The 125,307-nt window shown below is 37.1% G+C and overlaps 6 protein-coding genes, 7 long non-coding RNA genes and 1 pseudogene across 42 annotated transcripts; 6 read left to right on the top strand and 8 right to left on the bottom strand.

Moving 5' to 3' along the window:
* The first annotated feature begins 7,905 nt into the window (after positions 1 to 7,905).
* On the top strand, positions 7,906 to 8,353 carry LOC125477217. Its single transcript, XR_007258400.1, has 2 exons — positions 7,906 to 8,118; positions 8,202 to 8,353. It is a non-coding gene; the product is annotated as an uncharacterized LOC125477217 (long non-coding RNA).
* Positions 8,354 to 8,432: 79 nt separating this feature from the next.
* LOC108865780 (probable LRR receptor-like serine/threonine-protein kinase At3g47570) lies at positions 8,433 to 38,592 on the bottom strand. Of its 2 annotated transcripts, none has more exons than XM_048584173.1 (2): positions 35,675 to 38,592; positions 8,433 to 9,322 (listed from the first exon to the last, which is right to left on the bottom strand). In XM_048584173.1, exons 1-2 carry the CDS (start codon positions 38,469 to 38,471, stop codon positions 8,946 to 8,948), a joined length of 3,174 nt encoding a protein of 1,057 aa, XP_048440130.1. In that variant the 5' UTR covers positions 38,472 to 38,592; the 3' UTR covers positions 8,433 to 8,945. The 2 variants fall into 2 exon arrangements, with proteins under 2 accessions (XP_048440130.1, XP_048440129.1); XM_048584172.1 differs by lacking the exon at positions 8,433 to 9,322 and adding an exon at positions 34,876 to 35,532 and having other exon boundaries at positions 35,675 to 38,590.
* Positions 18,064 to 22,069, bottom strand: LOC108865789. Of its 5 annotated transcripts, XR_007258395.1 has the most exons (5): positions 21,739 to 22,052; positions 21,338 to 21,664; positions 20,660 to 21,148; positions 19,729 to 20,371; positions 18,064 to 18,731 (listed from the first exon to the last, which is right to left on the bottom strand). It is a non-coding gene; the product is annotated as an uncharacterized LOC108865789 (long non-coding RNA). The 5 variants fall into 5 exon arrangements; XR_007258397.1 differs by lacking the exon at positions 18,064 to 18,731 and having other exon boundaries at positions 19,652 to 20,371; positions 20,651 to 21,148; positions 21,739 to 22,069; XR_007258398.1 differs by lacking the exon at positions 18,064 to 18,731 and having other exon boundaries at positions 19,652 to 20,371; positions 20,664 to 21,148; positions 21,739 to 22,067.
* Positions 28,698 to 33,530, top strand: LOC103930203 (protein TRIGALACTOSYLDIACYLGLYCEROL 4, chloroplastic-like). The gene is made up of 3 exons (XM_048584174.1): positions 28,698 to 29,643; positions 30,714 to 31,095; positions 31,637 to 33,530. The coding sequence occupies exons 1-3, from the start codon at positions 29,641 to 29,643 to the stop codon at positions 31,879 to 31,881; spliced, it is 630 nt and encodes a 209-aa protein (XP_048440131.1). The 5' UTR covers positions 28,698 to 29,640; the 3' UTR covers positions 31,882 to 33,530.
* On the top strand, positions 33,555 to 34,704 carry LOC125477216. The gene is made up of 2 exons (XR_007258399.1): positions 33,555 to 34,052; positions 34,205 to 34,704. It is a non-coding gene; the product is annotated as an uncharacterized LOC125477216 (long non-coding RNA).
* A 7,122-nt stretch (positions 38,593 to 45,714) lies between the features above and the next one.
* LOC108865785 lies at positions 45,715 to 47,793 on the bottom strand. Of its 14 annotated transcripts, none has more exons than XR_007258357.1 (4): positions 47,398 to 47,793; positions 46,375 to 47,210; positions 46,236 to 46,306; positions 45,715 to 46,005 (listed from the first exon to the last, which is right to left on the bottom strand). XR_007258357.1 is itself a non-coding variant. In XM_048584152.1 (2 exons), the coding sequence occupies exons 1-2, from the start codon at positions 47,700 to 47,702 to the stop codon at positions 47,013 to 47,015; spliced, it is 579 nt and encodes a 192-aa protein (XP_048440109.1). In that variant the 5' UTR covers positions 47,703 to 47,793; the 3' UTR covers positions 46,841 to 47,012. The 14 variants fall into 14 exon arrangements, 1 of the variants encoding a protein (XP_048440109.1); XR_007258359.1 differs by having other exon boundaries at positions 45,715 to 46,306; positions 46,375 to 46,434; positions 46,713 to 47,210; XR_007258361.1 differs by lacking the exon at positions 46,236 to 46,306 and having other exon boundaries at positions 46,375 to 46,434; positions 46,713 to 47,210.
* A 25,091-nt stretch (positions 47,794 to 72,884) lies between these two features.
* LOC125477226 lies at positions 72,885 to 73,816 on the top strand. The gene is made up of 3 exons (XR_007258412.1): positions 72,885 to 73,084; positions 73,232 to 73,350; positions 73,530 to 73,816. It is a non-coding gene; the product is annotated as an uncharacterized LOC125477226 (long non-coding RNA).
* Positions 73,817 to 74,264: 448 nt separating this feature from the next.
* Positions 74,265 to 77,631, bottom strand: LOC103935519 (probable LRR receptor-like serine/threonine-protein kinase At3g47570). Its single transcript, XM_048584170.1, has 2 exons — positions 74,784 to 77,631; positions 74,265 to 74,641 (listed from the first exon to the last, which is right to left on the bottom strand). The coding sequence occupies exons 1-2, from the start codon at positions 77,578 to 77,580 to the stop codon at positions 74,265 to 74,267; spliced, it is 3,174 nt and encodes a 1,057-aa protein (XP_048440127.1). The 5' UTR covers positions 77,581 to 77,631.
* A 5,223-nt stretch (positions 77,632 to 82,854) lies between these two features.
* LOC125477227 lies at positions 82,855 to 86,799 on the bottom strand. 2 transcript variants are annotated; one of them, XR_007258414.1, is made up of 3 exons: positions 86,388 to 86,799; positions 84,820 to 86,200; positions 82,855 to 83,873 (listed from the first exon to the last, which is right to left on the bottom strand). It is a non-coding gene; the product is annotated as an uncharacterized LOC125477227 (long non-coding RNA). The 2 variants fall into 2 exon arrangements; XR_007258413.1 differs by lacking the exon at positions 82,855 to 83,873 and having other exon boundaries at positions 84,743 to 86,200.
* Positions 86,800 to 87,532: 733 nt separating this feature from the next.
* On the top strand, positions 87,533 to 90,311 carry LOC125477213 (annotated as a pseudogene).
* Positions 90,312 to 97,299: 6,988 nt separating this feature from the next.
* On the top strand, positions 97,300 to 98,230 carry LOC125477225. Its single transcript, XR_007258411.1, has 3 exons — positions 97,300 to 97,498; positions 97,646 to 97,764; positions 97,944 to 98,230. It is a non-coding gene; the product is annotated as an uncharacterized LOC125477225 (long non-coding RNA).
* Positions 98,231 to 99,271: 1,041 nt separating this feature from the next.
* Positions 99,272 to 101,973, bottom strand: LOC103930217 (probable LRR receptor-like serine/threonine-protein kinase At3g47570). Its single transcript, XM_048584169.1, has 3 exons — positions 101,043 to 101,973; positions 99,948 to 100,898; positions 99,272 to 99,805 (listed from the first exon to the last, which is right to left on the bottom strand). Exons 1-3 carry the CDS (start codon positions 101,971 to 101,973, stop codon positions 99,429 to 99,431), a joined length of 2,259 nt encoding a protein of 752 aa, XP_048440126.1. The 3' UTR covers positions 99,272 to 99,428.
* A 6,953-nt stretch (positions 101,974 to 108,926) lies between these two features.
* Positions 108,927 to 112,341, bottom strand: LOC103935525 (probable LRR receptor-like serine/threonine-protein kinase At3g47570). The gene is made up of 2 exons (XM_048584159.1): positions 109,568 to 112,341; positions 108,927 to 109,427 (listed from the first exon to the last, which is right to left on the bottom strand). Exons 1-2 carry the CDS (start codon positions 112,248 to 112,250, stop codon positions 109,051 to 109,053), a joined length of 3,060 nt encoding a protein of 1,019 aa, XP_048440116.1. The 5' UTR covers positions 112,251 to 112,341; the 3' UTR covers positions 108,927 to 109,050.
* An 843-nt stretch (positions 112,342 to 113,184) lies between these two features.
* LOC103935515 lies at positions 113,185 to 118,879 on the bottom strand. 11 transcript variants are annotated; one of them, XR_007258383.1, is made up of 9 exons: positions 118,637 to 118,879; positions 118,423 to 118,529; positions 118,186 to 118,258; positions 118,059 to 118,083; positions 116,595 to 116,659; positions 115,609 to 115,704; positions 114,085 to 114,919; positions 113,964 to 114,001; positions 113,185 to 113,776 (listed from the first exon to the last, which is right to left on the bottom strand). It is a non-coding gene; the product is annotated as an uncharacterized LOC103935515 (long non-coding RNA). The 11 variants fall into 11 exon arrangements; XR_007258384.1 differs by having other exon boundaries at positions 118,423 to 118,427; positions 118,637 to 118,875; XR_007258387.1 differs by lacking the exon at positions 118,637 to 118,879 and having other exon boundaries at positions 114,085 to 114,305; positions 114,793 to 114,919; positions 118,423 to 118,617.
* Positions 118,880 to 125,307: the final 6,428 nt, after the last annotated feature.

Genomic DNA, 125,307 nt, shown 5'->3' with positions numbered 1-125,307 from the left:
GTCCTAAAGCTAAGGCCATCAGTTAAATGTAAAGCAGAGTGAGTGCGCATTGTGTGTGCTGTACAAAGATTATTCCTCTGCAATACTTTTGTATGAGAGAAAAGAAAGAAAACTGTTCGGTTCAGCTTCTTCTGTCTTTTGTTTTTTCCTCTGTTCAGCCTTCTGGAAATTAAACCCAGCTAAATCAAGTTACGCTAACATGGCCTCAGAGCCTTGTTTCGATTAGATCTGGGCGTGTTTCTGTGAGCTCAAACATCACCGTTTTTGGACTCGGTGAAGTTTGCCGGAGCTTATCTGTGATCTAAGAACTACGTGTTTCTGGATTCACACAAGCTCACGATGGCTAGATCTGGGAGTGCTGAAGTGAGGACCCCGATTTTCTCCGGTGAGAACTACGAGTTCTGGAGAATCAAAATGGTTACCATTTTCAAGTCATATGGACTGTGGAATCTGGTGGAAAAAAGGATTCGAGTTTCTGATTCGAAGAAGAAGAAAGCTAAGACTGATGAAGATACAGATGTTGATGCTGACGATGATGAGAAAATGGCTGCAACCTTCATGAAAGATGCAAAAGCTCTCGGAATCATTCAAAACGCAGTATCCGATCAGATTTTCCCTCGAATCGTAAACGCAGACTCAGCGAAAATGGCATGGGATCTGTTATATGGCGAATATCACGGTGGGGATCAGGTAAGATCTGTGAAACTCCAGAATCTTAGAAGAGAATTTGAATACACTAGAATGCGTGATGATGAATCCTTGACTGGGTATCTTACTCGGTTAAATGATCTGATAAATCAAATGAAAACGTTTGGTGAAACTATGTCAAATGAGAGATTAGTACAGAAGGTATTAATCAGTCTTACTAAGATATATGATCCTATATGCTTAGTGATAGAAAATACCAAATGTTTAGAATCTATTGAACTGCAAGAGGTACTAGCTATATTGAAGAGTCAAGAGCAGAGGTTTGATTTGCATTCCTCAGATGCAACTGAGAGAGCATTTTCTTCTCTTACTGTTAGTTCAAAATGGCAGAATCGAAGTTATGCTCGGTCTAGTACTTTTAAACCACAGAGAAATTGGAATCAAAAGGGTAAGAAATGGGATTCAAAACCAAAGTTTCAGCAAAAATCATACACAAATGTTGCACAGAATAGTACTTCCTCACAGGTTATGGGTCAAGAGAGTGTAAAACCTCAATGTAAGGTGTGTTCAAAGTTTCATTATGGTGAATGTAGATATAAGGGGAAATCCAAGTGCCATAACTGTGATAGATTTGGTCATTGGGCCAGAGAGTGTACTGTTGGAAAGTCTGTTCAAAAGGCAAACTGTGCAAGTCAAATGGAAGTAACAGGAAACTTATTTTATGCAAATTCTGCAGTTGCTGAGACTAAGGTTAATGGAGATTGGTACATAGATAGTGGCTGCAGTAATCATATGACAGGAAATGTTGATCTTCTTGTTGATGTGAATACAAATGTTGCAGGGAAAGTTCAAATGCCAACAGGAGGGTTAGTTAATGTGGTAGGAATGGGATCACTGGAAATTGAGACTAACAGAGGAAGAAAATACATTCGAGAAGTCATGTACCTACCTGGTTTGAAAGAGAATCTATTAAGTGTAGGACAAATGGATGAGCACGGATATTATCTTGTGTTTGGTGGACATATGTGTACTATTTTTGATGGTCCTTCTCTGAAATGTCAAATTATCAGTGTAAAAATGAAAGAAAACAGGTGCTATCCTCTATCTCTAAGGCCTGAGAAACAACTTGTGTTGAAGACCAGTTTTGCTCATTGTTCTCTGACTTGGCACAGAAGATTAGGCCACCTACACTTTGGTGGAATCAAGAAATTGAAGGATAATGACATGGTTCATGGATTACCATATCTAGATGAGTATGACAAAGTGTGTGAAGGCTGTCAATATGGTAAGCAACACAGAGAAAGGTTTCCTAGTGGTCAAGCACAAAGAGCTGGTGCTCCACTTGAATTGGTTCATGTAGATCTGTGTGGACCAATGAGAATCGAGTCTACTGGAGGAAACAAGTACTTCATGTTGCTTGTAGATGATGCAACCAGGATGATATGGGTGTATTTTCTTAGATTCAAATCTGAAGCTTTTACTTGTTTTCAGAAATTCAAGGCCATGACTGAGTTGCAAAGTGGAATGAAGGTAAAATGTGTAAGGAGTGATAGAGGATGGGAGTTCTTATCAAATGAATTCAAGCAATACTGTGACACAGAGGGAATCCAAATGCAACTGTCTCTCTCTTACACTCCACAGCAAAATGGAGTGGTTGAAAGAAAAAACAGAACTGTGATTGAAATGGCCAAGTCTATGCTTCATGACAAAGGAATGCCTTACTATATGTGGGCAGAAGCTGTGCATACTTCTGTCTATCTGTTAAACAGATGTCCTACCAAATCACTGGATAGTATAACACCTTTTGAAGCTTACAGCAAAAGGAAACCAGGTATTGCTCACTTTAAGGTTTTTGGATCAGTTTGTTATGTTCATACTCCATCCGAGTTAAGACACAAGCTAGAACCCAAGAGTATAAAAGGAGTCTTTGTTGGATATGCAAAGTGTGAGAAAGGGTATAGAGTATTTGATCCAATCTCTAAGAGACTGATTCTGTCAAGAGATGTTGTGTTCAATGAAAACTCAGCTTGGGAATGGGAAAGAAGCACAGAAAGATATATGTCACTGCCTACTTATGAGTTTGACTCTGTTGATACACAAAGAAGTGAAAATGCAGAAAATGATCCTCAAGCTTCAAGTGATTTATCATCTGGCATATTGGAAGAAGCTGCAAGTGGTATTGATGATACACAAATCAACTCTCAGTCAAGTGCAGGTGTGAATGACACTCAATTTTTTTATCATACTCCATTAAAATGGAGAAAGCTGGATGATGTTCTTGCTCAGTGTAATCTGTGTATTATAGAACCAGAGAAATATGAAGATGCAGCTAAGGATGAATCTTGGTTGAATGCTATGAAGGATGAGCTCTCCATGATTGAAAAGAATGAAACCTGGATGTTAGTAGACAGGCCAAGTAACAAGCCTATAATTGGAGTAAAATGGGTGTTTAAAACCAAGCTCAACCTGGATGGAACTGTGCAAAAGAACAAGGCAAGGCTTGTTGCAAAGGGATATGCACATAAACCAGGAATAGACTACAATGAGACCTTTGCTCCTGTTGCTCGATTAGATACAATCAGAACCCTTATAGCATTGGCTGCACAAAAGAGTTGGAAACTCTATCAACTTGATGTCAAATCGGCTTTTCTAAATGGTGTTCTAGAGGAGGAGGTTTATGTGGAGCAGCCTGATGGTTTTGTAGCTAAAGGGGAGGAAGACAGGGTATATAAACTTCACAAAGCCTTGTATGGTCTAAAACAGGCACCACGGGCCTGGTATGGAGAGATCAATACATATTTCTTACAATGTGGTTTCACAAGAAGTCTAAGTGAACCAACACTATACATCAAGGTAGAAGAGAAAGACATTTTGATTGTGTCGATCTATGTGGATAACATAATCTATACTGGGAGCAACAAACAAATGCTTGAAGAATTCAAGGAAGACATGACACGAAAGTATGAGATGACTGATTTGGGTCTTCTCCATCATTTCCTTGGAATGGGAATAATTCAATCAACTTCAAGCATTTTCATCCACCAAAAGAAATATGCAAGCTCTTTGTTAGACAAATTTGGTCTAAAAGAGTGCAAACCTGTGCTTACTCCATTGGTTGCAACTGAGAAGTTAACCACAGATGATGGAAGTGGTGCAGCAAGTGAAGAGTTATATAGAAGCATGGTGGGAAGTCTCTTATATCTCACTGCAACCAGGCCCGATATTATGTATGCATCCAGTCTGTTAGCCAGATTTATGCACTGCCCTACCAGTAAGCATGTTGGAACTGCTAAAAGAGTGCTAAGATACATTAAGGGCACACTTGATTATGGTCTGGAATATGTGAAAGGTAAGAACTCAATGTTAATTGGGTTCTGTGACAGTGACTGGAGTGGATCAATTGAGGACAGTAAAAGTACTTTTGGTTATGCTTTCTCCTTTGGCAGTGGAGTATTCTCTTGGGTATCTGTGAAGCAAAATTGTGTTGCTTTTTCCACTGCAGAAGCAGAGTACATCAGTGCTTCAGAAGCAACTACTCAAGCCATTTGGTTGAGATTTGTTGTTGAAGACTTTGGTGAATTTCAAACCGAAGCCACTCCAGTGCACTGTGACAACACCTCAGCAATTGCAATCACCAAGAACTCTGTGTTCCATCAAAAGACCAAACACATTAACAGAAGATACCATTTCATCAAGGATGCACTGAAGGATGGCATCATTGATCTGGTGTACTGTCCAACAAATGAGCAACTTGCTGATATCTTCACAAAACCTCTGCCTAAAGAGCGGTTTAATTATCTCAGGAGCATGCTAGGAGTGAAATCAGCTCAAGACTTAAAGGGGAGTGTTGAATTATAAGTCTCTAGCTGATTAAGTACTAGAAATAAGATGAGTTTTAATGTGTGTATTCACTTGAGCATATCTGCCAAGTGTAAAGTTAAAGGATGTAAGGCCATGAGTGTCATGTGGTGTTTGATCCATGTAATTAGGTAGATGAATAACTAAGATTAAAAGTAGTGATTTTGTGTGGTCCTAAAGCTAAGGCCATCAGTTAAATGTAAAGCAGAGTGAGTGCGCATTGTGTGTGCTGTACAAAGATTATTCCTCTGCAATACTTTTGTATGAGAGAAAAGAAAGAAAACTGTTCGGTTCAGCTTCTTCTGTCTTTTGTTTTTGCCTCTGTTCAGCCTTCTGGAAATTAAACCCAGCTAAATCAAGTTACGCTAACAGAAAAGACATCATGATACAGAAAGAAAAGGGTTTGTTTTGGCGGCAATCTTATGATGTGCGTCTTAAAGAACCTCATGCTGCAGCATATGGAGTTTTTGGTAATTTAACACGTTACTCATATTTTCTGTGATAACTTGTATTATCTCGTTACAGTGTTTTGGAAGTTTCATACCAATACTCAGGTGTATATTATAATTTTTTAGTTTATACATTTGCATGTTTTTATACATGTATACATGTTTTGGTACCTCTTAGTTTCATTTATATTGTATGTGTGTAGTTTTCTACTTTAGTATATTAAAAGCCAGTAGACTTAAGGAGTATGTCACCTCCTTTCTTGGTGTTCCGTGGTGGTAGGTGTGACTGCAGTAAAAGAAAATAATAGTAATAAAAATAATTCTAGAGACAAATTCTAACAGAACAATTCTATATTTTTATTTTGTGTTTACGAGTCCAGATCTGTTGCCGACAGTATGCAGTATTTTTAGTTTTTACTTTAACTATTTCCTGATGTTTGCCCCAGGGAAGGCCGGGTACGAAATTCTTTAATTGTCAAAATTAATCATTGTTAGTGATATAGTTCCCTTTCGTTTGCAAAATTAATTTGTAATGCCATTCTCACTTCTTCTGGTCAATGGTGGCATTAAATTTTAGGTGGAGGCTGCACTGCCTGGTTTCAGGATGGGTACAACCCAGTGGCAGTTGATATTGGGGGAGACGAGGGCAATTCTTGGAGCAGTAAGAAAAGAAGTCCATTCAGTGCTGATTTTTTCGGCTCTCTCTGCTATACTTTCCAGCACGGAAAATTTGGAGAGCTCTACGGTGATCTGACATGGATTGATGCTCGCCTGGATATTTGTTCAGCGTCAGGTTTGGCTAAAAGGGCGATAATGGTTTGAAGAGTTCGTCAGCTAATAGTGCAAAAGATCCGATGTCCTCCCCTGGGATCAATCTAATCTTTCAGCAGCAGGTATTTCTATTTATTCCTTAACTTTTTAAATGTTTCACACCTTAAGTTGTAAGAGATATTTTAAATGCAGTTATGCACAATGTGTTACAAAACCTGCATCGTCCCCATCAAATCCTCAAAACAAATCTTCCTCAAAATATTCCATCTTCACCTCCAAAATACCCATAATGTTCAAAAACGTCAATCTGGGAAAGCTACGCGCTGTGCCTTCTTTTCTTCGCCGCGGTTAAACGACTTGGTAGAAAAATCTGAAATTTTGGGACAATCATCTTGAAAGACTCATGAACATCCTTCAATTGAAATCTCTAAAATTCATCCGCTTGATCACTTTTTACTCAAGAGGAAGTCGAATGCCTTGCATTGAAAATACATAACAAAGTATCAAAATTCTACCAAAATAACCAATAAACTCTAACTAAGAATAGGGTAAAATATATGGTATAATATGTACTCATCAAATACTCCCAAACTTAGCTTTTTGCCTGTCCTCTAGCAAAACAAAACTCAAAAACAAAAAATAAAAACTAACAAACTAAAAACTTTAACAAAAATTGACTATGACAATTTTCACTTTCAAGTTGCCATCCATAAAAAATGTTAAAATTGGAACATCTTTTAAAAAATTCCAACCAATACCACCACAGAGTCTAAGCCATTTAGAATTAATTAGAAAAACACTCATGAACTTCATTTGGTATAAAATGAATCAACATGGTTAAAAAGACTCGACTAAAACCCTTACCACTTGTCCATTTTAGTTAATACTTACTAACTTCAAACATAACTATTTTGAAGTTAACCTAAAACCCTTACCACCACAGAGTCTAGTCCATCCGAACTCCAAAGTTAAACGAGTTTGAACGAGAGTAGTACTAGGATGGGTGACCGCCTAGAAAGTCCTCGTGTTGCATCCCTCACAGCCGACCCCACATGGTGGGAAAAGGCTTAAGAAAAACAAAAAGAAGATAGTAATAAAAGTGGTTGTGCAATGTTAGTTCACTTAAACTTTCGATCCAACCCATGTAATGAGTTTTAGGTCAATGGCTCCCAAACCACAAGGACTTTGGGGCACTAGGTGTAGAATGCCCCTAAGGACTTACTAACTTGAGCTGAAAAGGCTATGAAACCAACTAACCACCTCATCCCATGCCAAGACTCTACTATTTGACGCGAGATCACTGCTGATTAGGCATGACTAACCTAGTCACTAAGCAAAGTCTCGGTGGAACAATTATTACTTTATTTATAACAATAAATAAACTTTATTTTTTTTAGAACAAAAATATAAAAAATTAACTTAGATGAAAAGCAAGTGCTTCAATCTCACCCCCACAAATCATGTTGGTGTGAATGTGCTAATTGTGAAAGGATAACTCATGAATTAGTGCCAAAACAACAATAAATAGAAAAGACTCTACTGTGGAATTAATTTCCACCATGTCCATTTCTTCAAATGTTTAAAATAATCTATGAATATTAACTTAAAAAGAATGAAAAATTTTAGCATACTTAAAAATTAAAAATCTAAAAATTTTACCTTTCCACCCCTAAACTTAAATCACACATTATCCTCAAGGTGCGGAAAAAATAAAGAAAGAAAACAAAAATATTAAAACCTTAAAAACTGAAAAATAGCTAACAAAGACAAAAGAAAATAAAAGAAAGAAACAATAAAAGAAAATATAAAATAACAAAGGAAACAGGAACAGAAATAAAAGAAAAGACAATGAAACCGACACACCTGCGATTCGAAGTGGTGACCTGCTGACAAGAAAGAAACAGAGGCGCTGGAAAATATTGGAAAAAGAAGCAAAATTTCAGTGCTCTGGCGCCGTACCCACGAGCCCAGAGCCGTGAAAGCTATCTCCTTCATTTCCTCTTTCCCTTAATTTCTCATGGAACTGAAACCCTAGCTTCCATCATCAACCCAGAACGTCAAAACATGAATCCATCTCCATCTCTGTCAAAAACGGAACCCAGCCATGGAGATCTTTGATTCTAGCCCAGATCTCTCATTCTCTGCGATTATGGTCTCCACTTGGCGATATCTGAAATAAAAATGCATCCAACCATTTCTCCCTCTCGTTTTCACAACCGAAGCTCAAATGAAAACGAAATTCTGACTCATGCATGTATGTTTTCTGTATGTGGACTTGGGGATCCGAGTAAGGCCCCGGGGAATAGGAAATGCAAGGAGCAATGGCTCACAAATGAAGGTGCTGTACACACAGCAAAGATGGCTGCAAGAACTCGGATCTACAAAATGAAAGGTAAATCAAATCCCTCCACAGCGTGGTTTAATATCTCTGAAAGTCATACGGATTTGTGAAATGTTTCTCTCATGCATTTATAGACCTAAAATTTCGTCAATGCTCATGTAATTTTCTGTGACATGGCTTTGATGAATGCCCACCTCTGTGTTGCCTGGACCACCCCCAAACTATATGTAAAACAATATTTTAATGAAATATGAGAGTGAGTGAGCGAAATATAAATGTTGATGAATGGATGATGAATGGATGATGAATGCTCACATAAATGTTGATGAATGGATGATTGATGAATGCGTATTTTTGTATCTTTATTGTTTCGTTTATAGAAGAGTAAGGTTTATATCCCCCTTCTTTTTCATGTATTTGTTTTCTTTTTTCTTGTATTACAAGGAGTTAGGTTTATGTTCTCCTGACTAGGTGTAACTTACTTTTTGTTATTAATAAAATTCCCCTCGTACCGTCTAGGTTTTCTAAAAAAATAAAATAACAAAAGCAATAAACTACTATGGAACGCTTCCCATTTTCAACCAGGGATAAGCCTCTCAACAGAGAGCAGGAAATCCAACATAGGTTTGAAATTTGATCAATACTTTCCACAACTTTGTTTTTTAATTTTTAATTTTAATTCTTTCAGAGTGTTCGTCCTGTAATGTTTGGCAAAGCTAGAATGTCATTGTTCAAGCATAATTCGATGCAAATAAGTTTGTTTGGCAAACATTGATCAACTAGCCATTTGCACTGCATTTTTTATCTAACAAATACGAGAACGCTTTCACATAACATCAATACTATTACATGCTATACCACATATTAACAATAAGCTTCTATTCGCATATACCATTTGCTCGAAGTTTGTTTCTGATCCGACACATATGTGCCACAGCATCACAGATGTTCAATCTTTCTCTAGGCAACTCCGCTGAGCAAGCAACACCAATTTCTAAAACAGAGATTAAACTTTCTATGATGAGGACGCGATTCCTTGCCCTCTCCTCATTAGGATGATTGCTCTCTTGAACAAGACCGGGATCCAAAACCTCTTCCACTTGCTCAGGCAGAGCTGCCTTCACAAAGCTATAAAGGTTTGAAGTTCCTTGAAACATGTCATCGGTCGGTCTTTTTCCTGTAAATATTTCCAACAGGAGGATGCCAAAGCTGTACACATCACCTTGTGTCCACACTTCATGTCCCATGCCATATTCTGCATTCCACAATTCGGAACATTAGATTCTAATTTTCTAATGAAATGCTAAAAGCTCATTTCATGTTTGAAAATTTTAAAATAAATACTGCACAATTTTAAAATACTAGCTAGGGAAAAATAAACCACCAAGTGTATTTACCTGGAGGAGCATAACCAATAGTTCCCTTGATCCCTAAAGAACTTGATTGATTTCCCGAAGAATTTTCAGCGGCTTTTGGTAAGAACCTCACCAACCCGAAGTCACCTACATGTGCAACCATGTCCTCATTGAGAAGAATATTGCTGGGTTTGAGGTCGCAATGAACCATTGGCATCTCACAATGATGATGGAGATAATCCAATGCCATAGCAACATCAATAACAATATTCAACCTCTGAGAAATTGTTAAGCTCCTTGGCCTCTCATTTGTCTCACCAATTGTATGAATTGGATACAGCCATTCCTCCAAGCTCCCGTTAACCATGAACTCATAAATTAAGGCCTTGAAGTCATGTCCGCGATAATCAAAACCAGAACATGCTGAGAGTACCTTGACAAGATTACGGTGTCTAATATTTTTGAAAGCCTCGCACTCAGCAATAAAACTTTTGTATGCTCCGCGACGAACGAGGTTGAGTACCTTGATGGCAACTGTAGTTTCACCTTGCTCAAGTATTCCTTTATAAACGGACCCAAAACTGCCCATACCGACCAAGTTGGTTGAGGAGAATCCATTTGTTGCCTTTAGAAGACTTTGGTAAGACACCTGGGGAAATTTGTCCGAATCACTTGCAGGTTGACCCTTTTTGTCCCTCCGTGAGCAATAAAGGTACAAAAAGGTTAGTGCAAAAATGACTCCAAGAATCCCACAAACGAGGGAGAGAACCAATTTCATGGTTAAGCTCAATCCTTTCTTTTTTGCATGCTGGAGTTTGCACTTTGGCAAATGAAACTCAGGTATGCCCCCACAAAGCTTGCTATTTCCTTCAACTGATGTCGCCGTTGCATTCTTGAACACTCCTTTGATCGGCAACATGCCCTCAAAATTGTTATAAGATAGATTCAGAGATTCCAAAAATACAAAATTTTCTAAGAATTCTGGAATGGTGCCTGACAAGTTGTTGTGAGAAAGATACAATTCTGAAAGACCTCTTAGTGAACTCAAAGTTGATGGAATTGTCCCATTGAAGAAATTTCCATGCATGTCTAGGTACTCTAATTTTATACAACTAACAAGACTAGCCGGAATTTTACCGAATAACATGTTATCAGAGATATCTAAATACTCTAGATTTATTAAAATTCCTATGTTCTCTGGCAGGGAGCCTATAAACTGATTTTGTCCTAAACTCAAATCATACAAGTTCAGCAGACCAAAGATTTCTTGCGATATGATACCGCTGAAATTGTTGGCACCAAGATGTAAGATCCTCAAATTCTGACACTCTGCTAAACTCGGCGGGATATTGCCTTGAAGTTTGTTGCCTGCTAAGACTAACACATTTAATTGACTTAAATTTCTGAAAGAGGATGGAAGATTGCCAGAGAGAGAGTTCCCATCAAAAGTTAATTGATATAACTTGTGCAGCTTTCCCAGACCAGGGGGAATGTGACCTGAAATTTGGTTCTCCTCCATCCCCAAATCCTCTAAGTTAGCCAGATTTACAATCTCATTCGGGATACTTCCTAATATTTTATTTTGAGCTATAATGAAGCTTTGAAGAGAAGAAGACAGGTTTCCTATGCACTGAGGTAACGTGCTTCAAAAATTGTTGGTAAACATTTGGAGAATTTCTAAATGGGTGGCGTTGGTCAAATCGCAGAGAAAGGTCAAGTCATCAATTCCCCAACTTCCGAGATGGTTGTCAGCAAGGACTAACCACTCAAGCTTATGCAAATTCGTCAACGGAGGGACCTTTCCATGCAGGTGGTTACCTCCCATCGCCAATCTAAATAGATTTGAGGCATTTGATAATGAAACAGGAATAGATCCACTGAATTGGTTACTGGAAATAGAAAATGTTTGGAGACTCGGAAAGACCATACCTAAGTTTGAGGGTAGACTCCCTTGGATTTCATTCTCTCCCATAGAAAGGAGTGTGAGAGAAGAGAGATTAAAGATTGAGGGAGGAAGCATACCCGAAAAGCTATTTTCAGCAAAAGAAAGAAAGCTAAGATTGGTCATTCGTCCAAAAATATCCGGGACAGTGCCACTCAAATTATTATAAGTTGCGGAGAACACTTCAAGAGATGATAAATTGCTAAAAGAAGTAGGGACTCCTCCTGTAAAGTGGTTAGAGTGGATGGAAAAAACTCTTAACTTTGACAAGAGGCCAAGCTCCTTTGGAATCTTTCCCATCAGCACATTGAAACTAACACTGAGCGTGAGGAGCTGAGAGCAACGCGACAAGTTAGTGGGAATTTCTCCACTCAGTGAATTGTTGTTTAACCGCAGTCTTCGTAATCTGCGTAGGCGGCCGAATTCTGGAGGAATTTCGTGGCCTAAGCTGTTTGCCCGGAGATCAATGACTCTCAAAAAACTGAAGTTCCCAACATGCGGTGGTATAGATCCTGCAAGTTTCAAGGACGGCAGGCTCAAGCTTGTGACCCTCTTATGACGACGACCACATGTAACGCCATGCCAAGAGCAAAAGTGGATGGTTTCATTCCATGAAGTCAGGACTTTAAAAGGGTCATGAGTTATGCTAGCCTTGATTTCAAGCAAAGCGAGTCTATCTGTCTCATTTCCCGGAAGGGCGAAACAAGGAAGGCAAGAGCGAAGAATGAAAGCATGCAAAAAAAAGGATGACAAAAACACTGCAGAAATGGAGTTGTAAAACCCCATCCCCATGGTGATGATATTTGTTTTGTGCGAAAGTAGAAATTGAGTTGTAAAAAGGTTGAGCTGTATTGATTGTTTGTCTAGCAGCTTTAGCAGCATCCAATTTATAATCATAATCAGAGTGCTCTGTGCGTAGTGGATCAGCCACCCCAATCGCTATCGTACTCGATGAGGGATGTCCTGACAAAAAAATATATCTTTTTCTCTTAATTTTATGAATAAATTCAATATAAATCTAATTTTGTGAACCTAATATTAGGAATGTTCACTTTTTTGAAATTATTATCTTCATTCTTTAACTTAAAACAAATGAAAAAAGAGAGATATTAGTTTTGTATGAAATTTCTCTTTGATTATAAACTGTATCACACAACGACTAACTTGATGAATGTGTTGTTCTTGTTGAGAAATTTTTATGGGTACTAAAAATACAAGTTAGGTGGCGTATTATTCCACGTATTATAATAAAGGTGGACGACAAGGTTGATATATCTTACTTCTTATGTATATTGATAAAAAAAAAAAACAAAAAACAAAAAAGCAAATTCATGAGTTATAAGTTGAGTGAAATAATAACACCATATGGTCGTGTTCGAATACATAAAAAATTGCTCGTTCCTGTTCATATCGATAGTATGCCAATAAAACAATAGTTAGCTTTGGTATTGTACAATGACAATTCCTAATTTTGATGCATTATTGTGTCATTTGTTTATGCCAACAAATAATGTTCGTCCTCACTCCTCTAGTTCCAGATTGGGTGCGGGCTTGCGTCTTGTGAATGGATTGAGGATATACACAAAAGAATAGGTAATGGGAATTTAGGTATGGGCAAGGCTGAGATCAAACAACCAATGCGACAGAGGCGGCCTTGGGGGACCAAAAGGTGTAATTGTACATGGTTCCAAATTTATTTGAAAGGACTTTAATATTTATATTAAAAAAAAAAACTAAAGAGAGTCGCAAGATTATAGGAAGCCGTATTACGCACGAAAGCCGTATTGTCTAAAGGGGTAAGATGAAGCTAAGGGTCCCGAGGTTAGCATTCAAAACTTTCTACGTACTTTTTTGAGATAGCATTTGGTCTTAGGATTGGTACTAATGAAGTGATCAAAGCCACTTCCTGTTCTCTAGCCGCGTCTAACCACTATGAGTCATTAGAAAAAGATCCAACTGTTTTTTTTAATAAAAGGGAACCAGCCGGTGACTTTGCCACGACAGTCCATTCTTCCGGGGGTAGGGAAGACTCACATAGGCATTTCAGCCTCCCCCTAGCCACCATCGTGCGATTCACCAGCGCTAGGAATCGAACCCAAGACATGTCGTGTGGAATACGGGTCTAAAATTCATCCCCAACCACTGGGTCGCCCCATGGTGGTTGAAAAAGATCCAACTGAACCACCTGAAATTTAATTCTTTTTGTTTCTTCCAGTAACTCGTATAGGGAAAGAATGACACGTAGACTGCTATCAGAGTCTGAAATACTAGTAAATAATAACATAACCAACTTCCGTAAATAGCCAAACAAGGCATGCCCAAGTCGCTGATGCCTTAACTAAATCTTCTTAATCTTGTCACCATTCCCACTACGTACCTGATTTACTCTGCTAGGAGCCTAGGAGCCACATCGTCAACATAATACAACCCCTTTCTCTTAGTACCATGCCTAATTACAACCCTAGTTTGGATATCCGGAAGTAAGCAAAAAAATAGAAACATTAGTACGATATAACCCAATTGATCGATAATTTGACTGACTGATAGAAGATGATTTGATAATTCCGGAAGAAGCAAGGTATTGTGTAAGGATAAAGATGAGGTGAGTGCAATTGGACCAGCCTCTGATCCGAGATAATATTTCCATTGGCAGTGACAACACCCTCTGTTGGAGGATGAAATGAGGTGAGTGCAATTGTTCCAGCCTCTGATCCGAGATAATATTTCCATTGGCAGTGACAACACTCTCTGTTGGAGGATGAATCATGGATGAAAGAAAGACTCATCATGCGGCATGTGGTCACGATCTCTAGAAGCAATTTAGACATTTCCCGAATTTCCTGAATTATCTCGATCAACAGAGAGAGATACTTGATCAAAAAAAGACAATATTGTCTTCTCTCCCATGGTTGCAGTAGGCTTAGGTTTAAGATTTTCAATGTCGATTGCCAAGAACAAGCCGCACGACAAGAATTAGGATTATTGTGCTACTTAAAAAACACGAAGAGGCACCGGGTAAATTTTGGTTCTGTGTAGGATTAATGATTGTCCAAAACACAAGACAATCAACGAAGTGTAGGGCAATGACATCCAAGGAAGCTACATGACATGAATAGTATTTTGGGTTTAGGTTTTTTTTTTTTTTTTTTTTTTTTTTTTTTTTTTTTTTCCGGGAAAAGAGACAAGCCGTGACCCTTTTTTTTTTTTAATTTTTTTTTATATAGAAAACCTTGATTGTATGAGTGAAATTTTATTGATAATAAAAAAATTTCCACCTAGTCAAGATAGATGTAAACCTAACCCTTCATAATACAAGAAGAAAAAAAAAAGAAAGATTGAAAACACATGAAAAGGAAGGGGGACATAATATTTTACCCTTCTAGAAACGAAAACAATAATGATACAAGGAAAAAAGAGGGGGGGGGGCCTGAAACCTAACCCATCCATAGCCAAACCTAAAAGTCTAAACCTGTAAAACAAATTAAGTTAGATCACAGGTTAAGAAAATAAAATAAGAAAGTGAGACAAACCTATATGTCGAGATGCACATTCATTTGAGAAGCGGAAGCCAGTAAAGCCAGCATAGTTTGAAAACAAAGCAGTACGAGCCACCAGCAAAGGGGAATCATGCCATACCAAAGTTGGAGAAGACGAACCTATATTAGCAAAGTTGTATGCAACAACATTCCCTTCGAAATATATGTGAGAGGTGTAGAAAGTCATCTTTCGAATGCGATCTAAACAAATAGACCATTGCGTACGAAGAGGCCAAGGAGGGTCAAAAGCAGTCGATTGGAAAGCAAAAATAACACTAGAACAGTCACTTTCCAGCCAAAGACAATGCCATCCCTGCTGATATGCAAACTCTACATCAATAATAATTGCTGATAATTCTGCATAGAAAGAGTTACAATGACCAATCTAATACCAAGATAAAAGTGTAAAACTTTTTTTCTTTTTTGACGGTACGAGAGAAATTTTATTGATAACAAAAAAGAAGTTACACTTTATCATTTTCCGAAGTTAAAGTTGGAGAAGACAAGCCCATGTTAGCAAAATTGTCCGCAACAAAATTTCCTTCGTAATATATGTGAGATGCGTAGTAAGTCATTTTTCAAAAATGAAACACTTCCGGTACTGTTCACTTTTAACGAAAAACCATGTTTTTACCTTTCCCTGGTACTATTCACTATACCTTTATTTGTCATTTTTCATTAAAACTAAAATATTTTTAGACTTTTCGTTAGTTTTCATTTTTGTGAATGTGGTCCAAACAAATACACCATTGCTTACGAAGAGGCCAATGAGGATCAAAATCAGACGACTAAAAAGTGTAAAACTTGATGAGAGTTTTTGGGTTTGTATTTTTGTGTTGTATTCTTCTGTCAAGTACAAGTATAAGCATATCTAGGTACACGAAATCCCCAAATTACAAAGCTATAATAAATAGGGAAGTTGACTCACGCAGAACAACATGCTGGATGGTGGATCCACACCTAAGACTATCGTAATCATTGACGCATGGTTGAATTGCCCAACACTAACAGAACTATTGAAAGTGAACGTTGGCAAAAGACTTGGAGTATGTGTCAGTTGACATGACGGTCAGCAAAGGTTTCCAAGAGTTGGAGCAATAGTGCATAATCTTTCACACAAACATAGCCCTCTATATTTGGACACGCCAACCTAATCCGTATGTATATTTTAGTGTACACAAAATATGGACCAGTGCATCACGTGTCATAATATAAATATAGGAATACTTCAAAAAAAAACCTTCTTCCTGCTTCATTATGACATGTAATGTACTAACTTGTGTTATAGGTACATGGAAAAATCTCTCTTCTAAGGACTGTCAAATGTACATGGAAAAATCTCTCTTCTAAGGATTGTCAAATTTTATTGCCAATAGATGGTGGCAAAAAGGCACTGTTATAAATCGTGATCGATTCCCCATTTAAAGTAGTGGTGAAATTAGATTGTTGATTTGAATTCATGCTTTGAACGTGTAATCAAGACTTACACAACTAATTAATTTGCAAAGTAGGCCAGTAATACTTGACCTATGAGAAGCTATATCAAATCATGATGTAAAACCCAAGAAATTAAATGAAATCATCATTTTCAGATGAACTAGTTTGGCTAAAATGCATCTGTTTTCAGCTTTCAACTTGCTTTTTGGAATGTACATAGCACTGGCCTACAAGTACTTTAGCTAGTGTTGGAAAATTTCTTCTGCATAATTTAGTCCAGTCAATTATTGATGGTCTCTCAGTGTTGGAAAATGGATGCATAGATGGGGAAAGAGATCCTCTCCGGATCTCTGTCCACCAAACTCAGTGAACCGAACCCTTAAAATTTGATCCAACGGCTAAAGTTATTATAACTTTTAAAGGGGCTCTTGTTTTTAGCTGTTTGATCAAATTTCAAAAGCCTGGATCACTGGATTTGATGGAAGAGATTCGGACCCATAGATAGCTTTCCATTGCCAATTATTACAAGCCTACCAATTGCTTACTCAGAAGTCCTACCGGACTTGGCATCAGTCAAGCACTAGTTTGTGTATCCAATATCTGTTATTTTCCAACACTAATGATGAGTTTAAATATACGAAGAAATAGCAATTAAAGTAGTCCATAATGATATTTTTTTTTTTTTAAAGTGCAAGTAACAACTTCGGAATTTCTTTCAACTCACTCAATCAATGGTTCGAGATTACTCATTTCATCACTGAAAGCCTTCGGTAAAATCTCATTATAGACTTTGTGTAGGTCAACTGTCAAGTATCGATCGTCTACCATTGTTGCAAAATACTTAAGTCGCCGGTGTGAGAACACTTATGGTTTGTAACTCGGTATTTATATGTGCCTTTATGGGTGCGCCCTTTGATCATAGAGTACAATATGGTGCTTTGTGCTCAAAGAGGTAAGCACAAATAAAAAAAATTTGTGCCTCTGTTCTGAAAAAGTTATCAGATGACTTTCCCCATCCATATTAGCCCAATTTTTGTTATTGTGCCCAATAGGTTATATTTTGAAAATGAAAATGTCAAAATTTGAAATAAATCAGAAAATTTCATAAAATCAAGATGGAACACACAACAAAATCCAATGTCTCAGCTGTAAGAAGGATCAAGTAGTAGAAATGGAAACATCACAATTCAGCAAAAAGTTGTTCGCATGTTCCACAGACACAAACAAATTGTGCGCTACTGTCTATTTATAGACACTAAAAGTTTTTGTGCCTATATTTTGTCATACAATTGTCAGACCAATAATTATATATATATATATATATATATATGCACTACTTGGCATGGCTTCGTGCCCAATAATGTGTTTGTGTCCATTTCTTTTTACACTGAGTACAATACATTGTATCCTTTATTGAATGGACACTGTTCCACCATATTAGTGTTCTCAAAGACACAAACTCTTCATTTGTGTACACCAAATCCCATATTTTTCGTAGTGTTTCAGCAACTTTTGGCAGGAACCTCACCAACCCAAAGTCACCTACATGTGCAATCATATCCTCATTGAGAAGAATATTGATAGGTTTGAGGTTGCAATGAACTATTGGTGTCTCACAATGACGATGGATATAATCCAATGCCATAGCAACATCAAAAACAATATTCAAACTCTGAGAAATTGTTAAGCTCCTTGGCCTCTCATTTGTCTCACCAATTTTATGAATTGGATATAGCCATTCCTCCAAGCTCCCGTTAGCCATGAACTCGTAAATTAAGGCCTTGAAGTCGTGACCGCGATAATCAAAACCAGAACATGCTGAGACTATCTTGACAAGATTACGGTGTCCAATATTTCGGAAAGCCTCGCACTCATAAATAAAACTTTTGTAAGCCCTGCTAAATGAACATGGTTGAGTACCTTGATCGCAATTGTAGTTTAACCTTGCTCAAGTATTCCCTTATAAACGGACCCAAAACTGCCCATACCGACCAAGTTGGTTGAGGAGAATCCATTTGTTGCTCTTAGAAGACTTTGGTATGATACATCTGGGGAAGTTTGTCTAAATCACTTTAAGTGCGATCTTTTTTATCCCTCCGTGAGCAATAAAGGTACAAAAAGGTTAGTGCAAAAATAACTCCAAAAATCCCACAAATGAGAGAGAGAACCAATTTCATGGTTAAGCTCAATCCTTCTTTTTTTTGGATGCTGGAGAGTTGCACTTTGGCAAATGAAATTCAGATATGCCCCCAGAAAGCTTGCTATTTCCTTCAACTGATGTCGCCATTGCATTCTTGAACACTCCCTTGATCGGCAACATGCCCTCAAAATTGTTATAAGATAGATTCAGAGATTCCAAAAAATTCAAACGTTCTAAGAATTCTGGAATTGCTCCTGACAAGTTGTCAGAAAGATAGAATTCTGTAAGAACTCTTAGTGAACTCAAAGTTGATGGCATCGTCCCATGGAAGAAATTTCCATGCATGTCTAGGTACTCTAATTTTATACAACTAACTACACTTGCTGGAATTTCACTGAATAACATGTTTTCAAAGATATCTATATACTCAAGATTTATTAAAATTCCTACGTCCTCTGGTAGGGAGCCGAGAAAATGATATTGAGGTAAACTAAATATATACAAGTTCAACAGACCAATGATTTCTTGCGATATGATACCACTAAAACTGTTCTCACCAAGATATAAAAGCCTCAAATTCTGACACACTATTAAACTTGGCAGGATATTGCCTGGAAGTTGTTGCCTTCTAAGCTTAAATTTCCGAAAGAGGATGTAAGATTGCCAAAGAGAGAGTTCCTACTCACATTTAATAGATATAACTTGTGAACCTTTCCTACACCCGGGGGAATGTGACCTGATAATTGGTTCTCAGCATCCCCAAAACCTCCAAGCTAGCCAAATTTACAATCTCATTCGGGAAACTTATATTTTATTTTGTGCAAAATGGAAATCATTTATTTATTTTTATTTTTTATTTCTGAACGGATGGAAGTCATTTTTAGAAATTAGATGTGGAAAAACACATAATTAACAATTTGACGAGTAACATGATGATACTAGAAATCAAGTAAACATAACAAAAGGCATGAATTATTCATGGAAATTGTGAAATCAGAAGAAATTTGTACATGTTACTTGAGTGTTTTGTAGTCATTGGAGTAGCGATAAACTACATCAAACCAACTATCCATAGCACTTACAATAAGTATATTGAAACTGTTTTGATCAGTCAAAATTTTAAAAAATTAATCAAAATTACCAATTATGATTAAGTTTACGGGACTCCATGGAATTCATGTTTAATTGCGGGACTAGATGCATCCATTTCATTCAAATCAAGAAATACAACGCAATCAAATAACAAAATACCTGAATTCGAAGATAAAGCCAGGGAATATAGAAAACTTCAAGTCTTGAAGAAATGGGAGCATAGCCTTGCTTTTTGCAACAAAACAATCCCTTTTTTCAGAAAATTACAGGAAGACAAATAAAATTCGAAACAAATTACTTCAATTGAATAGGGAATCTGCAAATTTGCTACCACTCGATAATTTTGCAGAAGCGGCAATTATGTTTCATTTCCCTGCAATAACAACAAGTACAATTCTGTAACCGTTCTCCCCACTAACCTAAAAGGCTAAACCCACTTCTTCAATTCCTTCTTATTTGTCAATCATAAACCAAGGGAACCTTATGACATTTAAACCTTAATTATCAATGTACCAAGTATATCGGAAATACATAAATAACGAAATTCCACTAACGAACTAAACAAATGGTCCTTCAATACATCCTTACAGAATCACAACTTACCTTCCAAATTGGACACAATGCAATAAGCAAGAATTGCAATGTTCTGAGACTTTTTCGGATCAAGCACACACCTAATTCAGAAAATTTCCCATAAAATTTGACAAAATGCAATAAACAATAATTAAATATCACTACTTACCTTCCAAAAGCGCAGACTTCATCAATGGTAACATTAGGCCCCCTCAACAAATTTCAAATTCTGCACACCAAATCAATCCGATCCAATGAGCAATAATATAATAAAAAGGCATACAGAGATCCAAAATGTTGAAATTACAATAAAAAAATCAAATCATGCTTTAAAGAAATGCAACATATTCATGAAAAACTTGAAATTTTGAGAACAATTCGCTTCATTCATTAGAATCCAAGTAAAGAGATTGAAGCCAAAATTTGAAACAAAAACCATAATCGAATTAACTAAATTATATCACTTGAAAAGGATAATCACTAAGAAATAAAACGGATTGAGAAGTACAATCATGACCTACGCCCAACTGCTTCGAGAAGAATAATTGCGTCGATTGCTTAGCTGACAAAAGGGTCTCATCAGGTAATGGCACTCCAGTCAAATCTAAGCCAGCTCCACCAATAGGTACTTCTTCATACTTAAAATCAATCTCTAGTTTATGTAAACATATTCAGTTATACAAATATCCAAATGTTATATAATTACTAATTTCCCAACAAAATTTCTCGAATATACAACACACAGAGCAGCTCAAATTGTTAAACATTAACCCAAAGAAAATATGGGAAAATTAAAAGACTTTTCCTTTTAATTTTCCCACCGTTTCTCAGGCACCTGAAATAAAATTGAGAAAAGGAAGAAAACGGAAGCAGAATTAAAAGAAACCATCGATGGAGGGGGCGAGGTTGAGGCCAAGCCATCGCCGGGAAGCAAAGTGATGGGGGTAGCGTTTGGAGGGTGAGGCTGCAGAGCAACTGATCTTACCCACTCTGCTTTCATCGACCGCTAAACAGAGAAAAAGGAGACAAAAATATAAAATAAATTCTCGTATAAATAAATTTGTAAAAGTGGGAAAATTGGCGGTGATTACAATTTGTAAAAGAAGCAACTAATCCTACCCACTCTGCTTCATCGATGGATAGCTCACTTGGTTTGCTAAAAATATTGTATAAATAAATTTGAAACCCCTCATACCTTAAATTGGAATTTCGAAACTGAAAGACGAAGGCAAGACGACGACACGGTACGGTTTGCCGGCATTCGTGCGAAAACAGCTCGCCGGAATTAGAAGACCTAGAACCTAGCCGCTTAGCACTTGAAATCGATTTGTTGGGTTCGAATTTTAAGTGTGGGAATTCGCTTTGCTGGTTTGAGGGTTTTAGGTTTCGAATATTTTTCTGTTAATTGCGAGAAACAGAGCTAAATGGGACGATGTTTTGCCAGATGAGGCGAAGAGGCGGAGGGGAAGATTCACTCACTCCAATCCTCCAAGAACCCATAATTTTTTCAATCCTTGGAACCCTAGAAAAATCACCAGAAGATTAATTTCTTTGGTAAAGAATTTTTAAAAATCTAAAGTAGGATAAATTGCTTACCTTCCGTATAGAGGGTTATGGAAAATGCGAGGATGGAGTGGTGGTACGTCGCGGTTCTCGCGTGTTACATCGAATTTGGGTGAACAGGTGGAAAAGCAATTTACAGAGTTGGAGGTGGTTTTGTTTGATTGAAGAATCTCGTTGAAAGATGAGGAAGGCTATCGAAAATGGAGAACTGGAGCAGGAAGGAAGAGGTGCAGGAAAACAGTTGATGTCGAATTCCATAAACCACCGAGAAAAGCATGAACGACAGCTCACAACACAGATACACATGTTAACATGGGAAATTTCGTAATTTTACTGTGCATATGGAAAACCAAAGAGCAACTTGAACAATAATATGGGCGCAATTCCGTCTTTACACCGTGCTTAGGAACATTAAACCTGTTGCTGCTGCAATATTTCTATTTTGCAAATATTTGAGAAGAAGTTGATTCGTGTTAGTGTCGTGCCACTTTTACTTAAAAGTTGAAAAGAGTTTGAGTGGCAAAGCGTAGAAATAAAATTGTCTACCAGTTGATGAGTTTTGTAAGTCTCTTAGGTTTTGTTTGTTGTACCGGGCTATCTCGGACTGAACTAGTTTTGGGGACTAAGTTTGACTGGTTTAGATTAGATTAAGTCATACTAAGTTAGTAAACTGTTTGGTTCAGTGTCGGACTAAAAAATAAAATAATTAATAAATTATAATATTATAATATTTAATATATGTCTAATAATATTAAATTATGAGTTCAAGCTTTTCCTTCTGTACACTCTTCTACAGTTCTACGTCTCTCTAGAATATTTTCATCCTCTTTGGTTTCATAGCCATTATTTCCTTTCCTCCCATCTTTTTTACTTCAAAATGCTTAAAAGTTCAATTCCATTTTTTTCTGCAAAACACTTCAAAACCATATTCCTGCAAAATCATCTCCAAAGCTACTCTCTCTCCTCCCTCTCTATCGCTCCATCTCTTTTTATCCCCAAAGCTACTCTCTCCCCTTCTCTATCCATTCTTCTCCGAAATTTTTTGGGAAAAAGAAAAATTATCTGGGAGATTTCTAGGAAGTTTTGGGAATAAGGAAGAATTTTTCTATTGAGATTGTTATTGTTATTGTGTTGCTTTTTCTTTTCAAATTTTGGTGGCTGGATTTTGAGATTTATGTTGTGGGTGGGATTGAGTTTCAGATCCGGGCATGGGTGGGCAAACAGAGTTGCCCAGAAGCATGCTTGCAGACTTGCAATGCAAACATCGTATGCAGTTCTAGAAACAGGACTAGAAATCCCATGATTTTTGAGGGGGTTCACTATGACCGGCCAATCCCATGGTTAGTCAAGACGAGTGAAGGTTAGTGTCATTAACGTTAGTCTCAGTGGGTAACCAATAGGGGACCGGACTAACACTTAGTCCAGTCCAATCCAATGAGAGTTAGCGAGGGCAAACAAACTCGCCCTCAGTGTTTATCCTGACTTAGTACACTCCATTTGTTTATTTAAATGCATATATCTAGGATATTTTCATAAGATGTCAATGCGTAATTAAAGTTAAATAAAATTAAATGTATAATCTAAGGATTTATACGACAAATTTTTCATATAGGAATTCAAGTTATACATATGTAATTCTAAGGATTTATCTATATGAGCTATTAATCACTTGAACATATACCAGATTCAGTTAGCATGTATAATCTTAAAAGTATTATTCCTAATTTCGTAATTGTTGAAAAATAAGGCCTTGTTTGGTCTCTAGGATTGGAATGGAATGGTTAAACTACTGTATTCATGGTATATTAAAGATAGAGGTGAATGCTTTTTCATATTGAGGGGATTAGAAGGGGGATAAGACATGATGGAAAATAACCCTTTCTGATCCTTACCATTTTGGCAAATTGGAATGGAAAATAATCCATCTCCTACCTTCAAGTAACCCACAAATTTTTCATTTCTTTCGTCAACATTCCTTGAATATAGTGGGTTGTCCATTTCAATCCAATCTTAGAGACCAAATGAGGTCACAATTTTTTCATTTCTTTCCTGAACATACCTTGGATATAGGTCATATCTATCAACATGCTTCAAATGTCTTAATTTACAACTTTCTTATGTTTACCACTTTTAAATATAGGTTACATGGCTTGATAACATTGTACATATGCACTGCACCGAACATAGATAAAAGGGGAAAGTTTCATGTCTGCACATGTGCTCCCTAAGCTGTTTTAGTGAAAAATTGCATGTCTGTACCTTTATTCCTTCATTTATCTTCCTGTTTAAATTATGAGCCATGTATTAAATTTTCTCAACCCTTAAGATGTTTGCAGCTTCCTTACCATGGTATTCCACTTGGGGCTGCATGGTCTGAACTGTTCGTTGACCATAAAGGAAAATACTGGGATTTGCCTGAGTCAATTTCCTTAGATATGTCATCACTTGTTTCCGAATCTGGATTGCGGTACCGCATTGGTGTACATAAAAACATCCAGGCAGTTAATTCCGTAGATTCTGCGCAAGGGCTGCCATTTCTTATGAAAAAAGCCAAGATATTTGGAGGCAAAATGAGACATGAAAAGACATCATGATACATAAAGAAAAGGGTTGATTTTGGCGGCCATCTTATGATGTACGTCTTAAAAAACCTCATTCTTCAGTATCTGGAATTTTTGGTAATTTTACACGTTATTTATATTTTTTGTGATAACTTGTATTATCTCATTACATTTTTGTTGGAAGTTTCATACTAATACTCAGGTGCAATATCGTATAACATTTAGCTTATACATTTGCCTGTTTTTATACATGTATACATGTTTTGGTACCTCTTAGTGTCACTTATATTGTATGTGTAGTTTTCTACTTTAGTATTAAACCCAGTACATGTAATGAGTATGTCACCTCCTTTCATCTGTTCCGTGGTTGTAGATGTGCCTGCAGTAAAAGAAACATCATAAATAATAGTAATAAAATATAATTCTAGACACAAAAGTTCTAACGGAACGATTCAATATTTTTGTTTTGTGTTTATGAGTCCAGGTCTGTTGCCGACAGTATGCAATCTCTTAGAGCACTTTCAGCGTTGGCTTTTGCTCGGGGAACAGGCCAGCAAACAAGGCCCGAGGGCCCGCCCTATTGACTCCAGTGTGTGGGAGCCCGAGGGACAGGGCAGGCCCGAGCACCAAGCCTGTCACGAATTGCCAGCCATGAGCCCAAAGGCTATCTGACGCAAGGCTGACGTCAGCTAGGCGTCAACCCCTTTTTTATTTTTTTTCTGTCAGGCGCGTGCACTGCACCCGCGTGTGGGGGCACGTCACCCGACATGTTTTCAGCAAATGGGGCCCGCGATGCAGTTTCAAATTGTTACCGTTGGGAAGCCACGTGGCTTCCCATGGTCCATTGGATCTCAACGGCAAGAAAATGTGGACCATCAGATTTGCAACGGTAAAAAACATAAAAAATCTTATTTAATATCAACCGTTGGATTTGAGATCAATGGTTGATATTATTCTCCTTTATAAATATAAAAAAAAGGTTTTAAAATTCAGAAATGTTACCGTTGTGTCACGTGGCACAATCTGGAGCGTTGGAATTCAATTTTTAAAAAATCCAACGGCAGAGATTAATTAGTTGAATAAAAAAAAAATTTAAATTGTAAAAAATGAATAAAAATAAAAAAAAAATTGAAATTAAATTTTTTTTTTTTTTTTTTTTTTTTTTTACTTTTCTATAAATACCTTTTTAGTATCATCTACCTTACACCACAACTTCTATCAAGGTTTCTAGAACGACTGGGCCAGCATATCTAACCCATAGCTTGGATGACTCGACGGGAATGTGAGGCTCTACCCATTCTTGCTTTGTCATCTCTCCTTTTACGCTCCTCATCCTATTCTTTCTCATTTTGGGCCACTTGGAGATTGAACATTTCTTCTGATTGGTTAAACAATTCTTCCTCTTGCTAATCGATTTCCCACATCATCCTTGAAGAATAAGACATTGTAAAAATGAATCAGAAACTATGAATAATGATAGAGATTTTGGTGAAGAGGGAAGTAGAAACTATGAATAATGATATAGATCTTGAGAAAATTGGTACGAGATTTTTGATGATGGATGGTGGATTATATGGAGGATTCAGAAAGGATTAAGTTGTAGATAATGTCACGTGGCATGTCGTCATTCGTTAAAAATCTGATGGAAATCTATCCTCAAAGATTGTAAATAGATTATGACACGTGGTGTGACGTGATTGTTTAATAATCTTATCGGAAATCCATCATCAATAATTGCATTTTCGGATAATGACACGTGGCGCAACGAGTACGATTAAAAATCTTATCGGAAATCCTTCACCAATAATTGTCTTTTTGGATTTTATGACACGTGGCGCAACGAGAACGATTAAAAATTTTATCTGAAATTACAAATAAAATTATTTTATATTATTTTATTTTATAACTTTTCAGATAATAACACGTGGCGCAACGAGAACAATTAAAAATCTTATCCGAAATTACAAATAAAATTATTTTGTATTATTTTTTAAATAAAAAAAATAATAATATTTTATTGCCCATTGCCAGAGCTATTGAAATGCAACGGTGGAGATGCAAAAGGCGATTACTGTTCATTAAGGGCAGTTACTGTTCACTAGGTGAATAACATAGTATATTACCTGGGGGGTTCCATGCTGGAAGTGCTCTTAAGTTTTTTACTTTACCATTTCCTGATGTTTGCACCAGAGAAGACCAGATACAAAATTCTATAATTGTAAAAAATAATGGGTAGTCAACCTAGTCATTGTTAGTGATATAGTTCCCTTTTATTTGGAAAATGAAATTGTAATGCCATATCCCACTTTTTCTTCTAGTCAATGGTGGCATTACATTTTTGGTGAAAGCTGCACTGCCTGGTTTCAGGATGGGTACAACCCAGTGGCGGTTGATATGAAGGGAGACGAGGACAATTCTAGGAGCAATAAGAAGAGAAATCCATTCAGTGCTGATTTTTTCGGCTCTCTCTGCTATACTTTCCAGCATGGGAAATTTATAGAACTCTACGGTGATCTAACCAGGATTGATTCTCGTCTGGATATTTGTTCAGATTCAGTTTTGGCTAAAAGGGTTATTTATGGTTTGAAGAGTTCCCCTGCTAATAGTGCAAAAGATCCGGTGTCCTCCACTAGGATCAATATAATCCTTCAGTAGCAGCTATTTCTATTTATACCTTAACTGTCTAAATGTTGTGCACCTTAAGTTGGAAGAGAATTTTTAAATGCAGTTATGCACAATATGTTACAAAATCCGCATAGTCATTTGCTAATTGGTACTTGTGGAAGCGCGTATGTAACATCCTACATCGACCAATGGAGAGAGGGTGACATGCCTTATATGTACCTGCGCACCTCCATATAGCACAAGGCCTTTTGGAAACTTACTGGCTTTAGGTTCCATCGGAACTCCGAAGTTAAGCGAGCTCGGGCGAAAGCAATCCCAGTATGGGTGACCTACTGGGAAGTTCTCGTGTGAGTTCCCAAAAACAAAACCATGAGGGCGTGATCGGAGCCCAAAACGGACAATATTGTGTTACGGCGAAGTCGACACTGGGATGTGATAGTGTATGCCCTGTCTGATTTCGATAATCTGCAATCATTTTTCTGCTGACGTATCTGTACAGTCGTTTTACTGCTCATGTGTTTTAATGTACGACTATTAGATCAGCGTAGAACTTTAAAATGAGAGGATGAAAAGCTGAGCTCCTTTATATGGCTATTAACATGCGTGGCTGGGGTGAATGTTTTGTTTAATGGGATGAAAATCCAATTGTTATTGACACATTACCTTTCATTTGTAGATTTAAGGGCCAATTGTCTTTCAAACGGATTCCAGGATTGCACTTGACTGCGTTAGTATCGTGCCACTTCCACTTAAAGGTTGAAGAAAGTTTGAGTAGCAAAGCCTGGAGATAAAATTGCCTACTAGTTGATGAGTTTTGCAAGTCTTTCCGTCCTCATTTGTCCTGACTTGGGAGGGAGCCTGAGGATTTTCCTACGTCCACGTGTACATTTATTTGTTTATTATGTAGGATATTTCATATGATGCGAATGTGAAATTTGAGAATCGATATTAACATTAAATTTATAAATTGGAACCTATTCACCTCCCTTAAACTAGCATCTTCCTTCATTGAAATATAACATATGAGCACTCCATCACCACTTTCTCCTTTCACACCATGGTGGATTTTGCGGATTTCCCAACCATCAATCTCTTTCTCGCAAAGTACTTCTATGACAATGATCCATCGCCATGGTAAAGTCTCAAGCCAATGAAACAATTATAACTCATAAGTTTTTCTCCACTTAATATCATGTCATTAGCACAAATGCGATAAAGAGGATACACCATGTTCAAACTCATTTCAAGACAGATAAGGAACCCAAAGGAAGAGACAAATAAAACCTTCACAAACCCACCACTTGAACCCCAAAACCGAAACCAAAAAGAATTCGCGCTCCCTCACTCTTTCGACAGCCAACAATGGCGAACCTGAGGACGGCGATGGACTCAGCCTTCTGGGACTTGAACGTTTCTTCACCTCAGACCCTTGAGGGCTCGGCCAAGGCCGTTCCCGGCGACCCCTTTCTTCTCGACGGTGCTCGAGCCAGCCGAGCCCTTAGGATTCAGCAACTCTTTCTTCTGGGTGTTATACCTTCCTACAACCCCAATTCTTACAGGGACTTGGGTTCTTTCACTCACCAGTCCCTCTGCTCAGACCAGCTACCTCTAACTGGTACACGGCTACAACTTCTTTGCTTCGCTATTGCCTATTGGGTTTTCTCAAATTTATTTTATTTTTCGTTTAATGGATATTCTTTTTCGTTTTACGTGTTTCTGTTGATTGGTTTGTGGTTTGTATGGTTACTGAGAAAATGATGGGAAATGGGTGTGATTCATTTGTTGTTTGTTTGGTTGATGGGAAAGTTTGGAGAGAAGAACAATTGAAATTGTTGTTATGGGGTTGAATTGGGTAAAGGAAAAAGGTTAGGAAAGATAATTTGTCTCCTGTTTCCTGAGAAATGAACCTTTTTTTTGTTCTCCAAATTCGTATTTTTGTAAACAATTTTTATGTTACTAATTGCTAAGGAGCCTCTGCTTCTAGGTTTGGTTTGTTCTTTGTTTGATATTTAGGAAGATGTTGGTATATTGTATAAACTTTGGGTTATTGGTGAATTACTTGATGTGAGAAAGAGAGATTGAGTGGAAAGCTTGACAGCCGAACAAAGCTTGTTTGCCTAGTTCTAGTGGTATAGCACATAAAGCATGAATTTTTTGTTGCCTTGTTATTTTACTGATTTGCAAGCGGGTTCTTATGTTTTTCCAGAGCATCAAAGTTTTATCAGGTTTATCAGAGCACTGGTTGGGATTATCCATTTTTTTTTTTTATGGGATTTCTTAGGTGAAAAAGTTTGTTTCGATTTTGAAATCTGAACAATATTGTCGCTAATGAATGTACTGTGTAAATGCATTGTATTTTTGAAATTACTGTTCCAAATGTGTTGAGTTTAATGTCCTAATTCCTTGAGCATGTTTTGTGTTGGAGGAGTGAATTAAGAGTTACTATGCTTATGCTTAGACCAAAGTCATCTCACATTAATCAAATCCGGTTAGCATTCTTAGTTGTCCGACATACTAATTCCCTCGTTACATGATCTGCGTGAAAATAGGTGGCTTGGATTAATTGGGCAGTTCCGCCCGAAGAAACTCTTTTCTTTTATTAAAGCTGAATTTACCAATGATGAGATGGGGGTCCCTACTTTGAAAGATGTGGTGAAGCATGTCTTGGACAAGTCACTTTATTCGTTTGGATTATGCACACAGCTTCTTTTGTCCCCGTCCTCATCCATAAAGTTGAGCACAGAAGGACATGGTGAGAAAAAAGGACGCCGCAACAAATTGATGCTCTTTCGTAAGGCACGCATTTACTTTCCTGTTTTGACCTTTAATCAAATGTTTAAACAGTCAGAATTCCTTTTGTCCCTTGTTTGCCGGGTTTTTGAAGCTAGTTTGAGGGATTTATGGGTGTCAATTTCTTCATTTTTTGTACAATTGCTATGGCTAGGTGGATAATTTGTTTACTGATTGGAGTTGTTAGGTTTAAAGTTCTTTTTTGGGTTTGTTCATGCCAGGTTGTAGTATCATCCAACTGCGATTTTTTCTTTCTTTCATATGACAAATTTCTCTTATGGGAATTGAAGTTAAAAATAAGTAATTATAGGGATGTATCACTTGAACTTTACCAGATTCCGTCAACATGTATAATCTTAAAGTATTGTTTCCTAATTTCTTAATTGTTGAAAAGTAGGGCCTTGTTTGGTCTCTAGGATTGGAACGGAATGGACAAACTGCTATATTCAGGGTATGTTAAAGATAGGGGTGAATGATTTTTCATATTGAGGTGATTAGAAGGGGGATATGGAAAATAATCCCTTCTGATCCTTACCATTTTGGTGGATTGGAATGGAAATTAATCCATCTCCTACCTTCAAGTAAGCCACAATTTTTTCATTTCTTTCGTCAACATACCTTGAATATAGTGGGTTGTCCATTTCAATCCAATCTTAGAGACTAAATGAGGCCACAATTTTTTCATTTCTTTCCTGAACATACCTTGGATATAGGTTCGTGTATATCAACATGCTTCAAAAATCTTAATTTACAAGTTTCTTCTGTTTACCACTTTTCTTTATAGGTTACATGACTTGATAACATTGCACATATGCACTGCAGGGAACATAGATAAAATTGGAAAGTTTCATGTCTATAAATTAAGAGCCATGTACTGACAAAGTTAATATCAGTACCTTTAACATTGCACATGTGCTGCCTAAGCTGTTTGAGTGAAAAAGTTCATGTCTGTACCTTTATTTCCTTTATTTATCTTCCTGTTTAAATTATGAGCCATGCATTAAATTTTCTCAACCTTTAAGGTGTTTGCAGCTTCCTTACCATGATATTACACTTGAGGCTGCATGGCCTGAACTGTTCGTTGACCATAAGGGAAAATACTGGGATGTGCCTGAGTCAATTTCCTTAGATATGTCATCACTTGTCTCCAAATCTGGATTGCGGTACCACATTGGTGTACATAAAAACAGTGGTCATCCCCAGGCAGTTAATTCCATAGATGATGAGGCACCTCCTTCTCTAATGCCTGGATTCTGCGCAAAGGCTGCCTTTTCTTATGAAAAAAGCCAAGATCTTTGGAGTCAAAATGAGACACGAAAAGACATCATGATACAGAAAGAAAAGGGTTTGTTTTGGCGGCCATCTTATGATGTGCGTCTTAAAGAACCTCATGCTGCAGTATATGGAATTTTTGGTAATTTAACACGTTACTCATATTTTCTGTGATAACTTGTATTATCTCGTTACAGTTTTTTGGAAGTTTCATACCAATACTCAGGTGTATATTATAATTTTTTAGTTTATACATTTGCATGTTTTTATACATGTATACATGTTTTGGTACCTCTTAGTTTCATTTATATTGTATGTGTGTAGTTTTCTACTTTAGTATATTAAAAGCCAGTAGAATTAAGGAGTATGTCACCTCCTTTTAGTAGGTGTGACTGCAGTAAAAGAAAATAATAGTAATAAAAATAATTCTAGAGACAAATTCTAACAGAACAATTCTATATTTTTATTTTGTGTTTACGAGTCCAGATCTGTTGCCGACAGTATGCAGTATCTTTAGTTTTTACTTTAACTATTTCCTGATGTTTGCCCCAGGGAAGGCCAGGTACGAAATTCTTTAATTGTCAAAATTAATCATTGTTAGTGATATAGTTCCCTTTCGTTTGCAAAATTAATTTGTAATGCCATTCTCACTTCTTCTGGTCAATGGTGGCATTAAATTTTAGATGGAGGCTGCACTGCCTGGTTTCAGGATGGGTACAACCCAGTGGCAGTTGATATGAGCCGAGACGAGGGCAATTCTTGGAGCAGTAAGAAGAGAAGTCCATTCAGTATTTATTTTTTCTGCTCTCTCTGCTATACTTTCCAGCACGGAAAATTTGGAGAGCTCTACGGTGATCTGACCTGGATTGATGCTCGCCTGGATATTTGTTCAGCGTCAGGTTTGGCTAAAAGGGTGATAATGGTTTGAAGAGTTCCTCAGCTAATAGTGCAAAAGATCCGATGTCCTCCCCTAGGATCAATCTAATCTTTCAGCAGCAGGTATTTCTATTTATTCCTTAACTTTTTAAATGTTTCACACCTTAAGTTGTAAGAGATATTTTAAATGCAGTTATGCACAATGTGTTAGAAAACCTGCATCGTCCCCATCAAATCCTCAAAACAAATCTTCCTCAAAATATTCCATCTTCACCTCCAAAATACCCACAATGTTCAAAAACGTCAATCTGGAAAAGCTACGCGTTGTGCCTTCTTTTCTTCGCCGCGGTTAAATGACTTGGTAGAAAAATCTGAAATTTTGGTACAATCATCTTGAAAGACTGACGACCATCCTTCAATTGAAATCTCTAAAATTCATGCGTTTGATCACTTTTTACTCAAGAGGAAGTCGAATGCCCTACATTGAAAATACATAACAAAGTATCAAAATTCTACCAAAATAACTAATAAACTATAACTAAGAATAGGGTAAAATAGATGAGATAATATGTACTCATCAAATACTCCCAAACTTAGCTTTTTGCTTGTCCTCCAACAAAACAAAACTCAAAAACAAAAAATAAAAACTAACAAACTAAAAACTTTAACAAAACTTGACTAAGACAATTTTCACTTTCAAGTTGCAATCCATAAAAAATGTTAAAATTAGAACATCTTTTAAAAAATTCCAACCAATACCACCATAGAGTCTAATCCATTTAGAATTAATTAGAAAAGAACTCATGAACTTCATTTGGTATAAAATGAATCAACATGGTTAAAAAGACTCGACTAAAACCCTTACCACTTGTCCATTTTAGTTAATACTTACTAACTTCAAACATAACTATTTTGAAGTTAAAAAGACTAACCCTTACCACCACAAAGTCTAGTCCATCTGAACTCCGAAGTTAAATGAGTTTGGACGAGAGTAGTACTAGGATGGGTGACCGCCTAGAAAGTCATCGTGTTACATCCCTCGCAACCGACCCCACATGGTGGGAAAAGGCTTAAGAAAAAGAAGAAGAAGATAGTAATAAAAGTGGTTGTGCAATGTTAGTTCACTTAAACTTTTGATCCAACCCATGTAATGAGTTTTAGGTCAATGACTCCCAAACCACAAGGGCTTTAGGACACTAGGTGTAGAATGCCCCTAAGGACTTACTAACTCGAGTTGAAAAGGCTACGAAACCAACTAACCACCTTGCCCCATGCCAAGACTCTACTATTTGACGCGAGATCACTACTGATTAGGCATGACTGTCCTGGTTACTAAGCAAAGTCTCGGTGGAACAATTATTACTTTATTTATAACAATAACTAAACTTTATTTTTTTAGAACAAAAATATAAAAAATTAACTAAAAGCAAGTGCTTCAATCTCACCCCCACAAATCATGTTGGTGTGAATGTGCTAATTGTGAAAGGATAACTCATGAATTAGTGCCAAAACAACAATAAATAGAAAAGACTCTACTGTAGAAATAATTTCCACCATGTCCATTTGTTCAAATGTTTAAAATAATCTATGAATATTAACTTAAAAAGAATGAAAAATTTTAGCATACTTAAAAATTAAAAATCTAAAAATTTTACCTTTCCACCCCTAAACTTAAATCACACATTATCCTCAAGGTGCAGAATAAATAAAGAAAGAAAACAAAAATATTAAAACCTTAAAAACAGAAAAATAGCTAACAAAGACAAAAGAAAATAAAAGAAAGAAACAATAAAAGAAAATATAAAATAACAAAGGAAACAGGAACAGAAATAAAAGAAAAGACAATGAAACCGACACACCTGGCATTCGAAGTGGTGACCTGCTGACAAGAAAGAAACAGAGGCGCTGGAAAATATTGGGAAAAGAAGCAAAATTTCAGTGCTCTGGAGAGTTGAACCCGTGACAGCAAACATGAACTAGAGGCCCATTTCCTCATCTCTCCTAACTGGCGCCGTACCCACGAGCCCAGAGCTGTGAAAGCTATCTCCTTCATTTCCTCTTTCCCTTCATTTCTCATGGAACTGAAACCCTAGCTTCCATCATCAACCCAGAACGTCAAAACATGAATCCATCTCCATCTCTGTCAAAAACGGAACCCAGCCATGGCGATCTTTGATTCTAGCCCAGATTGTCACCATCGTGCATTCCTCTGCGAAACCCGAGGTAAAGATCTCTCATTCTCTCTGCGATTATGGTCTCTACTTGGCGATATCTGAAATACAAATGCATCCAACCATTTTTCCCTTCCGTTTTCATGACGGAAGGTCAAATGAAAACGAAATTCTGACTGATGCATGTATGTTTTCTGTGTGTAGACTTGGGGATCCGAGTAAGGCCAGGGGGCATAGGAACTGCAAGGAGCAATGGCTCACAAATGAAGGTGCTGTACACACAGCAAAGATGGCTGCAAGAACTCGGATCTACAAAATGAAAGGTAAATCAAATCCCTCCACTGCGTTAAAATTAAGCATGGTTTAATATCTCTGAAAGTCATACAGATTTGTGAAATGTTTCTGTCATGCATTTATTGACCTAAAATTTCGTCAATGCTCATGTAATTTTCTGTGTGCTTGCATGCCTCCATGTGACAAATATTGAGACAAAAACTGTGCATGACACTGGATCTGTGACATGGCTTTGATGAATGTCCACCTCTGTGTTGCCTGGACCAACAATATTTTAATGAAATATGAGAGTGAGCGAGCGAAAGATAAATATTGATGAATGCTCAGATAAATGTTGATGAATGGATGACTGATGAATGCATATTTTTGTATCTTTATTGTTTCGTTTATAGAAGAGTAAGGTTTATGTCCCTCTTCTTTTTCATGTATTTTTTATTTCTTTTTCACATATTACGAGAAGTTAGGTTTATGTCCTCTAATTATATGTAACTTATTTTATGTTATTAATAAAATTCTTCTCGTACCGTCAAGGTTTTCTGAAAAAATAAAATAAAAAAAGCAATAAGCTACTATATAACGCTTCCCATTTTCAACCAGGGATAAACCTCTCAACATAGAGCAGGAAATCCAACATAGGTTTGAAATTTGATGAATACTTTCCACAACTTTGTTTTTTAATTTTTAATTTTAATTCTTTCAGAGTGTTCGTCTTGTAATGTTTGGCAAAGCTAGAACGTCATTGTTTGGCAAACATTGATCAACTAGCCATTTGCACTGCATTTTTTATCTAACAAATACGAGAACGCTTTCACATAACATCAATACTATTACATGCTATACCACATTATTAACAATAAGCTTCTAATCGCATATACCATTTGCTCGAAGTTTGTTTCTGATCCGACACATATGTGCCACAGCATCATAGATGTTCAATCTTTCTCTAGGCAACTCCGCTGAGCAAGCAACACCAATTTCTAAAACAGAGATTAAACTTTCTATGATTAGGATGCGATTCCTTGCCCTCCCCTCATTAGGATGATTGCTCTCTTGAACAAGAACGGGATCCAAAACCTCTTCCACTTGCTCAGGCAGAGCTGCCTTCACAAAGCTATAAAGGTTTGAAGTTCCCTGAAACATGTCATCGGTCGGTCTTTTTACTGTAAATATTTCCAACAAGAGGATGCCAAAGCTGTACACATCACCTTGTGTCCACACTTCATGTCCCATGCCATATTCTGCATTCCACAATTCAGAACATTAGATTCTAATTTTCTAGTGAAATGCTAAAAGCTCATTTCATGTTTGAAAATTTTAAAATAAATACTGCACAATTTTAAAATACTAGCTAGGGAAAAATAAACCACCAAGTGTATTTACCTGGAGGAGCATAACCAATAGTTCCCTTGATCCCTAAAGAGCTTGATTGATTTCCCGAAGAATTTTCAGCAGCTTTTGGTAGGAACCTCATCAACCCGAAGTCACCTACATGTGCAACCATGTCCTCATTGAGAAGAATATTGCTGGGTTTGAGGTCGCAATGAACTATTGGCGTCTCACAATGATGATGGAGATAATCCAATGCCGTAGCAACATCAATAACAATATTCAACCTCTGAGAAATTGTTAAGCTCCTTGGCCTCTCATTTGTCTCACCAATTGTATGAATTGGATACAGCCATTCCTCCAAGCTCCCGTTAACCATGAACTCATAAATTAAGGCCTTGAAGTCGTGACCGCGATAATCAAAACCAGAACATGCTGAGAGTACCTTGACAAGATTACGGTGTCTAATATTTCTGAAAGCCTCGCACTCAGCAATAAAACTTTTGTAAGCTCCGCGACGAACGAGGTTGAGTACCTTGATGGCAACTGTAGTTTCACCTTGCTCAAATACTCCTTTATAAACGGACCCAAAACTGCCCATACCGACCAAGTTGGTTGAGGAGAATCCATTTGTTGCCTTTAGAAGACTTTGGTAAGACACCTGGGGAAATTTGTCCGAATCAGTTGCAGCTTGACCCTTTTTGTCCCTCCGTGAGCAATAAAGGTACAAAAAGGTTAGTGCAAAAATGACTCCAAGAATCCCACAAACGAGGGAGAGAACCAATTTCATGGTTAAGCTCAATCCTTTCTTTTTTGCATGCTGGAGTTTGCACTTTGGCAAATGAAACTCAGGTATGCCCCCACAAAGCTTGCTATTTCCTTCAACTGATGTCGCCGTTGCATTCTTGAACACTCCTTTGATCGGCAACATGCCCTCAAAATTGTTATAAGATAGATTCAGAGATTCCAAAAATACAAAACCTTCTAAGAATTCTGGAATGGTGCCTGACAAGTTGTTGTGAGAAAGATACAATTTTGAAAGACCTCTTAGTGAACTCAAAGTTGATGGAATTGTCCCATTGAAGAAATTTCCATGCATGTCTAGGTACTCTAATTTTATACAACTAACAAGACTAGCCGGAATTTTACCGAATAACATGTTATCAGAGATATCTAAATACTCTAGATTTATTAAAATTCCTATGTTCTCTGGCAGGGAGCCTATAAACTGATTTTGTCCTAAACTCAAATCATACAAGTTCAGCAGACCAAAGATTTCTTGCGATATGATACCGCTGAAATTGTTGGCACCAAGAGATAAGATCCTCAAATTCTGACACTCTGCTAAACTCGGCGGGATATTGCCTTGAAGTTTGTTGCCGTCTAAGTATAACTCATTTAGTTGACTTAAATTTCCGAAAGAGGATGGAAGATTGCCAGAGAGAGAGTTCCCATTAAAAGCTAATTTATATAACTTGTGCAGCTTTCCCAGACCAGGGGGAATGTGACCTGAAATTTGGTTCTCGTCCATCCCCAAAAGCTCTAAGTTAGCCAGATTTACAATCTCATTCGGGATACTTCCTAATATTTTATTTTGAGCTATAATGAAGCCTTGAAGAGAAGAAGACAGGTTTCCTATGCACTGAGGTAACGTGCCCCAAAAATTGTTGGTAAACATTTCGAGAATTTCTAAATGGGTGGCGTTGGTCAAATCGCAGAGAAAGGTCAAGTCATCAATTCCCCCACTTCCGAGATGGTTGTCATTAAGGATTAACCACTCAAGCTTATGCAAATTCGTCAATGGAGGGACTTTTCCATGCAGGTGGTTATCTGCGATCTCCAATCTAAATAGATTTGAGGCATTTGATAATGAAACAGGAATAGATCCACTGAATTGGTTACTGGAAATAGAAAGGAGTGTGAGACTCGGAAAGACCATACCTAAGTTTGAGGGTAGACTCCCTTGGATTTCATTTATTGCCATAGAAAGGAGTGTGAGAGAAGAGAGATTAAAGATTGAGGGAGGAAGCATACCCGAAAAGCTATTTAGGTCGAAAGCAAGAAAGCTAAGATTGGTCATTCGGCCAAAAATATCCGGGACAGTGCCACTCAAATTATTAGAAGCTGCGGAGAACCCTTCAAGAGATGATAAATTGCTAAAAGAAGGAGGGACTCCCCCTGTAAAGTGGTTCAAGTGGATGTGAAAAAATCTCAACTTTGACAAGAGGCCAAGCTCCTTTGGAATCTTTCCCATCAGCTCATTGGAACCAACATCGAGCCTGAGGAGCTGAGAGCAAGGCGACAAGTTAGTGGGAATTTCTCCACTCAGTGAATTGTTGTTTAACCGTAGGTGTTGCAATCTGTGCAGGCGGCTGAATTCTGGAGGAATTACACGGCCTAAGCTGTTGTTCTGGAGATCAATGACTCTCAAAAAACTCAAGTTCCCAACATGCGGCGATATAGATCCTGCAAGTTTGAAGGACCGCAGGCTCAACCTTGTGACCCTCTTATGACGACGACCACATGTAACGCCATGCCAAGAGCAAAAGTGGATGGTTTCATTCCATGAAGTCAGGACTTCAAAAGGGTCATGAGTTATGCTAGCTTTGATTTCAAGCAAAGTGAGTCCATCTGTCTCATTTCCCGGAAGGGCGAAACAAGGAAGGCAAGAGTGAAGAATGAAGGCATGCATAAAAAGGGATGACAAAAACACTGCAGAAATGGAGTTGTAAAACCCCATCCCCATGACGATGATATTTGTTTTGTGCGAAAGTAGAAATGGAGTTGTAAAAAAGTTGAGCTGTATTGATTGTTTGTCTAGCAGCTTTAGCAGCATCCAATTTATAATCATAATCAGAGTGCTCTGTACGTAGTGGATCAGCCACCCCAATCGCTATCGTACTCGATGAGGGATGTCCTGACAAAAAAAATATATCTTTTTCTCTTAATTTGATGAATAAATTCAATATAAATATAATTTTGTGAACTAATATTAGGAATGTTCACTTTTTTGAAATTATTGTATTCATTCTTTAACTTAAAACAACTGAAAAAAGAGAGATATTAGTTTTGTATGAAATTTCTCTTTGATTAAAAACTGTATGACACAACGACTAACTTGATGAATGTGTTTTTCTTGTTGAGAAATTTTTATGGGTACTAAAAATACAAGTTAGGTGGCGTATTATTCTACGTGTTATAATAAAGGTGGACGACAAGGTTGATATATCTTACTTCTTATGTATATTGATAAATAAAAAAACAAAAAAACAAATTCACGAGTTATAAGTTGAGTGAAATAATAACACCATATGGTCGTGTTCGAATACATAAAAAATTGCTCGTTCCTGTTCATATCGATAGTATGCCAATAAAACAATAGTTAGCTTTGGTATTGTACAATGACAATTCCTAATTTTGGTGCATTATTGTGTCATTTGTTTATGCGAACAAATAATGTTCGTCCTCACTCCTCTAGTTCCAGATTGGGTGCGGGCTTGCGTCTTGTGAATGGATTGAGGATATACACAAAAGAATAGGTAATGGGAATTTAGGTATGGGCAAGGCTGAGATCAAACAACCACTGCGGCAGAGGCGGCTTTGGGGGACCAAAAGGTGCAATTGTACATGGTTTCAAATTTATTTGAAAGGACTTTAATATTTATATTAAAAAAAAAACTTTTTTTATTAGTACTATAAAATCTCATTGTGTACTCCTTATAATAAAATGCCGAGATTCTCTAGAAAAAAAAAAAAAAAAGGAAACAAAGAGAGTCGCAAGATTATAGCAAGCCGTATTACTCACGAAAGCCGTATTGTCTAAAGGGGTAAGATGAAGCTAAGGGTCCCGAGGTTAGCATTCAAAACTTTCTACGTACTTTTTTGAGATAGCATTTGGTCTTAGGATTGGTACTAATGAAGTGATCAGAGCCACTTCCTGTTCTCTAGCTGCATCTAACCACTATGAGTCATTAGAAAAAGATCCAACTGTTTTTTTTAATAAAAGGGGACCAGCTAGTGACTTTGCCACGACAGTCCATTCTTCCTGGGGTAGGGAAGACTCACATAGGCATTTCAGCCTCCCCCTGGCCACCATCGTGCGATTCACCAGCGCTAGGAATCGAAACCAAGACATGTCGTGTGGAATACGGGTCTAAAATTCATCCCCAACCACTGGGTCACCCCATGGTGGTTGAAAAACATCCAACTGAACCATCAGAAATTTAATTCTTTTTGTTTCTTTCAGCAACTCGTATAGGGAAAGAATGACACGTAGACTGCTATCAGAGTCTGAAATACTAGTAAATAATAAAATAACCAACTTCCATAAATAGCCAAACAAGGCATGCCCAAGTCGTTGATGCCTTAACTAAATCTTCTTAATCTTGTCACCATTCCCACTACGTACCTGATTTACTCTGCTAGGAGCCTAGGAGCCACATCGTCGACATAATACAACCCCTTTCTCTTAGTACCATGCCTAATTACAACCCTAGTTTGGATATCCGGAAGTAAGCAAAAAAATAGAAACATTAGTACGATATAACCTAATTGATCGATAATTTGACTGACTGATAAAAGATGATTTGATAATTCCGGAAGAAGCAAGGTATTGTGTAAGGATAAAGATGAGGTGAGTGCAATTGGACCAGCCTCTGATCCGAGATAATATTTCCATTGGCAGTGACAACACTCTTTGTTGGAGGATGAATCATGGATGAAAGAAAGACTCATCATGCGGCATGTGGTCACAATCTCTAGAAGCAATTTAGACATTTCCCGAATTTCTTGAATTATCTCGATCAACAGAGAGAGATACTTGATCAAAAAAAGACAATATTGTCTTCTCTCCCATGGTTGCAGTAGGCTTAGGTTTAAGATTTTCAATGTCGATTGCCAAGAACAAGCCGCACGACAAAAATTAGGATTATTGTGCTACTTAAAAATCACGAAGAGGCACTGGGTAAATTTTGGTTCTGTGTAGGATTAATGATTGTCCAAAACACAAGACAATCAACGAAGTGTAGGGCAATGACATCCAAGGAAGCTACATGACATGAATAGTTTTTTGGGTTTAGGTTTTTTCTTCTTCTTTTTTTTTTTTTTTTTTCCGGAAAAGAGACAAGCCGTGACCCTTTTTTTTCTTTTTTTTTTTTAATTTTTTTTTATATAGAAAACCTTGGTTGTACGAGTGAAATTTTATTGATAATAAAAAAAGTTCCACCTTGTCAAGATAGATGTAAACCTAACCCTTCATAATAAAAGAAGAAAAAAAAAAGATTGAAAACACATGAAAAGGAAGGAGGACATAATATTTTACCCTTCAACAATAATGATACAAGGAAAAAAAGGGAAGTTGGGGGGGGGGGGGGGGCCTAAAACCATAGCCAAACCTAAAAGTCTAAACGTGTAAAACAAATTAAGTTAGATCACAGGTTAAGAAAATAAAATAAGAAAGTGAGACAAACCTATATGTCGAGATGCACATTCATTTGAGAAGCGGAAGCCAGTAAAGCCAGCATAGTTTGAAAACAAAGCAGTACGAGCCACCAGCAGAGGGGAATCATGCCATACCAAAGTTGGAGAAGACGAACCTATATTAGCAAAGTTGTATGCAACAACATTCCCTTCGAAATATATGTGAGAGGTGTAGAAAGTCATCTTTCGAATGCAATCTAAACAAATAGACCATTGCGTACGAAGAGGCCAAGGAGGGTCAAAAGCAGTCGATTGGAAAGCAAAAATAACACTAGAACAGTCACTTTCCAACCAAAGACAATGCCATCCCTGTTGATATGCAAACTCTACACCAATAATAATTGTTGATAATTCTGCATAAAAAGAGTTACAATGACCAATCTGATACCAAGATAAAAGTGTAAAACTTTTTTTCTTTTTTGACGGTACGAGGGAAATTTTATTGATAACGAAAAAGAAGTTACACTTTATCATTTTCCAAAGTTAAAGGTGGAGAAGACAAGCCCATGTTAGCAAAATTGTCCGCAACAAAATTTCGTTCGTGATATATGTGAGATGCGTAGTAAGTCAAAAATGAAACACTCCCGGTACTGTTCACTTTTAACGAAAAATCATGTTTTTACCTTTCCCTGGTACTATTTACTATACCTTTATTTATCATTTTTCATTAAAACTAAAATATTTTTAGACTTTTCGTTAGTTTTCATTTTTGTGAATGTGTTCAAAACAAATACACCATTGCTTACGAAGAGGCCAATGAGGATCAAAATCAGACGACTAAAAAGTGTAAAACTTGATGAGAGTTTTTGGGTTTGTATTTTTGTGTTGTATTCTTCTGTCAAGTACAAGTATAAGCATATCTAGGTACACGAAATCCCCAAATTACAAAGCTATAATAAATAGGGAAGTTGACTCACGCAGAACAACATGCTGGATGGTGGATCCACACCTAAGACTATCGTAATCATTGACGCATGGTTGAATTGCCCAACACTAACAGAACTATTGAAAGTGAACGTTGGCAAAAGACTTGGAGTATGTGTCAGTTGACATGACGGTCAGCAAAGGTTTCCAAGAGTTGGAGCAATAGTGCATACTCTTTCACACAAACATAGCCCTCTATATTTGGTCACGCCAACCTAATCCGTATGTATATTTTAGTGTACACAAAATATGAACCGGTACATCACGTGTCATAATATAAATAGAGGAATACTTCAAAAAAAACATTCTTCCTGCTTCTATTATGACATGTAATGTACTGACTTGTGTTATAAGTACATGGAAAAATCTCTCTTCTAAGGATTGTCAAATTTTATTGCCAATAGATGGTGGCAAAGAGGCACTGTTATAAATCGTGTTCGATTCCCCATTTAAAGTAGTGGTGAAATTAGATTGTTGATTTGAATTCATGCTTTGAACGTGTAATCAAGACTTACACAACTAATTAATTTGCAAAGTAGGCCAGTAATACTTGACCTATGAGAAGCTATATCAAATCATGATGTAAAACCCAAGAAATTAAATGAAATCATCATTTTCAGATGAACTAGTTTGGCTAAAATGCATCTGTTTTCAGCTTTCAACTTGCTTTTTGGAATATACATAGCACTGGCCTACAAGTACTTTAGCTAGTGTTGGAAAATTTCTCCTGCATAATTTAGTCCAGTCAATTATTGATGGTCTCTCAGTGTTGGAAAATGGATGCATAGATGGGGAAAGAGATCCTCTCCGGATCTCTGTCCACCAAACTCAGTGAACCGGATCCTTAAAATTTGATCCAACGGTTAAAGTTATTATAACTTTTAAAGGGGCTCCTGTTTTTAGTTGTTTGATCAAATTTCAAGGGCCCGGATCACTGGATTTGGTGAGAGAGATCCGGACCCATAGATAGCTTTCCATTGCCAATTATTACAAGCCTACCAAATTGCTTACTCAGAAGTCCTACGGGACTTGGCATCAGTCAAGCACTAGTTTGTGTATCCAATATCTGTTATTTTCCAACACTAATGATGAGTTTAAATATACGAAGAAATAGCACTTAAAGTAGTCCGTAATGATTTTTTTTTTTTTTTAAGTGCAAGTAACAACTTTGGAATTTCTTTCAACTCACTCAATCAATGGTTCGAGATTACTCATTTCATCACTGAAAGCCTTCAGTAAAATCTCATTATAGACTTTGTGTAGGTCAACTGTCGAGTATCGATCGTCTGCCATTGTTGCAAAATACTTAAGTCACCAGTGTGAGAACACTTATGGTTTGTAACTCGGTATTTATATGTGCTTTTATGGGTGTGCCCTTTGATCATAGAGTACAATATGGTGTTTTGTGCTCAAAGTGGTAAGCAAAAATAAAAAAATTTTGTGCCTCTGTTCTGAAAAAGTTATCAGATGACTTTCCCCATCCATATTAGCCCAATTTTTGTTATTGTGCCCAATAGGTTATATTTTGAAAATGAAAATGTCAAAATTTGAAATAAATCAGAAAATTTCATAAAATCAAGATGGAACACACAACAAAATCCAATGTCTCAGCTGTAAGAAGGATCAAGTAGTAGAAATGGAAACATCACAATTCAGCAAAAAGATGTTCGCATGTTCCACAGACACAAACAAATTGTGCGCTACTGTCTATTTATAGACACTAAAAGTTTTTGTGCCTATATTTTGTCATACAATTGTCAGACCAATAATTATATATATATATATATATGCACTACTTGGCATGGCTTCGTGCCCAATAATGTGTTTGTGTCCATTTCTTTTTACACTGAGTACAATACATTGTATCCTTTATTGAATGGACGCTGTTCCACCATATTAGTGTTCTCAAAGACACAAACTCTTCATTTGTGTACACCAAATCCCATATTTTTCGTAGTGTTTCAGCAACTTTTGGTAGGAACCTCACCAACCCAAAGTCACCTACATGTGCAATCATATCCTCATTGAGAAGAATATTGCTAGGTTTGAGGTTGCAATGAACTATTGGCGTCTCACAATGACGATGGAGATAATCCAATGCCATATCAACATCAAAAACAATATTCAAACTCTGAGAAATTGTTAAGCTCCTTGGCCTCTCATTTGTCTCACCAATTGTATGAATTGGATATAGCCATTCCTCCAAGCTCTTGTTAGCCATGAACTCATAAATTAAGGCCTTGAAGTCGTGACCGCGATAATCAAAACCAGAACATGCTGAGACTATCTTGACAAGATTACGTTGTCCAATATTTTGGAAAGCCTCGCACTCATAAATAAAACTTTTGTAAGCCCTGCTAAATGAACATGGTTGAGTACCTTGATCGCAATTGTAGTTTAACTTTGCTCAAGTATTCCCTTATAAACGGACCCAAAACTGCCCATACCGACCAAGTTGGTTGAGGAGAATCCATTTGTTGCTCTTAGAAGACTTTGGTATGACACATCTGGGGAAGTTTGTCTAAATCACTTTAAATGCCTCAATTCAATTTCATGGTTAAGCTCAATCCTTCCTTTTTTTGGATGCTGGAGAGTTGCACTTTGGCAAATGAAACTCAGATGTGCCCCCAGAAAGCTTGCTATTTCCTTCAACTGATGTCGCCATTGCATTCTTGAACACTCCCTTGATCGGCAACATGCCCTCAAAATTGTTATAAGATAGATTCAGAGATTCCAAAAAATTCAAACGTTCTAAGAATTCTGGAATTGCTCCTGACAAGTTGTCAGAAAGATAGAATTCTGTAAGAACTCTTAGTGAACTCAAAGTTGATGGAATCGTCCCATGGAAGAAATTTCCATGCATGTCTAGGTACTCTAATTTTATACAACTAACTACACTTGCTGGAATTTCACTGAATAACATGTTTTCAAAGATATCTATATACTCAAGATTTATTAAAATTCCTACGTTCTCTAGTAGGGAGCCGAGAAAATGATCTTGAGGTAAACTAAATATATACAAGTTCAACAGACCAATGATTTCTTGCGATATGATACCACTAAAACTGTTCTCACCAAGATATAAAAGCCTCAAATTCTGACACACTATTAAACTTGGCAGGATATTGCCTGGAAGTTGTTGCCTTCTAAGCTTAAATTTCCGAAAGAGGATGTAAGATTGCCAAAGAGAGAGTTCCTACTCACATTTAATAGATATAACTTGTGAACCTTTCCTACACCCGGGGGAATGTGACCTGATAATTGGTTCTCAGCATCCCCAAAACCTCCAAGCTAGCCAAATTTACAATCTCATTCGGGAAACTTATATTTTATTTTGTGCAAAATGGAAATCATTTATTTATTTTTATTTTTTATTTCTGAACGGATGGAAGTCATTTTTAGAAATTAGATGTGGAAAAACACATAATTAACAATTTGACGAGTAACATGATGATACTAGAAATCAAGTAAACATAACAAAAGGCATGAATTATTCATGGAAATTGTGAAATCAGAAGAAATTTGTACATGTTACTTGAGTGTTTTGTAGTCATTGGAGTAGCGATAAACTACATCAAACCAACTATCCATAGCACTTACAATAAGTATATTGAAACTGTTTTGATCAGTCAAAATTTTAAAAAATTAATCAAAATTACCAATTATGATTAAGTTTACGGGACTCCATGGAATTCATGTTTAATTGCGGGACTAGATGCATCCATTTCATTCAAATCAAGAAATACAACGCAATCAAATAACAAAATACCTGAATTCGAAGATAAAGCCAGGGAATATAGAAAACTTCAAGTCTTGAAGAAATGGGAGCATAGCCTTGCTTTTTGCAACAAAACAATCCCTTTTTTCAGAAAATTACAGGAAGACAAATAAAATTCGAAACAAATTACTTCAATTGAATAGGGAATCTGCAAATTTGCTACCACTCGATAATTTTGCAGAAGCGGCAATTATGTTTCATTTCCCTGCAATAACAACAAGTACAATTCTGTAACCGTTCTCCCCACTAACCTAAAAGGCTAAACCCACTTCTTCAATTCCTTCTTATTTGTCAATCATAAACCAAGGGAACCTTATGACATTTAAACCTTAATTATCAATGTACCAAGTATATCGGAAATACATAAATAACGAAATTCCACTAACGAAGTAAACAAATGGTCCTTCAATACATCCTTACAGAATCACAACTTACCTTCCAAATTGGACACAATGCAATAAGCAAGAATTGCAATGTTCTGAGACTTTTTCGGATCAAGCACACACCTAATTCAGAAAATTTCCCATAAAATTTGACAAAATGCAATAAACAATAATTAAATATCACTACTTACCTTCCAAAAGCGCAGACTTCATCAATGGTAACATTAGGCCCCCTCAACAAATTTCAAATTCTGCACACCAAATCAATCCGATCCAATGAGCAATAATATAATAAAAAGGCATACAGAGATCCAAAATGTTGAAATTACAATAAAAAATCAAATCATGCTTTAAAGAAATGCAACATATTCATGAAAAACTTGAAATTTTGAGAACAATTCGCTTCATTCATTAGAATCAAAGTAAGGAGATTGAAGCCAAAATTTGAAACAAAAACCATAATCGAATTAACTAAATTATATCACTTGAAAAGGATAATCATTAAGAAATAAAACGGATTGAGAAGTACAATCATGACCTACGCCCAACTGCTTCGAGAAGAATAATTGCGTCGATTGCTTAGCTGACAAAAGGGTCTCATCAGGTAATGGCACTCCAGTCAAATCTAAGCCAGCTCCACCAATAGGTACTTCTTCATACTTAAAATCAATCTCTAGTTTATGTGAACATATTCAGTTATACAAATATCCAAATGTTATATAATTACTAATTTCCCAACAAAATTTCTCGATTATACAACACACAGGGCAGCTCAAATTGTCAAACATTAACCCAAAGAAAATATGGGAAAATTAAAAGACTTTTCCTTTTAATTTTCCCCCCGTTTCTCAGGCACCTGAAATAAAATTGAGAAAAGGAAGAAAACGGAAGCAGAATTAAAAGAAACGATCGATGGAGGGGGCGAGGTTGAGGCCAATGCCATCGCCGGGAAGCAAAGTGATGGGGTAGCGTTTGGAGGTTGAGGCTTCAGAGCAACTGATCTTACCCACTCTGCTTTCATCGACCGCTAAACAGAGAAAAAGGAGACAAAAATTAAAAAAATTCTCGTATAAATAAATTTGTAAAAGTGGGAAAATTGGCGGTGATTACAATTTGAGAAGGGAGCAACAGATCCTACCCACTCTGCTTCAACGATGGATAGCTCACTTGGTTTGCTAAAAATATTGTATAAATGAATTTGAAACCCCTCGTACCTTAAATTGAAATTTCGAAACTGGAAGACGAAGGCAAGACGACGACACGGTACGGTTTGCTGGCGTTCGTAAGAAAACAGCTCGCCGGAATTAGAAGACCTAGAACCTAGCCGCTTAACACTTGAAATCGATTTGTTGGTTTCGAAGTTTAAGTGTGGGAATTCGCTTTGCTGATTTGAGGGTTTTAGGTTTCGAATATTTTTCTGGTAATTGTGAGCAACAGAGCTAAATGGGACGATGCTTTGCCAGATGAGGCGAAGAGGCGGAGGGGAAGATTCACTCACTCCAATCCTCCAAGAACCCATAATTTTCTCAATCCTTGGAACCCTAGAAAAATCATCAGAAGATTAATTTCATTTGTCCTGACTTGGGAGGGAGTGCCAGGATTTTCCTACGTCTGCGTGTACATTTTATTTGTTTATTATGTAAGTGTTTGGGCCCAAGATATTATGATTGGGCCGAGCAGCAAGATGTGCTCAACCCAAGGTAATGACACATGCTATGGGCCAAATAATGAAACCCGAACCAGCTGGCAGGGTCGGCCAGATCCTATCTTAAGTAGTCCAGATGAATGAGGAAAGGTCGAGGAAATCCTGGTGCGACCAGGATTCTCGACCGGCAAGGGATAAAGCCTCAAAAGGAGGAGAATTCAGAATCCCAGTAGGACTAGGATTGTTCGAGTTAAAGGTGAAATGGGACAAGGACTCCCAATCCAAATCAGAATGGGATTCAAGGAGCGAGGTGCTATAAATACAAGAAATTACGCAATAGAAAGGATCTTCAACATCAGCATACAATTGCCCTGCGCAAAACCTCTCAAACACCTTGAGATTTTTCCTTTTCTTTTCCTGCCGACACACCTTCAGTTTGGATAAACAGCACTGTGGAAGCAACCGGTGAGCACCTTCAGTTTGGATAAACAGCACTGCTGCCGCAGAATCAGCCGACCGAGGAGCACCTTCAGTTTGGATAAACAGCACTGCGTCGAGGTCGACCGATTATCTATCTAAGTCTCGGCCGAGAAGGGTTTTCGAACTCTTGTTGGTAGAGGTCATCCTACTAAGCCTTTCCGGAATAGTTGGGTGTTACGAATTGCATTGCTCGGCGTATTGGACGCCGAGTGAGTTTATGATTGGATACTCGCAAGTAAGTTTCAGGGTTCGGCATTCCGACGGCCGAACTACGTTTACTATCAAGACGTATATCACATTCGAGTACTTGTGCCCGTATAGTTTGGTCTCGATTCGGCGTGCTTATACTCTCACGAATATAATCACGGTGACCGAACCAGGCTTCGGCGATTTGTGAACTCCGTAGAATTAGTAGCCTTGTCTTCAGGCTATAGAATCCAGAGACCGACAGCGTTCCTTCCTCGGTCGCAATCGCAAGATACAGAAGTCAACAGCGCGCTCAACGCGAATACATCAAATTTCTCCTCGGCCGAGCTCGGCCGACGAGTTGGCACGCCCCGCATTCGACGAAGGACGTTAGTTAGCTCATTAGTTACTCGGCCTGCGCGCCACGTAGGTTTTGTAAATTTTAGAGTCAACAGTAAGATATTTCATATGATGCGGATGTGAAAATTAATATGAGAATCGAAATTGACATTAAATTTTTAAATTGGAACCTATTCACCTCCCTTAAACTAGTACCATCCTTCATTGAAACATAACATATGAGCACTATCACGACCTTCTCCTTTCACACCATGGTGGATTTTGCGGATTTCTCAACCACCAATCTCTTTCTCGCAAAGTACTTCTATGACAGTGATACATCACCATGGTAGAGTCTCAAGCCAATGAAACATTTGTGACTCATAAGTTTTTCTCCACAAAATATTATGTCATTAGCACGAAACGCTATAAAGAGGATACACCATGTTCAAACTCATTTCAAGACAGATAAGGACCCAAAGGAAGAGACAAATAAAACCATCAGAAACCCACCACTTAAACCCCAAAAACCGAAACCAAAAAGAATTCGCGCTCCCTCACTCTTTCAACAGCCAACAATGGCGAACCTGAGGACGACAATGGACTCGGCCTTCTGGGACTTGAACATTTCTTCGCCTCAGACCTTTGAGGGCTCCGCCAAGGCCGTTCCCGGCGACCCATTTCCTCTCGACGGTGCTCGACCCAGCCGAGCCCTTGGGATTCAGCAACTCTCTCTTCTGGGAAATGGGTTCCCTTTGGGTGTTATACCTTCCTACTCCCCCACTTCTAATAGGGACTTGGATTCTTTCTCTCTCCAGTCCCTCTTGCTCAGACCACCTACCTCTAACTGGTAGACTGCTACAACTTCTTTGCTTAGCTATTGCCCATTGGGTTTTCTCAAATTTATTATTTTTCGTTTAATGGATATTCTTTTTCGTTTTACGTGTTTCCGTGGATTGGTTTGTGGTTTGTATTGTTACTGAGAAAGTGATGGGAAATGGGTGTGATTCGTTTGTTGTTTGTTTGGTTGCTGGGTGAAGGAAGATTTGTGAAAAACAAGTACATTTGAGCAACATCAACAACATGCAATTAACAATTAAAAGGCAGAATCATGTTTATATGCACTCAAAAACAAAACTTAACCCATGAACTTCAAAGCTTAGTAGATAGGTGAACCAAGACTCAACTCAAAACAAAGTGAGTTGAGAAATCAATACCTTTATAGATTCCTCTTTGCATAAGCAAAGGCTAATCACCCAAAGAGAGGGCCTTCATTCCTTGCATCTTAGATCCATGGATTTGGATGGATGAAAAAGTTTCTCCAAGTTCCCAAAATTGAGAACCTCTAATGATTCATCACCAAGGCATAATGAAGAAGAAATGAGTGACCTTGGAGGAGTTTGATTGCTAGATGATCCCTCCAAGGTGGCCGAAATTTTAGAGAGAAAGGAGAGCTTGTGTTCTCATCCTTTCCCCAAAAATAACCATTAATGAATTTTAGGCTATAAAGTCCTTTATATACTCCCTTCAAATAAGTGATCTAATGGACAAAAAGCCCTATTCTTCTAACATGGCCGGCCTATAGGGTTTATTGGGCTTTCAAGCCCTTTGTTTATTCAAGTTGTCATACAACTTGAGTTAATGGGCTTGACATTCAAATCACATTGGGCCTTGCGGCCCAAAACTAACCCGAGGTCTTTAACGAACTTATTCGTTTGATTAATTAACATATTAATTAATCCTAGCCTTAGATAAATAATTAAACCATTTAATTATTCTTACTCATCTCCGTTGTTTCTTCAAACTCTACCTTACTCGGTGAACGATCCATTAGGTTCCTTTTAGCGAGGCAGTGGGCGATTAAAAACTCTTTCTCATCGATTGTGAATTGAAACTTACTTTCAATTCTCCCGTTAGTGATTATACACGTTTAGGGCTTCCACAAACCATGGTTGACGCCTAGCAGCATGTCATGGTTACCCAAGCTAATCAGAAGAGGTGGAGAACCTATTCAGTTTTAGGATTACAAATGCAATACGGTCTTTCTCTAATACAATACTCTTGACCACATTGTTTGGTTTGATAGTTTATTCATGTCTACTATCCAATGTGAATCTTGTACTTATATGATTACCTTGAATGTGATCTGGAACGCATTCCAACATCTCATTCATACTCTGGCCAGAGATTCTAAATCATATCATAGAGTATTCTCCCTCAAACAGTTTGAAGGTTAGAGATCCCTTGTTGCGCATTCACTTGCCTCCATGGCTAAGTGGCTTAACCCCGACGATGCCGTGGACACCCTGATAGAGTGACTTTGACATAATCAAAGATCAAGTACCTAACCACAAGACAGCTGTGATGCCTCAGGTCAAAGGACTACTTTGCATTATCCCAACCATGAGTTCTCATGTGACATGAATATGAGAACTCCTCGTTGATCGTGTTCAGTGAACTTATTCTCTATTGAGCACCTACATGCTTGTCTTGGTGTCATTTACACCAATGACTCGAGACTAGTCACTCTCCCTGAGAGAAGACACAGCACGTACTGATCTTAACGGACTGTCAATGCCCAATTGGCAATCCTATGATCAGGAACGTTTAGGATGTGTCTACGAAAGAATGGTCTCATGAATCTAACTTCTTTAGATCGCATTCTCCCAATCACATATTCCTTGGACTTATCGTTTAAGCATATAACATTTATATGAGACGGCTCAAACAATAATGTTTGCCCTTAATATTAAACTAGATTAGTTTAACATGTGAAATGTCCATAAAGTATCATCATATGATTGGTTTTAGGGCACATTTCCAACAATCTCCCACTTGCACTAGAGCCAATCAGCTTAGTCATCAGTGATGATACCTCTTCTGTAGTCATTTCATAAATGGCTGAGTAGTAGGCCTAGACAATGGATATCTATATGTTAACCATAGAAGCAACCTTGAGAATAACGACGTCACCATTATACATGATTCTCAATCATGTGGTTCAGTCTCTCATTTGAGTTCGGACCTTGATGAGACCTTGATTCCCTGGCTTGAGCTATCGCCCCATTAGTGTCATACACTTTCTGGTTGGAACCGAATGGAGAGTTCATAAATGAACTTTCCCATCCAAACAACAATGTTGTAAGCTTCTATATGGCAATATATTTTGCATACATGATGGAACACATTAAAGTCATTACTTTTAACGTTTCCACCCAAATATCTCTCTAGTCATAATAAAGAGATATCTCATTATCACTTCATTCATAATGAAGAGATATTCTATGATGGATTAGATTCATAATCTAATACATTTACGCTTCCATTACGTTACTCTAATTCTTCCTCATTCTTGAGGAATCCATCCTTAGTATTTCTTAAATACCTAAGGATTCACTTGACAGTTGCCATGGTTCTGATCCTGGGCTTGCACTGATATCATCTTGTACCGTTCTAGGTACAACTTATATCAATGTTTTCATACAATATGAAATACATAAATCACCTTTCTGCGTGTGCATAAAGGATTCTATTTACGCATTATTTCTTTGGGAGTCAAAGGGTACATTCCCTTTGAGAAGAACAACTTCCTAGTCTCACTAGAATTGTCATTCTAATTGAAGTTTATCATCATATGAGAAACTTCCTAGCATCTCTTGTCTATTTTAGGGATTGATATAATCCAATTATATCTTGAAATCTATCATTATAGATTTCCATCCCATGTATATAGACTATGTCTCCCATATACATTCTATCATTATAGAATGTTTAAAGTCATAGCTTTAACGATGAAGAATTCCTTTCATTTTCAAAATTAATATATATCATGTATATATATTCAAATTTAGGAATATGATTAACTCCCACTAATCTTTTGTAAACCTAGTAAACAAAAGATTCATTTACATCTTTATGAGAAATCAAACGATTTGATCCTTTTTTTTTCTCATAAGATGCTTATAGCTCCCACTAACTTGCTGAGATTCATGATGGATGAATCTCTACAACTTATATGTCTTGTGATTCTTAGTTTTAGACATATATTATCAAGACTATCTTGATAATGGTTTCGGAAACTCATATTATGTCCAAACATTGAATCACCATTTAGTTGTTTCTAGCAATCTTCGAATTAATTGAAACTAAGACTATGTCAAAGACGGTTTCTTCAAAGTCAACCATTTTCTTTGAGTGTAGTCACCTTAAGCTACCGATTAGCTATTAAGGTTTCATTATTTTGATTCAAATGGTACTTTACCATTTCCTTGAGTATATGTCATATATATACACTCAGTGTAGTCATAAGGATTTTCATTCTTATTTCTTTCGAATTAAGAGGTGTAACTCTATGACATAGTCATAAAGTTCAAACCATTCAACTGAGACGATTTATAAATCCTTCTCGACTACCTTGGAGCTTGTGGTGTAGGAACTAGGTTGTTATTTTTGTTGATCATATCAAACAAATATTGCTTATTAGCACACAACCCCAAATCTTAACATGTTTAAGATTTGTCTTTCTTTCCAACTACATCTTATGGAGTTATGAAAATTTTGGAAGATCTTCTAATTGACAATCATATTGTTTTTAGAAGTATATATATCCTATATATGGGTAATAGATAACATCCAACGAACTAAATTTTATTCAAGTTCGTTCTTCTCCTAATGGAGAAATTCATTATCTTATGATGCTATTTTCCTTGATATCTTTCAAGGAAACTCATCTAAAGTGTTATCTTTCCTTGGATCAAATCCAAGGAGGTAAATACTTTAGACGTCTTACTCATCAACTCACATTTCTTGAATTCTTTGAAACCTTTTGCAAAGTATTCGGACTTGTGTTTATTCAAAATAAACTATAGTCCAACCGAGAGTGATCTTCGGTGAATGTCATACAACATGAGTAGTATTATGTTGTGGATAAGAGCCACTAACATCTAAGTGAATTAATCTCAACAACTTTGTGATTCTTTCTTCTTTCCAAAAAGAATAAAGATTCGAACATTTCGCCTCTATACAATTTTAACAAGAAGGCATTGGATCCGAATCTAATGATCCAAAGCATCCATCTATTACCAACTCGTAATTTATGTTTTAGAGGTGTCACAACTCAGTTGGGATTAGTCACTCCCTTGCAACCTTTTGGGTTTTAAGCATCATCGTATTCTAAACAGTTAAACTACCACATCATCTCTACTATAGGGACAACCAATTAAATTACAATAATCTAATTATTGATTAATAAAGAACAATGTTTTGTCAAACAAAACGTTTATCCATCTCTACTATAGTGACGGATTTAAGTTCCTTAAAATTGGAATGTAAAGACAATCTTTAGTATTTTCCAATTTCTTTGGTAGTTCATATGAGGAAGTAAGTACAATCTGCTTTTGCAGAGATCTATATTCGATTCACGTTTGGAATGTGAAGTACTTTCTCTTCTCTCATTAATCTTCTACTTCTTATTAGCACACTTTTACAACAATTGTAAAACATAGTTACTAATACAGAATCATGCATTCAAGTAGAAGAACCAACTGTTATGAACTTTTCAAGAACATTTTACAACACCTTCAAAAGGTGTGTTCTTGACACTTGCAAGACATTTCTTGCAAATACCCCTTCCAATGTCCATCCTTTCATAAAGAAAGTTTGTTCCCTTGGAGTTATTTTGCCTTCTTCATTTAACTTCCCTTTTGACTACAATAGTCATGGTCCCTAAACTCCCACTATCTCTCTTGAAACTTATTTCAAATGTGTTTATACACATCAAACGATTTGGAGAGCGTGCGGTTATTGTTCACTATATAGTTTACAATAAACTTAGTGAACCATTAGGATAGGGACACAAAGGTGAAGTCCTTGCCTAGTTTCCGTCTCGTTAAGTGGTTTAACACTTCAACACTCAATGATTCAAAATCATCATAAGTCCATATAAATGGACTATTTTTGTCAACCAACCATTATGTTCTAAACATAATAACAAACTTTCAAGAGTTGTTCAAGGCAACTCTCATTTCTTCATACAACAATTTGTAATTGAAGAATTATGACATTAAAAGTGTTGTCCTTCTCATGTTAGACTTATCTAACATATTCTTCCAATGATACATTATCAATAGGAAGATTGTGAGGATGAGACTACTTAGTTACATCTACAAGCCATTAAAGACAATCTATGGGATTGTAGAATTAAGTCCGGAAATTAAAGCATTCGGCTTTTCTTTGTCAAGTTTTGGATAGCGTTTGCAAATATATATTGGTAAACAAATACATAACGAATATAAATTGATTGATTTTAAGCCATTTGATTCGGGTCTTTAAATCAAATAGCACCACCCACTATTTTTGGCAAATTCCATATCCCTCATCGGAATTCGAGAGTTTTGTTGAACTCTTAGCGGGGTATGGGAGACTCACCATTACCAAGCCCACCTCACGATGATACGATATCGGTTAGCAATAATAATAATGAGAGAGTACGCTTACTCATTTGCATCTCTTGCAAATACCCATCTTATTTGGCCTCTAGAGAATGTTGCCTCACATTGATATGATATCGGCGCCATTGCACTTAGTTAAGTTATTCCCACCATGCTTAGTTCATGAAGGGGTTCAAGAATAGCCTCACAATGATATGATATTGGCCATCCTCGTTGCCTACACTCACCTCATCATATGCGTATAGACTCCTCCTGAATGTAAGCATGCACTTTGTACTCCCCCATGATAGGGTGAAGCCGGTGTACAAGTCACAAACGATTGGAGCCTACCATGGTGGAAGGCCACGAAGAGATATTCAAAGCATCTCTCGCTTATCAACTTAATATTGATTTGGTTGAGGGTTTTTAGGTCTCATCACATATAAATTTTCATTTTAATCTAATTAAAACAATTTTGGTCCTATTACAACTATTGGTCCATTTGATTGATTTAGTTGTATATAATACTCCCACTAAGCTTTTAAAACGGTTTTTAAAGCAAGAGTATATGATACTACTAACATAAGGTTTGCATTCATTGATGGACTATATAGTTGCCTTAGGGCCTTAGGATGACTATGAACCTTTGATTCGATTCAACACGAGCCTAGTGTTGAATCTCGGTCTAGGGATGGAGATTGATTTTAGTTACGCGTTTAATTACATTAAGGCGTGTTGTCTTAGGGCGTTGGACCCAACTACTCCAATTTCATGCATATCGAATAAAACAAGAAAGGAGTACTTCAAAGTAAATAAGAGCTTATGCTCTTTTACAACAATTGATCAAATCAAATTACTTTAAAGTAAAGAAGAGCTTATGCTCTTTTACAACAATTGATCATATCAAATTACAACCAAAATTTAATCTACTCATTCCCATGGTTCAAACAAATTTGAAACGGCCATTCACATAGCTCAATTATCGTAGGCTAAGGTTCATAATCACCCTTTCTTAATTAATTAACGCTTTAACTAATTAAACTTGAATGCAACATTTTCATTTGGTTTTTGTATCCATAGAATTGATTTAAATGGAGCTAAATGAAATGAAAATCCAATTCTCATTTAAAGAGACAAAACAATTTTGTTCTCTACCTAATTTGGGCCAAAATGCTATGACCTCAACTTTTGGGCCATTTTGCAAAACTTAAACTTTTGGGGTCACTTTGTAAAAACACAAAAGTCCACTACTTCATGTAATTACAACTAGAACCCAAAAATTTCCACAAAAGCTAAAACTTCATTAAAGGAGCAAAACAATTTGTCCTTTTAGTGATTTTGGACCTTTACGTAAAAACGTAAACTTTTGGGTCAAAGTACAAATACACAAAAGTATCAAAACTTTATGTAATTGCATAAAAGCCCCACAAGGACCCTAATTGAGTAGGGTGGCCGGCCATTGAAGCAAAGTATTAAAAAAAATTTCAAAGTTTTTGTAAGTGGGGTGTGTGAAATGGAATAAATCATTACACACCTACCCACTAAAATTTCTTTAATTTTTCAAAATAAATATCTAATATATTTAAACATAAGAAATATTTCAAAACAAAAACTTTATGAAATAAATCAAATCTTTGAATCAAAACACCAAACCTTTTGTTCTTGGCAAGAACATATCAAGAACAATGAAGAACATCCATGAAAACCCATAAGAGCTCCATGAACATTCTTCACCCAAAAACATACCAAAACCACTCAAACTTAAGGGAAATAACATACAACCATACTAGGGTACATAGGGGTTCCAAAAGTCACTTTAAAACACTTTTAACAAGTCAAACAAGAACCCAAAAATCCACCCTTTGGATTTGGCCGAATTTCCCCAAAAACATGGCACCAAATTTTAGCTCCAAAATTCATGCTCATATGAACTACATCTACAACATTTGACATGGCAAATTTTCTAACAAAATTTACATTCAAAGAAGCAAGAATAAAGCTTGTAACAATTACAACATTCAAATCACAAACTATGAACTACAAAACCCAAAAGGATTCACCAACTACTAGACTTAGGCTCTTGATACCACTTGAAGGAAGATTTGTGAAAAACAAGTTCATTTGAGCAACATCAACAACATGCAATTAACAATTAAAAGGCGGAATCATGTTTATATGCACTCAAAAACAAAACTTAACCCATGAACTTCAAAGCTTAGTAGATAGGTGAACCAAGACTCAACTCAAAACAAAGTGAGTTGAGAAATCAATACCTTTGTAGATTCCTCTTTGCATAAGCAAAGGCTAATCACCCAAAGAGAGGGCCTTCATTCCTTGCATCTTAGATCCATGGATTTGGATGGATGAAAAAGTTTCTCCAAGTTCCCAAAATTGAGAACCTCTAATGATTCATCACCAAGGCATAATGAAGAAGAAATGAGTGACCTTGGAGGAGTTTGATTGCTAGATGATCCCTCCAAGGTGGCCGAAATTTTAGAGAGAAAGGAGAGCTTGTGTTCTCATCCTTTCCCCAAAAATAACCATTAATGAATTTTAGGCTATAAAGTCCTTTATATAGTCCCTTCAAATAAGTGATCTAATGGACAAAAAGCCCTATTCTTCTAACATGGCCGGCCTATAGGGTTTATTGGGCTTTCAAGCCCTTTGTTTATTCAAGTTGTCATACAACTTGAGTTAATGGGCTTGACATTCAAATCCCATTGGGCCTTGCGGCCCAAAACTAACCCGAGGTCTTTAACGAACTTATTCGTTTGATTAATTAACATATTAATTAATCCTAGCCTTAGATAAATAATTAAACCATTTAATTATTCTTACTCATCTCCGTTGTTTCTTCAAACTCTACCTTACTCGGTGAACAATCCATTAGGTTCCTTTTAGCGAGGCAGTGGGCGATTAAAAACTCTTTCTCATCGATTGTGAATTGAAACTTACTTTCAATTCTCCCGTTAGTGATTATACACGTTTAGGGCTTCCACAAACCATGGTTGACGCCTAGCAGCATGTCATGGTTACCCAAGCTAATCAGAAGAGGTGGAGAACCTATTCAGTTTTAGGATTACAAATGCAATACGGTCTTTCTCTAATACAATACTCTTGACCACATTGTTTGGTTTGATAGTTTATTCATGTCTACTATCCAATGTGAATCTTGTACTTATATGATTACCTTGAATGTGATCTGGAACGCATTCCAACATCTCATTCATACTCTGGCCAGAGATTCTAAATCATATCATAGAGTATTCTCCCTCAAACAGTTTGAAGGTTAGAGATCCCTTGTTGCGCATTCACTTGCCTCCATGGCTAAGTGGCTTAACCCCGACGATGTCGTGGACACCCTGATAGAGTGACTTTGACATAATCAAAGATCAAGTACCTAACCACAAGACAGCTGTGATGCCTCAGGTCAAAAGACTACTTTGCATTATCCCAACCATGAGTTCTCATGTGACATGAATATGAGAACTCCTCGTTGATTGTGTTCAGTGAACTCATTCTCTATTGAGCACCTACATGCTTGTCTTGGTGTCATTTACACCAATGACTCGAGACTAGTCACTCTCCCTGAGAGAAGACACAGCACGTACTGATCTTAACGGACTGTCAATGCCCAATTGGCAATCCTATGATCAGGAACGTTTAGGATGTGTCTACGAAAGAATGGTCTCATGAATCTAACTTCTTTAGATCGCATTCTCCCAATCACATATTCCTTGGACTTATCGTTTAAGCATATAACATTTATATGAGACGGCTCAAACAATAATGTTTGCCCTTAATATTAAACTAGATTAGTTTAACATGTGAAATGTCCATAAAGTATCATCATATGATTGGTTTTAGGGCACATTTCCAACACCGGGAAGGTTGGGAGAGAAGAGCAATTGAAATTGTTGTTATGGGGTTGAATTGGGTAAAGGAAAAAGTTTAGGAAAGATAATTTGTCTCCTGTTTCCTGAGAAATGAACTTTTTTTTGGTCTCCAAATTCGTATTGTTGCTAAGGAGCCTCTGCTTCTAGGTTTGGTTTGTTCTTTGTTTGACATTTAGGAAGATGTTGGTATATTGTACAAAATTTGGGTTATTGGTGAATTACTTGATGTGAGAAAGAGAGCTTGAGTGGAAGGCTTGACAGCCGAACAAAGCTTGTTTGCCTAGTTCTAGTGGTATAGCACATAAAGCATGAATTTTTTGTTGCCTTGTTATTTTACTGATTTGCAAGCGGGTTCTTATGTTTTTCGAGAGCATCAAAGCTTTATCAGGTTTAGCAGAGCACAAGTTGGGATTACACTTGAGGCTGCATGGCCTGAACTGTTCGTTGGCAATAAAGGAAAATACTGGGATGTCCCTGAGTCAATTTCCTTAAGTATGTCATCACTTGTCTCCGAATCTGGATTGCGGTACCACATTGGTGTACATAAAAACAGTGGTCATCCCCAGGCATTTAATTCCATAGATGATGAGGCACCTACTTCTCTAATGCCTGGATGCTGCGCAAAGGCTGCCTTTTCTTATGAAAAAAAGCCAAGATCTTTGGAGCCAAAATGAGACACGAAAAGACATCATGATACAGAAAGAAAAGGGTTGGTTTTGGCGGCCATCTTATGATGTGCGTCTTAAAGAACCTCATGCTGCAGTATCTGGAAATTTTGGTAATTTTACACGTTACTCATATTTTCTGTGATAACTTGTATTATCTTGTTACATTTTTTTGGAAGTTTCATACCAATACTCAGGTGTATCTTATAATTTTTAGCTTATACATTTGCATGTTTTTATACATGTATACATGTTTTGGTACCACTTAGTTTCGTTTATATTGTATGTGTGAGGTTTTCTACTTTAGTATATTAAAAGCCAGTAGACTTAAGGAGCATGTCACCTCCTTTCATGGTGTTCCGTGGTGGTAGGTGTGATTGCTATAAAATAAAATAATAGTAATAAAAAATAATTCTGGAGACAAATTCTAACAGAACATTTCAATATTTTTATTTTGTGTTTATGAGTTGAGATCCGTTGCCGACAGTATGCAATATCTTTAGGTTTTTACTTTTAACTATTTCCTGATGTTTGCCCCCAGGGAAGGCCAGATACGAAATTCTATAATTGTCAATTGTTAGTGTTATAGCTCCCTTTTGTTTGCAAAATGAAATTGTAATGCCATTCTTGTTGGAAATTCAAATAAAAACAGGCTGTAAAAGGTTGCTGCTAGCTGTTAGTTTCTTTACAGGTTGTATCCACACATGCTGCAACTACAAAGACTAAAGCTTCCTCCATGTGCTAGCTGAAAGTGTGTTGAAAGACAGCAGAGATGTGAGCTGCTGTGTGCAAGCCGAAAGGTGGTTATTACAACCTGGAAAGATAGCTGCATATGTGAGCTAAGCTGTCCAAAGTTCACATGATCTGTTTGCATGTGTTGTCTTATTGTTTATTCATTTTCTGCTTGTATAAATAAGCCTCCTTGCTAGGCTTTAATATAATCCAATCCGAATCCCACTTCCAATTGTGAAGAAGCTTGTAAGCTTTCTTATTCCATCAGTTTGTAAACCTTTTGTCATATATCAAAGTCCAAGTGTTTTGCCAAAGCTTGTTGCTTCCCTCCTTTCTCTATTTCTTTCTTTGTCCAATTTTATTGAGAGTGCAAAGTGAGAGGTGTGATAGAGTTTGTAAACTTATCACCCACATATTTTGGTATTGAGTAAGCAAACTCAGGTGAATACCAACAATTGGTATCAGAGCCAGAATACCATTCTGGCAAGTGCAGTAGCTATGGCATCCAATTTAGTGCAACTCCAGGTTCCCACATTGAAGAAAGAAAATTATGAAAGATGGTGCATCCAATTCAAAGCATTGTTTGGATCACATGAGCTATGGGAAGTTGTCAGTAGTGGGTATGTTGTACCCACTGCCGAGCAAGAAGCTGCATATACTGCAGAACAAAGGAACACTCTCAAGGACTTACGAAAGAAGGACCAGAAAGCACTGTATCTTCTATACCAGGGTCTAGAAGATTCAACGTTCGAGAAGGTTGCAGAAGCAACAACAAGCAAGCAAGTATGGGACACACTCAGTACAATCTACAAAGGAGTAGATCGGGTCAAGAAAGTGAGATTACAGTCACTTCGAGCAGATTTTGAAACTGCTCACATGAATGAAGGAGAGAGCATCTCCGACTATCACTCAAGGCTCATTGTGATAGTAAATCAGATGAGGAGAAATGGCGAGAGACTCGATGAAGTACGAGTTGTGGAGACTGCCATTGAGGAATCCAAGGATTTGGAGGTGATGAGCGCAGAGGAGCTACTAGGATCCCTCCTAGTTCACGAGCAACGCATTCAGAAGAATGCAAACCCCACAACGCTAGAGCAAGCTTTGGAGTCAAAGTTGAATATTGACAAACCAAATGGAGGTCGTGGGCAGTGCAACTCACGTCGTGGGGAGTTCATCTAACCGTAGCCGAGGACGAGCTCCAGGAAGAGGTCGAGGCTATGCACAAAATCGAGGTCAGTCTCAAGAGTGGAGATCTACTCGAGGAAATGCGCATATCCAATGTCACAATTGCAAGCAATATGGACATTATGCCAATGAATGTTCACATAAACATGGTGAGCATGTCAACATGGCAGAATCAAGTGGAAATACTAATGAAGAACTTACAGTCTTGCTAGCACACCATGATTCCAGTAGCCAACAAGATGTTTGGTATTTGGACTCTGGTGCAAGCAATCACATGTGTGGAAAGAATGAGTTTTTTGCCGAACTAAAAGATGGGGCCTATGGATCTGTAAGTCTTGGTGACTCCTCAAAGTTGCCAGTTGAAGGTAAAGGGAAGATCAAGATCATCCAGAAGGATGGTAAAGAAGAATACATCTCCGATACCTACTACATACCAGGTATGAAGAGCAACATTCTAAGCATTGGTCAACTGCTCCAGAAAGGGTACATTATACATATGGAGAATATGTTTCTCACTCTCAGGAATGCAAGGAGAAAACTTATTGCACGTGTTCAAATGTCAAAGAACCGAATGTTCCCGTTGAAGTTGAACACAAAGATTGGGAGTTGCAACATCGGTGTGATGGAAGATGAGTCATGGAAATGGCATCTTCGATTTGGCCATCTTCATTTCAATGGCCTAAAGTTGTTGTCAAGTGGAGGAATGGTTCGTGGTTTACCCCAGATTGAAGCCACACGCCAAGTATGTGAAGGTTGTGTGCTTGGCAAGCAAGCATGACTATCGTTCCCTGTTGGTGATACATGGAGAGCAAAGGCACCACTGCAGTTGGTGCACACAGATATATGTGGTCCATTGGATCCCATGTCTTATGGAGGTAATAGGTATTTTATTACTTTCATTGATGATTTTAGTAGGAAGACTTGGGTTTACTTTCTCAAGGAGAAGTCGGCTGCCCTAAGAATCTTCAAGGAGTTCAAGGCACTCACAGAGGCTGAAAGCAACCACAAGCTTGTGGCTGTGTGATCAGATAGAGGTGGAGAGTACACCTCCAATGCTTTCCAAGCATACTGCAAGGAGCAAGGAATTAGGCATCAACTTACTGCCGCCTATACCCCACAGCAAAATGGGATAGCCGAAAGAAAGAATCGAACCATCCTTGACATGACAAGGTCCATGCTTAAGGAGAAGAATTTGCCAAAAGAGTTATGGGCAGAAGCTGTAGCTTGTTCGATTTATTTGTTGAATCGATGTCCAACAAAGAGTGTCAAGAGGATGACACCACAAGAGGCTTGGAGTGGATACAAGCCGAATGTTACACACCTAAGAATTTTTGGGTGTGTTGCATATGCTCAAGTTCCAGAAGCCAAGAGGAGGAAACTTGATGATAGAGGTGAGAAGTGTGTGTTTGTGGGCTATAGTGAAGAGTCCAAGGCGTACAAGCTCTACAACCCACTAACTCGCAAACTAGTGGTTAGTAGAAATGTCATCTTCAGTGAGGAAGAGGCATGGATGTGGAACAACAAAGAAGTCAGTAAAGAGAAGATCGTCTCCACTGATTTTGAAGAACCAGAAGTTGTACCACATGTTGAGCAACAACCTGCTCAAACAATCACAACAACTCCAGTGCACAGAATTGCAATGAGTGGTCCTACATCTAGTGAGGAAATCAGCTCCTCAACTCGAGTGAGGTTAAGGAGTCTCACAGAGATTTATGGACAAGAAGAAGAAGAAACCAATTTTTTCTGCTTCTATGCAGACCATGAGCCTCTCTCATTCAATGAAGTTGTGGAAGAAAATTGTTGGAAAAAAACCATGGAAGAAGAGATCCATGTCATCGAGAAGAATGACACTTGGGAGCTGACAAAGCTCCCACCAAATCAGAAGGCTATTGGTGTCAAGTGGGTTTACAAGATCAAACGCACTGCAGATGGGAGTGTGGATCGATACAAATCAAGGCTTGTAGCAAAGGGCTACAAACAGAAGTATGGAGTGGACTATGATGAAGTCTATGCTCCAGTTGCAAGACTTGACACGGTAAGATTACTAATCTCTCTTGCCGTTCAGCATAAATGGAAAATTTATCAATTAGATGTCAAGTCAGCCTTCCTTAATGGAGTTCTTGAGGAAGAAGTGTACGTGGAACAACCAGAAGGCTTCCAAGTACAGGGAAAAGAAGATAAGGTGTATCGTTTGAAGAAGGCTTTGTATGGCCTCAAGCAAGCACCACGAGCTTGGAACTCAAGGATTGACAACTACCTTCACCAAAATGGATTTCAGAAATGTCCATACGAGCATTCAGTTTACATGAAAAATGGTGCAAAAGGGGAGTTCTTAATTATTTGTCTCTATGTAGATGACTTGTTGTTTACAGGAAACAATGAAGCAATGTTCTGTGAGTTCAAGCAATCCATGTTCAATGAATTCGAGATGACTGACAATGGATTAATGTCATACTTTCTTGGCATAGAAGTGAAGCAAGGAAGTGATGGTATCTACATTTCTCAACAAAAGTACATGAGAGATATATTGGAGAAATTCAATATGGACAAGTGCAATATTGTCAACACTCCAGTTGCAACTGGATTGAAGCTGTCCAAGGAAGGAGAAGGTGAGTTTGTAAACTCAACCATGTACAAAAGCTTGGTTGGAAGCCTAAGGTACCTTACAATCACAAGACCTGATATAGTTTATGGTGTTGGACTCGTGAGTCGATACATGGAAACACCATGGGAGTCTTATTGGCTGGCCGCCAAGAGAATTTTGAGGTACATAAGAGGTACTCTAAACTATGGTCTGTTTTATAATTTTGGTGAAGATGCAAAATTATTTGGTTATTTAGATAGTGATTGGGGAAGTGACCAAGATGAAAGGAAAAGCACAACTGGCTATGTGTTTTTTCTAGGATCAACAGCTTTCTCATGGACTTCAAAGAAGCAATCAATTGTTGCTTTGTCATCATGTGAAGCCGAGTATGTTGCTGTAGCCTCAACCGTGTGTGAGACAATTTGGTTAAGAAATCTGTTGAAGTCAGTGTGTCATCCACAAGTGGAATCGACTGTGATTCATGTGGATAATGTGTCTGCAATCAAACTTGCAAAGAATCTTGTTCAACATGGAAGGAGCAAGCACATTGATACTAGGTTCCATTTTCTAAGGGACCATGTGAAGCAAAAGACAATTGAGCTTGTCTATTGTCACACAAAGGAACAAGTGGCTGACATCTTCACTAAGCCACTACCAGTTGAATCATTCCGGTTATTGCGTGAACTGCTAGGCATGAAGGCGTTTTGATTTGAGGGGGCATGTTGGAAATTCAAATAAAAACAGGCTGTAAAAGGTTGCTGCTAGCTGTTAGTTTCTTTACAGGTTGTATCCACACATGCTGCAACTACAAAGACTAAAGTTTCCTCCATGTGCTAGCTGAAAGTGTGTTGAAAGACAACAAAGATGTGAGCTGCTGTGTGCAAGCCGAAAGGTGGTTATTACAACCTGGAAAGATAGCTGCATATGTGAGCTAAGCTGTCCAAAGTTCACATGATCTGTTTGTATGTGTTATCTTATTGTTTATTCATTTTCTGCTTGTATAAATAAGCCTCCTTGCTAGGCTTTAATATAATCCAATCCGAATCCCACTTCCAATTGTGAAGAAGCTTGTAAGCTTTCTTATTCCATCAGTTTGTAAACCTTTTGTCATATATCAAAGTCCAAGTGTTTTGCCAAAGCTTGTTGCTTCCCTCCTTTCTCTATTTCTTTCTTTGTCCAATTTTATTGAGAGTGCAAAGTGAGAGGTGTGATAGAGTTTGTAAACTTATCACCCACATATTTTGGTATTGAGTAAGCAAACTCAGGTGAATACCAACAATTCTCACTTCATCTGGTCAATGGTGGCATTACATTTTAGGTGGAAGCTGCACCGCCTGGTTTCAGGATGGGTATAACCCAGTGGCAGTTGATATGAGGGGAGACGAGGGCAATTCTAGGAGCAATAAGAAGAGAAGTCCATTCCATGCTGATTTTTTTAGCTCTCTCTGTTATACTTTCCAGCATGGAAAATTTAGAGAGCTCTACGATAATCTGACCAGGATTGATGCTCGTCTGGATATTTGTTCAGCTTCAGCTTTGGCTAAAAGGGTGATTAATGGTTTGAAGAGTTCCTCAGCTAATAGTGCAAAAGATCCGATGTCCTCCCCTAGGATCAATCTAATCTTTCAGCAGCAGGTATTTCTATTTATTCATTAACTTTTTAAATGTTTCGCACCTTAAGTTGTAAGAGAGATTTTATATGCAGTTATGCACAATGTGTTACAAAACCTGCATAGTCATTTGCTAATTGGTACTTGTGGAAACGTGTCTGCCCTGTCTGATTTTGATAATCTGCAGTCATTTTTCTGCTGATGTATTTGTACGTTGTTTTACTGCTCATGTGTTTTTATGTACGACTATTAGATCAGCGTAGAACTTTAAAATGAGAGGATGAATAGCTGAGCTCCTTTATATGGCTATTAACATGCGTGGCTGGGGTGAATGTTTTGGTTACTGGGAAGAAAATCCAATTGTTATTGACACATTACCTTTCCTTTGTAGATTTATGGGCCAATTGTCTTTATAGCGGATTCCAGGGTTGCACTTGACTCTTTGAGCGGGAAACATGCCCCATGTATTGAGGATTTCATATACAGCTTGAGCTACTCCTTGAGACTTTTACGATCAGGGAAGGTCGTTGCTTGGTATTCCCCATAAAGAAAAGAAGGGATGATTGAGTTGCGCTTATTCGAGTTTGAACTCCTGATTTTCATTTACATGTTAGAAATGTATGTTTTGATGTGTATCGCATTTAGGTAATTTAGCTTGACAGTAGAAAGCGAGAAGGGTTCCGGTTCAGAATGTAGTTACAAAGATTTTGAGTAATACTGTTTTTATTGATCGAAGGGAACATATTGTTATCTGCAAGCAAATAGTAATTATGTGTTTATTGATCAAATAAAATACGAAGGAAAAGTTAGTTTTACATAAGAAACATTGCTAACTTGACATGCCAATGCTGCTCAGTATGTTTCTTTCTGATCCGACATAATTGTGTCGCGTCACTAGCTTCCAGCCTCTCTCTAGGCAACTCCGCAAAGCAAGCAACGCCGATTTCTAAAATCGAAACAATGCTTTCTTCAAATTAGATGCGAGTGCTGGTGATATTCTCGTTAATGTGATTGCTAGCATTCATCGGATGACCCTCAACATTTTCTTGAACAAGAAAGGGATTGACAATATCTACCAGATGCCTTAACAAAGTTATGCAGGTTTGAAGATCCTTGAAACATGTTATCTGTTTGTCCTTTTGCTGTAAACATTTCCAATAAGAGAATGCCGTAGCCGTACACATCGCCTCGTGTCCAAACTTCATGTCCCATAACATATTGTGCTTTAATCCATATTTTAATTGATCACAAACGATAGCTAGTTAGGTTTTCAAACAATTAACATACAAAGCTAAAGTTGGGGACGTCTTCAGCTTTCAAAAGAGACCTTTTTGACACTAAATCGGAGTTGATTTGGTCAGTCAAAAGTCTGATTTTCTCTGCCGTCCAAACGACTTGATAGAAAAATCTAGAATTTTGACACAATCATCTTGAAAAACTCACAAACATCCTCCAATTGGATTCACTCCAAAATTCGTCGATTTGTTCACTTTATGCTCAGGAGGGAGTTGCATATCCTATATTGAAAATACATAACAAGTATCAAAATTCTATCAAAATAAGCGATAAAATATAACTAAGAATATGGTAAAATATATGATATAATATTGATTCATCAACTACAATGAAACATTTGCACCAATTTAGAACTTTGATAGCTTTGGCCACACAAAAGGGATGGAGTTTGTTCTAGCTAGATGTGAAGTTTGCTTTCCTGAATGAAAAAAGAGGTGTTCCGCTGTTGCCTTAACAATCCTACATAGTTCTTCCAATTGCTTACGAATTACCCATGCATATTTCAAAGGTCAGGTTTTCCTAATATATGTCCAATTTGGAACCTCTAACATAGAACGTATATCTAACATGCAACCCGTCTGAACGTTCGAATCAAATATGAACATGAAAGACTCATTAAGTTTTATGAAAACCCTTTGAAAAATCATGCAACACTTAAGATGTGGTGTTCATCCTAAGTGAAATTACAATTATTAACGACAAGAAAGCATTCCTCAATTTCAGGATGACATCCAATAGAAATTGCATCCAGTTATCTAAACATCCTAATGGCCGCGAATCATTAAGACATAAAGACAATTTAAACACAGTAATTAATAATTCAAAACATGCATGCATAATATCATAAGCAATTAAATAAAGACTATATATTCATGCTAAGGCTCAGGGCATCGTGTGATAACCCGTCACTAATTTTACAATTTTAAAAATTTTAAAAGAGTGATTTGACAAAAATACCCTAAAGGTCAAATTGTTGACTTTTGTTGACTAGCGCATAGTGAGAGATACAAAAGATTCATTTTGCGTATCCTTGAAGTAATTGACGGTATGCACGCGTAGGCGCAAGGGAACTGAATTCGGAATTACGACGAATATTTTACAAATTTAAAAGTGTGAAGGGCGTTTTGGTAAATTCACATCACGGGAGATATTTTTATTTATTTATTTATTTAATTATATTTTGGGCTTGACCCAAGGATGCTGCACACATATCTTCGAAGTACATGACACTACGAGTGCGTAGATGAAATCTTTCTATGTTTAATTTTGATTTCAGTACAACTATTTTAAATCTACATTATTGTATATATATATTGACGTTATGTTATTATATATATATATATGTATGTATGTATGTATGTATGTATGTATTTGGCCTTATGTTTTTATGAAATTATTATATTATAATATTGTGCTCAAGGAGAAGGAAAGTATGAGTTTGGAGGCATAAAAGAGGAATCATTGCACATCGATCGCGACAGAATGACATTCTCTTTTATGCAACCACTCTAGCTTGATTTCTTCTTTATGTATTTTCTATTGATCTTTGAGTATTTTGTATAGCAACTTATTTCAAATTTCGGGGATAAATTTTTTTTAAGGTGGGTAGATTGTGACAACCCGTCCTTAATTTTATGATTTTATAACTTTAAAAAGAGTGATTTGACAAAAGTGCCCTAGAGGTGAGATAGTTGACTTTCGTTTACCAGTGCATAGTGAGACATACGAAATATTCTTTTAGCGTACCCTTGAAGTACTCGACAGTACGAACGCGTAGGTGTAAGCAGAACTGAATTCGGAATTACGAGAAAGATTTACAAATTTCGGAGCATGAAGGGCGTTTTGGTAAATTCACGTTACGAGATATATTTTTTGTTTTTCTTTTGTGGCTTTGTTTTGTGAGCTAATGGGGCCCACACCCCATTCGTCCACCTCTTTCCCGTGTCTCCTATCTCTCGGGACTATCTCTCAATTTTTTTCAAATCTCCCTCACCTCACTTCTCCACTCTCTGGCTGCCACCTCACCTCTTTCCCTCTTACCCTCCTATCTCTCATCTCTCTTTCCCTCAAACTATCCCTCTATTATCTTTGTAAAAACAATGGAGCCGAGCAGCAGCACCACTACCTCGCCGTACTCTGGCGAACCTCACGACAAAATCTCCACCATATCATCACCATCAACCTCACAGAAGACCACCACTTTTGTACCCAGTTTGCTCAAAATGCCCAAGTGGAAAATGGAACCGCATAGTGACTTTATCACTGTTCACTCATTTCTCCGACCATGGTGAGCCTCGAGACCCTCATATCATTCTTATTTTGAAGCACTTATGTTGTTTTAACCTTAAAATGAGTTTGGGGGATGATTGATGCAGAACACACACTGGGAAGATTTTTCCCCAGTTTTTGGGCCAAAGATCCGGCAGCTTCGAGCCGTTTTCGGCTAATTCCGGCCACGTCAGGACCCCATGTTGGTATATTTCTCTTCCTCTCATTTCGAGCTTCAAATTAGTATATAGATTGCTAGTTTAATTGAGTTCGAAGCTAGGTGGAGCCAGGAAAGTTTCCAAGCCAAGATTCCCAGATTTCGGCGATTGCAATGACAACTGGCTAGAGAAAAAGAAAAAAAAAAAATCCACACCCGGATCCATAAGACCGATCCGGAACCACTTATAAATATTCATTCTGAGGAAAGAATATTATGTTAAAGTTAACTGTTGTTGACTTTTTTTTTCAGAATTTTCTCAAAAACCCCTCATAGGCTAATTTCGACGCCCTGAGTCCATTTTTGGCATCCATTAGTGAAATTCTAAAGTTTTAATGTAGTTAACCACTGGAGCATCTCGGTTGACATTTTAGGGTTGATCGTTGACTTTTTAGAAATTTTGCCCGGGACCCCTCTTAGTGTATTTTGACACTTAGATTACAAATCTGCTCCGTTTTCCCAAATTCAAAAGTTTTAATCAAGTTTTACTAACGAGTCTCAATATTATGCTTAAGTGCAATTACTATCGGAGACTTCAACTTTCCTAGTTCGAACGGCTGTGTACGCGATTATCTATAAGTGGGTTTTTTCTTTTATATATATATATAGTGTGTGTGTGTGTGTGTGTGTGTGTATTTATTAGTTTCCATTTATATATTTGATAAAGAATTTTCTACGTTACACCTATATTAGGGTAACGTATATAAAATTACCGTATTGACGGAAATCATGCAATTATACTACGTCCTACGGGATGCACATGTATGTGTATTAGTATGGATGCTTTAATGATATTTACGGTTATGATTAGTATTTCATTGACTAGGGTTATTGAATTATCGAATTATCGATTTACCATTGCATGATCATATTTGCGTTATTTGCTCATCGTGTGCTGCACTGATGTTAGTACTCACCTAGGCCAAGGCCAGTCTTTCACATGTATGTTCACATCATATTGTACGCTCACATTTGGCTCCATTATAGGTGCCAGTCCTGTCCTAGTTTGCTATAGGCAATTAGGACTTATATGTGATGCGCATAGCGCTAGTTTTCAAGTGATTGTAGTACTATAGCGTAAATTATTATTACACTTAGTCGTGTTCATGTCAGAATACCTCTGCATGAACTCATGTGTCAGCAAGTGTCGATGAGCACTCGATATGATTTATTTATTTCTGCAAGATATTGTGATTACTAGAAGTTATATGCTTATTTACAAATTTGTGACATATTGAAGTCTTGAGATATTGCAGGCTACGGTAAGTATTTCATATTATACGTAGTATGTATATTTTGAAAACTATACGTATTGAAGTCTTAATATTATAACATCTTTTCAAAAATTCCAACCAATATCACCACAGAGTCTAAGTCATTTAGAATTCATTAGAAAAGAACTCATGAACTTCTTTTGGTGTAAAGTGAACCAACATGGTTAAAGAGACTTGACTAAAACCCTTACCACTCGTCATTTTAATTTAATACTTACTAACTTCAAACATAACTATTTTTTTTTCTTTTCTATTTTTAATTTTTTTTATAGTAATAGTAGTGGATGTGCAATGTTTGTTCACTTAAGCTTTTGATCCAACCCATGCAATGACTTTTTGGTCAATGACTCCCAAACCATAAGGGCTTTAGGGCACTAGGTGTAGAACACCCCTAAGAACTTACTAACTCGAGTTGAAAAAGCTACGAGACCAACTAACCATTTTCCCATGCTAAGACTCTACTGTTTGACGCGAGAATAACTGCTGATCAGGCAGGACTGGTGTAACATCCCACATCGCCCAAGGGAGTGGATCCTGTAAGCCTTATATGTATATTCTCATCTCTATCTAGCACGATGCCTTTTTGGAGCTCATTGGCTTCGAATTTCGTAGGAACTAAGAAGTTAAGAGAGTTTGCGCAAGAGCAATCCCAGAATGGGTGACTTACTGGGAAGTTCTCGTGTGAGTTCCCAGAAACAAAATCGTGAGGGCATGGTCGGGGCCCAAAGCAGATAATTTCGTGCCACAGTGGAGTCAAGCCCGGGATGTGGTGGAGGCCTAGGCTAGATGTGACAATTTGGTATTAGAGCCAATTCGTGGCCAGATGTGTGTCGACAAGGACGTCGGGCCCCTAAGGGGGGTGGATTGTAACATCCCACATCGCCTAGGGGAGAGAATCCTGTAAGCCTTATATGTATATTCCCATCTCTACCTTGCAAGAGGCCTTTTGGGAGCTCACTGGCTTCGGATTCCGTAGGAACTCCGAAGTTAAATGAGTTCGCGCGAGAGCAATCCCAGGATGGGTGACCCACTGGGAAGTTCTCGTGTGAGTTCCTAGAAACAAAATCATGAGGGCGTGGTCATGGCCCAAAATGAACAATATCGTGCTACAATGGAGTCGAGCTTGGGATGTGACAACTGGCTCGGTTACTAAGCAAAGTCTTGGGTGGAACAATTATTACTTTATTTATAACAATAACTTTACTTTACTTTTTTTTAGAACAAAAAAATAAAAAAATAAATAAAAATAACTCAGACGAAAAGCACGTGCTTCAATCTCACCCCCACAAATCATGTTCGTGTGAATGTGCTAATTGTTAAAGGATAACTCATGAATTAGTGCCTAAACAACAATAAATAGAAAAGTCTCTACTGTGAGATTAATCTCCACCATGTCCATTTATTCAAATGTTTAAAATAATCTATGAATAATAACTTAAAAAGAATGAAAAATTTTAGCACACTTAAAAATTAAAAATCTAAAAATTTTATTTTCCCATCCCAAACTTAAATCATACATTGTCCTGAAGATGTGAAAAAAATAAAGAGAGAAAACAAAAATATTAAATCCTTAAAAATTGAAAAATAGCTAACAAAGACAAGGAAAATAAACTAGGAAAATAGAAATAGAAAATAAAAGAAAGAAACAATAAAAGAAAAAATAAAATAACAAAGGAAACAGGAACAGAAATAAAAGAAAAGACAGGGAAACTGACACACCTGGGATTCGAAGGGGTGACCTGGTGACAAGAAAGAAACAGAGGCGCTGGAAAATATTGGAAAAAGAAGCAAAATTTCAGTGCTCTGGAGAGTTGAACCCGTGACAGGAAGCATTTCCGCATCCCTCCTAACTAGCGCCGTTTGATAACCTCGCTCTCTCACTACCCACTAGCCCAGAGCCGTGAAAGCTATATCCTTCATTTCCTCTCTCTCTTCATTTCTCATGGAACTGAAACCCTAGCTTCTGTCTTCAGCCCAGAACGTCAAAACATGAATCCATCTCCATCTCCATCTCTGTCAAAAACGGAACCCAGCCATGGCGATCTGTGATTCTAGCCCAGATTGTCACCATCGTGCATTCCTCTGCAAAACCCGAGGTAAAGAGCTCTCATTCTCTCTGCGATTATGGTCTCCACTTGGCGATATCTGAAATAAAAATGCATCCAACCATTTCTCCCTTTCGTTTTCATGACCGAAGGTCAAATGAAAACGAAATTCTGACTCTGTATGTTTTCTGTATGTAGACTTGGGGATCCGAGTAAGGCCAAGGGGAATAGGAGCCGCAAGGATCAATGGCTCACACATGGAGCTGCTGTACACACAGCAAAGATGGCTGTAAGAACTCGGATCTACAAAATGAAAGGTAAATCAAATCCCTCCACTGCGTTAAAATTAAGCATGGTTTAATATCTCTGAAAGTCATACGGATTTGTGAAATGTTTCTGTCATGCATTCATAGACCTAAAATTTCGTGAATGCTCATGTAATTTTCTGTGTGCTTGCGTGCCTCCATGTGACAAATATTGAGCAAAAACTGTGCAGATACTGGATCGGAGACATGGCTTTGATGAATGTCCACCTCTGTTTTGCCTGGATCGGAAAGGGATCCTCCTAATCCACCAAATCAGAAAATCCGTGATATTGAAATTTGATCTAATGACTGAAGTTATTATAACTTTTAAAGTGAGTTCTTGTTTGTAGCCATTGTATGTATGACTGAACTCAGCCTCAAATTCTTTTCTACATTCGTGTAGATGATGAATGCTCAAATAAATGTTGATGAATGGATGAATGATGAATGCATATTTGTATCTTTATTCTTTCGTTTATAGAAGAGTAAGGTTTATATAGCCCTTCTTTTTAATGTATTTTTTATTCTTTTTTCTTGTATTACGAGGAGTTAGGATTATGTCTTCCTGACTAAGTATGATTTATTTTTTATTACTAATAAACTACAATGGAACGCTTCCCATTTTCAACCAAGGATAAACCTCTCAACATAGAGCAGGAATTCCAACATAGGTTTGACATTTGATGAATACTTTCCACAACTTTGTTTTTTAATTTTTAATTTTAATTCTTTCAAAGTGTTCGTCCTGTAATCTTTGGCAAAGCTAGAATGTCATTGTTCAAGTATAATTCGATGCAAATAAGTTTGTTTGGCAAGCATTGATCAACTAGCCATATGTACTGCATATTTTTATCTAACAAATATGAGAACGCGTTCACATAACATCAATACTATTACATGCTATACCACATATTAACGATAAGCTTCTATTCACATATACCATTTGCTCGAAGTTTGTTTCTAATCCGACACATATGTGCCACAGCATCATAGATGTTCAATCTTTCTCTAGGCAACTCCGCTGAGCAAGCAACACCAATTTCTAAAACAAAGATTAAACTTTCTATGATTAGGATGCGATTCCTTGCCTTCCCCGCATTAGGATGATTGCTTTCTTGAACAAGAACGGGATCCAAAACCTCTTCCACTTGCTCAGGCAGAGCTGCCTTCACAAAGCTATAAAGGTTTGAAGTTCCTTGAAACATGTCATCGGTCGGTCTTTTTCCTGTAAATATTTCCAACAGGAGGATGCCAAAGCTGTACACATCACCTTGTGTCCACACTTCATGACCCATGCCATATTCTGCATTCCACAATTCAGAACATTAGATTCTAATTTTCTAGTGACGTGCTGAAAGCTCATTTTATGTTTGAAAATTTTAAATTAAATACTGCACAATTTTAAAATACTAGCTAGGAAAAAATAAACTACCAAGTGTAAATACCTGGAGGAGCATAACCAATGGTTCCCTTGATCCCTAAAGAACTTGATTGATTTCCCGACGAATTTTCAGCAGCTTTTGGTAGGAACCTCACCAAGCCGAAGTCACCTACATGTGCAACCATGTCCTCATTGAGAAGAATATTGTTGGGTTTGAGGTCGCAATGAACTATTGGCGTCTCACAATGATGATGGAGATAATCCAATGCCATAGCAACATCAATAACAATATTCAACCTCTGAGAAATTTTTAAGCTCCTTGGCCTCTCATTTCTCTCACCAATTGTATGAATTGGATACAGCCATTCCTCCAAGCTCCCGTTAACCATGAACTCATAAATTAAGGCCTTGAAGTTGTGACCGCGATAATCAAAACCAGAACATGCCGAGAGTACCTTGATAAGATTACGGTGTCTAATATTTTTGAAAGCCTTGCACTCAGCAATAAAACTTTTGTAAGCTCCGCGACGAACGAGGTTGAGTACCTTGATGGCAACTGGAGTTTCACCTTGCTCAAGTAATCCTTTATAAACGGACCCAAAACTGCCCATACCGACCAAGTTGGTTGAGGAGAATCCATTTGTTGCCTTTAGAAGACTTTGGTAAGACACCTGGGGAAATTTGTCCGAATCAGTTGCAGCTTGACCCTTTTTGTCCCTCCCTGAGCAATAAAGGTACAAAAAGGTTAGTGCAAAAATGACTCCAAGAATCCCACAAACGAGGGAGAGAACCAATTTCATGGTTAAGCTCAATCCTTTCTTTTTTGCATGCTGGAGTTTGCACTTTGGCAAATGAAACTCAGGTATGCCCCCACAAAGCTTGCTATTTCCTTCAACTGATGTCGCCGTTGCATTCTTGAACACTCCTTTGATCGGCAACATGCCCTCAAAATTGTTATAAGATAGATTCAGAGATTCCAAAAATACAAAACCTTCTAAGAATTCTGGAATGGTGCCTGACAAGTTGTTGTGAGAAAGATACAATTTTGAAAGACCTCTTAGTGAACTCAAAGTTGATGGAATTGTCCCATTGAAGAAATTTCCATGCATGTCTAGGTACTCTAATTTTATACAACTAACAAGACTAGCCGGAATTTTACCGAATAACATGTTATCAGAGATATCTAAATACTCTAGATTTATTAAAATTCCTATGTTCTCTGGCAGGGAGCCTATAAACTGATTTTGTCCTAAACTCAAATCATACAAGTTCAGCAGACCAAAGATTTCTTGCGATATGATACCGCTGAAATTGTTGGCACCAAGATGTAAGATCCTCAAATTCTGACACTCTGCTAAACTCGGCGGGATATTGCCTTGAAGTTTGTTGCCTGCTAAGCTTAACACATTTAATTGACTTAAATTTCTGAAAGAGGATGGAAGATTGCCAGAGAGAGAGTTCCCATTAAAAGCTAATTCATATAACTTGTGCAGCTTTCCCAGACCAGGGGGAATGTGACCTGAAATTTGGTTCTCGTCCATCCCCAAAAGCTCTAAGTTAGCCAGATTTACAATCTCATTCGGGATACTTCCTAATATTTTATTTTGAGCTATAATGAAGATTTGAAGAGAAGAAGACAGGTTTCCTATGCACTGAGGTAACGTGCCCGAAAAATTGTTGGTAAACATTTGGAGAATTTCTAAATGGGTGGCGTTGGTCAAATCGCAGAGAAAGGTCAAGTCATCAATTCCCCCACTTCCGAGATGGTTGTCAGCAAGGATTAACCACTCAAGCTTATGCAAATTCGTCAATGGAGGGACTTTTCCATGTAGGTGGTTACCTCCGATCCCCAATCTAAATAGATTTGAGGCATTTGATAATGAAACAGGAATAGATCCACTGAATTGGTTATTGGAAATAGAAAATATTTGGAGACTCGGAAAGACCATACCTAAGTTTGAGGGTAGACTCCCTTGGATTTCGTTGGATACCATAGCAAGGACTGTGAGAGAAGAGAGATTAAAGATTGAGGGAGGAAGCATACCCGAAAAGCTATTTACATCAAAAGCAAGAAAGCTAAGATTGGTCATTCGGCCAAAAATATCCGGGACAGTGCCACTCAAATTATTATAAGATGCGGAGAACTTTTCAAGATATGATAAATTGCTAAAAGAAGTAGGGACTCCCCCTGTAAAGTGGTTAGAGTGGATGGAAAAAACTCTTAACTTTGACAAGAGGCCAAGCTCATTTGGAATTTTTCCCATCAGGACGTTGAAACCAACAGCGAGCCTGAGGAGCTGACAGCAACACGACAAGTTGGTAGGAATTTCTCCACTCAGTGAATTGTTGTTTAACTGTAGGTCTTGCAGTCTGTGCAGGCGGCTGAATTCTGGAGGAATTTCATGGCCTAAGCTGTTGTTCTGGAGATCAATGACTCTCAAAAAACTCAAGTTCCCAATATGCGGCGATATAGATCCTGCAAGTTTGAAGGACCGCAGGCTCAACCTTGTGACCCTCTTATGACGACGACCACATGTAACGCCATGCCAAGAGCAAAAGTGGATGGTTTCATTCCATGAAGTCAGGACTTCAAAAGGGTCATGAGTTATGCTAGCTTTGATTTCAAGCAAAGCGAGTCTATCTGTCTCATTTCCCGGAAGGGCTAAACAAGGAAGGCAAGAGTGAAGAATGAAGGCATGCATAAAAAAGGATGACAAAAACACTGCAGAAATGGAGTTGTAAAACCCCATCCCCATGATGATGATATTTGTTTTGTGCGAAAGTAGAAATTGAGTTGTAAAAAGGTTGAGCTGTATTGATTGTTTGTCTAGCAGCTTTAGCAGCATCCAATTTATAATCATAATCAGAGTGCTCTGTGCGTAGTGGATCAGCCACCCCAATCGCTATCGTACTCGATGAGGGATGTCCTGACAAAAAAATATTTCTTTTTCTCTTAATTTTTTGAATCAATTCAATATAAATCTAATTTTGTGAACCTAATATTAGGAATTATCACTTTTTTGAAATTATTGTATTCATTCTTTAACTTAAAACAAATGAAAAAAGAGAGATATTAGTTTTGTATGACACAACGACTAACTTGATGAATGTGTTGTTCTTGTTGAGAAATTTTTATGGGTACTAAAAATACAAGTTAGGTGGCGTATTATTCTACGTGTTATAATAAAGGTGGACGACAAGGTTGATATATCTTACTTCTTATGTATATTGATAAAAAAAAACAAAAAAACAAATTCACGAGTTATAAGTTGAGTGAAATAATAACACCATATGGTCGTGTTCGAATACATAAAAAATTGCTCGTTCCTGTTCATATCGATAGTATGCCAATAAAACAATAGTTAGCTTTGGTATTGTACAATGACAATTCCTAATTTTGGTGCATTATTGTGTCATTTGTTTATGCCAACAAATAATGTTCGTCCTCACTCCTCTAGTTCCAGATTGGGTGCGGGCTTGCGTCTTGTGAATGGATTGAGGATATACACAAAAGAATAGGTAATGGGAATTTAGGTATGGGCAAGGCTGAGATCAAACAACCACTGCGGCAGAGGCGGCTTTGGGGGACCAAAAGGTGCAATTGTACATGGTTTCAAATTTATTTGAAAGGACTTTAATATTTATATTAAAAAAAAAAACTTTTTTTATTAGTACTACAAAATCTCATTGTGTACTCCTTATAATAAAATGCCGAGATTCTTTAGAAAAAAAAAAAAAAAGGAAACAAAGAGAGTCGCAAGATTATAGCAAGCCGTATTACTCACGAAAGCCGTATTGTCTAAAGGGGTAAGATGAAGCTAAGGGTCCCGAGGTTAGCATTCAAAACTTTCTACGTACTTTTTTGAGATAGCATTTGGTCTTAGGATTGGTACTAATGAAGTGATCAGAGCCACTTCCTGTTCTCTAGCCGCATCTAACCACTATGAGTCATTAGAAAAAGATCCAACTGTTTTTTTTAATAAAAGGGGACCAGCTAGTGACTTTGCCACGACAATCCATTCTTCCGGGGGTAGGGAAGACTCACATAGGCATTTCAGCCTCCCCCTGGCCACCATCGTGCGATTCACCAGCGTTAGGAATCGAACCCAAGACATGTCGTGTGGAATACGGGTCTAAAATTCATCCCCAACCACTGGGTCACCCCATGGTGGTTGAAAAACATCCAACTGAACCATCAGAAATTTAATTCGTTTTGTTTCTTTCAGCAACTCGTATAGGGAAAGAATGACACGTAGACTGCTATCAGAGTCTGAAATACTAGTAAATAATAAAATAACCAACTTCCATAAATAGCCAAACAAGGCATGCCCAAGTCGCTGATGCCTTAACTAAATCTTCTTAATCTTGTCACCATTCCCACTACGTACCTGATTTACTCTGCTAGGAGCCTAGGAGCCACATCGTCGACATAATACAACCCCTTTCTCTTAGTACCATGCCTAATTACAACCCTAGTTTGGATATCCGGAAGTAAGCAAAAAAATAGAAACATTAGTACGATATAACCCAATTGATCGATAATTTGACTGACTGATAAAAGATGATTTGATAATTCCGGAAGAAGCAAGGTATTGTGTAAGGATAAAGATGAGGTGAGTGCAATTGGATCAGCCTCTGATTCGAGATAATATTTCCATTGGCAGTGACAACACTCTCTGTTGGAGGATGAATCATGGATGAAAGAAAGACTCATCATGCGGCATGTGGTCACGATCTCTAGAAGCAATTTAGACATTTCCCGAATTTCTTGAATTATCTCGATCAACAGAGAGAGATACTTGATCAAAAAAAGACAATATTATCTTCTCTCCCATGGTTGCAGTAGGCTTAGGTTTAAGATTTTCAATGTCGATTGCCAAGAACAAGCCGCACGACAAGAATTAGGATTATTGTGCTACTTAAAAATCACGAAGAGGCACTGGGTAAATTTTGGTTCTGTGTAGGATTAATGATTGTCCAAAACACAAGACAATCAACGAAGTGTAGGGCAATGACATCCAAGGAAGCTACATGACATGAATAGTTTTTTGGGTTTAGGTTTTTTCTTTTTTTTCTTTTTTTTTTCCGGAAAAGAGACAAGCCGTGACCCTTTTTTTTCTTTTTTTTTTTAATTTTTTTTTTATATAGAAAACCTTGATTGTACGAGTGAAATTTTATTGATAATAAAAAAAGTTCCACCTAGTCAAGATAGATGTAAACCTAACCCTTCATAATACAAGAAGAAAAAAAAAAAGATTGAAAACACATGAAAAGGAAGGAGGACATAATATTTTACCCTTCTAGAAACGAAAACAATAATGATACAAGGAAAAAAAGGGAAGGGGGGGCCTGAAACCATAGCCAAACCTAAAAGTCTAAACCTGTAAAACAAATTAAGTTAGATCACAGGTTAAGAAAATAAAATAAGAAAGTGAGACAAACCTATATGTCAAGATGCACATTCATTTGAGAAGCGGAAGCCAGTAAAGCCAGCATAGTCTGAAAACAAAGCAGCACGAGCCACCAGCAGAGGGGAATCATGCCATACCAAAGTTGGAGAAGACGAACCTATAGCAAAGTTGTATGCAACAACATTCCCTTCGAAATATATGTGAGAGGTGTAGAAAGTCATCTTTCGAATGCGATCTAAACAAATAGACCATTGCGTACGAAGAGGCCAAGGAGGGTCAAAAGCAGTCGATTGGAAAGCAAAAATAACACTAGAACAGTCACTTTCCAACCAAAGACAATGCCATCCCTGCTGATATGCAAACTCTACACCAATAATAATTGTTGATAATTCTGCATAGAAAGAGTTACAATGACCAATCTGATACCAAGATAAAAGTGTAAAACTTTTTTTCTTTTTTGACTGTACGAGGGAAATTTTATTGATAACGATAAAGAAGTTACACTTTATCATTTTCCGAAGTTAAAGTTGGAGAAGACAAGCCCATATTAGCAAAATTGTCCACAACAAAATTTCGTTCGTGATAGATGTGAGATGCGTAGTAAGTCAAAAATGAAACACTCCCGGTACTGTTCACTTTTAACGAAAAATCATGTTTTTACCTTTCCCTGGTACTATTCACTATACCTTTATTTGTCATTTTTCATTAAAACTAAAATATTTTTAGACTTTTTGTTAGTTTTCATTTTTGTGAATGTGTTCAAAACAAATACACCATTGCTTACGAAGAGGCCAATGAGGATCAAAATCAGACGACTAAAAAGTATAAAACTTGATGAGAGTTTTTGGGTTTGTATTTTTGTGTTGTATTCTTCTGTCAAGTACAAGTATAAGCATATCTAGGTACACGAAATCCCCAAATTACAAAGCTATAATAAATAGGGAAGTTGACTCACGCAGAACAACATGCTGGATGGTGGATCCACACCTAAGACTATCGTAATCATTGACGCATGGTTGAATTGCCCAACACTAACAGAACCATTGAAAGTGAACGTTGGCAAAAGACTTGGAGTATGTGTCAGTTGACATGACGGTCAGCAAAGGTTTCCAAGAGTTGGAGCAATAGTGCATACTCTTTCACACAAACATAGCCCTCTATATTTGGTCACGCCAACCTAATCCGTATGTATATTTTAGTGTACACAAAATATGAACCGGTACATCACATGTCATAATATAAATAGAGGAATACTTCAAAAAAAACCTTCTTCCTGCTTCTATTATGACCTGTAATGTACTGATTTGTGTTATAAGTACATGGAAAAATCTCTCTTCTAAGGATTGTCAAATTTTATTGCCAATAGATGGTGGCAAAGAGGCACTGTTATAAATCGTGTTCGATTCCCCATTTAAAGTAGTGGTGAAATTAGATTGTTGATTTGAATTCATGCTTTGAACGTGTAATCAAGACTTACACAACTAATTAATTTGCAAAGTAGGCCAGTAATACTTGACCTATGAGAAGCTATATCAAATCATGATGTAAAACCCAAGAAATTAAATGAAATCATCATTTTCAGATGAACTAGTTTGGCTAAAATGCATCTGTTTTCAGCTTTCAACTTGCTTTTTGGAATATACATAGCACTGGCCTACAAATACTTTAGCTAGTGTTGGAAAATTTCTTCTGCATAATTTAGTCCAGTCAATTATTGATGGTCTCTCAGTGTTGGAAAATGGATGCATAGATGGGGAAAGAGATCCTCTCCGGATCTCTGTCCACCAAACTTTAGTGAACCGGACCCTTAAAATTTGATCCAACAGCTAAAGTTATTATAACTTTTAAAGGGGCTCCTGTTTTTAGCTGTTTGATCAAATTTCAAGGGCCCGGATCACTGGATTTGGTGAGAGAGATCCGAACCCATAGATAGCTTTCCATTGCCAATTATTACAAGCCTACCAAATTGCTTACTCAGAAGTCCTACGGGACTTGGCATCAGTCAAGCACTAGTTTGTGTATCCAATATCTGTTATTTTCCAACACTAATGATGAGTTTAAATATACGAAGAAATAGCACTTAAAGTAGTCCGTAATGAATTTTTTTTTTTTTTAAGTGCAATTAACAACTTTGGAATTTCTTTCAACTCACTCAATCAATGGTTCGAGATTACTCATTTCATCACTAAAAGCCTTCAGTAAAATCTCATTATAGACTTTGTGTAGGTCAGCTGTCGAGTATCGATCGTCTGCCATTGTTGCAAAATACTTAAGTCGCCGGTGTGAGAACACTTATGGTTTGTAACTCGGTATTTATATGTGCTTTTATGGGTGTGTCCTTTGATCATAGAGTACAATATGGTGTTTTGTGCTCAAAGTGGTAAGCACAAATAAAAAAATTTTGTGCCTCTGTTCTGAAAAAGTTATCAGATGACTTTCCCCATCCATATTAGCCCAATTTTTGTTATTGTGCCCAATAGGTTATATTTTGAAAATGAAAATGTAAAAATTTGAAATAAATGAGAAAATTTCATAAAATCAAGATGGAACACACAACAAAATCCAATGTCTCAGCTGTAAGAAGGATCAAGTAGTAGAAATGGAATCATCACAATTCAGCAAAAAGATGTTCGCATGTTCCACAGACGCAAACAAATTGTGAGCTACTGTCTATTTATAGACACTAAAAGTTTTTGTGCCTATATTTTGTCATACAATTGTCAGACCAATAATTATATATATATATATATGCACTACTTGGCATGGCTTCGTGCCCAATAATGTGTTTGTGTCCATTTCTTTTTACACTGAGTACAATACATTGTATCCTTTATTGAATGGACATTGTTCCACCATATTAGTGTTCTCAAAGACACAAACTCTTCATTTGTGTACACCAAATCCCATATTTTTCGTAGTGTTTCAACAACTTTTGGTAGGAACCTCACCAACCCAAAGTCACCTACATGTGCAATCATATCCTCATTGAGAAGAATATTGCTAGGTTTGAGGTTGCAATGAACTATTGGCGTCTCACAATGACGATGGAGATAATCCAATGCCATAGCAACATCAAAAACAATATTCAAACTTTGAGAAATTGTTAAGGTCCTTGGCCTGTCATTTGTCTCACCAATTGTATGAATTGGATATAGCCATTCCTCCAAGCTCCCGTTAGCCATGAACTCATAAATTAAGGCCTTGAAGTCGTGACCGCGATAATCAAAACCAGAACATGCTGAGACTATCTTGACAAGATTACGGTGTCCAATATTTCGGAAAGCCTCGCACTCATAAATAAAACTTTTGTAAGCCCTGCTAAATGAACATGGTTGAGTACCTTGATCGCAATTGTAGTTTAACTTTGCTCAAGTATTCCCTTATAAACGGACCCAAAACTGCCCATACCGACCAAGTTGGTTGAGGAGAATCCATTTGTTCCTCTTAGAAGACTTTGGTATGATACATCTGGGGAAGTTTGTCTAAATCACTTTAAGTGAGATCTTTTTTATCTCTCCGTGAGCAATAAGGGTACAAAAAGGTTAGTGCAAAAATAACTCCAAAAATCCCACAAATGAGAGAGAGAACCAATTTCATGGTTAAGCTCAATCCTTCCTTTTTTTGGACGCTGGAGAGTTGCACTTTGGCAAATGAAACTCAGATATGCCCCCAGAAAGCTTGCTATTTCCTTCAACTGATGTCGCCATTGCATTCTTGAACACTCCCTTGATCGGCAACATGCCCTCAAAATTGTTATAAGATAGATTCAGAGATTCCAAAAATACAACTAACTACACCTGCTGGAATTTCACTGAATAACATGTTTTCAAAGATATCTATATACGCAAGATTTATTAAAATTCCTACTTCCTCTGGTAGGGAGCCGAGAAAATGATCTTGAGGTAAACTAAATATATACAAGTTCAACAGATCAATGATTTCTTGCGATATGATACCACTAAAACTGTTCTCACCAAGATATAAAAGCCTCAAATTCTGACACACTATTAAACTTGGCAGGATATTGCTTGGAAGTTGTTGCCTTCTAAGCTTAACTCATTTAATTGACTTAAATTTCCGAAAGAGGATGTAAGATTGCCAAAGAGAGAGAGTTCCTACTCGCATTTAATAGATATAACTTGTGAACCTTTCCTACACCCGGGGGAATGTGACCTGATAATTGGTTCTCAGCATCCCCAAAACCTCCAAGTTAGCCAAATTTACAATCTCATTCGGGAAACTTATATTTTATTTTGTGCAAAATGGAAATCATTTATTTATTTTTATTTTTTTATTTCTGAACGGATGGAAATCATTTTTAGAAATTAGATGTGGAAAAACACAGAATTAACAATTTGACGAGTAACATGATGATACTAGAAATCAAGTAAACATAACAAAAGGCATGAATTATTCATGGAAATTGTGAAATCAGAAGAAATTTGTACATGTTACTTGAGTGTTTTGTAGTCATTGGAGTAGCGATAAACTACATCAAACCAACTATCCATAGCACTTACAATAAGTATATTGAAACTGTTTTGATGAGTCAAAATTTTAAAAAATTAATCAAAATTACCAATTATGATTAAGTTTACGGGACTCCATGGAATTCATGTTTAATTGCGGGACTAGATGCATCCATTTCATTCAAATCAAGAAATACAACGCAATCAAATAACAAAATACCTGAATTCGAAGATAAAGCCAGGGAATATAGAAAACTTCAAGTCTTGAAGCAATGGGAGCATAGCCTTGCTTTTTGCCACAAAACAATCCCTTTTTTCAGAAAATTACAGGAAGACAAATAAAATTGGAAACAAATTACTTCAATTGAATAGGGAATCTGCAAATTGCTACCACTCAATAATTTTGCAGAAGCGGCAATTATGTTTCATTTCCCTGCAATAACAACAAGTACAATTCTGTAACCGTTCTCCCCACTAACCTAAAAGGCTAAACCCACTTCTTCAATTCCTTCTTATTTGTCAATCATAAACCAAGGGAACCTTATGACATTTCAACCTTAATTATCAATGTACCAAGTATATCGGAAATACATAAATAACGAAATTCCACTAACGAACTAAACAAATGGTCCTTCAATACATCCTTACAGAATCACAACTTACCTTCCAAATTGGACACAATGCAATAAGCAAGAATTGCAATGTTCTGAGACTTTTTCGGATCAAGCACACACCTAATTCAGAAAATTTCCCATAAAATTTGACAAAATGCAATAAACAATAATTAAATATCACTACTTACCTTCCAAAAGCACAGACTTCATCAATGGTAACATTAGGCCCCCTCAACAAATTTCAAATTCTGCACACCAAATCAATCCGATCCAATGAGCAATAATATAATAAAAAGGCATACAGAGATCCAAAATGTTGAAATTACAATAAAAAATCAAATCATGCTTTAAAGAAATGCAACATATTCATGAAAAACTTGAAATTTTGAGAACAATTCGCTTCATTCATTAGAAGCCAAAATTTGAAACAAAAACCATAATCGAATTAACTAAATTATATCACTTGAAAAGGATAATCATTAAGAAATAAAACGGATTGAGAAGTACAATCATGACCTACCCCCAACTGCTTCGAGAAGAATAATTGCTTAGCTGACAAAAGGGTCTCATCAGGTAATGGCACTCCAGTCAAATCTAAGCCAATAGGTACTTCTTCATACTTAAAATCAATCTCTAGTTTATGTAAACATATTCAGTTATACAAATATCCAAATGTTATATAATTACTAATTTCCCAACAAAATTTCTCGATTATACAACACACAGAGCAGCTCAAATTGTTAAACATTAACCCAAAGAAAATATGGGAAAATTAAAAGACTTTTCCTTTTAATTTTCCCACCGTTTCTCAGGCACCTGAAATAAAATTGAGAAAAGGAAGAAAACGGAAGCAGAATTAAAAGAAACCATCGATGGAGGGGGCGAGGTTGAGGCCAATGCCATCGCCGGGAAGCAAAGTGATGGGGTAGCGTTTGGAGGTTGAGGCTGCAGAGCAACTGATCTTACCCACTCTGCTTTCATCGACCGCTAAACAGAGAAAAAGGAGACAAAAATTAAAAAAATTCTCGTATAAATAAATTTGTAAAAGTGGGAAAATTGGCGGTGATTACAATTTGAGAAGGGAGCAACAGATCCTACCCACTCTGCTTCAACGATGGATAGCTCACTTGGTTTGCTAAAAATATTGTATAAATAAATTTGAAACCCCTCGTACCTTAAATTGGAATTTCGAAACTGGAAGACGAAGGCAAGACGACGAACGGTACGGTTTGCTGGCGTTCGTAAGAAAACAGCTCGCCGGAATTAGAAGACCTAGAACCTAGCCGCTTAACACTTGAAATCGATTTGTTGGTTTCGAAGTTTAAGTGTGGGAATTCGCTTTGCTGATTTGAGGGTTTTAGGTTTCGAATATTTTTCTGGTAATTGTGAGCAACAGAGCTAAATGGGACGATGCTTTGCCAGATGAGGCGAAGAGGCGGAGGGGAAGATTCACTCACTCCAATCCTCCAAGAACCCATACTTTTCTCAATCCTTGGAACCCTAGAAAAATCATCAGAAGATTAATTTCATTTGTCCTGACTTGGGAGGGAGTGCGAGGATTTTCCTACGTCTGCGTGTACATTTTATTTGTTTATTATGTAAGATATTTCATATGATGTGGATGTGAAAATTAATATGAGAATCGAAATTGACATTAAAATTTTAAATTGTAACCTATTCACCTCCCTTAAACTAGTACCATCCTTCATTGATACATAACATATGAGCACTATCACGACCTTCTCCTTTCACACCATGGTGGATTTTGCGGATTTCTCAACCACCAATCTCTTTCTCGCAAAGTACTTCTATGACAGTGATACATCAACATGGTAGAGTCTCAAGCCAATGAAACAATTGTGACTCATAAGTTTTTTTCTACAAAATATTATATCATTAGCACGAAACGCTACAAAGATGATACATCATGTTCAAACTCATTTCAAGACAGATAAGGACCCAAAGGAAGAGACAAATAAAACCATCAGAAACCCACCACTTAAACCCCAAAAACCGAAACCAAAAAGAATTCGCGCTCCCTCACTCTTTCAACAGCCAACAATGGCGAACCTGAGGACGGCAATGGACTCGGCCTTCTGGGACTTGAACATTTCTTCGCCTCAGACCTTTGAGGGCTCCGCCAAGGCCGTTCCCGGCGACCCATTTCCTCTCGACGGTGCTCGACCCAGCCGAGCCCTTGGGATTCAGCAACTCTCTCTTCTGGGAAATGGGTTCCCTTTGGGTGTTATACCTTCCTACTCCCCCACTTCTAACAGGGACTTGGATTCTTTCTCTCTCCAGTCCCTCTTGCTCAGACCACCTACCTCTAACTGGTAGACTGCTACAACTTCTTTGCTTAGCTATTGCCCATTGGGTTTTCTCAAATTTATTATTTTTCGTTTAATGGATATTCTTTTTCGTTTTACGTGTTTCCGTGGATTGGTTTGTGGTTTGTATTGTTACTGAGAAAGTGATGGAAAATGGGTGTGATTCGTTTGTTGTTTGTTTGGTTGCCGGGAAGGTTGGGAGAGAAGAGCAATTGAAATTGTTGTTATGGGGTTGAATTGGGTAAAGGAAAAAGTTTAGGAAAGATAATTTGTCTCCTGTTTCCTGAGAAATGAACTTTTTTTTTTGGTCTCCAAATTCGTATTGTTGCTAAGGAGCCTCTGCTTCTAGGTTTGGTTTGTTCTTTGTTTGACATTTAGGAAGATGTTGGTATATTGTACAAAATTTGGGTTATTGGTGAATTACTTGATGTGAGAAAGAGAGCTTGAGTGGAAGGCTTGACAGCCGAACAAAGCTTGTTTGCCTAGTTCTAGTGGTATAGCACATAAAGCATGAATTTTTTGTTGCCTTGTTATTTTACTGATTTGCAAGCGGGTTCTTATGTTTTTCGAGAGCATCAAAGCTTTATCAGGTTTAGCAGAGCACAAGTTGGGATTACACTTGAGGCTGCATGGCCTGAACTGTTCGTTGGCCATAAAGGAAAATACTGGGATGTCCCTGAGTCAATTTCCTTAAGTATGTCATCACTTGTCTCCGAATCTGGATTGCGGTACCACATTGGTGTACATAAAAACAGTGGTCATCCCCAGGCATTTAATTCCATAGATGATGAGGCACCTACTTCTCTAATGCCTGGATGCTGCGCAAAGGCTGCCTTTTCTTATGAAAAAAAGCCAAGATCTTTGGAGCCAAAATGAGACACGAAAAGACATCATGATACAGAAAGAAAAGGGTTGGTTTTGGCGGCCATCTTATGATGTGCGTCTTAAAGAACCTCATGCTGCAGTATCTGGAAATTTTGGTAATTTTACACGTTACTCATATTTTCTGTGATAACTTGTATTATCTTGTTACATTTTTTTGGAAGTTTCATACCAATACTCAGGTGTATCTTATAATTTTTAGCTTATACATTTGCATGTTTTTATACATGTATACATGTTTTGGTACCACTTAGTTTCGTTTATATTGTATGTGTGAGGTTTTCTACTTTAGTATATTAAAAGCCAGTAGACTTAAGGAGCATGTCACCTCCTTTCATGGTGTTCCGTGGTGGTAGGTGTGACTGCTATAAAATAAAATAATAGTAATAAAAAATAATTCTGGAGACAAATTCTAACAGAACATTTCAATATTTTTATTTTGTGTTTATGAGTTGAGATCCGTTGCCGACAGTATGCAGTATCTTTAGGTTTTTACTTTAACTATTTCCTGATGTTTGCCCCCAGGGAAGGCCAGATACGAAATTCTATAATTGTCAATTGTTAGTGCTATAGCTCCCTTTTGTTTGCAAAATGAAATTGTAATGCCATTCTCACTTCATCTGGTCAATGGTGGCATTACATTTTAGGTGGAAGCTGCACCGCCTGGTTTCAGGATGGGTATAACCCAGTGGCAGTTGATATGAGGGGAGACGAGGGCAATTCTAGGAGCAATAAGAAGAGAAGTCCATTCCATGCTGATTTTTTTAGCTCTCTCTGTTATACTTTCCAGCACGGAAAATTTAGAGAGCTCTACGATGATCTGACTAGGATTGATGCTTGTCTGGATATTTGTTCAGCTTCAGCTTTGGATAAAAGGGTGATTAATGGTTTGAAGAGTTCCTCAGCTAATAGTGCAAAAGATCCGATGTCCTCCCCTAGGATCAATCTAATCTTTCAGCAGCAGGTATTTCTATTTATTCATTAACTTTTTAAATGTTTCACACCTTAAGTTGTAAGAGAGATTTTATATGCAGTTATGCACAATGTGTTACAAAACCTGCATAGTCATTTGCTAATTGGTTCTTGTGGAAACGTGTCTGCCCTGTCTGATTTCGATAATCTGCAGTCATTTTTCTGCTGATGTATTTGTACGTTGTTTTACTGCTCATGTGTTTTTATGTACGACTATTAGATCAGCGTAGAACTTTAAAATGAGAGGATGAAAAGCTGAGCTCCTTTATATGGCTATTAACATGCGTGGCTGGGGTGAATGTTTTGGTTACTGGGAAGAAAATCCAATTGTTATTGACACATTACCTTTCCTTTGTAGATTTATGGGCCAATTGTCTTTAGAGCGGATTCCAGGGTTGCACTTGACTCTTTGAGCGGGAAACATGCCCCATGTATTGAGGATTTCATATACAGCTTGAGCTACTCCTTGAGACTTTTACGATCAGGGAAGGTCGTTGCTTGGTATTCCCCATAAAGAAAAGAAAGGATGATTGAGTTGCGCTTATTCGAGTTTGAACTCCTGATTTTCATTTACATGTTGGAAATGTATGTTTTGATGTGTATCGCATTTAGGTAATTTAGCTTGACAGTAGAAAGCGAGAAGGGTTCCGGTTCAGAATGTAGTTACAAAGATTTTGAGTAATACTGTTTTTATTGATCGAAGGGAAAAGATTGTTATCTGCAAGCAAATAGTAATTATATGTTTATTGATCAAATAAAATACGAAGGAAAAGTTAGTTTTACATAAGAAACATTGCTAACTTGACATGCCAATGCTGCTCAGTATGTTTCTTTCTGATCTGACGCAATTGTGTCGCGTCACTAGCTTTCAGCCTCTCTCTAGGCAACTCCGCAAAGCAAGCAACGCCGATTTCTAAAATCGAAACAATGCTTTCTTCAAATTAGATGCCAGTGCTGGTGATATTCTCGTTAATGTGATTGCTAGCATTCATCAGATGACCCTCAACATTTTCTTGAACAAGAGAGGGATTGACAATATCTACCAGATGCCTTAACAAAATTATGCAGGTTTGAAGATCCTTGAAACATGTTATCTGTTTGTCCTTTTGCTGTAAACATTTCCAATAAGAGAATGCCGTAGCCATACACATCGCCTCGTGTCCAAACTTCATGTCCCATAACATATTGTGCTTTAATCCATATTTTAATTGATCACAAACGCTAGCTAGTTAGGTTTTCAAACAATTAACATACAAAGCTAAAGTTGGGGACGTCTTCAGCTTTCAAAAGAGACCTTTTGACACTAAATCGGAGTTGATTTGATCGGTCAAAAGTCTGATTTTCTCTGCCGTCCAAACGACTTGATAGAAAAATCTAGAATTTTGACACAATCATCTTGAAAAACTCACAAACATCCTCCAATTGGATTCACTCCAAAATTCGTCGATTTGTTCACTTTATGCTCAAGAGGGAGTTGCATATCCTATATTGAAAATACATAATAAAGTATCAAAATTCTATCAAAATAAGCAATAAAATATAACTAAGAATATGGTAAAATATATGATATAATATTGATTCATCAACTACAATGAAACATTTGCACCAATTTAGAACTTTGATAGCACAAAAGGGATGGAGTTTGTTCTAGCTAGATGTGAAGTTTGCTTTCCTGAATGAAAAAAGAGGTGTTCCGCTGTTGCCTTAACAATCCTACATAGTTCTTCCCATTGCTTACGAATTACCCATGCATATTTCAAAGGTCAGGTTTTCCTAATATATGTCCAATTTGGAACCTCTAACATAGAACGTATATCTAACATGCAACCCGTCTGAACGTTCGAATCAAATATGAACATGAAAGACTCATTAAGTTTTATGAAAACCCTTTGAAAAATCATGCAACACTTATGATGTGGTGTTCATCCTAAGTGAAATTACAATTATTAACAACAAGAAAGCATTCCTCAATTTCAGGATGACATCCAATAGAAATTGCATCCAGTTATCTAAACATCCTAATGGCCGCGAATCATTAAGACATAAAGACAATTTAAACACAGTAATTAATAATTCAAAACATGCATGCATAATATCATAAGCAATTAAATAAAGACTATATATTCATGCTAAGGCTCAGGGCATCGTGTGATAACCCGTCACTAATTTTACAATTTTAAAAATTTTAAAAGAGTGATTTGACGAAAATACCCTAAAGGTCAAATTGTTGACTTTTGTTGACTAGCGCATAGTGAGAGATACAAAAGATTCATTTTGCGTATCCTTGAAGTAATTGACGGTATGCACGCGTAGGCGCAAGGGGAACTGAATTCGGAATTACGACGAATATTTTACAAATTTCAAAGTGTGAAGGGCGTTTTGGTAAATTCACATCACGGGAGATATTTTTATTTATTTATTTAATTATATTTTGGGCTTGACCCAAGGATGCTGCACGCATATCTTCGAAGTACATGACGCTATGAGTGCGTAGATGAAATCTTTCCATGTTTAATTTTGATTTCAGTACAACTATTTTAAATCTACGTTATTGTATATATATATTTTGACGTTATGTTATTATATATATATATGTATGTATGTATGTATGTATGTATTTGGCCTTATGTTTTTATGAAATTATTATATTATAATATTGTGCTGAAGGAGAAGGAAAGTATGAGTTTGGAGGCATAAAAGAGGAATCATTGCACATCGATCGCGACAGAATGACATTCTCTTTTATGCAACCACTCTAGCTTGATTTCTTCTTTATGTATTTTCTATTGATCTTTGAGTATTTTTGTATAGCAACTTATTTCAAATTTCGGGGATAAATTTTTTTAAGGTGGGTAGATTGTGACAACCCGTCCTTAATTTTATGATTTTATAACTTTAAAAAGAGTGATTTGACAAAAGTGCCCTAGAGGTGAGATAGTTGACTTTCGTTTACCAGTGCATAGTGAGACATACGAAATATTCTTTTAGCGTACCCTTGAAGTACTCGACAGTACGAACGCGTAGGTGTAAGCAGAACTGAATTCGGAATTACGAGAAAGATTTACAAATTTCGGAGCATGAAGGGCGTTTTGGTAAATTCACGTTACGAGATATATTTTTTTGTTTTTCTTTTGTGGCTTTGTTTTGTGAGCTAGTGGGGCCCACACCCCATTCGTCCACCTCTTTCCCGTGTCTCCCTATCTCTCGGGACTATCTCTCAATTTTTTTCAAATCTCCCTCACCTCACTTCTCCACTCTCTAGCTGCCACCTCACCTCTTTCCCTCTTACCCTTCTATCTCTCATCTCTCTCTCTCTCTCATCTCTCTTTCCCTCAAACTATCCCTCTCTTATCTTTGTAAAAACAATGGAGCCGAGCAGCAGCACCACTACCTCGCCGTACTCTGGCGAACCTCACGACAAAATCTCCACCATATCATAACCATCAACCTCACAGAAGACCACCACTTTTGTACCTAGTTTGCTCAAAATGCCCAAGTGGAAAAATGGAACCGCATAGTGACTTTTATCACTGTTCACTCATTTCTCCGACCATGGTGAGCCTCGAGACCCTCATATCATTCTTATTTTGAAGCACTTATGTTGTTTTAACCTTAAAAATGAGTTTGGGGGATGATTTGATGTAGAACACACACTGGGAAGATTTTTCCCCAGTTTTTGGGCCAAAGATCCGGCAGTTTCGAGCCGTTTTTCGGCTAATTCCAGCCACGTCAGGACCCCATTTTGGTATATTTCTCTTCCTCTCATTTCGAGCTTCAAATTAGTATATTAGATTGGTAGTTTTAATTGAGTTTCGAAGCTAGGTGGAGCCAGGAAAGTTTCCCGGCCAAGATTCCCAGATTCCGGCGATTGCAATGACAACTGGCTAGAGAAAAAGAAAAAAAAAATCCAAACCCGGATCCACAAGACCGATCCGGATCCACTTATAAATATTCATTCTGAGGAAAGAATATTCTGTTAAAGTTAACTGTTGTTGACTTTTTTTTTCAGAATTTTCTCAAAAACCCCTCATAGGCTAATTTCGACGCCCTGAGTCCATTTTTGGCATCCATTAGTGAAATTCTAAAGTTTTAATGTTGTTAACCACTGGAGCATCTCGGTTGACTTTTTAAGGTTGATCGTTGACTTTTTAGAAATTTTGCCCGGGACCCCTCTTAGTGTATTTTGACACTTTGGGGGCGTTTGTTGCGCCGGACTATCTCGGACTGGATTAGCTTCAAGGACTAAGCTGGACTGCCTTAGACTAGACTAAACTGGACTAACTTAGTGAAGCGTTTGGTGCAGTATTGGACTAAAAAGCTGGATAATAACAAATTCTAATATTATATTATTTAATATATAAATTATTAATATTTTATTATGATCTTATCTTTTTCTTCATCTTTTCTAACCATTTCCGTCCCACTCTTTTCCTCTTCTCTCATCGTCCCACCCTCTCCCTCTTTTTTTTCCTCTTAGACCTCTCAATTCATGTCTCTTTCTTATTCCTGGTCAAACTCCTTATTGATTCCAGTGTCTATTTCTTTGTCCTCCCTCCCTCTCTAGCTATGTGTTGTTTGAATGGAACCTCACGGCTCCAATTTTCCCGACGAGTTGCAGGTTTCCCGATGTGTTTTCCGGTCAACCCTCGTTAAATTGGAATAAGTTAGCATCGCCAAAAAATTCATCACCATCCCTAGACCGAGATCTTAGCTTTGAATGCTCGAATCTGTCATGGATTTGAAGAAGCCCAAACAGGCCGAGACTTCCAAGCCATTTTCCGGCCACATTCGACCACATTTTGGCCTCTATTCAGGTAAAATCGTAATCTTGTCACTCCCAGCTTCAATTTGGTATATTTTATATGAAAGTTGGTTGTGAAATGGATCTGAAAGGGAGTCGGAAAGTTAATGATTGATCTAGGTGACCGGAGATGACAAGGAGTCTGTCGGGAGTGGTCGTTGAGCATGACGAGGACGAGAAAGAGAGGATAGTCTTAGCTAGTCCCATGGTTATTGGGGGGTCTCGCTAAGACCTCTTAGTGAAGGGTTTTGTCCATGCTAGTCCCCTTTAGTCTCATTAAGTTAGTCCCAGCATGGAACAAACACAGTATTGGACTAATAGCTAATCCAGTCCAGTCCAGTCCAACTTAGTGAGGGCAAACAAACGCCCCCTTAGATTACAAATCTGCTCCGTTTTCCCAAATTCAAAAGTTTTAATCAAGTTTTACTAACGAGTCTCAGTATTATGCTTAGGTGCAATTATTATCGGAGACTTCAACTTTCCTAGTTCGAACGGCTGTGTACGCGATTATCTATAAGTGGGTTTTTTCTTTTATATAGTGTATGTGTGTGTGTGTGTGTGTGTGTATTTATTAGTTTCCATTTATATATTTGATAAAGAATTTTCTACGTTACACCTATATTAGGGTAACGTATATAAAATTACCGTATTGACGGAAATCATGCAATTATACTACGTCCTACGGGATGCACATGTATGTGTATTAGTATGGATGCTTTAATGATATTTACGGTTATGATTAGTATTTCATTGACTAGGGTTATTGAATTATCGAATTATCGATTTACCATTGCATGATCATATTTGCGTTATTTGCTCATCGTGTGCTGCACTGATGTTAGTACTCACCTAGGCCAAGGCCAGTCTTTCACATGTATGTTCACATCATATTGTACGCTCACATTTGGCTCCATTATAGGTGCCAGTCCTGTCCTAGTTTGCTATAGGCAATTAGGACTTATATGTGATGCGCATAGCGCTAGTTTTCAAGTGATTGTAGTACTATAGCGTAAATTATTATTACACTTAGTCGTGTTCATGTCAGAATACCTCTGCATGAACTCATGTGTCAGCAAGTGTCGATGAGCACTCGATATGATTTATTTATTTCTGCAAGATATTGTGATTACTAGAAGTTATATGCTTATTTACAAATTTGTGACATATTGAAGTCTTGAGATATTGCAGGCTACGGTAAGTATTTCATATTATACGTAGTATGTATATTTTGAAAACTATACGTATTGAAGTCTTAATATTATAACATCTTTTCAAAAATTCCAACCAATATCACCACAGAGTCTAAGCCATTTAGAATTCATTAGAAAAGAACTCATGAACTTCTTTTGGTGTAAAGTGAACCAACATGGTTAAAGAGACTTGACTAAAACCCTTACCACTCGTCATTTTAATTTAATACTTACTAACTTCAAACATAACTATTTTTTTTTCTTTTCTATTTTTAATTTTTTTTTATAGTAATAGTAGTGGTTGTGCAATGTTTGTTCACTTAAGCTTTTGATCCAACCCATGCAATGACTTTTTGGTCAATGACTCCCAAACCATAAGGGCTTTAGGGCACTAGGTGTAGAACGCCCCTAAGAACTTACTAACTCGAGTTGAAAAAGCTACGAAACCAACTAACCATTTTCCCATGCTAAGACTCTACTGTTTGACGCGAGAATAACTGCTGATCAGGCAGGACTGGTGTAACATCCCACATCGCCCAAGGGAGTGGATCCTGTAAGCCTTATATGTATATTCTCATCTCTATCTAGCACGATGCCTTTTTGGAGCTCATTGGCTTCGAATTTCGTAGGAACTAAGAAGTTAAGAGAGTTTGCGCAAGAGCAATCCCAGGATGGGTGACTTACTGGGAAGTTCTCGTGTGAGTTCCCAGAAACAAAATCGTGAGGGCATGGTCGGGGCCCAAAGCAGATAATTTCGTGCCACAGTGGAGTCAAGCCCGGGATGTGGTGGAGGCCTAGGCTAGATGTGACAATTTGGTATTAGAGCCAATTCGTGGCCAGATGTGTGTCGACAAGGACGTCGGGCCCCTAAGGGGGGTGGATTGTAACATCCCACATCGCCTAGGGGAGAGAATCCTGTAAGCCTTATATGTATATTCCCATCTCTACCTTGCAAGAGGCCTTTTGGGAGCTCACTGGCTTCGGATTCCGTAGGAACTCCGAAGTTAAATGAGTTCGCGCGAGAGCAATCCCAGGATGGGTGACCCACTGGGAAGTTCTCGTGTGAGTTCCTAGAAACAAAATCATGAGGGCGTGGTCATGGCCCAAAATGAACAATATCGTGCTACAATGGAGTCGAGCTTGGGATGTGACAACTGGCTCGGTTACTAAGCAAAGTCTTGGGTGGAACAATTATTACTTTATTTATAACAATAACTTTACTTTACTTTTTTTTAGAACAAAAAAATAAAAAAATAAATAAAAATAACTCAGACGAAAAGCACGTGCTTCAATCTCACCCCCACAAATCATGTTCGTGTGAATGTGCTAATTGTTAAAGGATAACTCATGAATTAGTGCCTAAACAACAATAAATAGAAAAGTCTCTACTGTGAGATTAATCTCCACCATGTCCATTTATTCAAATGTTTAAAATAATCTATGAATAATAACTTAAAAAGAATGAAAAATTTTAGCACACTTAAAAATTAAAAATCTAAAAATTTTATTTTCCCACCCCAAACTTAAATCATACATTGTCCTGAAGATGTGAAAAAAATAAAGAGAGAAAACAAAAATATTAAATCCTTAAAAATTGAAAAATAGCTAACAAAGACAAGGAAAATAAACTAGGAAAATAGAAATAGAAAATAAAAGAAAGAAACAATAAAAGAAAATATAAAATAACAAAGGAAACAGGAACAGAAATAAAAGAAAAGACAGGGAAACTGACACACCTGGGATTCGAAGGGGTGACCTGGTGACAAGAAAGAAACAGAGGCGCTGGAAAATATTGGAAAAAGAAGCAAAATTTCAGTGCTCTGGAGAGTTGAACCCGTGACAGGAAGCATTTCCGCATCCCTCCTAACTAGCGCCGTTTGATAACCTCGCTCTCTCACTACCCACTAGCCCAGAGCCGTGAAAGCTATATCCTTCATTTCCTCTCTCTCTTCATTTCTCATGGAACTGAAACCCTAGCTTCTGTCTTCAGCCCAGAACGTCAAAACATGAATCCATCTCCATCTCCATCTCTGTCAAAAACGGAACCCAGCCATGGCGATCTGTGATTCTAGCCCAGATTGTCACCATCGTGCATTCCTCTGCAAAACCCGAGGTAAAGAGCTCTCATTCTCTCTGCGATTATGGTCTCCACTTGGCGATATCTGAAATAAAAATGCATCCAACCATTTCTCCCTTTCGTTTTCATGACCGAAGGTCAAATGAAAACGAAATTCTGACTCTGTATGTTTTCTGTATGTAGACTTGGGGATCCGAGTAAGGCCAAGGGGAATAGGAGCCGCAAGGATCAATGGCTCACACATGGAGCTGCTGTACACACAGCAAAGATGGCTGTAAGAACTCGGATCTACAAAATGAAAGGTAAATCAAATCCCTCCACTGCGTTAAAATTAAGCATGGTTTAATATCTCTGAAAGTCATACGGATTTGTGAAATGTTTCTGTCATGCATTCATAGACCTAAAATTTCGTGAATGCTCATGTAATTTTCTGTGTGCTTGCGTGCCTCCATGTGACAAATATTGAGCAAAAACTGTGCAGATACTGGATCGGAGACATGGCTTTGATGAATGTCCACCTCTGTTTTGCCTGGATCGGAAAGGGATCCTCCTAATCCACCAAATCAGAAAATCCGTGATATTGAAATTTGATCTAATGACTGAAGTTATTATAACTTTTAAAGTGAGTTCTTGTTTGTAGCCATTGTATGTATGACTGAACTCAGCCTCAAATTCTTTTCTACATTCGTGTAGATGATGAATGCTCAAATAAATGTTGATGAATGGATGAATGATGAATGCATATTTGTATCTTTATTCTTTCGTTTATAGAAGAGTAAGGTTTATATAGCCCTTCTTTTTAATGTATTTTTTATTCTTTTTTCTTGTATTACGAGGAGTTAGGATTATGTCTTCCTGACTAAGTATGATTTATTTTTTATTACTAATAAACTACAATGGAACGCTTCCCATTTTCAACTAGGGGTGGTTCGGTATGGGATACCATACCAAAACTAGTATCCCGAATCCCAAACCGAAAATTTTCGGGACGGGAATTTGAAGACCAATCCCAAACCAAATTTTCGGGAATCCCGAATTTCGGGAATCCCGAAATATTTTCGGGATTTTGGGACAAATCGGGAATCCCAAATTAAAATATGAAATTATGAATTATTCTTCAAATATATAATTCAAGAACACATTCATGAACTAGAAATTTCATTTCAATCACACTACCATTTAATTGAACACTGGCATGCTTGACTATTTTTATCATAGTCAAAATTCAAATTAATTAAACCCTTTTTGCAATCTGTTGAGAGACAAAATAATCAAGCATTCTGAAATCATCAGCCCTAGTAGCAGCAATAATAATATCCACATGAATATCAAACAAAATATGAAAAATATGCATGGTGTAGGGCATTCCAGGTTGCCGAGTATGAATTAGAAACTACTAGCATCAATTATAAAAGAATAATATATATATATATATGTATAAATATATATATATAAAATAATAATTAATATTATATATTTTCGGTTTGGTATGGGATTCCCGAAATATTGAGAAGCCAATCCCGAATCCCATACCGAAATTTTGGGATTGGTTTGGGATAGCATCCCGAAAATTTCGGGAATTTCGGTTTGGGAAATTTTTGGTTTGGGATAGGGATTTTTTCGGTTCGGTTCGGGATTTTCGGGAATTTTTTCCACCCCTATTTTCAACCAAGGATAAACCTCTCAACATAGAGCAGGAATTCCAACATAGGTTTGACATTTGATGAATACTTTCCACAACTTTGTTTTTTAATTTTTAATTTTAATTCTTTCAAAGTGTTCGCCCTGTAATCTTTGGCAAAGCTAGAATGTCATTGTTCAAGTATAATTCGATGCAAATAAGTTTGTTTGGCAAGCATTGATCAACTAGCCATATGTACTGCATATTTTTATCTAACAAATATGAGAACGCGTTCACATAACATCAATACTATTACATGCTATACCACATATTAACGATAAGCTTCTATTCACATATACCATTTGCTCGAAGTTTGTTTCTGATCCGACACATATGTGCCACAACATCATAGATGTTCAATCTTTCTCTAGGCAACTCCGCTGAGCAAGCAACACCAATTTCTAAAACAAAGATTAAACTTTCTATGATTAGGATGCGATTCCTTGCCTTCCCCGCATTAGGATGATTGCTTTCTTGAACAAGAACGGGATCCAAAACCTCTTCCACTTGCTCAGGCAGAGCTGCCTTCACAAAGCTATAGAGGTTTGAAGTTCCCTGAAACATGTCATCGGTCGGTCTTTTTCCTGTAAATATTTCCAACAAGAGGATGCCAAAGCTGTACACATCACCTTGTGTCCACACTTCATGACCCATGCCATATTCTGCATTCCACAATTCAGAACATTATATTCTAATTTTGTAGTGACGTGCTGAAAGCTCATTTCATGTTTGAAAATTTTAAATTAAATACCGCACAATTTTAAAATACTAGCTAGGAAAAAATAAACTACCAAGTGTAAATACCTGGAGGAGCATAACCAATGGTTCCCTTGATCCCTAAAGAACTTGATTGATTTCCCGAAGAATTTTCAGCAGCTTTTGGTAGGAACCTCACCAAGCCGAAGTCACCTACATGTGCAACCATGTCCTCATTGAGAAGAATATTGTTGGGTTTGAGGTCGCAATGAACTATTGGCGTCTCACAATGATGATGGAGATAATCCAATGCCATAGCAACATCAATAACAATATTCAACCTCTGAGAAATTGTTAAGCTCCTTGGCCTCTCATTTCTCTCACCAATTGTATGAATTGGATACAGCCATTCCTCCAAGCTCCCGTTAACCATGAACTCATAAATTAAGGCCTTGAAGTTGTGACCGCGATAATCAAAACCAGAACATGCCGAGAGTACCTTGATAAGATTACGGTGTCTAATATTTTTGAAAGCCTTGCACTCAGCAATAAAACTTTTGTAAGCTCCGCGACGAACGAGGTTGAGTACCTTGATGGCAACTGTAGTTTCACCTTGCTCTAGTAGTCCTTTATAAACGGACCCAAAACTGCCCACACCGACCAAGTTGGTTGAGGAGAATCCATTTGTTGCCTTTAGAAGACTTTGGTAAGACACCTGGGGAAATTTGTCCGAATCAGTTGCAGCTTGACCCTTTTTGTCCCTCCGTGAGCAATAAAGGTACAAAAAGGTTAGTGCAAAAATGACTCCAAGAATCCCACAAACGAGGGAGAGAACCAATTTCATGGTTAAGCTCAATCCTTTCTTTTTTGCATGCTGGAGTTTGCACTTTGGCAAATGAAACTCAGGTATGCCCCCACAAAGCTTGCTATTTCCTTCAACTGATGTCGCCATTGCATTCTTGAACACTCCTTTGATCGGCAACATGCCCTCAAAATTGTTATAAGATAGATTCAGAGATTCCAAAAATACAAAACCTTCTAAGAATTCTGGAATGGTGCCTGACAAGTTGTTGTGAGAAAGATACAATTTTGAAAGACCTCTTAGTGAACTCAAAGTTGATGGAATTGTCCCATTGAAGAAATTTCCATGCATGTCTAGGTACTCTAATTTTATACAACTAACAAGACTAGCCGGAATTTTACCGAATAACATGTTATCAGAGATATCTAAATACTCTAGATTTATTAAAATTCCTATGTTCTCTGGCAAGGAGCCTATAAACTGATTTTGTCCTAAACTCAAATCATACAAGTTTAGCAGACCAAAGATTTCTTGCGATATGATACCGCTGAAATTGTTGGCACCAAGATGTAAGATCCTCAAATTCTGACACTCTGCTAAACTCGGCGGGATATTGCCTTGAAGTTTGTTGCCTGCTAAGCTTAACACATTTAATTGACTTAAATTTCTGAAAGAGGATGGAAAATTGCCAGAGAGAGAGTTCCCATTAAAAGCTAATTCATATAACTTGTGCAGCTTTCCTAGACCAGGGGGAATGTGACCTGAAAATTGGTTCTCGTCCATCCCCAAAAGCTCTAAGTTAGCCAGATTTACAATCTCATTCGGGATACTTCCTAATATTTTATTTTGAGCTACAATGAAGATTTGAAGAGAAGAAGACAGGTTTCCTATGCACTGAGGTAACGTGCCCCAAAAATTGTTGGTAAACATTTGGAGAATTTCTAAATGGGTGGCGTTGGTCAAATCGCAGAGAAAGGTCAAGTCATCAATTCCCCCACTTCGGAGATGGTTGCCAGCAAGGATTAACCACTCAAGCTTGTGCAAATTCGTCAATGGAGGGACTTTTCCATGCAGGTGGTTACCTCCGATCCCCAATCTAAATAGATTTGAGGCATTTGATAATGAAACAGGAATAGATCCACTGAATTGGTTATTGGAAATAGAAAATGTTTGGAGACTCGGAAAGACCATACCTAAGTTTGAGGGTAGACTCCCTTGGATTTCATTCTCTCCCATAATAAGGTCTATGAGAGAAGAGAGATTAAAGATTGAGGGAGGAAGCATACCCGAAAAGCTATTTTCGCCAAAATCAATAAAGCTAAGATTGGTCATTCGGCCAAAAATATCCGGGAAAGTGCCACTCAAATTATTAGGATATGCGAAGAACGATTCAAGGGATGATAAATTGCTAAAAGAGCTAGGGACTCCCCCTGTAAAGTGGTTAGAGTTTATGCCAAAATATCTTAACTTTGACTAGAGGCCAAGCTCATTTGGGATTTTTCCCATCAGCACATTGATACCAACGTCGAGCCCGAGGAGCTGTGACAAGTTAGTGGGAATTTCTCCACTCAGTGAATTGTTGTTTAACCATAGGTGTTGCAATCTGTGCAGGCGGTTGAATTCTGGAGGAATTTCACGGCCTAAGCTGTTGTTTTGGAGATCAATGACTCTCAAAAAACTCAAGTTCCCAATATGCGGCGATATAGATCCTGCAAGTTTGAAGGACCGCAGGCTCAACCTTGTCACCCTCTTATGACGACGACCACATGTAACGCCATGCCAAGAGCAAAAGTGGATGGTTTCATTCCATGAAGTCAGGACTTTAAAAGGGTCATGAGTTATGCTAGCTTTGATTTCAAGCAAAGCCAGTCTATCTGTCTCATTTCCCGGAAGGGCGAAACAAGGAAGGCAAGAGTGAAGAATGAAGGCATGCATAAAAAAGGATGACAAAAACACTGCAGAAATGGAGTTGTAAAACCCCATCCCCATGACGATGATATTTGTTTTGTGCGAAAGTAGAAATGGAGTTGTAAAAAAGTTGAGCTGTATTGATTGTTTGTCTAGCAGCTTTAGCAGCATCCAATTTATAATCATAATCAGAGTGCTCTGTACGTAGTGGATCAGCCACCCCAATCGCTATCGTACTCGATGAGGGATGTCCTGACAAAAAAAATATATCTTTTTCTCTTAATTTGATGAATAAATTCAATATAAATATAATTTTGTGAACTAATATTAGGAATGTTCACTTTTTGAAGTTATTGTATTCATTCTTTGAACTTAAAACAAACTCACAAGTTATAAGTTGAGTGAAATTATAACATCATATGATCATCGTGTTCGAATAAATAAAAAATTGCTCATTCTTGTTCATATCGATAGTACGCCAATAAAACAATAGTTAGCTTTGGTATTGTATAATGACAATTCCTAATTTTGGTGTATTATCGTGTCATTCGTTTATGCCAACAAGTAATGTTCGTCCTCACTCCTCTAGTTCCAGATTGGGCGCATGCTTGCGTCTTGTGAATGGATTGAGGATATACACAAAAGAATAGGTAATGGGAACTTAGGTATGAGCAAGGCTGCGATCGAATAAGAAACTACTTTATGTGGAAGACATGACACCCCATTTGACTATGACTAGTTGTAAAATCATTATAGCTAGTTATGGTGTGGAAAAGCTGAATAAGTCTTCGCCATGATCTTCATTCAAAGATTTATGCCTGAAGCATGGGCCATCCTGTGGTGGTTGAAAAAGATCCAACTGAACCACCTGAAATCTAATTCTTTATGTTTCTTCGAGCAACTCGTATAGGGAAAGAAAGACACATGTGGCTATCAAAGTCTGAAATACTAGTAAATAATAACATAACCAACTTCCGTAAATAGCCAAACGAGGCATGCCCAAGTCGCCAATGCCTTAACTAAATCTTCTAAATCTTGTCACGATTCCCACTGCGTACTTGATCCACTCTGCTAGGAGCCACATCGTCGACATAATACAACCCCCTTCTCTTAGACCATCTCCAACCCTGGGCTAAATGCTATTTTTTAGGTTTTATTCTCCCTTCAAATCCAACTCAATTCATGCTAAATGTGTGGGCTAAAAGCTAAAAGCTAAACAAAAACCAGATTTAGCCCATGATTAGTGGGGCTAGCCCACCATATATGTGTATTTTATTTAGTTTTATATTTATAAATTCATTAAATCCAACGGTTAAGATTTAATTTGATGAAATTCAACAGTAAAAAAAATATTTAACGGTTCAAATTTAAATCTAACGGCTAAATTAATTAAAAAAAATCTTTTATGTGTTTCATATTTTTTCATAGCGTTTAACGAGTTTCATGGTGTCTGTTTGTGATTTTTCAATATTTATCAGAAGCTAAATATTTTTAGGTTAAAATGTTCATAAAATTAAATTATGATAGTCTACATAATTTTTTCTTTTAAAAAAGTTACTTTAAGAAAAAAAAATTAGCCTAAATTCATTATTTAATAATCTGGGGCTAAAAATTTAGGCCAGAAGTAGTGGAGCAGAAAAACTGTTTCTGGACTAAAAATTTTAGGTTTTAGCCCAAAGGTCGGTACCTTTTAAAAAATGTACTAGAAACATTAGTACGATATAACCTAATCGATCGGTAATTTGACTGATTAATAAAAGATGATTTGATAATTCTGGAAGAAGCAAGGTATTGTGTAAGGATAAAGATGGGGTGAGTGCAATTGGACTAGGCTCTGTTACTGAGATTATAGTTCCATTGGCAGCGACGGCACTCTCTTTTGGAGGATAAATCATGGATGAAAGAGAGACTCGTCATGCGTCATGTAGTCACGATCTCTAGAAGCAATTTAAACTCTTCCCGAATTTCCTGAATTATCCCGATCAACAGAAAGAGATACTTGATCAAAAAAAGACAATATTGTCTTTTCTCCCATGGTTGCAGTAGGCTTAGGTAGTTAGGTTTAAGATTTTCAGTGTCGATTGCCAAGAACAAGCCACACGACAAGAATTAGGATTACTGTGCTACTTAAAGTTGATGGAATCGTCCCATGGAAGAAATTTCCATGCATGTCTAGGTACTCTAATTTTATACAACTAACTACACTTGCTGGAATTTCACTGAATAACATGTTTTCAAAGATATCTATATGCTCAAGATTTATTAAAATTCCTATATCCTTTGGTAGGGAGCCAAGAAAATGATCTTGAGGTAAACTAAATATATACAAGTTCAACAGACCAATGATTTCTTGCGATATGATACCGCTAAAACTATTCTCACCAAGATATAAGAGCCTCAAATTCTGACACTCTATATTAAACTTGACACGATATTGCCTGGAAGTTGTTGCCTTTTAAGCTTAACTCATTTAATTGACTTAAATTTCCGAAAGAGGATGTAAGATTGCCAAAGAGAGAGTTCCTACTCAAATTTAATATATATAACTTGTGAAGCTTTCCTACAGCAGGGGGAATGTGACCTGATAATTGGTTCTCAGCATCCCCAAAACCTCCAAGCTAGCCAAATTTACAATCTCATTCGGGATACTTCCTAATATTTTATTTTGTGCAATATGCAATATTTGAAGAGAAGAAGACAGGTTTCCTAAGCATTGAGGTAACGTGCCCCCAAACTTTTCGGTAAACATTTCGAGAAATTCTTGACCCAAAAAAATATTTCGAGAAATTCTAAATGGGCGGCATTAGGGATTGGCAAATACTCATTGGTTATGAGTAATCGCGGTTACCCGCCCATTTAAATTAAACAGTTACGGTTATAGGTAACCGTTTAGATAAATAAACGGTTATGGGTATAACCGTTTACCCGCGAAATTTAAATGGGCGGTTATGGGCATTAACCGTGGTTATAAACAGGTAATTGTTTATCCATTTATTTTATATATGTAAAATTAACACAAATCATGTTCTCGATCCAATAATACTTAGCACCCAATAAATTAGCAAGGAATTCATCGGTCCTTCTCTCAATAACACTACTACAGGAATGATGATTCTCATCATCAAGGAATTCGCCAAATTAATTTAAATTCCTTGCGAGTAACCATGAAATTGACAGAAATGCTTTGACAGAAATGTCTTCTAAACAATTTTTGTAACCCAATAATACTTACCAAATATTATATTTACCTTCATTGGTAACAGTTAAAAATATTGTCCTTAAACTATTATTTTAATTATTAGAATTGTATAAGGACTTAAAAAATTAAAATACGGAAATGTATGATGAATGTACCTATAACGGTGTTTAATTATTAAAAAAAAAGAAAATTATGAAATGTTTTTTTAATTTTCAAGTTGTTAAAAAACACGTAGACGGGGTATGAGTATAACCGTTTAGGCAATCACCCAACCAGTAAACTGTTATGCACGTATGAGCATAAACAATTATGGGTAAATAACCACGGTTACTCGCCCACCATAACCGTTGCCCACCATGGCATTGCTCAAATCACAGAGAAAGGTCGAGTCGTCAATTCTCCCACTTTTGAGATGGTTGTTAGCAAGGATTAACCACTCAAGCTTATGCAAATCTGTCAAAGGAGGGACCTTTTCACGCGATGATGTTATGCAAATCTGTCAAAGGAGGGACCTTTTCACGCGATGATGGTGGGTGATTTGGTCCTGCGTGTAGGATGAGTCCCCTTAACTTTACATGGTTGTTGATTTGTGGATCTTTTACGTGTGACACACTAATTGGGTCTCATGTGAGGGAGCGTGTTGAAATGTCCTACGTTGACCTTATCAATGACAAAAGAAGAGTTTAAGTATCATTACCCCAGTCTAACTAACACCGAGATTTTTTATGATAAAGCCCAACAACTGACAAATTATGCAAATAATACTTACCAAGTTGATAACAATACCAATGTTGTTAGAAGTGGGCATTCAATCCGTCACTTTAATAATTCTACAAGACCAACTTTAAGGTGATCAGCTTTTGTGCATCAACACTTTGGTTGTAAATTATCTGATTCCAAATTTTTAAATATTTGGACTTGACTCGCCAAATATGGGTCAAGTATATTGTCTCTAGTGTTGGAAAGTGCCACGGTAGATTGGTAGATACATAGCTCTAGCATTCATCAAATATTACTGGCCGACCGGCTTGTTGGAAAGTAGCTTCTAAACTGTCTATTTTCTAGCTTAGCTTACAAGTTAAGTTGGAAAAAGTGTGCTAGTAGACTTTGCCATGGTCAAGTTAGGGTTGGAAATTGCCCATCCATGCAGATTTAGCAGACTTTTTTCTTTCTTAACAATTATTTATTTAATTCACAAACACCGTAGTTTTAATATATATATATATATATATATATATATATATATATATATTATGGACTTGACTTGATATATATGGGTCGACCATATTGTAAACTGGTAGATATATAGCTGGTATTCATAAATCATTACTGGCCGACAAGCTTTAAATAAGGTGTTGGTTTTGTTTCTATTTCTAGCTTACCTTACAAGTTAAGTTGGAAAAAGTGTGCTCGTAGACTTTGGCAGGGTCAAGTTGGTGTTGGAAATTGCCATCTAAATAGCCTTAGGAGTCTGGATTTCAAATTAGAAATATTTTTTTTCAAAATATCAAACTTTTTCACCGACCCCTTTGCACCTAACAATTATTTGTCTAACCCACCAACTTTATCGCATTATTAAATAAATATATATATATATATATATATATATTTAACTTTCTAATAAACTTCTTAAGGAAAAATATAGAAAGTGAGGGTAGGAAAGGGAAGGTAAGAGAGAAAGCGCTCTCAACTTTATATAATTGCTTATTTTCTCTTGTAGCCTTACACCTTTAATTATACTAATTATGTGGGCTTTACTTGCTTTACAAGTAACACGAGTCTTCCAAATCTTATTAGAATCCTACTTCGAGATTTACAAAACCACACTCTTAAATAATATTAACTACGATACTTTCCCTTGATGTGTAAAGCTTAAGAAATAGTCGTATCAGGTTTTTTCGGATGATTGTTGGAGCCTTCAATTGGCATATAGAGAGTCACACATGCAATCTAGATCAAGGTTGCTTAAAGTAAACATAAACTCACAAAACTAACAATGGTATAACCACTGACGGAGGCACATAAGGACTATAGTAGTCCAAGGCCTACCCTGACTTGAAAAAATATAAGATTAGTAGTAACTTATTTCTATTGCTTTGCAACCCTTCTAAATACTTTTAAAAAAATTCAATCATTATTTATCTTTTACATCCAACAGATCTCATCCCAAAATTAAGTATAATATTTCAAATGATCATTTATCACAAATCAATAACATTTAAATTAAAACCCATCATTCACTTTAATTAAAAAAAAAATCATCTTTCTTGTATGCATTGGTAGAGCTATTTCCCCTATTCTTCTTGAATTTCATATATTTAGCCATTCTAAATTCCAAATTTATTGAATAAAGACAATAAGGTTTGTAAAACTCTATTATTCTCTATAACATATTTGTTTCTATTCTATCCTACCTCTTACTTGGGTTTTAGGATTTGCAAAATTCCAGTAATTCTCTCTATTGAATTTGATAATTCTTTCAATGGTGTAGATGACATCATGCAATGGTTCCAAAATATGAAATTCATCGAGAGTAATTATGATTACTATGAATAGATAAATTATCTATGTATACAAGATGAGACGGAAAAAATTTTCCTTACTAGGAATTGGAATCACTTCAAAAGAATGAAACTTGAAAGTGAGGACGAATTCAAAAGAGGAAGTAAAACAAAGAAATAGTCGAAGAAAAATAAATAAATAAACATCGAAAGAAACACATCTTCAAATTGTTAAGCTTCCCCTAAACAAATGCTTTCCAAAAAATAATGAAATGCAACATGCAAATGATATATATATATATATATATATATATAATTTGTATGAGAAGCCAATCATTATACCAACAAGAATGATAGAGTACAAAAACACATGTAGTTTTGAATCCTTCTTCACAAACTAGCACATTCTCTAAAATATAACATGTTTGAGCAATATAGCCGAAAATTGACGTTACAAAACGTAATTAAGTCTTACATCATCAACTTAACTTTAACCCTTAACCTTACCAGACATTCGCTCCACTTGTCACTTAAAGTGTTTTGGGGTGAATATACACAAAACATCTTTACATGAATGCTCTATCATAGACCTGCAAATTGATCCCGTCTCCACTTGTCACTTAATGTTTGGTAAAGCTAGAATTTCATCGATCAAGCATAATTCGTATGCAAATAAGTTTGTTTGGCAAGCATTGATCAACTAGCCATATGTACTGTATTTTTTTATTTAACAAATACGAGAACTCTCTCACATAAAATATATTAATATTACATGCTATACCACGTACTAACAATAAGCTTCTATTCACATATACCACTTGCTCGAAGTTTGTTTCTGATCCGACACATTTGTGCCATAGCATCACTGATGTCCAATCTTTCTCTAGGCAACTCTGCTGAGCAAGCAACACCAATTTCTAAAACTGACATTAAACTTTTTTCAATTTGGATGTGATTCCTTTTGCTATCCTCGTCATGACAATCACTCTCTTGAACAAGAACAGGATCCAAAACCTCTTCCACTTTCTCCGGCAGAGCTGCCTTCACAAAGTTATGAAGGTTTGAAGCTCCCTCAAACATGTTATCGGTTGGTCGCTTTCCTGTAAATATTTCCAACAGGAGGATACCAAAGCTGTACACATCACCTTGTGTCCACACTTCATGTCCCATGCCATATTCTGCATTCCACAATTCAGAACATTATATTCTAATTTTCTAGTGAAGTGCTAAAAGCCCATTTCATATTTGAAAATTTTAAAATAAATACTGCACAATCTTAAAATACTAGCTAGGAAAAAATAGACAACTGTGTATTTACCTGGAGGAGCATAACCAATAGTTCCCTTGATCCCTAAAGAACTTGATTGATTTCCCGAAGAATTTTCAGCAGCTTTTGGGAGGAACCTCACCAACCCAAAGTCACCTACATGTGCAACCATGTCCTCATTGAGAAGAATATTGCTGGGTTTGAGGTCGCAATGAACTATTGGCGTCTCACAATGATGATGGAGATAATCTAGTGCCATAGAAACATCAATAACAATATTCAACCTCTGAGAAATTGTTAAGCTCCTTGGCCTCTGACTTGTCTCACCAATTGTATGAGTTGGATGCAACCATTCCTCCAAGCTCCCGTTAACCATGAACTCATAAATTAAGGCCTTGAAGTCGTGACCGCGATAATCAAAACCAGAACATGCCGAGAGTACCTTGACAAGATTACGGTGTCTAATATTTCTTAAAGCCTCGCACTCAGCAATAAAACTTTTGTAAGCTCCCAGACGAGCAAGGTTGAGTACTTTGACAGCAATTGTTTCACCTTGCTCAAGTACTCCTTTATAGACAGACCCAAAACTGCCCATACCAATCAAGTTGACAGAGGAAAATCCATCAGTAGCTTTGAGAAGACTTTGGTAAGAGACTGAGAGAAACTTTTCTGAATCACTTGAAGTCCGCTCTATTTTTGCCCTCTGTGGCCGACGGAGGTACAAAAAGACTAGTGCAAAAGTAACCCCAAGAATCCCACAAACCAGAGAAATTATCAATTTCATTTTTGGGCTTAATCCTCCCTTGTTGGAATGTTGGAGTTTGCACTTGGGCAAATGGAATCCAGGAATTCCCCCACAAAGCTTGCTATTTCCTTCAATCGATGTGGCAGTTGCATTCCTGAAAACCCCCTTCATTGGTACCATGCCCTCAAAGTTGTTATAAGATAGATTCAAAGATTGCAAAACTTGAAGACGCTCTAAGAATTCTGGAATCGAGCCTGACAAGTTGTTGCGAGAAAGATATAATTCTTTGATTCCTCTTAGTGAACTCAGAGATGATGGAATCGTCCCTTGAAAGAAGTTTCCTTGCAGGTCTAGAGATTCAATTTTTATGCAACTACCAAGACTTGTTGGAATTTCCCCAGACAGCATGTTTTGAGAAACACGAAATTTCTCCAGATTTATCAAATTTCCTACTTCTCTGGGAAGGAAACCAGTCAACTGATTTTTAGAGAAATCCAACTCCACATAGGAAGATGACAGACCAATGACTCGAGGGGATATGATACCGCTGAGGTTGTTATTAGCAAGAATCAAGGTAATCAATTTCTGGCACCTACCTAGACTTGAGGGAATATTGCCGTCAAGTTTGTTACCGGCTAAACTCAATATGGATAGTTCACTTAAATTCCCAAATGACGACGGGATATAGCCGGAGAGATTGTTAAAACCCAAATCTAATTCGTACAACTTCCAAAGCTTTCCCACATCAGTGGGGATGCTTTCTGAAAATTGGTTCTGAGCAAACCAAATGCTCTCTAGGTTAGCCAGATTTCCAATCCCATGGGGGATGCTTCCTGATATTTTATTGTATTCTACATGCAAGAATACAAGAGAAGATGACAAGTTGGCCATGCATTGAGTTAAATTGCCCCCAAAATTGTTTGTATCGAACATCAGTTGTCGTAAACGGGTAGCATTAGTCAGATCGCAAACAAAGCTCAAGTCATCGATTTCCCCCCTTCCAAGATTGTTGTAAGCAATATTCAAGGACTCAAGATTAACTAAATTTTTCAAAGAAGGAACTTTCCCCTGAAATTTGTTTATTTCCATCCAAAGATAAGTTAGAGTTGAGGCATTAGATAACGAAATGGGAAGAGGTCCAGTAAATTTGTTGTGGCCGACCCCTAAATATTCTAGACTTGGAAAGATAATACCTAGGTTTGGAGGTAAAGTGCCTTGGATTCTGTTGACTGTAACATCAAGGATACTAATGGAAGAGAGATTATAGAGCGAGGGAGGGATCACATCTGAGAACCTATTACCACCCAAACCAAGAACTTTAAAATTGGCCATTTGACCAAAGATATCTGGAATACTCCCATAAAAATCATTATCAGGTGCTATAAGCAACTCAAGAGATGATAAATTGGCAAAGGAGTAGGGGATACTTCCTGTAAGTTTGTTGACGAGTATCGAAATTATTCTCAACTTCGACAAAGTGCCAACCTCCTCAGGAAGTCTTCCTACCAGAAAATTCCCACCAAAAGCAATTCTGGTTAGTTGAGAGCAACGCGATAAGTTTGAGGGAATTTCACCGGTAAGGGAATTATTCTCCCAAACTATATCTTGCAATCTTGAGAGACGGCCGATTTCTGGAGGAATTTTGTGGCTCAAGTTATTGTTGGTGAGAGAAAGTACTCTCAAAAAACTCAAATTCCCAACATGTGGTGACAGAGAGCCTGAAAGATTGAAGGACTGCAGGTTCAACACCGTGACCCTCTTGTGACGACGACCACATGTGACACCACGCCAATTGCAAAAATGGTTGGTTTCGTTCCATGAAGTCAAGGCTTCAACAGGGTCATAGGTTATCCTCGCCTTGATTTCAAGCAAGGCCAATCGATCTGTCTCATTTCCACTCAGTCTCAAGGCAAGGCATGAGTGAAAAATAAGGACATGAAAGCAAAAATATGAGAAAAACAAAACTGAAAAGAACTTGTTCATCCCCATGGTGGTTGCTACTTGTTGTATGCTTACAGCAGTTCTGAGGAGAATACATCTAATTTATAAGCAACCTGCCGCATAATATCAATACGTTGAGGCATATTCATCCCCCAAAACACGCAATTACTGTCCTAGTTAATGATGCCACGGTATTGGGGTCGGTTTTGTTTAACATTTTGCGGGGTTTTTTTTTGCATGAATCGGATTGGAAATAAATTTTTAATTTTCATTTCAAAAATTTTGGATCAGGATAATCTCACATTTTTTGGAACATAATTCGGAAACTTATATATTGTACAATTCTTTCATTAAGTAACCACTGAGGCACTTGTTATTCACTAACTCATTGTACACTTCGTTACTATTTTGCAAATAACTTACTACGGTCTAATGATATTCCTCTTTCACTTGTAAGTGAGAGGTCTCAAAAAATAAAAATAAAAAACACTCAGCACCAGATTATAGAATGGAATAAGTATACACCATGTGGGTCAACTATATTGTCTCTAGTGTTGGAAAATGCCATGATACACTGATATATAGTGGTTAGGAATCAAGATAAGGAGAGTGCAAAGTGTGGTAAGTAATCAAGATAAGGAGAATGCAAATTGAATCCAAGGACGACCCCTCCACGGGTCCATTAGGTTTTAGAAATTAAGATAAGGCTTGACTGGTCATTAGGAAATTAAGATAAGGTTTTAGAAATTAAGATAAGGCTTGACTGATAGAGCATGTAATTGCTTTAACTACATCTTTATTAAAAAATTCATCGGGTGGGAAATGCAGAGCGTTGCAATGGATACATGAAGACCGAATATTGTAGTGTGAATTAAGTGTGCCGCATGATACATCAATGTCAACATTTCTTTTTTTCTTAAAATAGCCCCAAAGATTATATGATAATACAGAACTCGCCAAACCACTTACCCTAACAAAAAAATGCCGAGAATAAACTTGTGTCAATATGTAGCCAAAGGGAGACATAAACTACAAATCAACAGTGACTAAAAACAAAATCTCAGAGACCAAACATGCACAAACATGAAGCAAAAAGAAAAAGAAAAATTGTTGGAAAAACTGACCCTTAATTGTGATTCTATAGATCATGCGCAACCCTCTCCTAAAACCAAACTAAACACAAGATAAGCTAAATAACAAATGACTTCATTCAATGAATTTACAAAATTAACTGCAAATCACTAAATTAGCCTCTTGAATTCGGCCAGAGTACTCATCAGGAAACCCAACATTTTTCAGAATATGATTAGCATTTTGACCTGTCATTTTCAATGTGAATTTCACACTTGGTTTCGACTCTTGTATTGTCAACCACTTTTGTTCCAAATCTCGTATTCCAGTAACCGGTCCCAACATCTTGCACTTTAATAAAAGAGCATTGTAAGATTGTAGAGATGCATAGAAAAGATAAAGTTAATGACAGAGAGCTAAGCTACTTCACCTCTTCCGTAAGTCCACGTCTCCACCCAAGCCTAAACATCCCAACATTGCCCCAATAGGTGTGTCATCCTGACCTGCAAGATTTACAAAGAAGAAGCAGAGAAATCGATGTATAAGCACAGAGCTTGTCATCCAAAATTCAAAGCTGAAAACGGACAGAAGAATTAAAGAATTGTGCCTATGAAAAAAATGAGAGAGCAGGTACCAGAACAATCTATGAAGAAAAAGAATTTGAGGTGAATGAGCGGATAAATTGCTTACATAAAAAGCTCATTTCAGATCGATGATCCCTTTCTCACCTTAATAACATTTAACAATTGCAATTAGTAAAATTTTCTTAATAAGGGGAAAGGCGGAAGTAATAAGGATTAGAAATGGAAACCTTATATAGTGATTAAGGCCCTTGAATTAACTTGCAAAGCTTGAATAGTCCGTCCCTTCATGCAGCTGCAAGAACCAGTCGTTAATTTGGAAATTATTCAATACGTGTTAAAACATGAATCAGAAAAGGCACAAAGCAAAAAACGAAAATCATTTACCTTAATGACAAAGCACTCTGGAGTCTAAACGGTTACATTATCTTATTGTTTAAAAACTGAAAATCTACAAAGTGTTAACATTTGCACATATATCAGAAAAAGCATTTTCGCTTGTAAAACCGACAACTGTAACGTAAACTACTAAATACCAAATTAAATACTCGAACATGACAACCCCAAACATAAACAAAATTCTATATGAATTCAAAAAAAATATTAATTAGGGAAAAGAATCCCAAACATAAACAAAATCCCAAACCAATTAAATAAAACTCAGGCCAACCCGTGCATTCCTCATCTTTCCCTCCTTCCCTTGTTTTTTTTACCCTCATGCCATTAATCTCTCTCCTCTTAGAATTGTATAAACAACGGCAGAAAACATCAATACAGTAATGAAAACAAACAGAGACCTCAAGGAAAGAAAAAAAACCCAATTACGCATCAACTTCATGTTTCTATAAAAGAGATGAGATTATTGGAGATACAGAACCTTGGTTAGAGTGCAAGAGCAAGACTGAATGAAATGATGAATCTTAAAAGAGAGATATTACATGGATCAATCGTCATCATAGAAACATGGAAACTGGTAGTGCAGCTGGCTGCCTCAGGATCCTCAGCCCCACAAAAGTCGTAGAACTTGCCAGCATATGGTGGATTGTTGGGTCCCAATTCATAGTACTTTAAATTGATAAAATAAAAATTAAAAAAAAAAAAAAATCAATCAAGTAAAGCTGTCATTTCTAATTAATCAAATACCAGACCGTAAGAAATATATAAGCATAGTTACTGAAGAGCAAATTCTCTCTCTCTCCCCCCTCAATATTTCCAGCCAACTGGGAAATAGAAAATACAACCCAAAATGCCCAAAAAGCAGAACCTCAAAGACAAAAATAGAAAATAAAAAAGGCATTCGAAAAGAGAAAGTCGTTGAAATTTACCCAAAATGTACAGAGATCCAGGACTCACAGATAAATTCATTTCAGGATCAAACACTAAGGGGATGCAAAACTTTACCCTTTTCTCATTTGCAGGTACCAAAATCAATTTACAAAATTAAGGTTAGGGTTTTCATATTCTGAATTAGGCAATGAAAGTCATGTGAAAAGTTCGGAAATAACCAAACTAACATCCAATTTAGCACACACCTAATAGAAACATATGTAAGAAACTATTTCCAATTCGTCATTCATTTATCAAACACAGTAATACAGTCATAGAAACACTCTTAACTCACATACCAAAGTTGAATTAATTAAATTGGATGTTGGGGTCAAAATTTTGTGTCCGCCTAAGGACATTTGAGTCAAAGAACTCAAATATCAGAGATACAAAACAGAGAAGCTTGTGAAATCATTTATAAAGGCTACCTCCTTTTGGTTGAAAAACTGAAGGGTGACGCCAATTCTTCTTCTGCTTCCACCTCCTTATGGAACTTGACCCGCTAGTCATATTTGTACATGAAGCTGAAATCAGCAACCAGTCAGTACCTTTGGCAAGCTCATGGAGGTATGACAACATCTATGGGAAGATTATTGCAACTCTAATTAACAAAGAAGCATTCATTTGAGGATGTCAATGAGGGAGAGAAGAAGAAGAAAAGAAGTGCTAGTTGAGGAACAAAAGAATTTTGGTGCTGGATTCGGTTTGGAGGTATGGTCTTAAGAATTTACAAACTGCCTATATGATTCGCTTGCTTTCTAATTCTTTTTTACTACCTCTTCTTTCATGAAGGTATAATCGTCACATTATTTTCTAACATAAAATATACAGTCAAGACGTTTAAAACATTGCCCATAAGTTAATTGAGATGGGTTTTGTTTGAGTAGTTGGTGACCTTCACAGTTGACCAATTACGGCTGACATGTGATTGATAGTATAGGAATATCTATTTAAAATAGTTAAAGGATTTCAAGGACGCCTCTAGACTTATTCTATTTAGAAGATCAGGTTGAATAATAGGTTTTGGCTCCAACGGATTTCTTGCATAGAAGACTTCACAAAATGATGTCAGATTTCAAATTTAAGGCATGTTTTTAAGTGCAATAAGATATCTCGAAACGTATCCTGAAGTTATACTAAAATTTCATAGAAAGAAGAAGAAAGAATAGTCCAAAATTTTACCCGTCCAATAACTCCATCACACTTATCTCCAATCAGAGCAATGATATCCTCAACAGACATAATTGTTTTATTTTGCGTACATATTTAAACACAAAAAGTAAACATTTTCGCATCAAATTCACATATAAAATGGTCCAAAAGTGCAGGCAATGGTATAGTGCTTATCCTATCCAATTAACAAAGATAAGCACTATTTGTCGTCAATTCAACATAATATAAAAAGAAACTACACCTGAGCAGTGGTCACAGGAACCAATCTTGTGCGATCAGTCAAACAGTGTTTATCCTCTCAAAGATCTGCATATCCATTATAACCCAATCTTTAGTCTTGCAAAAAGTGATATGCTAACTCCAAATTCCCATAAAAAGCCATCTTTCTACAACTTGAAACCAAAATTTAAGTGAATGGCCCCCCAACTAAGGTTATTGAACATGATTAACTATCCACTTATGACAAGTATCCGCAACCCTCAACCTTGTAACCTGAATCAAGCTGGTTTCACGCATACCAATAGAAAACCAAAATGTCAATGTTTGGGGAAGTTACCTTATTTGAAATACCACTAGAAAACGGAGCATACTTTTAGGCAAATATTGTTTAAACACCCAAACATGATATATTATCAAGAAGAAATGACGTATTATCATGAAGAAATTAGAATATCAAAGTCCTCAACAAAACATGAGGCACAATTATCACAATTAGAAAAATCACTTCTTCTCGTTATAAATATTCAATTCGAATCATTTCAAATAAAATGCACATAAATTCAAACCAGTACATGCACACAAAGGTAGGGAAAGTCATAACTGGGTCAAACATAAAAGAAAAATTTAAAGAATAGCTCAAGGAAACATTTTATCGATGAAGATTCAAGAAGGAATATGGTCAAGAACGAAACTATGAGGAATACCAAATACCTCACAGGGACACAAAACTACTTGAATGTACCCGAACGAATGTAAATCCAGCATTCTCTAAAAACTATCTCCATCCTACATCATCATCTACCCTTAAGCACAACCACTAAAATTGTAAAAGACCTGAAAACCATGATCTACACCACAAATCATACAACTAATCCATAAACCAATCAGTCATCAAGCATATTCCTTTATCTTTTCCTAATTTGTTTGTGTATTCAATTTATTTGCAATGCTCCAAAACAGTGAAATGCACATGATTTCTCTTTTCCTCCTAATCTGGAAAAACAAATCAGTAGCCAATCCCAATTTAAATTAACAGAAAGGGGAAGAAAAAAAAGACAAATTGAATTCAAAAGATTCTACATGATGTACCACACCACCATTTAGATTCACCATATCTCGCTTTCACCATTTAACGTATTTAGAATGGTTATTAGGGTGATTTGCTATCTAAGACTCGCTTGGGAGTTGGGAGCGAAGTTAGAAGTCGCAAGCTCTTGAAATGCAGTAATGAATTTGGATAATATTGGACATGGAAGAAAATATCACATGCACAGCAAGCTACAGCGATCATAAAAAAAATAAAATAAAATAAAGAGAGAGATCTTAAGCAAAAACCATGAATCCAACTCAAAAATGAAATCTTCCAAATAACATCTCAAACCATAACCCAAATCAAATGCACCAAATCCCACATCAAAAAATAAATTATACAAATTGACATATTGGTAGAAACCCAATAGAGATTTTAGAGAGAGAGAGAGAGTACCAGAGGGAGTGAAATATGGTTGTACCTGGAAAGCAACAAATAAATTATATAAATTGACTCTAACATTTGTTGACTCCAACAAATTGATACATAATAACAGTTGTTTGGGATATAGATATGGGTGTACCTGGAAAGATTAAAATTCACCATGCAAGCCGTATTCGTGGAGGACTTGCTCTAGTTCTTCCATAGTGATATACCTGATAATCAGAATGCATTTTGGCAACATTGTTATAAATAAGATGCTGATGATGATGAGTTATAACCTTACTCCATGCTATGTATAATTAACATTTAAGAGCATTATGTAAAAGATAAAAAAATAATAAAAACAAAAAGCCCATCTATTATGATCTCTGCATACCCTTGCTGTTTCGTAGGAGAGGCCGATGAACAGTGGCAGTAGAATTAAGCAACCAAGTTATGAAATACGAATTTAAAATGTACTTATTTACTGTGTCTGTAATGAATCTGTGAAATCAAATAGTTAAACCCTAAAAAGCACCGCTGCAAACAACATAAGAAAATTGAAATTAACCCTAAAGAAATTGGGAGAGAAGAATATGAAATGGGAATACCTTTCGGCCCTTTGAGTTATTGGCAAAAAAAAAAAAAAAAAAAAAAACCCAACAGAGCAAAAGCCTCCAACTCCAAACACTGTTGTGGGATTTTGAAGAGAGCAAGAGAGAGAGAGAGAGAGAGAGAGAGAGAGAGAGAGAAAACATCAGAAGAAATAAAGCAAGAGAGGGGGAACCAAAAGGGGGGAGAAGAAGAAGCAGCAGCTAAAGCAAAGCAGAGGAAGAAGAAATAAGGGAAAAAAAGGACGACTGAAATGAAGTGGGTATATTTAATTGGAATTTTGAAAGATTTTACTGGATGTATAAATTTATGAAATTTTATAGAGTTTAACTGATTTTTAGAGATTTCATGTAAAATTTTAATTTAATTCTCTCGAAATCTTATGGGAAGAGTTGAGACTCGTGGATACTTAAAATAAACTATAAAATCTCTTCAATTCCCTCTAATTCCTCAACTTTTCCAAATTCTTTAAATTCTAATTCTAATTGAATACACTAGAATGTTATAAACTTCTTTAAAATTCTAATTGAATACACCCAGATATCTAAGGATTTTAATAAATTATCTTAAAATCTTGATTGAATACACATTGAATTTCAGTTAATCATTTAAAATCCTGATTGAATACCCCTGAATTTATTTAAAAAAATTAAAATCCCTTAAAATCTCAATTGAATACACTCACTAAGTACGCAACCATATACTTATAACAACAACTAATCAAATAGAACTAAAAAAATATGGGGGATCATATCAATCGCACTTACCAAGTATTGAAAGATATCATTTCGAGCAACAAAGTCAGTCTCACAGTCAAGTTCAATAAGACCATCTCCAATGGAACAAACCTTTTGGCCCTCTAAGATATTAATATTTTAATGAACAGTACAGGGTCATCTTTACCTTCATCTCCAACCGAAGGCCAAAGGGTCATAAGGTTCGTTTTACCCCTACCACAAAAAACCGTCTCCAACCGAGGATTAAAGGGTTATAGGGCTAAACATAATTTATTATTTAAATTTAAAAACTATAACAACTTAAATTTAAAAACTACAAACTTATGTTTAAAAACTACAAACTTATATTTAAAAACTACAACTTAGTATCTACAGCAGGATCTTGTTGCACATCTTTGGTCCAAAAGAAGCATAGAGTTGGTGTTTAAGTTTTATATTGTTAAAAGTTTTTAAAAATGTTGTTTAAGTTTTATGTTGTTGAATGTTTTTTTTTATGTTGCATAATTTTTATATTGGTTAATGTTATTTAATGTTGTTTCATATTGTTTAATGTTGTTTCATGTTACTTAATTTAATTTAATATTGTATAATGGCTTATGAAGTTATAGGAAAAAAATAGAACTTAAAAAATATATGAAACAAATTTTGTAAAATAGAAGTTATAGGAAACAAATGTTGTCAAATAGAAGTTACAGGAAGTTACAAAAAAAAATAAAATTTAAAAAATGAAGTTATAGGAAGAAAAAAAATTTGTAAAAAACAAAAAAAAAACATAAAAATTAAAATTGTAAAAAAAAAACAAATAGAAGTTACAGGAACTTCTTTCGTTGCTTCGCACTAAATGCGAGGGGGATGTCGTTCTGCATGCTATGGCTCCATTCACTCCCCATGTTGGAGAAGGGTGCCTGGTCGAAAGAAAGTGTACGAATGGTGGAAACCAGCTTGACAAAGCTGGAGAGATTAGGAATAAGTGTGATTCCCACATACGGCGCCAAATGTTGATGCACAAAATCGGCGAGGACTTTGGTACAACATAAAGTGTCCAGTTTGTGACCTTCGCTAGGTTGCTCTGGTCATTAGTGTGGATAGGTATGTAAATGAATGGAGATAGGGAAGCAAACAACACAAGATGTACGTGGTTCACCCAAATTGGCTACGTCCACGGAGTAGAGGAGTTCTCATTAGTTGTGAAGGGTTTACACAAATACATAGGTTCAAGCTTTCATTTAGTGAGTTGTAGTGAATAGTTTAGTACAAATGACATTAGGGATTATTGTGGGAGAATGATCTCCTTTTATAGAAGAGAGTTTCTAGCTTTGTTCTATCATTGACACGTGTCCTGTTGTGATTGGCCTCTGATATCGACATGTGTTGCGCTATGATTGGCCTCTGATATCGACATATGTCGCGTTGTAATTGGCCTCCTAGTTGGAGGAAAAGTCTTGTGGGTCCTTGACAGTATACTGTTGACCGGTGCATAGTAGTTTTGGGATTGGTCAAGTATGGTACAAACATATTATTTTATAACTTTTCGGATAATAACACATGGCGCAACGAGAACGATTAAAAATCTTATCCGAAATTAGAAATAAAATTATTTTGTATTATTTTATAAATAAAAATAATAATAATATTTTATTGCCTATTGTCAGAGCTATTAAAGTGCAACGGTGAAGATGCAAAAGGCGATTATTGTTCATTAAGGACAGTTACTGTTCACTGGATGGATATCATAGTATATTACCTGGGGGTTCCCATGTTAGAAGTGCTCTTAAGTTTTTTACTTTACCATTTCCTGATGTTTGCACCAGAGAAGACCAAATACAAAATTCTATAATTGTAAAAAATAATGGGTAGTCAACCTAGTCATTGTTAGTGATATAGTTCCCTTTTATTCGCAAAATGAAATTGTAATGCCATTTCCCACTTTTTTTTCTGGTCAATGGTGGCATTACATTTTTGGTGGAAGCTGCACTGCCTGGTTTCAGGATGGGTACAACCCAGTGGCGGTTGATATGAAGGGAGACGAGGACAATTCTAGGAGCAATAAGAAGAGAAATCCATTCAGTGCTGATTTTTTCGGCTCTCTCTGCTATACTTTCCAGCACGGGAAACTTATAGAGCTCTACGGTGATCTAACCAGGATTGATTCTCGTCTCGATATTTGTTTAGCTTCAGCTTTGGCTAAAAGGGCTATTTATGGTTTGAAGAGTTCCTCTACTAATAGTGCAAAAGATCTGGTGTCCTCCCTTAGGATCAATATAATCTTTCAGCAGCAGGTATTTCTATTTATACCTTAATTGTCTAAATGTTGTGCACCTTAAGTTGGAAGAGAAATTTTAAATGCAGTTATGCACAATATGTTACAAAATCCACATAGTCATTTGCTAATTGGTACTTGTGGAAGTGCGTATGTAACATCCCACATCGACCAATAGAGAGAGGGTGACGTGCCTTATATGCACATGTGCACCTTCATATAGCACAAGGCCTTTTGGAAACTCACTGGCTTCGGGTTCCATTGGAACTCCGAAGTTAAGCGAGCTCGGGCGAGAGCAATCCCAGTATGGGTGACATACTGGGAAGTTCTCGTGTGAGTTCCCAAAAACAAAACCATGAGAGCGTGATCGGGGCCCAAAACGAACAATATAGTGTTACGGCGGAGTTGACACTAGGATGTGATAGTGTATGCCCTGTCTGATTTTGATAATTTGCAGTCATTTTTCTGCTGACGTATCTGTACAGTCGTTTTACTGCTCATGTGTTTTAATGTACGACTATTAGATCAGCGTAGAACTTTAAAATGAGAGGATGAAAAGCTGAGCTCCTTTATATGGCTATTAACATGCGTGGCTGGGGTGAATGTTTTGGTTACTGGGATGAAAATCCAATTGTTATTGACACATTACGTTTCCTTTGTAGATTTAAGGGCCAATTGTCTTTCGAACGGATTCCAGGATTGCACTTGACTGTGTTAGTATCGTGCCACTTTCACTTGAAGGTTGAAGAGAGTTTGAGTAGCAAAGCTTGGAGATAAAATTGCCTACTAGTTGATGAGTTTTGTAAGTCTTTCCGTCCTCATTTGTCCTGACTTGGGAGGGAGCCCGAGGATTTTCCTACGTCCATGTGTACATTTATTTGTTTATTATGTAGGATATTTCATATGATGCGAATGTGAAATTTGAGATTCGATATTAACATTAAATTTATAAATTGGAACCTATTCACCTCCCTTAAACTAGCATCTTCCTTCATTGAAATATAACATATGAGCACTCTATGACCACTATCTCCTTTCACACCATGGTGGATTTTGCGGATTTCCCAACCATCAATCTCTTTCTTGCAAAGTACTTTTATGACAATGATACATCGCCATGGTAAAGTCTCAAGCCAATGAAACAATTATAACTCATAAGTTTTTCTCCACTTAATATCATGTCATTAGCACAAATGCGATAGAGATGATACACCATGTTCAAACTCATTTCGAGACAGATGAGGACCCAAAGGAAGAGACAAATAAAACCTTCACAAACCCACCACTTGAACCCCAAAACCGAAACCAAAAAGAATTCGCGCTCCCTCACTCTTTCGACAGCCAACAATGGCGAACCTGAGGACGGCGATGGACTCAGCCTTCTGGGACTTGAACGTTTCTTCGCCTCAGACCCTTGAGGGCTCGGCCAAGGCCGCCCCTTTCCTCTCGACGGTGCTCGAGCCAGCCGAGCCCTTAGGATTCAGCAACTCTTTCTTCTGGGTGTTATACCTTCCTACAACCCCAATTCTTACAGGGACTTGGGTTCTTTCTCTCACCAGTCCCTCTGCTCAGACCAGCTACCTCTAACTGGTACACGGCTACAACTTCTTTGCTTAGCTATTGCCTATTGGGTTTTCTCAAATTTATTTTATTTTTCGTTTAATGGATATTCTTTTTCGTTTTACGTGTTTCTGTTGATTGGTTTGTGGTTTGTATGGTTACTGAGAAAATGATGGGAAATGCGTGTGATTCATTTGTTGTTTGTTTGGTTGCCGGGAAAGTTTGGAGAGAAGAACAATTGAAATTGTTGTTATGGGGTTGAATTGGGTAAAGGAAAAAGGTTAGGAAAGATAATTTGTCTCCTGTTTCCTGAGAAATGAACCTTTTTTTGTTCTCCAAATTCGTATTTTTGTAAACAATTTTTATGTTACTAATTGCTAAGGAGCCTCTGCTTCTAGGTTTGGTTTGTTCTTTGTTTGATATTTAGGAAGATGTTGGTATATTGTATAAACTTTGGGTTATTGGTGAATTACTTGATGTGAGAAAGAGAGACTGAGTGGAAAGCTTGACAGCCGAACAAAGCTTGTTTGCCTAGTTCTAGTGGTATAGCACATAAAGCATGAATTTTTTGTTGCCTTGTTATTTTACTGATTTGCAAGCGTGTTCTTATGTATTTCGAGAGCATCAAAGCTTTATCAGGTTTATCAGAGCACTGGTTGGGATTATCCCTATGCTTAGACCAAAGTCATCTCACATTAATCAAATCCGGTTAGCATTCTTAGTTGTCCGACATACTAATTCCCTTGTTACATGATCTGCGTGAAAATAGGTGGCTTGGATTAATTGGGCAGTTCCGCCCGAAGAAACTCTTTTCTTGTATTAAAGCTGAATTTACCAATGATGAGATGGGGGTCCATACTTTGAAAGATGTGGTGAAGCGTGTCTTGGACAAGTCACTTTATTCGTTTGGATTATGCACACAGCTTCTTTCGTCTCCGTCCTCATCCATAAAGTTGAGCACAGAAGGACATGGTGAGAAAAAAGGACGCCGCAACAAATTGATGCTCTTTCATAAGGCACACATTTACTTTCTTGTTTTGACCTTTAATCAAATGTTTAAACAGTTAGAATTCCTTTTGTCCCTTGTTTGCCGGGTTTTTGAAGCTAGTTTGAGGGATTTATGAGTGTCAATTTCTTCATTTTTTGTACAATTACTATGGCTAGGTGGATAATTTGTTTCCTGATTGGAGTTGTTAGGTTTAAAGTTCTTTTTTGGGTTTGTTCATGCCAGGTTGTAGTATCATCCAACTGCGATTTTTTCTTTCTTTCATATGACAAATTTCTCTTATAGGAATTGAAGTTAAAAATAAGTAATTATAGGGATGTATCACTTGAACTTTACCAGATTCTGTCAGCATGTATAATCTTAAAGTATTGTTTCCTAATTTCTTAATTGTTGAAAAGTAGGGCCTTGTTTCGTCTCTAGGATTGGAATGGAATGGACAAACTACTATATTGAGGGTATATTAAAGATAGGGGTGAATGATTTTTCATATTGAGGTGATTAGAAGGGGGATATGGAAAATAATACCTTCTGATCCTTACCATTTTGGTGGATTGGAATGGAAAATAATCCATCTCCTACCTTCAAGTAAGCCACAATTTTTTCATTTCTTTCGTCAACATACCTTGAATATAGTGGGTTGTCCATTTCAATCCAATCTTAGAGACTAAATGAGGCCACAATTTTTTCATTTCTTTCCTGAACATACCTTGGATATAGGTTCGTATATATCAACATGCTTCAAAAATCTTAATTTACAAGTTTCTTCTATTTACCACTTTTCTTTATAGGTTACATGACTTGATAACATTGCACATATGCACTGCAGGGAACATAGATAAAATTGGAAAGTTTCATGTCTATAAATTAAGAGCCATGTACTGACAAAGTTAATATCAGTACCTTTAACATTGCACATGTGCTGCCTAAGCTGTTTGAGTGAAAAAGTTCATGTCTGTACCTTTATTTCCTTTATTTATCTTCCTGTTTAAATTATGAGCCATGCATTAAATTTTCTCAACCTTTAAGGTGTTTGCAGCTTCCTTACCATGATATTACACTTGAGGCTGCATGGCCTGAACTGTTAGTTGACCATAAGGGAAAATACTG

The sequence above is a fragment of a genome, unplaced genomic scaffold, assembly GCF_019419815.1.
Source record: "Pyrus x bretschneideri cultivar Hongxiangsu unplaced genomic scaffold, Pyrus_bretschneideri_v1 Contig200, whole genome shotgun sequence".
Taxonomy (NCBI): Eukaryota; Viridiplantae; Streptophyta; class Magnoliopsida; order Rosales; family Rosaceae; genus Pyrus; species Pyrus x bretschneideri.
This window is presented reverse-complemented; position numbering and strand designations above follow the sequence as displayed.

Bases quoted from the DNA above. Each gene is read 5' to 3' on its own strand.
- LOC108865785 (XM_048584152.1), bottom strand. From the start codon at position 47,702: ATGGGTTCTTGGAGGATTGGAGTGAGTGAATCTTCCCCTCCGCCTCTT. The intron at 47,211-47,321 runs GTAGGATCTGTT...TTCTCTGTTTAG, and splicing joins CCATCGTTGAAGCAGAGTGG to CGGTCGATGAAAGCAGAGTG.
- LOC103930217 (XM_048584169.1), bottom strand. From the start codon at position 101,973: ATGACCAATCTTAGCTTTATTGATTTTGGCGAAAATAGCTTTTCGGGT. The intron at 100,899-101,042 runs GTAAAATTCCGG...ACAACTTGTCAG, and splicing joins CTCTGATAACATGTTATTCG to GCACCATTCCAGAATTCTTA. The intron at 99,806-99,947 runs GTATTTACACTT...TGTGGAATGCAG, and splicing joins CATTGGTTATGCTCCTCCAG to AATATGGCATGGGTCATGAA.
- LOC103935525 (XM_048584159.1), bottom strand. From the start codon at position 112,250: ATGGGGATGAACAAGTTCTTTTCAGTTTTGTTTTTCTCATATTTTTGC. The intron at 109,428-109,567 runs GTAAATACACAG...TGTGGAATGCAG, and splicing joins TATTGGTTATGCTCCTCCAG to AATATGGCATGGGACATGAA.
- LOC103930203 (XM_048584174.1), top strand. The intron at 31,096-31,636 runs GTAATTTAACAC...ATTAAATTTTAG, and splicing joins TGCAGTATATGGAATTTTTG to ATGGAGGCTGCACTGCCTGG.
- LOC108865780 (XM_048584173.1), bottom strand. From the start codon at position 38,471: ATGATTATAAATTGGATGCTGCTAAAGCTGCTAGACAAACAATCAATA. The intron at 9,323-35,674 runs GTAAATACACTT...TGTGGAATGCAG, and splicing joins TATTGGTTATGCTCCTCCAG to AATATGGCATGGGACATGAA.
- LOC103935519 (XM_048584170.1), bottom strand. From the start codon at position 77,580: ATGATTATAAATTGGATGCTGCTAAAGCTGCTAGACAAACAATCAATA. The intron at 74,642-74,783 runs GTATTTACACTT...TGTGGAATGCAG, and splicing joins CATTGGTTATGCTCCTCCAG to AATATGGCATGGGTCATGAA.